This window comes from Oncorhynchus keta, chromosome 27, assembly GCF_023373465.1.
Source record: "Oncorhynchus keta strain PuntledgeMale-10-30-2019 chromosome 27, Oket_V2, whole genome shotgun sequence".
Classification (NCBI taxonomy): Eukaryota; Metazoa; Chordata; class Actinopteri; order Salmoniformes; family Salmonidae; genus Oncorhynchus; species Oncorhynchus keta.
In genome coordinates, this window is record NC_068447.1 from 17387537 (window position 1) to 17529921 (window position 142385).

The 142385-nt window shown below is 48.5% G+C and overlaps 4 protein-coding genes, 2 long non-coding RNA genes and 1 pseudogene across 20 annotated transcripts; 6 read left to right on the forward strand and 1 right to left on the reverse strand.

Moving 5' to 3' along the window:
* The first annotated feature begins 1346 nt into the window (after window positions 1–1346).
* On the forward strand, window positions 1347–54147 carry plcg1 (phospholipase C, gamma 1). Of its 2 annotated transcripts, none has more exons than XM_035756490.2 (33): window positions 1347–1664; window positions 2351–2644; window positions 6578–6730; window positions 6851–6944; window positions 7067–7114; window positions 12707–12791; window positions 12905–12988; window positions 13212–13234; window positions 13314–13383; window positions 13557–13658; window positions 14358–14476; window positions 15010–15095; window positions 22479–22599; window positions 22788–22956; window positions 23088–23210; window positions 26947–27048; window positions 28165–28352; window positions 31064–31264; window positions 31398–31517; window positions 36250–36430; window positions 36525–36602; window positions 36764–36867; window positions 37004–37097; window positions 37339–37408; window positions 41029–41192; window positions 41323–41419; window positions 41507–41731; window positions 41882–42030; window positions 50220–50334; window positions 50629–50790; window positions 50943–51031; window positions 51391–51676; window positions 51808–54147. In XM_035756490.2, the coding sequence occupies exons 2-32, from the start codon at window positions 2428–2430 to the stop codon at window positions 51670–51672; spliced, it is 3915 nt and encodes a 1304-aa protein (XP_035612383.1). In that variant the 5' UTR covers window positions 1347–1664; window positions 2351–2427; the 3' UTR covers window positions 51673–51676; window positions 51808–54147. The 2 variants fall into 2 exon arrangements, with proteins under 2 accessions (XP_035612383.1, XP_035612382.1); XM_035756489.2 differs by having other exon boundaries at window positions 1348–1664; window positions 51391–51662.
* LOC127912474 (uncharacterized) lies at window positions 23222–25843 on the forward strand. 4 transcript variants are annotated; one of them, XR_008082856.1, is made up of 4 exons: window positions 23222–24017; window positions 24132–24245; window positions 24329–24613; window positions 24671–25843. It is a non-coding gene; the product is annotated as an uncharacterized LOC127912474 (long non-coding RNA). The 4 variants fall into 4 exon arrangements; XR_008082858.1 differs by having other exon boundaries at window positions 24329–24499; window positions 24557–25843; XR_008082855.1 differs by having other exon boundaries at window positions 24329–25843.
* LOC127912473 (uncharacterized) lies at window positions 42210–50201 on the forward strand. 9 transcript variants are annotated; one of them, XR_008082849.1, is made up of 3 exons: window positions 42210–42299; window positions 42477–43007; window positions 44592–44905. It is a non-coding gene; the product is annotated as an uncharacterized LOC127912473 (long non-coding RNA). The 9 variants fall into 9 exon arrangements; XR_008082845.1 differs by lacking the exon at window positions 42210–42299 and adding an exon at window positions 49987–50201 and having other exon boundaries at window positions 42313–43007; window positions 44592–44709; XR_008082848.1 differs by lacking the exon at window positions 42210–42299 and adding an exon at window positions 49406–49501 and having other exon boundaries at window positions 42313–43007; window positions 44592–44709.
* Window positions 54148–54351: 204 nt separating the features above from the next.
* zhx3b (zinc fingers and homeoboxes 3b) lies at window positions 54352–66962 on the reverse strand. 3 transcript variants are annotated; one of them, XM_035756488.2, is made up of 7 exons: window positions 66688–66962; window positions 59415–60363; window positions 59114–59224; window positions 57080–58813; window positions 56079–56891; window positions 55469–55655; window positions 54352–55273 (listed from the first exon to the last, which is right to left on the reverse strand). In XM_035756488.2, exons 2-7 carry the CDS (start codon window positions 60189–60191, stop codon window positions 55263–55265), a joined length of 3633 nt encoding a protein of 1210 aa, XP_035612381.1. In that variant the 5' UTR covers window positions 60192–60363; window positions 66688–66962; the 3' UTR covers window positions 54352–55262. The 3 variants fall into 3 exon arrangements, with proteins under 3 accessions (XP_035612381.1, XP_035612379.1, XP_035612380.1); XM_035756486.2 differs by having other exon boundaries at window positions 55385–55655; window positions 66688–66961; XM_035756487.2 differs by lacking the exon at window positions 66688–66962 and adding an exon at window positions 61711–61924 and having other exon boundaries at window positions 55385–55655.
* Window positions 66963–72562: 5600 nt separating this feature from the next.
* rab5if (RAB5 interacting factor) lies at window positions 72563–76398 on the forward strand. Its single transcript, XM_035756484.2, has 4 exons — window positions 72563–72875; window positions 73525–73628; window positions 73900–74029; window positions 74827–76398. The coding sequence occupies exons 1-4, from the start codon at window positions 72768–72770 to the stop codon at window positions 74866–74868; spliced, it is 384 nt and encodes a 127-aa protein (XP_035612377.1). The 5' UTR covers window positions 72563–72767; the 3' UTR covers window positions 74869–76398.
* A 5899-nt stretch (window positions 76399–82297) lies between these two features.
* On the forward strand, window positions 82298–98559 carry dhx35 (DEAH-box helicase 35). Its single transcript, XM_035756483.2, has 20 exons — window positions 82298–82448; window positions 83092–83219; window positions 83311–83403; window positions 83937–84014; window positions 84218–84322; window positions 84423–84484; window positions 84619–84688; window positions 85247–85306; window positions 85786–85898; window positions 87644–87740; window positions 87821–87979; window positions 91664–91874; window positions 92024–92148; window positions 92403–92648; window positions 92823–92900; window positions 93842–93971; window positions 94054–94135; window positions 94248–94319; window positions 94557–94668; window positions 96136–98559. The coding sequence occupies exons 1-20, from the start codon at window positions 82388–82390 to the stop codon at window positions 96172–96174; spliced, it is 2121 nt and encodes a 706-aa protein (XP_035612376.1). The 5' UTR covers window positions 82298–82387; the 3' UTR covers window positions 96175–98559.
* On the forward strand, window positions 96513–96616 carry LOC127912628 (uncharacterized; annotated as a pseudogene).
* Window positions 98560–142385: the final 43826 nt, after the last annotated feature.

Below are 142385 nucleotides of genomic sequence, written 5' to 3' on the forward strand. Positions count from 1 at the left end.
TTGCACACATGGATTGTACAATATTTTCAAATTATTCTTCAAGCTCTATCAAGTTGGTTGTTGATCATTGCCAGATAGCCATTTTCAAGTCTTGTCACAGATTTTCATGCCAATTTAAGCCACGTAGGAAAATCTTGGTATTCAACTCCAGTGTATATTTGGCCTTGTGTTTTAGGTAACTGTCCTGCTGAAAGGTGAACTTTTCTCCCAGTGTCTGTTGGAAAGCAGACTGAACCAGGTTTTCCTCTAGGATTGTGCTTAGCTCTATTATGTTAATTTGTATTATTTTTTTTAAACTCTCTAGTCCTTGCCAATGCCAGCCATACCCATAACATGATGCAGCCACCATTTTATTCAAAATGTAAAGTGTAGTTCTCAGCGATGTGTTGCGTTGGATTTGCAAACACAATGCTTTGTATTCAGGACATAAAGTTAATTTCTTTACTTTAGTGCCTTATTGCAAACAGGATGCATGTTTTGGAATATTTGTATTCTGTTTATTCTGTCATTTACGTTAGTACTGTGGAGTAACTACAATGTTGTTGTGCCATCCTCAGTTTTCTCCTATCACAGCCATCACTCTGTAACTGTTTTAAAGTCACCATTGGCCTCGTGGTGAAATCCCTGACTGAGTTTCCTGCTCTCCGTGAACTAGGTTAGGAAGGACGCCTTTATCTTTATAGTGAGTAGGTGTATTGATACACCAGCCAAAGTGTAATAATAACTTCACCATGCTAAAATAGATATTCAAAGTCTGCTTTTCACCCATCTAGGAATAGGTGCTCTTCTTTGCGAGGCATTGAAAAACCTCCCTGGTCTTTGTGCTTGAATCTGTTTGAAATTCACTGCTCAACTAAGGGACCTTACATATAATTAATTGTATGTGTGGGGTACAGAGATGGGGTCGTCATTCAACAACAAAAAACACTATTATTGCACACTGAGTGAGTCTTGCAACTTATGCGACGGTTTACTCCTGAACGTATTTAGGCTTGGCATAACAAAGGGGTTGAATACTTACTGACTCAATACATTTTTATGAGTTTGTAAAAATGTCTAAATAGATCATTCCACTTTGACATTATGTGGTATTGTGTGTAGGCAGGCCAGTGACACAAAATCTCAATTTAATCAATTTTAAATTCAGGCTGTAATAACAAAATGTGGAAAAAGTCGAGGGGTTTGAATACTTTCTGACGGAACTTTTAGTTCTCAATGACACTGACCAAAGGCGCGCAATAATTAGCTATGCTTAGTTAGCCTACTTATAGTAAACAGATAATTATGAAAACGAAGTAGACTGAGGGGTGGAAAAGTAAGTGCTGTATCTTTAAGAGACCGATCTATCCGATGCTTTGTTGTACAGAGGGTTCGGATGGGGGAAGGGCCCGAGCCGTGCATGATACAGACAAAACTTGCTTATGGCTCTCTCCGTCGATGGGGAACTGTGACAGGACGCAAAGGGAAAAGGGATCTTTCTCCTCACGACTGAAGCGTACGCACACTGTTGGGACCACAATGATATAATCACGAAAAAGGGGAAGACGGGAGGACAGCCGAAGTTGGACCGGCGGAGATGAGCGGGGCCGTGATTGCGGCGATATACCGAGGTGTTGTTCTGCTATTGTTGCGCTGCTCGCGTGTTCCAGTTGGAATTTGAGACGGTAAGACGAAGGATACTAGAAGGGTGACCTAAAATAAAGGCTATGGCGATAGCTAACTGGGTTTTGTCTGCTTTGAAATCAGCCATTCTTCCTTGGCCGAACAACTGCCCACCACCCTCGCCTTTAGGAAAATGTAGCACGGAATTCCTTGCCTCGCAGTGTATCCGCTCTCCCTTTCGCAACGAATGTGATTTTGTATTGCCTGTTACAAAACGAACAAAATATGGGCCCATGGAAATAAACTTAATGGGTAGCTTGGGAAGGAAACATTCAATTTAGCTAATAGGATTTGATCCCTCAAACTGGCCTATCTAATCTATTTAAATGTGCCGCGGATTACAGTTAACCTGTGGATTTCCATGTATTATCTTCGTGAGAAAAGTGTTGTAAATTATGTAAATCGGTTTGTATATTCCCATACCAGTGTGTGATCAGCTGGAGTTGATTGGTGCACGTCTGTCATTTTCTCAGTCCAGCACCTGTAGGCCTACTGCACAAAATATGTAGCATCATAGCGAAGACTATTGCACAACATATCATACTAATAACATAGGTTTAGGCCTACACCTAAACTCACCTAGCCATATTTCTAACAGTAAGGCAATATGCAAGTTTGACAGACCATAGCCAAATAGATGATCAACTCTAGAGAATCTGTTTTCCTGGGTTTTCCCCTTGTCCTGTAGGTATCCCTGTCTCTGTCTCGCCCAGGGCTGTGCAGATTGTTCTGAAAGGAAAAGGACAACAAACAGGGGAAGTGAACATGGCTGGGACCTCGGGCTTCTTTTCCAACGGACCCATTCCGTGGATTGAGAGTGACACCGAGATGAACAATCTTTACCGGGATCTGGAATTGGGGACCGTGTTGACTTTGTTTTACTCCAAAAAGTCCCAGCGACCTGAGAGAAGGACATTTCAGGTCAAACTTGAGACGAGGACAATTATCTGGACCCGAGGCACGGATAAAATAGAGGGAGAAAGTGAGTATGGCTCTCGCATTCGAAAACATATGCAATGCATAGGCTGCATGATATTCTGTTTCATCCAATGAATACAATTTAGGCCTATCTTTGTGCCAAAAATATTTGATCATACTGTCGTCACTGTCGCACAGAATATGTTCTGACAGGAGAATATGATGCCAAACCAGTCTGTTTACCTGCTGTCATAAACAGGAATGTTTTTACAAAACAACAAAGCTGTGAGAAGCACGAGTGTCACACAATAACAAAACACTTGCTATGTCATTTTGTCCAGTAGCTTGTGATTAGACGTGTACAATTACGAAATTGCGTATTTGTTAGTACTATTATGAAGCAATTATGGGATTTGAAGCATGTTCAGATAATGGAAAAACCATGTCACATGAGGCCAGAGCAAAGCCAAAAAGTGGGGCCTATAGCCTATTGAAACATCCTTATTTGGCCCCATTTGAACATGACCTACATATAATCTTGTCCCAGTGTTAAATAAAGTGTAGAAACGCATGCTGGATAGAAGTGTCAAATTCATCACAGGCCCTGTGTGTTTTTGTGAAGGGAGCCTTGTGCGTGTGCCCCTCACTCAGAGCGGTCTCCCGGGTAGCAGGATGCCTCTCACAGCTGTACTCTGCTCCGGATGCAGCCAGGGAGAGGGAAAAAGGTTTAAACGACCCCCCCATGTACCTATGGTTGTCCTTTGTTTGCTTAAATCCATACTTTAAAAAATAAAACCTTAATCTTATTGCTACATCCAACGACTGACTGGTTTACATGAGATTCAATGTGCACAGCGCATGAGATTTTATTAAAACATGGATTTCAGGAAACAAATTAAGGCACACAACAACAAACACAGGTAAACAGTTTTACATTTTTGAAGTATGGATTCATAGCAACTTTAAGGAGTCAGAGGTTAATTTAGGAAACTTTAGTCTTTGCTCAACTCCATGGAATAGTTTCGGTACTTGACAATGTCGTCATATGATATCCTACTCTTTGCGAGTGAGACGATATTGGCGAATGCGTCTCCTTAAAAATAGAATGGATAGTTTTTACTGGAAGTGTGGGATCATTTGGGAAAGAATCGGTGCCATTTTAGTCTTCCGTCCTATCGATGACGGGGAGATCAGTGGGTCTTTCACATCACCACTGACTCAGCAGTTTTGATGCTTGCTGGTTGCCTCTGAGAGGAAATAAAGATTATGTCCAGTTACCTGCTGTATGTAGATAATTCTCCCGAGTAAATGATCATATGTCGTTTGAATTGAGTTGAATACAAATCTAATTGTATTTGTCAATTGTCCCGAATACAACAGGTATAGACTTTACTGTGAAATGCTTACTTTACATCACTTTCCCAACAATGCAGAGTTAAAAAGTAAGAAAATAAATTACTTTTACAAGGATGACCTGTACCTAGTCGATGTGTCAATACCTCCTTAGTGATTGGTGTGCTTTTGGTCCCCTGATAAACATTTGGCATATCATAAGTGATGTAGTAGTATTCAAATTGTAACTGGCGAACAGCAGTTCACTGATTTGATGTATACTGACCTCACAGGAGTGAAGGACTGCACTAACGGACATCACGTTGTTGGTTGGTTCAGTAACCTACCAATCCCTAACCCAGCCAGCCGCCTGACTGTTGCTTTCCCCACCCTCCCTGCCTACCCTTGACTGAATCTCAGGCGAAGACCACAGCTTAGGTCTAAGTGCACCGCGAAAATTCTAGACGGAACCGACAGAGACCCAAAATGTCAGTGTGGCCGAGACCTCATCTCAAACACACCAGGGCTGGTGTGTGTGTGCGCCTTTATCTAACCACAGTCATAGCTTGCATCAACACACAAACATCTGGGTTTTGGTGTAGTGGTAGACAGTATGTCTTTATACTCTCAGCCAGCCAGGAACATGCAGTAAGGTAAGCCTGTTTGACAAATCTAAACTCTTGTTTGAACATGTGTTACTGGGATTTCTTAACATGGCACTTGTATGTTGTAAGACTTGCTGGTTTAGCAAGTGTCACCAATACTGAAGTCCACGTGTTGGCAGAATGTAGTCCGAGCACTGGCACTTGCACTCAGTGTGACCTGAGAATGTAGACAACATAGGTTCTCATTTGTGCCGACAAGCCTGAAGGCAGAGAGAGAGAATCGAGACACGCAGGACCCAATTATTCCCCCAGATATCTCCATGCCCTTCTTTAGTAAGCACAAATCAGTCCCAAGCCACTGTGTAAACAACACAAACAAATCTGAAACCAAATGTGTTTTTTCTGAGTGAAGCTATTTTAGAGTCCGTAAGGATCATGCTTATTAGAATTCCACTATAGGAAAGAGGGTTTACGAGACATGGATAAAGGCGTTGATGAGGTGGCTACATCAGTGACTGCACACAACAGAATCCGAGACCCAGTAACTGCAGACATGCAGGCTGGACTGGTTCCATTCTGTGTGGGACCATGAGCTTCCTTTTGAAAGTTATTGTAGCTGTCACATTGGATCAGATCTTCTGAGAAGTGTAAATACTCTTTTTTTGGGGGGGTGGGAGATATTTAGATATACTGAAACCGTCTCAGATTTGAGAGAGAGGTGTGTCTGTTCCAGCAAAGGCACCTGCACGCCTCTGTGGAAACTGTCAGTCAGTATATGTAGGCCAATGGCATGCCTTGAACTAGGATTTCCCATCCTTTCAGAAACACAAGTCTAATGAAAAAGGACAACCTCTGCAATACCACAGTCAAATATAGCCTACATCATGGTTGACTGTGCATTGGCCAATTAGTTTGCTCAAAGTTCAACAGCTCTGCTCTAACACTTCAAAACAAACTACACTTCAGTGTAGTTTGTTGTTATCCTCCCATGCTTTCATCCTCAAACGTGCATATTATCCCTAAAGTCAACAAAGATAGTTGTGAGCCAATGAAAGAAAGGTTAATGGGGTAGAGGGAAGTAAAATGAAGAGCAAAAAGGGAGAGACGTGTTGGTATGTTAGTCAGGATGCCTCCTCTCCTCTCCCTGTGTAAGGTCACACCTCTGGCTAGCTCTTATTTCCTGGAGCTTCACAATAACTCTGCAAATATTTAGACTGACTTACATGTTCTCTCGAATATCAACCTGTCAGATTGACTTAGTCTCAACGGAAGTCAGCTGCATAGATGCATGTGATGCAAAGTAGATGTGTGTTTTGTGTGTGAGAGATTCTTCGAGATGAAAGAAGGTGGGTACATGCGTACACACAGGCGCACAGACAGTGTAGGCGGCAGAGCAGCACAGGATGTGTGGTTTAGGGCAGGAAGAGGAGCAGAGCTATGCGAGAACTATGCTGTGTGTGTGAATATCTTAATGCCTAACTAACTGCACCAGGACAATCGGTGTACCTCAACACTGTCACTAACACAATCCCACTTTGCCACTGTCCGTAACTTCAACTCTCCATATGCTTTACAGTTCATTCTTCTGGCCAAATCAGAACTTGAGATGCACATTTCTACAGTAACTAGATGTCTTGCGCAAATCTCCCATTGACATGATTTATGACGAAGTTCAAGGTATGCAGTGTATGCCCTGAAACATGCACTGAATTGGGCTATTCGGGTTTCTGTTCCTTAGCTTTTGATCACCATCTGCAAGGCAAAAAAGGAAAGCTCCTGTTTTGTCTCCTCTGAGGCCCGGTCAGCCCTTATAGTGAGCAGGTTTGTGTGTGTGGCTTGAGGTTGTGGTCCTCTGAAGGTCTGTCCCTTGGCCAGTCTGTTGCAACAGTGTGGCTGGACTTAAGAGCAGTGTCTTAATATGTCATGCATTTGTAGCACTCTGCTCTGCTTGACAATGTGCAAACTAATTGTGATTGGTGGATACAGTTTAGCTAACCTTAACAGACTGTTTCATGTTGGAGTGACTTGGCTGACCCCTGTATCTGTCGTCCCCCCCCCAGTTGATATCCGAGAGATAAAGGAGATCCGAGCGGGCCAGAAGTCTCGGGACTTTGAGCGCTATGTGGAGGACTCTACAGCACGACTAGACCAGGCTCACTGCTTCGTCATCCTACACGGCACCGAGTTCCGCCTCAAAGCACTCAGCCTAGCAGGTAAATACACACCACAGTATTACCTCCAAAGCCTTCCGTTTTGTCAGGTAGACACCCATACCATAATATGGAACTTGAATGTCAGGACTTTGACGCCTAACCTTTGACCCCTCTCCCCAGCGACGTCTGATGAGGAGATGACCATGTGGGTGAAGGGGCTGACCTGGCTGGTGGCAGACACACTCAAATCCCCCACCCCTTTACAGATAGAGAGGTACGCCTTTATTCGGTTTGGTAGGCTGAGTGGGCATCACTTGATGGTACTTTGCAAATGGCTATCACAGCACTTTCGGTGTCGAAGACTCATTCTTCAATGTAACTCTTTTTTTCACCCAGGTGGTTACGGAAGCAGTTTTATGCCGTAGATCGCAACAGAGAAGACAAGTAAGTTAAATAAATCAGTGCTTTTTGGGGGATATAAGCTAAATACAGTACCATCGGAAATGTTACAACCTTATTCTAAAATTGATTAATATATATTTTTTTAATCAGCAATCTACACACAGTACCCCATAATGACAAAGTGAAACAGGTTTTTAGATTTTTTTTCTCCAAATGTATAAAAAAAAAGTAAAACAGAAATAGCTTTACACAAGTATTCAGACCATTTGCTATGAGACTCGAAATTGAGCTTGGGTGTATGTTGTTTCCATTGATCATCCTTGAGATCCTTGATTGGAGTCCACCTGTGTTAAATTCAATTGACTGGACATGACTTGGACAGGTACACACCTGTCTATATAAGGTCCCACAGTTGACAGTGCAGGTCAGAGCAAAAACCAACCCATGAGATCAAAGGAATTGTCTGTAGAGCTCCGAGACAGGATTGTGTCGGCACAGATCTGGGGAAGGGTAACAAAACATTTCTGCAGCATTGAAGGTCCCCAAGAACACATTGGCCTCCATTATTTATAAATGAAAGAAGTTTGGAACCACCAAGACTCTTCCTAGAGCTGGCTAACTGGCCAAATTGAGCAATCGGGGAGAAGGGTCTTGGTCAGGGAGGCCAAAAGGCACCTAAAGACTCTCAGACCATGAGAAACAAAATTCTCTGGTCTGATGAAACCAAAAATGAACTCTTTGGCTGAATGCCAAGCGTCACATCTGGAGGAAACCTGGCACCATCCCTACGGTGAAGCTTGGTGGTGGCAGCAACATGCTGTGGGGATGTTCTTCAGCAGCAGGGACTGGGAGACTAGTCAGGATTTAGGCAAAGTACAGAGATCCTTGATTAAAAGCCTGGGTTCGGGACAAGTCTCTGAATGCCCAGCCAGAGCCTGGACTTAAACCCGATCGAACATCTCTGGAGAGACCTGAAAATAGCTGTGCAGCATCGCTCCCCATCCAACCTGACAGCTTGAGAGGATCAGCAGAGAAGAAGGGGAGAATCTCCCCAAATACATGTGGGTCAAGCTCGTACCATCATACCCAAGACGACTAGGCAGTAATTGCTGCCAAAGGTGTTTCAACAATGTACTGAGTAAAGGGTCTGAATACTTATGTAAATATATTTCAATTTTTTATAAATGAGCAAAAATGTCTAAACCTGTTTTTGCTTTGTCATTCTGGGGTATTCAAATGAAGTTGTATTAGTCACATGCGGCGAGTACAACGGGTGTTGACCTTACAGTGAAATGCTTACTTACGAGCCCCTAACTAACAATGCCGTTTTAAAAAATACAGGTAAGGGATAAAAGTAACATTTAATTAAAGAGCAGCAGTAAAATAACAATAGTGAGATTATATACAGGGGGGGGGTACTGATACATAGTCAATGTGCAGGGGCACCGGTTGGTTGAGGTAGTATGTACATGTAGGTAGTGCTATGCATAGATTAATAAATGACAACCGAGAGTAGCAGTGGTGTGGAGAGGGTGCAATGCAAATAGTCTGGGTAGCCATTTTATTAGCTGTTCAGGAGTCTTATGGCTGGGGGGTAGAAGCTGTTTAGAATCCTCTTGGACCTAGAATTTGCCCATGCCAAATCTTTTCAGTCTCCTGGGGGGGAATAGGTTTTGTCGTGGCCTATTCACGACTGTCTTTGTGTGCTTGGACCATGTTAGTTTGTTGGCGATGTGGACACCAAGGAACTTGAAACTCTCAACCTGCGCCACTGTAGCCCTGTTGATGAGAATGGGGGTGTGCTTGGTCCTCTTTTTCTGTAGTCAACAATCATCTCCTATGTCTTGATCACATTGAGGGGGAGGTTGTTTTCCTGGCACCACACGGTCAGGTCTGACCTCCCTATAGACTGTCTCGTCATTTTCGGTGATCAGTTTGAGAGCACACTGTGTCATTGGCAAACTTAATGATGGTGTTGGAGTCGTGCCTGGCCGTGCAGTCATGAGTGAACAGGAGGGGACTGTGCACGCACGCTTGAGGGGCCCCTGTATTGAGGATCAGCGTGGCAGATGTTGTTACCTACCTTCACCACCTGGGGGTGGCACGTCAGGAAGTCCAGGATCCAGTTGCAGAGGGAGGTGTTTAGTCCCTTAGCTTATTGATGAGCTTTGAGGGCACTGGTGTTGAACACTGAGCTGTATTCAATGAATAACATTCTCACATAGGTGTTCCTTTTGTCCAGGTGGGAAAGGGCAGTGTGGAGTGCAATAGAGATTGCATCATCTGTGGATCTTTTGTGGTGGTTCGCAAATTGGAGTGGGTAGGTAGGGTTTCTGAGATGAAACCAGCCTTTCAAAGCACTTCATGGCTACAGATGTGAGTGCTACGGGTTGGTAGTCATTTAGCCAGGTTACCTTAGTGTTCTTGGGCACAGGCACAATGGGGTTCTGTTTAAAACATGTTAGTATTACAGACTCGGAGAGGTTGAAAATGTCAGTGAAGACTCTTGCCATTTGGTCAGCGCATGCTCGCAGTACACGTCCTGGTAATCCGTCTGGCCCTGCGAATGTTGACCTGTTTAAAGGTCTTACTCACATCTGCTGCGTAAAGCGTCATCACACAGTCTTCCGGGAACAGCTCGTGCTCTCATGCACGTTTCAGTTTTATTTGCCTCAAAGCGAGCATAGAAGTTGGTCGCCTGGTTGGCTTGTGTCACTGGGCAGCTCTCTGCTGTGCTTTCCTTTTGTATCCTGTAATGGTTTGCAAGCCCTGCTACATCCGACGAGAGTCAGAGCCGGTGTAGTATGATCTCAGTCCTGTATTGACGCTTTGCCTGTTTGATGGTTCGTCAGAGGGCATAGCGGGATTTCTTATAAGCTTCCGGGTTAGAGTCCCGCTTTATGAAAGTGGCAGCTCTAGCCTTTAGCTCAGTGCGGATGCTGCCTGTAACTCCAACCAGAAGCCATGGATATGTACGTACGGTCACTGTGGGGACGACGTCATCGATGCACTTATTGATGAAGCCAATGACTGATGTGGTGTTCTCCTCAAAGCCATCGGGGGAATCCCGGAACATATTCCAGTCAGTGCAGCAAAAAAGTCCTGTAGCTTAGCATCTGCTTCACCTGACCACTTTCTTATTAATCTAATTTTCGCTTGTAAGCAGGAATCAGTTGGAGAGCGAGGGAGAGCTTTGTATGAGTCTCTGTGTGTGGAGTATAAGTGGTCCAGAGTTCTGTTTTCTCTGGTTGCACATTTAACATGCTGGTAGAAATTTGGTCAAATGGATTTAAGTTTCCCTGTTTTAAAGTCTCTGGCTACTAGGAGTGCTGCCTCTGGGTGAGCGTTTTCTTGTTTGCTTATGGCGGAATACAGCTCATTCAATGCTGTCTTCGTGCCAGCCTCTAACTGCTGGTATGTAAACTGCTTTGGAGAATACAGATAACCCGTAGACAACACTACCTACCGAGAGAGTTTATCATGAGATACTCTACCTCAGGCGAGCAATAGCTCGAGACTTCCTTAGATCTCGTGCACCAGCTGTTATTTACAAAAATACATAGTCGGCCGCTCCTTGTGTAGATTGATGAAAAACAACAATTTAATACTTTTTATAATACGTCTGTAACCTAACAAAATGTGAATTAAGTCGAGGGTTCTGAATACTTTCTCAAGCCACTGTAAATGAATGAAAAAGCATTGCATCAGCTTGAAGATAATGGAGAGCAATAATGCTTTTCTTTCAGAGACTTGGTACACTTGGGTTAGTGTATTATCAATAATTTAGACCAGTATGACTAGCTACATGCTGTAGCAAATAGCAATATAGGCCAGCCAGAGGCATTTTGGACAGACTAGGGATGAAAGTAAAACCATACAATGCATGCGGAAAGTATTATTTTTACACATTTTGTTACGTTACAGCTTTATAATAAAATTATTTTTTTTCTCATCCAACTACACAATAACCCATAATGACAACAAAAGTACGTTTTTAGAAATGTTTGCAATTTAAAAAATAAACAACGTAATAACATTTCCATAAGTATTCAGACCCTGTACTCAGTACTTTACAGCCTCAAGTCTTCATTGGTTGTGACGCTACAAGCTGGGCACACGTGTATTTGGAGAGTTTCTCCCATTCTTCTCTGCAGATCCTCTTAAGCTCTGTCAGGTTGGATGGGGAGCGTCGCTGCACAGCTATTTTCAAGTCTCCAGAATTGTTAAATCGGGTTCAAGTCCGGGCTCTGGCCTGGCCACTCGGGGACATTCAGAGACTTGTTCCCGACGCCACTCCTGTGTTTTTGGCTGTGTGCTTAGAGTCGTTGTCCTGTTGGAAGCTGAACTTTCGCCCCAGTCTGAGAACCTGCTCCAGCGCGCTCAGGACTTCATCAAGGATCTCTCTGTACTTTGCTCTGATCATCTTTCCCTCAAATCGTGACTAGTCTCCCAGTCCCTGCCGCTGAAAAACATCCCCACAGCATGATGCTGCCACCACCATGCCACCACCATGCTTCACCGTAGGGATGGTTCCAGGTTTCCTCCAGATGTGACGCTTGGCATTCATGGTCATGGTCTGAGAGTCCTTCAGGTGTCTTTTGGCAAACTCCAAACAGACTGTCATGTGCCTTTTTTACTGCGTGGCTTCTGTCTGACCACTCTACCAGAAAGGCCTGATTGGTGGTGCTGCAGAGATGGTTGTTCTTCTGGAAGGTTTTCCCACTTCCACAGAGGAGCTCTGTCAGTGTGACCATCTGGGTCTTGGTCACCTCCCTGAACAAGGCCCTTCTCCCCCGATTGCTCAGTTTGGCCAGGCGGCCAGCTCTAGGAAGAGTCTTGGTGGTTCCACAATTCTTCCATTTAAGAATAATGGAGGCCACTGTGTTCTTGGGGACCTTCAATGCTGCAGAAATATTTTGGTATCCTTCCCCAGATCTATGCCTCATCACAATCCTGTCTCAGAGCTCTGGACAATTCCTTCGACCTCATGGCTTGGTTTTTGTCAACTGTGGGACCTTTTTATAGACAGGTGTGTGCCTTTCCAAATAATTTCCAATCAATTGAATTTACTACAGGTGGACTCCAATCAAGTTGTAGAAACATCTCAAGGATGATCATTGGAGACAGGCTTCACCTGAGCTCAATTTCGAGTCATAGCAAAGGGTCTGAATACTTGTGTTTCTGTTTCACTTCTAAAAACCTGTTTTCGCTTTGTCATTATGGGGTATTGTGTGTAGGGGTATTGTGTGATTGATGAGGAAATGTTTTTATTTAATCCGTTTTAGAATAAGGATGTAACGTAACAAAATGTGGAAAAAGGGAAGGGGTCTGTATACTTTCCAAATGCACTGTATGCACAACTAGGGAATGAGCACAGCTTAATAGTTTTTGAAGAAGCCTCTTACCAGCTCCGGTTGGTGTGTGTACGTGATGTGGAGGTGTGAATGAACTAACCTCTCAGCCACAGACCTGCACAGCTTCCTGGTGTTTGTGTGTGTGTGAGCGAGCACCCCCCCCCCCATTCAGAAGCAGCTTCCTTTAAGTAGTCCTGAGGTGAAGTCACGACATGGTACTCTTCCAGAAGTGTGTGTGTGCACATCTTCATTTGTGTGTTTGGCGTTGTGTGTATTTTAGGATATCCTGTAAGGATCTGAAGAGCATGCTGTGCCAGGTTAACTACAGGGTCCCCAACATGAAGTTCCTAAGAGAGAAACTTCCGGTAACATCCTCACACTCATCACATTTCCCTAATACCCCCTCCCCACCAGTGTGTGTTTTTCCAGTGTCATCCTAACCCTGTGGCAACATTGCCCCCACTCCTCTCACTCTTAGGACTCGGAGTTGAGGAATGGAGACGTGTCCTTTAGCCAGTTTTCCCAGCTCTATCGCAGCCTGATGTTTGACGCCCAGAAAGCTGTAAGTCATCTTCAACCTTCTCCTAACCTTCTCTCTCACCCCCTCTCTCTGTCTGTCTGCTTCTCAAGTGGCTCCCGAATCAAGAGGCCTGTTAAAACCCACAGAGCCTCTGGTAGGAACCGTTAGGCCCCATGCAGGCAGGCAGACAGACGGGAGCTATGTTGTCATACTGAAACGACAAGGTTTATTGTGTTTAATCATTTTCTTTACTTTTGTCTTTCAGATGGAGATTCCTTTTCTACAGAGGTAGATACTCACACACCCAGCCTGAGCATCATGTTATACTGTCGATGTGAGTTGTGTAACACCTCTCTCCCTCTGTCAGGTTCATTGAGAGACCAGAGCAGAAGATCTTACTAGAAGACTTCAAGACTTTCCTTCTGGAGGCCCAGAAGGTATGCTGGATGATAAAGCATTATCATCTATCTAAGTTCCTAGGGATTCGGTACAACACAACGCTTCACTTGTCTTACACTTTCGTAACTAGTTCTTTTGTGAAGGTGTTACGTGTTAATGCACAAGGAAATCAAATGACCTGAATAACATAATGTGTTGTGTGTGTTCGTAGGAGCTGTGGGCCACCGACAACAATAAGGTGCAGGAGTTTATGTTTGGGTACCTGAAGGACCCACTGAGGGAGGTGGAACAACCCTTCTTCCACCAAGATGAGGTACCTTCTCACTCTTAAGCTTGTCCCCCAGCCTCTGAAATCCCAGAACTAGGGAACATTGTTAACAACCCGTCTACCTAGGGAGACTGATCGCACCCCCTCCTCTCTTTCTCACTCCTAGGCAATAAAATAAAAGTACCACTATGATTAACTATTTTCATGTTACACAGTGGTGAGAGTACATCCAACAGACATTGCTCATCCTAATATTTATAGATTTCTTAATTCCATTATTTTACTTTTAGATTAGTGTGAATTGTTAGATATTACTGCGCTGTTGGAGCTAGGAACACAAGCATTTTACCTCACCCGCAATAACATCTGCTAAATATGTGTATGTGACCAATAACATTTAATTTCACATTATATAACTTAATTTGGAATAGAACACCCACATCTTGCTGGTGACCTGAATGTGCCTGAGTTCTGTGGAAAGGAGACATTAGTTATTGTCAAACCACGTGACTTGTATGAAATGTCTGACAAAGGAAGTGCCTCTAGTGTCTACCTACAGGATGGTTCACTTCATATGTCTGGGCCTGTGATTAGTAGAAAACTCTGACTTTCAGTTGACTTTCAGTTGAACACAATCACAAAGGGTGCCTGGTTTTCGCATGGTAGTGCTCTTCATTGGACTGTCTCTTTGCATTCATCAGAACCCTAATATTGATTGCGTGTCTTCCCTCCCCCTCGGTCTAGTTCCTGACATACCTATTTTCCAAAGAGAACACCGTCTGGGACTCAGCCCTGGACCAGGTGTGTCCTGAAGACATGAACAACCCCCTGTCTCATTACTGGATATCCTCATCTCATAACACGTAAGAACAGAGGGAGTGGGGGGGGATTACTGTATTTGAAATCAGTGTTGAGCTTATGCTGGCTTCACATGAATGGTAAGAGAGAAAGCAGAGTTTCCCAGACATTTTTCCCTAGTCCAAGGGGATTTGTGTCCTACAGTTCTGATGTATATCAGATTAAATTGGTATTATCGAACAATTCCTTTTTAACAATGAGAACTGGGTTTTGATTGTGTAGGAAAATGTCATTTTCCTCCCATTGAAAACATGGTGAGAAGAGGTTAATGTGATAACCTTTTGTGTTGGCTGAGAAACAATACTGGAAGTGAGGAATGAAAATGTCCATGTTGCTTTGATAAAGTCTGAATTGCCTGGCTAATTGAGAAAGGGGTGTTTACGCTAACCAACAAACACAGAAATACTTTTTTGATTCTGTATTCAATGTTTCACTACTGACATGTGAATGGGATGTGAATGGGATGTGAATGGGATGTGAAGAACACAGGATGAAGGGAAAGGAGGCTTCTGTAGACTATCTGATGTCGTGTTTGTAGCTACTTGACAGGTGACCAGTTTTCTAGTGAGTCGTCCCTGGAAGCGTACGCACGCTGTCTGAGGATGGGCTGCCGCTGCATCGAGTGTGAGTTTATTATATACACACACACACACACACACCTGCCTTTACTCTCTCCATAACCCACTTTCTTTCAGACCTAAAGCCACTCTTCTCCACAATATCTGCATGACAAACACTCTTCGTATACTGTATCACTGCACTGGTAGTGAGGGAACACTGTTCAGACCGGTGCTGCTCCATTCAGAAAGGCACATATGACACTTTAATATTTCATCTTGATTTAAACCAGGAAGTCCCTTTTTTAATGTGTGTTATGTGTGTGTTATGTGTGTATTCAGACATCTTGACTTTTTCCACATTTTGTTACAGCCTGAATTTAAAATGGATTAAGTTGAGATGTTGTCACTGGCCTACATAATACCCCATAATGTCAAAGTGGAATTATTTTTTAACAAATTAATTAAATAAAAACAAGAAATGTCTTGGGTCAGTAAGTATTAAACCACTTTATGGCAAGCCTAAATAAAACATCTGCTTAACAAGTCACAAAATAAGTTACATGGACTCACTCTGTGCAATAATAGTGTTTAATATGATTTTTGAATGGCTACCTCATCTCTAACTTACACATTCAGTTATCGGTACCTCATCTCTAACTTACACATTCAGTTATCGGTACCTCATCTCTAACTTACACATTCAGTTATCGCTACCTCATCTCTAACTTACACATTCAGTTATCGCTACCTCATCTCTAACTTACACATTCAGTTATCGCTACCTCATCTCTAACTTACACATTCAGTTATCGCTACCTCATCTCTAACTTACACATTCAGTTATCGCTACCTCATCTCTAACTTACACATTCAGTTATCGCTACCTCATCTCTAACTTACACATTCAGTTATCGGTACGGTCCCTTTGTCGAACATTGAATTTCCTAATGCCTCGCAAAGAATGGCACCTATTGGTAGATGAGTCCAAATTTAAAAAGCAGATATTGAATATCCCTTTTGAGCATGGCAAAGTTATTTAATGACACTTTGGATGGTGTATCAATACACCCAGTCACTACAAAGATACAGTCATCCTTAACTCAGTTGCCTTGGAGGAAGGAAACTGCTCAGGGATTTCACCAAGAGGCCAATGGTGACTTTAAATCCGTTACATGGCTGTGATGGGAGAAACCTGAGGATGGCTCAACATTGTAGTTACTCCACAATACTAACGTAAAGGAGGCCTGTACAGAATTAAAAAATATTACAAAACATGCATCCTGTTTGCAATAAGGCACTAAAGTACAACAGAAGAAAGGAAGATTTTTTTCAACTTTGTTTGGGGCAAATCAAATCAAATTTTATTTGTCACATACACATGGTTAGCAGATGTTAATGCGAGTGTAGCGAAATGCTTGTGCTTCTAGTTCTGACAATGCAGTGATAACCAACAAGTAATCTAACTAACAATTCCAAATCTACTGTCTTATACACAGTGTAAGGGGATAAAGAATATGTACATAAGGATATATGAATGAGTGATGGTACAGGGCAGCATACAGTAGATGGTATCGAGTACAGTATATACATATGAGATGAGTATGTAGACAAAGTAAACAAAGTGGCATAGTTAAAGTGGCTAGTGATACATGTATTACATAAGGATGCAGTCGATGATATAGAGTACAGTATATACGTATGCATATGAGATGAATAATGTAGGGTAAGTAACATTATATAAGGTAGCATTGTTTAAAGTGGCTAGTGATATATTTACATTTCCCATCAATTCCCATTATTAAAGTGGCTGGAGTTGGGTCAGTGTCAATGACAGTGTCCAACACATCACTGAGTACCACTCTTCATATTTTCAAGCATAAGGTAGTGGCTGCATTATGTTATGGGTATGCTTGTCATTGGCGAGGACTATGTATTTTTATTTTTTTGCATAAAAAGAAACGGAATAGTTAAGCATCGGCAATATCCTAGCGGAAACATGGTTCTGTTTTCCAACAGACAGTGGGAGAAAATTCACCTTTCACCAGGAGAATAACTTAAACACAAGTTTACATACACAAAGTTGACTGCCTTTTGAACGGCTTGGAAAATTCCAGAAAATGTCATGGCTTTAGAAGCTTCTGATATCCAATTGACTCAAATGGTCAATTAGCCTGTATTTCAAGGCCTACCTTCAAACTCAGTCCCTCTTTGCTTGACATCATGGGAAAATCAAAATAATATATAGGAAACAGTGGGATATATATATGCCATTTAGCAGACGCTTTTATCCAAAGTGACTTACAGTCATGTGTGCATACATTCTACGTATGGGTGGTCCCGGGAATCGAACCCACTACCCTGGCGTTACAAGCGCCATGCTCTACCAACTGTGCTACAGAAGGACCACATGATAAATCAGCCAAGACCTCAGAAAATAATTTGTAGACCTCCAGGAGTCTGGTTCATCCTTGGGAGCAATTTCCAAATGCCTAAAGGTACCATGTTCATCTGTACAAGCAATAGTACTCAAATGTAAACACCATGGGACCACGCAGCCGTCATACCGCTCAGGAAGGAGACGTGTTCTGTCTCCTAAAGATGAATGTACTTTGGTGCGAAAAGTGCAAATCAATCCCAGAACAACAGTAAGGGACCTTGTGAAGATGATGGAGGAAGCGGGTACAAAAGTATCCACAGTAAAACGAGTCCGATATCGACATAACCTGAAAGGCCGCTCAGCAAGGAAGAAGCCACTACTGCTCCAAAACTGCCATAAAAAAAGCCAGACTACGGTTTGCAACTGCATATGGGGACAAAGATTGTGCTTTTTGGAGAAATGTCCTCTGGTCTGATAAAACAAAAATAGAACTGTTTGGCCATAATGACCATCGTTATGTTTGGAGGAAAAGGGGTAGGCTTGCAAGCCGAAGAACACCATCCCACGTGGGGGTGGCAGCATCAAGTGGGGGTGCTTTGCTGCAGGAGGGACTGGAGCACTTCAAGATAGATGGCATCATGAGGGAGGAAAATATATGGATATATTGACGCACCATCTCCAACATCAGTCAGGAAGTTAAAGCTTGGTTGCAAATGGGTCTTCCAAATGGAGGATGACACTAAGCATACTTCCAAAGTTGTGGCATAATGGTTTAAGGACAACAAAGTCGAGGTATTGGAGTGGCCATCACAAAGCCCTGACCTCAAACCTATAGGAAATTTCCGGGCAGAACTGAAAAAGTGTGTGCGAGCAAGGATGCCTACAAACCTGACTCAGTTACACCAGCTCTGTCAGGAGGAATGGGCCAAGATTCACCCAACTTTTTGTGGAAGGCTACTTGAAACGTTTGACCCAAGTTAAACAATTTAAAGGCAATGCTACCAAATACTAATTGAGACCGTAAACTTCTGACCCACTGGGAATGTGATGAAAGAAAGAAATAATTCTCTCCACTAATATTCTGACATTTCACATTCTTAAAATAAAGCGGAATCCTAACTGACCCAAAACAGGGAATTTTTACTTGGATTAAATGTCAGGAATTGTGAAACTGAGTTTAAATGTATTTGGCTAAGGTGTATGTAAACGTCCGACTACATACAGTGGGGCAAAAAAGTATTTAGTCAGCCTCCAATTGTGCAAGTTCTCCCACTTAAAAACATGAGAGGCCTGTAATTTTCATCATAGGTACACTTGGGTACAACTATGACAGACAAAATGAGGAAAAAAATCCAGAAAATCACATTGTATGATTTTTAATTAATTTATTTGCAAATTATGGTGGAAAACTTTTGTTATTGACCAAATACTTATTTATCTCAATACTTTGTCATTGCCAACAAAGGGTATATAACAGAGGTCAAACGTTTTCTGTAAGTCTTCACAAGGTTTTCACACACTGTTGCTGGTATTTTGGCCCATTCCTCCATGCAGATCTCCTCTAGAGCAGTGATGTTTTGAGGCTGTTGCTTGGCAACAGAATTTCAACTCCCTCCAAAGATTTTCTATGGGGTTGAGATCTGGAGACTGGCTAGGCCACTCCAGGACCTTGAAATGCTTCTTACAATGCCACTCCTTCGTTGCCCGGGCGGTGTGTTTGGGATCATTGTCATGCTGAAAGACCCAGCCATGTTTCATCTTCAATGCCCTTGCTAATGGAAGGAGGTTTTCACTCAATCTCACGATACATGGCCCCATTCATTCTTTCCTTTACACGGATCAGTCGTCCTGGTCCCTTTGCAGAAAAACAGCCCCAATGCATGATGTTTCCACCCCCATGCTTCACAGTAGGTATGGTGTTCTTTGGATGCAACTCAGCATTCTTTGTCATACAAACACGACGAGTTGAGTTTTTACCAAAAAGTTATATTTTGGTTTCATCTGACCATATGACATTCTCCCAATCGTCTTCTGGATCATCCAAATGCTCTCTAGCAAACGTAAGCAGGGGGACATGTCTGGCACTGCAGGATTTGAGTCCCTGGCGGCGTAGTGTGTTACTGATGGTAAGCTTTGTTACTTTGGTCCCAGCTCTCTGCAGGTCATTCACTAGGTCCCCCCGTGTGGTTCTGGGATTTTTGCTCACCGTTCTTTTGACCCCACGGGGTGAGATCTTGCGTGGAGCCCCAGATCGAAGGGAGATTATCAGTGGTCTTGTATGTCTTCCATTTCCTAATAATTGCTCCCACAGTTGATTTCTTCAAACCAAGCTGCTTGCCTATTGTAGATTCAGTCTTCCCAGCCTGGTGCAGGTCTACAGTTTTGTTTCTGGTGTCCTTTGACAGCTCTTTGGTCTTGGCCATAGTGGAGTTTGGAGTGTGACTGTTTGAGGTTGTGGACAGGTGTCTTTTATACTGATAACAAGTTCAAACAGGTGCCATTAATACATGTAACAAGTGGAGGACAGAGGAGCCTCTTAAAGAAGAAGTTAGAGGTCTTTGAGAGCCATAAATCTTGCTTGTTTGTAGGTGACCAAATACTCATTTTCCACCATAATTTGCAAATAAATTCATAAAAAATCCTACAATGTGATTTTCAGGATTTTTTTTTTTTCTCATTTTGTCTGTCAGTGTACCTATAATGAAAATTACAGGCCTCTCTCATATTTTTAAGTGGGAGAACTTGCAGAATTGGTGGCTGACTAAATACTTTTTTGCCCCACTGTACATATACAGTACCAGTCAAGTTTGTTCACACTTACTCTTTCAAGGATTTCTCTTTATTTTTACTATTTTCTACTTTGTATAATAATAGTGAAGACATCACAACTATGAAATAACAGATGGAATCATGTAGTAACCAAAAATGTGTTAAACAAATATATTTGAGAATTCAAAGTAGCCAACCTTTGCCTTGACAGCTTTGCACACACTTGGTATTCTGTCAACCAGCTTCATGAGGTAGTCACCTGGAATGCATTTCAATTAACAAGTGTGGTTTGTTAATTTTGGAATTTCTTTGAGCCAATCAGTTGTTTTGTGACAAGGTAGGGCCATCTTGTCTATACCACCCCTATTTTGTAAAATACCAAGTCCATATTATGGCAAGAACAGCTCAAATAAGCAAAGAGAGGTGACGGTCCATTACTTTAAGACATGAAGGTCTGTCATTGCAGAACATTTCAAGAACTTTGAAAGTTTCTTTTGAGTGCAGTTGCAAAACCCATCAAGCGCTATGATGAAACCAGCTCTCATGAGGACCGCCACAGGAAAGGAAGACCCAGAGTTACCTCTGCTGCAGAGGATAAGTTAATTCATTACGAGCCTCAGAAATTGCAGCCCAAATAAATGCTTAAGTGTTCAAGTAACAGACACATCTCAACATCAACTGTTCAGTGGAGACTGCGTGAATCAGGCCTCATGGTGGAATTGCTGCAGAGAAACCACTACTGAAGGATACCAAGAAGAAGGAAGAGACTTGCTTGGGCCAAGAAATGTGAACAATGGACATTAGACTGGTGGAAATCAGTCCTTTGGTCTGATCAGTGTCTTTGTGAGATGTGTTGTAGGTGAACGGATGATCTCTGCATGTGAAGTTCCCACCATGAAGCATGGAGAAGAATATGTGGGGGGGGCTTTGCTGGTGACACAGTCTGTGATTTATTTAGAATTCAAGGCACACTTAACCGGCATGGCTACCACATGTTTCTGCAGCAATATGCTGGTTTGGGCTTAGTGGGACTGTCATTTATTTTTCAACAGGACAATGACCCCGCACACCTCCAGGGCTATTTGTCCAAGAAGGAGAGTGATGGTGTGCTGCATCAGGTGACCTGGCCTTCACAACCTCAACCCAATTGAGATGGTTTGGTATGAGTTGGACTGCAGAGTGAAGGAAAAGCAGCCAACAAGTGCTCATCATTTGTGGGATCTCATTTGAGACTGTTGGAAAAGCATTCCAGGTGAAGCTGGTTGAGAATGCGAAGACTGTGCAAAGCTGTTACGGCAAAGATTGGTTACTTTTTGAATAATCAAAAATATATTTACATTTTTTTTTGGTTATATGATTACATGTGTTCATAGTTTTGATGTCATCACTATTATACAATGTAGAAAATAGTACAAATAAAGAAAAACCCTTGAATGAGTAGGTGTCCAAATCTTTGGCTGTGTGGATGGATGGATGGATGGATGGATAGATGAGTTGCCTACCAAGAAGACAGTGAATGTTCCTGAGCTGCCAAGTTTTACTTAAATCTGCTTAATTCTATGTCAAGACTTGGAAAAGCGGTGTAGCAATGATCAACAACCAACTTGACGGAGCTTGAATACTTTTTCTAATAATAATGGGCAATTATTGTACAATCCAGGTGTGCAAAACTCAGACATACCCAGAAAGACTCATAGCTGTCATTGCTGCTAAAGGTGACAAATTCCCCTTTTCAAATGTTTTTTTGTTTGTTTTTACCTGTATTGACTCAGGTTGTGAATACTAATGTAAATAAGGTATTTCATTTTCAATAAATTTGCTAAAATCATGTTTTCACTTTGTTATTATGGGGTATTGTTTGTAGCTGGTTGAGAGAAATAAAGAAGCTATTTCATCAATTTGGAATTCCGGCTGTAGCAAGTGGTATGAATACTTTCTGAAGGCACTGGATGCTGTCCTTCCTCTCTTTGTCATTGAAAATTATTCATTCAATCACATTTTTTGATCCTATATCTTTAATTTTGAGGCTGATTGTGGAGGCCTAGTCTAAGCATACTACACATAAAACCATGGCCAATGGAGAATCTCCACTAACCGTAGTCTGCTTATCCTGGGATTGTGTAGCTGCCCTTGTAAATGAAAAATAAACAAACTATAGTTTGTGTACTCAACAGGTTAACTAACGTGGTTAAAGCCTACTACTCCCTACATACCCTTTTAACAGACACTCACTCAACTCACCAAATATGCAGACCAGACATCTCTACTATGCCATTAAAAAAAGTTTGTGTGTGTTGGCAGTGGACTGCTGGGATGGTCCAGATGGAATGCCTGTCATCTACCATGGACACACCCTCACCACCAAGATTAAGTTCTGTGATGTCCTGGCCACCATCAAGGAACACGCCTTTGTGACGTCTGAGTGAGTCTCCATGTGCTCACGGTCTTTGTGTTTTGTATGCTTGAGTGATACTCAGTAATCTACTGTCCTCTAAAGAGAACATGACATTTAAATGAGAAGTTCACAAAGGGGAAGCCTTTCCACCACGCCTTTCACCTTGGACGTGCTGTTGACCTCTGACCCCTCTCCCCCTCTTACTCCTTCCCCAGCTACCCCATCATCCTGTCCATAGAGGATCATTGCAGCATTGTGCAGCAGAGGAACATGGCTACCTACTTTAAGAAGGTCTTTGGAGAAATGCTGCTTACCAAGGCTGTGGACATCTCCGCCGACGGATTGCCCTCACCCAATCAGCTTAAGAGGAAGATCCTCATCAAGGTCAGAGGTCATGTGGATTTGGAATTAAAGATGTTTGTGTTGTCATTTTAATGTACTCGTGGATCAGAGCATCTGCTAAATGACTATAAACCAACTGCGGTCTCGTCACTCTTCCTCCCTGTCTTGTGCAGCATAAGAAGCTAGCAGAGGGCAGTGCCTATGAGGAGGTGTCCACCTCAACTCCCTACTCTGAGAATGACATCAGCAACTCCATCAAGAATGGCATTCTCTTCCTGGAGGACCCCATCAACCATGTGATAACTTTTTTTCTATCTATCTACAGTGAGCTCCAAAAGTAGTTGGACAGTGACACATGTTGTTTTGACTCTGTACTCCAGCACTTGGGATTTTAAATGATACAATGACTGAGGTTAAAGTGTAGACTTGCAGACTCCAAACTGCCTCTGGAAGCAATGTCAGCACGAGAACTGTTTGGTGGAGGAGGAATAATGGGGATCTGGGGATGTTTTTCATGATTCTGGCTAAGACCTTCACTAAATGCTCTTGTGCCCAAATGGAAGCAAGTTCCCGCAGCAGTGTTTGAACATCTAGTGGAAAGCCTTCCCAGAAGAGTGGAGGCTGTTATAGCAGCAAAGGGGGGACCAACCCCATATTAATAAGGACGATGTCTGCGCCCTGGCGGAAATCTAATTAACATAGTAAAATAAGCATAGTAAAATCTCCAGAAATGTCACATTAAGCTAGAGATCAGTTTTTTGTTTACGTGTCAATCCACCGCATCTGCATATGTCGCACTTCCACAGCTGTGGTAAAAGGTGACAGCGCTAGAGCAGTGATGGTCAGACCATGAGACATCCCATCTGTGGTAAAAGGTGACAGCGCTAGAGCAGTGATGGTCAGACCATGAGACATCCCATCTGTGGTAAAAGGTGACAGCGCTAGAGCAGTGATGGTCAGACCATGAGACATCCCATCTGTGGTAAAAGGTGACAGCGCTAGAGCAGTGATGGTCAGACCATGAGACATCCCATCTGTGGTAAAAGGTGACAGCGCTAGAGCAGTGATGGTCAGACCATGAGACATCCCATCTGTGGTAAAAGGTGACAGAGCTAGAGCAGTGATGGTCAGACCATGAGACATCCCATCTGTGGTAAAAGTTGACAGCGCTAGAGCAGTGATGGTCAGACCATGAGACTACCCATCTGTGGTAAAAGGTGACAGCGCTAGAGCAGTGATGGTCAGACCATGAGACATCCCATCTGTGGTAAAAGGTGACAGCGCTAGAGCAGTGATGGTCAGACCATGAGACATCCCATCTGTGGTAAAAGGTGACAGTGACAGTGATGGTCGCTCCCATCTGTGGTAAAAGCAGTGATGGTCAGACCATGAGACATCCCATCTGTGGTAAAAGGTGACAGAGCTAGAGCAGTGATGGTCAGACCATGAGACATCCCATCTGTGGTAAAAGGTGACAGCGCTAGAGCAGTGATGGTCAGACCATGAGACATCCCATCTGTGGTAAAAGGTGACAGCGCTAGAGCAGTGATGGTCAGACCATGAGACATCCCATCTGTGGTAAAAGGTGACAGAGCTAGAGCAGTGATGGTCAGACCATGAGACATCCCATCTGTGGTAAAAGGTGACAGCGCTAGAGCAGTGATGGTCAGACCATGAGACATCCCATCTGTGGTAAAAGGTGACAGAGCTAGAGCAGTGATGGTCAGACCATGAGACATCCCATCTGTGGTAAAAGGTGACAGCGCTAGAGCAGTGATGGTCAGACCATGAGACATCCCATCTGTGGTAAAAGGTGACAGAGCTAGAGCAGTGATGGTCAGACCATGAGACAACCCATCTGTGGTAAAAGTTGACAGCGCTAGAGCAGTGATGGTCAGACCATGAGACATCTCAAAAATTGGTCTTCTCACAAAATCATCTGTAGCGTCTGACTGGTTTGGCCTACAGAACTATTATGACCCCTCTATGGAAAGATGACTCTCACGAACAGTGTTTTGCTCTACGGCCTTCACAAGTGTCGAGACTCGTCTGACGTTGGTACAGCTGATCTGCCAACTTGTGTCTGTAGCGTCCAAACCTTTTGGGTTACACACTCTCACGGACATGTACATGTTGGATATTTTGCTCTAGGATGCCCACAGGCCTCAAGACTCACCTGAAGGTCCCCGGGTACCAGTTGAAAAAATGCATGGATGTACACTACCGTTCAAAAGTTTAGGGTCACTTAGAAATGTCCTTGTTTTTAATTTTTTTTTAAGAAAAGCAAATGTTGCTATTGTTAGCACAGCTGGCCTTCTTTAGACTAGTTGAGTATCTGGAGCATCAGCATTTGTGGGTTTGATTACAGGCTCAAAATGTTCTCTTCCTCAGTTGTGTACTGGGGCCTCCCACTACTCTTTCTATTCTGGTTAGAGCAAGTTTGTGCTTTTCTGTGAAGGGAGTAGTACACAGCGTTGTACGAGATCTTCAGTTTCTTGTCAATTACTCGCCTTCATTTCGCAGAACAAGAATAGACTGACGAGTTTCAAAAGAAAGTTCTTTGTTTCAGGCCATTTTGAGCCTGTAATCGAACCCACAAATGCTGATGCTCCAGATACTCAACTAGTCGAAAGAAGGCCAGTGTTATTGCATCTTTGATCAGGACAACATTTTTCAGCTGTGCTAACATAATTGCAAAAGTTAACTGACTTACCTAGTTAAATAAAAAGGTTCAAGCATATGGTTTATCCTTTTTATTTAACTAGGTAAGATAGTTAAGAATAAATTATTATTTACAATGATTGCCTACCGGGGAACTGCCTTGTTCGGGGGCAGAACGACAGATTTCTACCTTGTCAGCTCGAGGATTTGATCCAGCAACCTTGCGGTTACTGGCCCAACGCTCTAACCACTAGGCTACCTGCCACCCTTAAATAGATATTCCATAAACAATCTGCTGTTTTCAGCTACAATAGTCATTTACAACATTAACAATGTCTGTACTGTATTTCTGATCAATTTTATGTTCATTTAATGGACAAAGAATGAGCTTTTCTTTCAAAAACAAGGGAATTTCTAAGTGACCCCAAACTTTTGAATGGTAGTGGTTGAATACATGTAAAAGAAATGTCTAAAAGATGTAGGAGAGACACTTCAGCACAAACTTCCCTTTTGATATTTTTTGGGGACTGTCTGTTCCATGAATCTGGTTTTCAGTGTGTTACATTTTTATTTGATACTTCAGGGGATCTTAAACTCCAATAGCTAAATGATCCTTGGTATGACCTTAAAACAATTCCATATAGTTTAGTAGAACCCCCCCCTTATTGTGAATAAGAATATAATATATTTCTCAACTCTTCTATGTTTAATGTAGTTCCCCGTAGCTCAGTTGGTAGAGCATGGTGCTTGTGGATGGATGCTACCTTGATTACAGATAGTTCTGAATGAATCATGAAAAAGTTAGACGCTCAAATATTGTACCCCCAAGACATACTAACCTCTCACCTTTACAATCAAATCTGATTAATAACAGGGGAGGTTAGCATTTTTTAAAGTTTTTTTAAAATGTTATTTATGCCTCTAACTTTCTCACTCATCATGATTCATTCAGAATGATCTGTAATCATGGTAGCTTCCACATTAATGTAGCAGTGTTTAGAAACATATTTTTATTTACAATAACAGTGAATCCAAAATGACATAATACATTATTTACCATCAATTTATATTGTGCACAAAATAATCTGAAACACAACCAAAACATTGGGGGGGGACTATGTACAAAGTGTTATAATTTGAAAAAGTTTCACAAGATATAGATGAAAAAACCCTCAAATTAAAGCTGACTTTAACCTTTTAGTCGCTGTATAATTTCACATCCGAAGTGCTGAGTACAGAGCCAAAACAACAACCAATGTCACTGTCCCAATATTTGTGTAGCTCACTGTACATGCCTTGGTTATATGGTCCATAGCTCTTGTCACTGTTAAATTTTTTTAAGTACCTTTTTATCTCCCCCTCTCTCTGCAGGAGTGGTACCCTCACTTCTTTGTCCTGACCAGCAGTAAGATCTACTACTCGGAGGAGACGTCTAGCAACCAAGGCAACGAGGATGAGGAGGAGCACAGAGAGGTAAGGCATTGCGGTACAGTGGGGGGAGTCGGGGGTGCAAATAAATAGGCTGAAGCATGTCTGCATTTACCCCATTGGGCTAATCATTAGCCAGATCTCATGTGTTCTCTTAAATGAATCAATATGATAACTAGTTATGTCCCAAGAAACTTGCATAAACATGGAATACAATCTAGGCCTACGTGTTCATTTTCCCCCCAACATGTTATCTGGTTTCCACTACTCTTGCTCAACCAAAAATATTATCTCATCACAATTTAAGTCATTCAAATAAATCATTTTTAGGTAGTGAGGCGTTGTACCTCAAGTCACCCTACAATTGACCGGTGTTACATTTATCCCCACTCTCCCCTATGCACTCAGTGAATCGCTGAGCAGAACATGCTTAACCATGCTCATGGGTTTAAAATGGTGCAGTTTGTGCATATTTAGGAGTTGAGAAATAAATGAAGTAGGAATGGAAAGCTGGGATTCCCCTCTTTTTAACAAAAGCCATTAAAACTGCTGTTTTCGCAATTGCAATAATTGTTGTGCATTGACTGCTTGTCAGAATGCAGGTTTCCCTTCGTGTGGCTCTTATAACATGAATGAGCCACGGAGAGGAATATTTATCTAGCATAGAACACAACAACAAGCCGACTAGGTAAAGAAACTATTCTACTCTGGGGTTGTTATTTTTTCTCTGAATTGTTTTGTTTGCAGATAAATTACATGTGGAATGTTCTAGGCAAAATGCTCCTCAACAGAGTTTCATGTTCCATATTTTTTTTATTGTGTAGAGGCAATGACTTTGCAGTGGCGCATCACCACAGCAAACTAAAGGCAGCAGAAACTCTGCAGTACAGACAGGACAGAACATCACTTTATGTGCTTAATGCCATAGGACAGGGTTTCCCCAACTCTGTCCTCGGACTCCAAGGGGGGCACGTTTTAGATTTTTGGCCTAGTACTACACAACTGATTTGACTAATCATCAAGTGTTGATCATTTGAATCAGCTGTGTAGTGTTGGGGTAAAATACCAAATGTGCCCCCCTCGGGGTCCCCAGGACAGAGTTTGGGGAAATGCTGCCATAGGGGTTCCAACATTAAACTCTAGCACTCTCTGTCTTTCTAGGTCTCTAACGGTATGGACCAACATATAGCAGAGAAGTGGTTCCATGGGAAGCTGGGTGCTGGTCGCGACGGGAGACAGATAGCTGAGCGGCTGCTGTCGGAGTACTGTCTTGAAACGGGCGCTCCCGACGGGTCCTTCCTGGTCCGGGAGAGTGAGACGTTCGTAGGAGACTACACCTTGTCCTTCTGGTAAATCTCCCCTACTGTACCCCCACCCTCTACTAACTCCCTTCTCACCCTTGTTCCTAGCTCATTCTGAACCTGCCTCACCCCACTCCTCATCCCTGTTCCTAGCACACTTACCTAACCCCCCTTCTCCTGACCCTCTGTCTCCTCACCCACCTCATTGCTTGCATCACATAGTTCAGATAATACTTGTGCTGTATGTTATTGAGGGCTAGCCCCCAAATCTACGGTGCCCATAGGTTTGCTACACTGATAAACCTTGGACCTGAACAGTCAATCAATCCAAATTGTTGTCCTATTGATTTTCTGTAGTAGCCAGTCACAGTGTAGGCTAGGCTGCTGGTCTCTGTGCTAATGCATGGGACAGGGCTGAGTAACTGGGATCCTCTCATTTCAAATCAATACCTGGTCTCTGTGCTAATGCATGGGACAGGGCTGAGTAACTGGGATCCTCTCATTTCAAATCAATACCTGGTCTCTGTGCTAATGCATGGGACAGGGCTGAGTAACTGGGATCCTCTCATTTCAAATCAATACCTGGTCTCTGTGCTAATGCATGGGACAGGGCTGAGTAACTGGGATCCTCTCATTTCAAATCAATACCTGGTCTCTGTGCTAATGCATGGGACAGGGCTGAGTAACTGGGATCCTCTCATTTCAAATCAATACCTGGTCTCTGTGCTAATGCATGGGACAGGGCTGAGTAACTGGGATCCTCTCATTTCAAATCAATACCTGGTCTCTGTGCTAATGCATGGGACAGGGCTGAGTAACTGGGATCCTCTCATTTCAAATCAATACCTGGTCTCTGTGCTAATGCATGGGACAGGGCTGAGTAACTGGGATCCTCTCATTTCAAATCAATACCTGGTCTCTGTGCTAATGCATGGGACAGGGCTGAGTAACTGGGATCCTCTCATTTCAAATCAATACCTGGTCTCTGTGCTAATGCATGGGACAGGGCTGAGTAACTGGGATCCTCTCATTTCAAATCAATACCTGGTCTCTGTGCTAATGCATGGGACAGGGCTGAGTAACTGGGATCCTCTCATTTCAAATCAATACCTGGTCTCTGTGCTAATGCATGGGACAGGGCTGAGTAACTGGGATCCTCTCATTTCAAATCAATACCTGGTCTCTGTGCTAATGCATGGGACAGGGCTGAGTAACTGGGATCCTCTCATTTCAAATCAATACCTGGTCTCTGTGCTAATGCATGGGACAGGGCTGAGTAACTGGGATCCTCTCATTTCAAATCAATACCTGGTCTCTGTGCTAATGCATGGGACAGGGCTGAGTAACTGGGATCCTCTCATTTCAAATCAATACCTGGTCTCTGTGCTAATGCATGGGACAGGGCTGAGTAACTGGGATCCTCTCATTTCAAATCAATACCTGGTCTCTGTGCTAATGCATGGGACAGGGCTGAGTAACTGGGATCCTCTCATTTCAAATCAATACCTGGTCTCTGTGCTAATGCATGGGACAGGGCTGAGTAACTGGGATCCTCTCATTTCAAATCAATACCTGGTCTCTGTGCTAATGCATGGGACAGGGCTGAGTAACTGGGATCCTCTCATTTCAAATCAATACCTGGTCTCTGTGCTAATGCATGGGACAGGGCTGAGTAACTGGGATCCTCTCATTTCAAATCAATACCTGGTCTCTGTGCTAATGCATGGGACAGGGCTGAGTAACTGGGATCCTCTCATTTCAAATCAATACCTGGTCTCTGTGCTAATGCATGGGACAGGGCTGAGTAACTGGGATCCTCTCATTTCAAATCAATACCTGGTCTCTGTGCTAATGCATGGGACAGGGCTGAGTAACTGGGATCCTCTCATTTCAAATCAATACCTGGTCTCTGTGCTAATGCATGGGACAGGGCTGAGTAACTGGGATCCTCTCATTTCAAATCAATATCTGGTCTCTGTGCTAATGCATGGGACAGGGCTGAGTAACTGGGATCCTCTCATTTCAAATCAATACCTGGTCTCTGTGCTAATGCATGGGACAGGGCTGAGTAACTGGGATCCTCATTTCAAATCAATACCTGGTCTCTGTGCTAATGCATGGGACAGGGCTGAGTAACTGGGATCCTCTCATTTCAAATCAATACCTGGTCTCTGTGCTAATGCATGGGACAGGGCTGAGTAACTGGGATCCTCTCATTTCAAATCAATACCTGGTCTCTGTGCTAATGCATGGGACAGGGCTGAGTAACTGGGATCATCTCATTTCAAATCAATACCTGGTCTCTGTGCTAATGCATGGGACAGGGCTGAGTAACTGGGATCATCTAATTTCAAATCAATACCTGGTCTCTCTGCTAATGCATGGGACAGGGCTGAGTAACTGGGATCATCTCATTTCAAATCAATACCTGGTCTCTCTGCTAATGCATGGGACAGGGCTGAGTAACTGGGATCATCTCATTTCAAATCAATACCTGGTCTCTGTGCTAATGCATGGGACAGGGCTGAGTAACTGGGATCATCTCATTTCAAATCAATACCTGGTCTCTGTGCTAATGCATGGGACAGGGCTGAGTAACTGGGATCATCTCATTTCAAGTCAATACCTGGTCTCTGTGCTAATGCATGGGACAGGGCTGAGTAACTGGGATCATCTCATTTCAAATCAATACCTGGTCTCTGTGCTAATGCATGGGACAGGGCTGAGTAACTGGTCTCTCTCTTTCACTGTCCACACAGGCGTTCAGGCCGGGTGCAGCACTGTCGCATCCACTCTCGCCAGGAGGCGGGCAGCCCCAAGTTCTACTTGACCGACAACCTGGTGTTTGACACGCTATTCGCCCTCATCACCCACTACCAGCAGGTAGCGCTGCGCTGTAACGAGTTTGAGATGAAGCTGACTGAGCCTGTGCCCCAGACCAACGCCCACGAAAGCAAAGAGTACGTCCAGCTCTCAAGGCTTCAGTAGTCATTCATTTCAATCTCATGTGTGTCGGTGATGACTTTATGAAAGGAGAAGGAGAGAAGGAAGGAAAGTAGAAAGGATGTGTGTAAGTATGAGTGTATGTTCTAGGTGGTACCATGCCAACCTGTCTCGGAGCCACGCCGAGAACATGCTGATGAGGGTTCCACGTGACGGGGCGTTCCTTGTCAGAAAAAGGGCAGAGCTAAGCTCCTTTGCCATTTCTTTCAGGTGAGTCCCAAATATAGAAACAAACGACGAAACAAAAAGACAGAATTGTTTGTTCTGGTTGTAACTGATGGGTGAAATGCAGCATTCCGGTATTAGTTTCTTGATATTAGGAAAGTTGACATACGTTACCGCCTCACCAGCTTGCTAGAACTTGTTATGAAAGCAAGACGTTCAGAGTACTGAGCTAGCTCAGAGAACAGTGACCTAGTGCAAGCTTCTATGCCTTCTACCCATTGAAGATTTTCATGAGAAAGGAAGTGGTAACTGGTTTTGAAAATATTTTACTGGTGGCGCATTTATTATTTTTATCCTACGGTTGGCAACCTAAGCCACAAAATCGTAATATGGGACGGCAAGGGCTCTAAATAAAAACATGTCATTGGTAACTTAATGGCATTATGTAACTTTATGGGCGACCCTACCAAATTCACATAGAAATGTGAGTTATAGCTCTATTCAACTTGAATGCAAGTCTAAGACGTGGTAGATCTGTTCTAGATGCACTTTCTATGCTTCCCTTTAAGTTTAGTTTGTGTATCTTCACTTTTGGTTTTGTACACCTGCTTCAAACAGCTGTAACAAGATTTTTGGTTATGGAAAATATATTTCACAGCGGTTTAGACGGTACGATGATTCTCTACGCTATACTAGTTTAATTTTGTCACAACTGAAATTAGGCAAACTATTAAGAGTTTTTGCAACCAGGAAATGTCTGAGCGATTTCTGCACAGTGCAACTTAGGCACACAATGTGATTTTATTAGCACCACAGTGTGTGTATTTTACACCAGGTAGTCAAAGATCAAAGCAGTGACCAACTCGAGACACGTGTATTAGATCACTAGTATAGCTCACGCAGCCATTCACCTGGCCTCTTGAGACATGTTTTCTCTATTAGATCACTAGTATAGCTCACGCAGCCATCCACCTGGCCTCTCGACACGTGTTCTCTATTAGATCACTAGTATAGCTCACGCAGCCATCCACCTGGCCTCTGGAGACACGTGTTCTCTATTAGATCACTAGTATAGCTCACGCAGCCATCCACCTGGCCTCTCCAGACACGTGTTCTCTATTAGATCACTAGTATAGCTCACGTAGCCATCCACCTGGCCTCTCCAGACACGTGTTCTCTATTAGATCACTAGTATAGCTCACGCAGCCATCCACCTGGCCTCTCGACACGTGTTCTCTATTAGATCACTAGTATAGCTCACGCAGCCATCCACCTGGCCTCTCCAGACACGTGTTCTCTATTAGATCACTAGTATAGCTCACGCAGCCATCCACCTGGCCTCTCCAGACACGTGTTCTCTATTAGATCACTAGTATAGCTCACGCAGCCATCCACCTGGCCTCTGGAGACACGTGTTCCCTATTAGATCACTAGTATAGCTCACGCAGCCATCCACCTGGCCTCTCGACACGTGTTCTCTATTAGATCACTAGTATAGCTCACGCAGCCATCCACCTGGCCTCTCCAGACACGTGTTCTCTATTAGATCACTAGTATAGCTCACGCAGCCATCCACCTGGCCTCTCCAGACACGTGTTCTCTATTAGATCACTAGTATAGCTCACGCAGCCATCCACCTGGCCTCTCCAGACACGTGTTCTCTATTAGATCACTAGTATAGCTCACGTAGCCATCCACCTGGCCTCTCGACACGTGTTCTCTATTAGATCACTAGTATAGCTCACGCAGCCATCCACCTGGCCTCTCCAGACACCTGTTCTCTATTAGATCACTAGTATAGCTCACGCAGCCATCCACCTGGCCTCTCCAGACACGTGTTCTCCATTAGATCACTAGTATAGCTCACACAGCCATCCAACTGGCCTCTCCAGACACGTGTTCTCCATTAGATCACTAGTATAGCTCACACAGCCATCCAACTGGCCTCTCCAGACACGTGTTCTCTATTAGATCACTAGTATAGCTCACGCAGCCATCCACCTGGCCTCTCGACAAGTGTTCTCTATTAGATCACTAGTATAGCTCACGCAGCCATCCACCTGGCCTCTCCAGACACGTGTTCTCTATTAGATCACTAGTATAGCTCACGCAGCCATCCACCTGGCCTCTCGAGACACGTGTTCTCTATTAGATCACTAGTATAGCTCACGCAGCCATCCACCTGGCCTCTCCAGACACGTGTTCTCTATTAGATCACTAGTATAGCTCACGCAGCCATCCACCTGGCCTCTCCAGACACCTGTTCTCTATTAGATCACTAGTATAGCTCACGCAGCCATCCACCTGGCCTCTGGAGACACGTGTTCTCTATTAGATCACTAGTATAGCTCACGCAGCCATCCACCTGGCCTCTCCAGACACGTGTTCTCTATTAGATCACTAGTATAGCTCACGCAGCCATCCACCTGGCCTCTGGAGACACGTGTTCTCCATTAGATCACTAGTATAGCTCACGCAGCCATCCACCTGGCCTCTCCAGACACGTGTTCTCCATTAGATCACTAGTATAGCTCACGCAGCCATCCACCTGGCCTCTTGAGACACGTGTTCTCTATTAGATCACTAGTATAGCTCACGCAGCCATCCACCTGGCCTCTCGACAAGTGTTCTCTATTAGATCACTAGTATAGCTCACGCAGCCATCCACCTGGCCTCTCGACAAGTGTTCTCTATTAGATCACTAGTATAGCTCACGCAGCCATCCACCTGGCCTCTTGAGACACGTGTTCTCTATTAGATCACTAGTATAGCTCACGCAGCCATCCACCTGGCCTCTCGACAAGTGTTCTCTATTAGATCACTAGTATAGCTCACGCAGCCATCCACCTGGCCTCTCCAGACACGTGTTCTCTATTAGATCACTAGTATAGCTCACGCAGCCATCCACCTGGCCTCTCGACAAGTGTTCTCTATTAGATCACTAGTATAGCTCACGCAGCCATCCACCTGGCCTCTCCAGACACGTGTTCTCTATTAGATCACTAGTATAGCTCACGCAGCCATCCACCTGGCCTCTTGAGACACGTGTTCTCTATTAGATCACTAGTATAGCTCACGCAGCCATCCACCTGGCCTCTCGACAAGTGTTCTCTATTAGATCACTAGTATAGCTCACGCAGCCATCCACCTGGCCTCTCGACAAGTGTTCTCTATTAGATCACTAGTATAGCTCACGCAGCCATCCACCTGGCCTCTCCAGACACGTGTTCTCTATTAGATCACTAGTATAGCTCACGCAGCCATCCACCTGGCCTCTCCAGACACGTGTTCTCTATTAGATCACTAGTATAGCTCACGCAGCCATCCACCTGGCCTCTTGAGACACGTGTTCTCTATTAGATCACTAGTATAGCTCACGCAGCCATCCAACTGGCCTCTCGACACGTGTTCTCCATTAGATCACTAGTATAGCTCGCGCAGCCATCCACCTGGCCTCTCGACACGTGTTCTCCATTAGATCACTAGTATAGCTCGCGCAGCCATCCACCTGGCCTCTCGACACGTGTTCTCTATTAGATCACTAGTATAGCTCACGCAGCCATCCACCTGGCCTCTCGACACGTGTTCTCCATTAGATCACTAGTATAGCTCGCGCAGCCATCCACCTGGCCTCTCCAGACACGTGTTCTCTATTAGATCACTAGTATAGCTCACGCAGCCATCCACCTGGCCTCTCGACAAGTGTTCTCTATTAGATCACTAGTATAGCTCACGCAGCCATCCACCTGGCCTCTCGACAAGTGTTCTCTATTAGATCACTAGTATAGCTCACGCAGCCATCCACCTGGCCTCTCCAGACACGTGTTCTCTATTAGATCACTAGTATAGCTCACGCAGCCATCCACCTGGCCTCTCCAGACACGTGTTCTCTATTAGATCACTAGTATAGCTCACGCAGCCATCCACCTGGCCTCTTGAGACACGTGTTCTCTATTAGATCACTAGTATAGCTCACGCAGCCATCCAACTGGCCTCTCGACACGTGTTCTCCATTAGATCACTAGTATAGCTCACGCAGCCATCCACCTGGCCTCTCGACACGTGTTCTCCATTAGATCACTAGTATAGCTCGCGCAGCCATCCACCTGGCCTCTCGACACGTGTTCTCTATTAGATCACTAGTATAGCTCACGCAGCCATCCACCTGGCCTCTCGACACGTGTTCTCCATTAGATCACTAGTATAGCTCGCGCAGCCATCCACCTGGCCTCTCCAGACACGTGTTCTCTATTAGATCACTAGTATAGCTCGCGCAGCCATCCACCTGGCCTCTCGACACGTGTTCTCTATTAGATCACTAGTATAGCTCACGCAGCCATCCACCTGGCCTCTCGACACGTGTTCTCTATTAGATCACTAGTATAGCTCGCGCAGCCATCCACCTGGCCTCTCCAGACACGTGTTCTCCATTAGATCACTAGTATAGCTCACGCAGCCATCCAACTGGCCTCTGGAGACACGTGTTCTCTATTAGATCACTAGTATAGCTCACGCAGCCATCCAACTGGCCTCTCGAGATATGCGTTACAGCATCTGCTCTGGCATTACTGACTGGGTTGTTTTGAAAATGTACAGGCCAGTTATTGGTCTAATTACAATGAAAAGCATCTTCCATGACAATGGGTTCTTGCCACTCGTCTTGGCATCCTCTTTCTTTACGGGGGTTTGGGTTCAGATTGCTGTGAAGCACCTGATGATTAATGCATGCAGCAGGACACGTACGTGTGTGTTTAACCCTGTGTTGTCGTCCCCTCAGGGCAGAGGGGAAGATCAAGCACTGCAGGGTGCAACAGGAGGGCCAGACAGTGGTGTTGGGTACGTCGGAGTTCGACAGCCTGGTGGATCTCATCAGTTACTACGAGAAACACCCGTTGTACCGTAAGATGAAGCTCCGCTACCCTATCAATGAGGAGACGCTGGAGAAGATAGGCACCGCTGTGAGTGGACCACACACACACTTCATGTTCATGATTGTTGCTGTAGTCAATGTAAGTGAGTTGGATATCCTCTGAACTGTCATGTATTTGTCAGGAGCCAGATTACGGGTCTCTGTATGAGGGGCGGAACCCTGGGTTCTACGTAGAAGCCAATCAGATGCCCACCTTCAAGGTAAGACTGCACCGTTTCTTTGATCTTCTGTGTGTTTACATCCTGTCTCCTTCCCTCTCTTTGCAAATGTAACAATGCAAGGTGTGTGTGTGTGTGTGTGTGTGTGTGTGTGTGTGTGTGTGTGTGTGTGTGTGTCCTAACCCCTTCACATCGGCCTGCAGTGCACAGTGAAGGCCATGTATGAGTACAAGGCCCAGAGGGATGATGAATTGTCCTTCAGTAAGAATGCCATCATCCAAAACGTGGACAAACAGGAAGGAGGATGGTGAGTGACATCACTCACAGGAAGTCATGTTCACCATCAAAATCATCACAGAGCTACATGAGTTATCTGGAGTTGGTTATAGAACATCCTTCTGGAGTAAACCCCATTCCGTGTGTGTTTTAACTCTCTCACTCAGGTGGAAGGGGGACTGTGGTGGGAAGAAGCAGCTGTGGTTTCCTGCTAACTATGTAGAGGAGATCAGTCCTTCAGCTGTGGAGCCAGACAGATCAGTAAGGCCCTCTACCCTGTAGACGCATACTGGGATACGCATCAGATAATCCCACCTGCTAATAATCCACATTTTACAGCCACTAGTCTATGCTATGAGAGGGACTGTCATTTTCTACCATCGTTTATAGCAACAACATGTAAAATGCTGCTGTTGGGTTTTTCGATTAGCATTCACGTCTCCCCTCTCTCTCTCCCACTCTCCCTCCCTCCTTCCCTCTCCCCCTCCCTCCTCTCCTACAGCAGCTGACAGAGAACAGTCCTCTGGGAGACCTGCTGAGAGGAAGTGTAGATGTGTCTTCCTGTCAGATTGGTGAGTGACTCCTCCCCTTCCTGTTTCTATCCTCCTGCAGATGGCACGGTCACCTTGCCTCGGGAAGAACTCTAGATACTTGTATCTCCCTTTCTTTTCTTTGTCTCTCACCACCCACTCTCTGTGGGGTTATCACTGTTCCATCTCTCTCCCACTCTGTGTGGGATTATCACTGTTCCATCTCTCTCTCTCTCTATGTGGGGTTATCACTGTTCCATCTCTCTCCCACTCTGTGTGGGGTTATCACTGTTCCATCTCTCTCCCACTCTGTGTGGGGTTATCACTGTTCCATCTCTCCCCCACTCTGTGTGGGGTTATCACTGTTCCATCTCTCCCCCACTCTGTGTGGGGTTATCACTGTTCCATCTCTCCCCCACTCTGTGTGGGGTTATCACTGTTCCATCTCTCCCCCACTCTGTGTGGGGTTATCACTGTTCCATCTCTCTGTGTGGGGTTATCACTGTTCCATCTCTCTGTGTGGGGTTATCACTGTTCCATCTCTCTCTGTGTGGGGTTATCACTGTTCCATCTCTCTCTGTGTGGGGTTATCACTGTTCCATCTCTCTCTGTGTGGGGTTATCACTGTTCCATCTCTCTCTGTGTGGGGTTATCACTGTTCCATCTCTCTGTGTGGGGTTATCACTGTTCCATCTCTCTGTGTGGGGTTATCACTGTTCCATCTCTCTGTGTGGGGTTATCACTGTTCCATCTCTCTGTGTGGGGTTATCACTGTTCCATCTCTCTGTGTGGGGTTATCACTGTTCCATCTCTCTGTGTGGGGTTATCACTGTTCCATCTCTCTGTGTGGGGTTATCACTGTTCCATCTCTCTGTGGGGGTTATCACTGTTTCATCTCTCTGTGTGGGGTTATCACTGTTCCATCTCTCTGTGTGGGGTTATCACTGTTCCATCTCTCTGTGTGGGGTTATCACTGTTCCATCTCTCTGTGTGGGGTTATCACTGTTCCATCTCTCTGTGTGGGATTATCACTGTTCCATCTCTCTGTGTGGGGTTATCACTGTTCCATCTCTCTGTGTGGGGTTATCACTGTTCCATCTCTCTGTGTGGGGTTATCACTGTTCCATCTCTCTGTGTGGGGTTATCACTGTTCCATCTCTCTGTGTGGGGTTATCACTGTTCCATCTCTCTGTGTGGGGTTATCACTGTTCCATCTCTCTGTGTGGGGTTATCACTGTTCCATCTCTCTGTGTGGGGTTATCACTGTTCCATCTCTCTGTGTGGGGTTATCACTGTTCCATCTCTCTGTGTGGGGTTATCACTGTTCCATCTCTCTGTGTGGGGTTATCACTGTTCCATCTCTCTGTGTGGGGTTATCACTGTCCCATCTCTCTGTGTGGGGTTATCACTGTTCCATCTCTCTGTGTGGGGTTATCACTGTTCCATCTCTCTCTCTCTCTGTGTGGGGTTATCACTGTTCCATCTCTCTGTGTGGGGTTATCACTGTCCCATCTCTCTCTGTGGGGTTATCACTGTCCCATCTCTCTCTGTGGGGTTATCACTGTTCCATCTCTCTCTGTGGGGTTATCACTGTCCCATCTCTCTCTGTGGGGTTATCACTGTTCCATCTCTCTCTGTGGGGTTATCACTGTTCCATCTCTCTGTGTGGGGTTATCACTGTTCCATCTCTCTGTGTGGGGTTATCACTGTTCCATCTCTCTGTGTGGGGTTATCACTGTTCCATCTCTCTGTGTGGGGTTATCACTGTTCCATCTCTCTGTGTGGGGTTATCACTGTTCCATCTCTCTCTGTGGGGTTATCACTGTCCCATCTCTCTCTGTGGGGTTATCACTGTCCCATCTCTCTCTGTGGGGTTATCACTGTCCCATCTCTCTCTGTGGGGTTATCACTGTCCCATCTCTCTCTGTGGGGTTATCACTGTTCCATCTCTCTCTGTGGGGTTATCACTGTTCCATCTCTCTCTGTGGGGTTATCACTGTTCCATCTCTCTCTGTGGGGTTATCACTGTTCCATCTCTCTCTGTGGGGTTATCACTGTCCCATCTCTCTGTGTGGGGTTATCACTGTCCCATCTCTCTGTGTGGGGTTATCACTGTCCCATCTCTCTGTGTGGGGTTATCACTGTCCCATCTCTCTGTGTGGGGTTATCACTGTCCCATCTCTCTGTGTGGGGTTATCACTGTCCCATCTCTCTGTGTGGGGTTATCACTGTCCCATCTCTCTGTGTGGGGTTATCACTGTCCCATCTCTCTGTGTGGGGTTATCACTGTTCCATCTCTCTGTGTGGGGTTATCACTGTCCCATCTCTCTGTGTGGGGTTATCACTGTTCCATCTCTCTGTGTGGGGTTATCACTGTTCCATCTCTCTGTGTGGGGTTATCACTGTTCCATCTCTCTCTCTCTGTGTGGGGTTATCACTGTTCCATCTCTCTGTGTGGGGTTATCACTGTTCCATCTCTCTGTGTGGGGTTATCACTGTCCCATCTCTCTCTGTGGGGTTATCACTGTCCCATCTCTCTCTGTGGGGTTATCACTGTTCCATCTCTCTCTGTGGGGTTATCACTGTTCCATCTCTCTCTGTGGGGTTATCACTGTTCCATCTCTCTCTGTGGGGTTATCACTGTTCCATCTCTCTCTGTGGGGTTATCACTGTTCCATCTCTCTGTGTGGGGTTATCACTGTCCCATCTCTCTGTGTGGGGTTATCACTGTCCCATCTCTCTGTGTGGGGTTATCACTGTCCCATCTCTCTGTGTGGGGTTATCACTGTCCCATCTCTCTGTGTGGGGTTATCACTGTCCCATCTCTCTGTGTGGGGTTATCACTGTCCCATCTCTCTGTGTGGGGTTATCACTGTCCCATCTCTCTGTGTGGGGTTATCACTGTCCCATCTCTCTGTGTGGGGTTATCACTGTCCCATCTCTCTGTGTGGGGTTATCACTGTCCCATCTCTCTGTGTGGGGTTATCACTGTCCCATCTCTCTGTGTGGGGTTATCACTGTTCCATCTCTCTGTGTGGGGTTATCACTGTTCCATCTCTCTCTCTCTGTGTGGGGTTATCACTGTTCCATCTCTCTCTCTCTCTGTGTGGGGTTATCACTGTTCCATCTCTCTGTGTGGGGTTATCACTGTTCCATCTCTCTGTGTGGGGTTATCACTGTTCCATCTCTCTGTGTGGGGTTATCACTGTTCCATTTCTCTGTGTGGGGTTATCACTGTTCCATCTCTCTGTGTGGGGTTATCACTGTTCCATCTCTCTGTGTGGGGTTATCACTGTTCCATCTCTCTCTCTCTCTCTGTGTGGGGTTATCACTGTTCCATCTCTCTGTGTGGGGTTATCACTGTTCCATCTCTCTGTGTGGGGTTATCACTGTTCCATCTCTCTGTGTGGGGTTATCACTGTTCCATTTCTCTGTGTGGGGTTATCACTGTTCCATCTCTCTGTGTGGGGTTATCACTGTTCCATCTCTCTGTGTGGGGTTATCACTGTTCCATCTCTCTGTGTGGGGTTATCACTGTTCCATCTCTCTGTGTGGGGTTATCACTGTTCCATCTCTCTGTGTGGGGTTATCACTGTTCCATCTCTCTTGCGCTCTCCCTCTCGCCCCCTCCTTCTCATCTCGCTCTCTCTCTCTCCCCCTAGTGGTGCGGCCTGATGGTAAGGGAAGCAGGCTGCATGTGTTTTCCCTCCTCCCAGCTGCCTCTCCGAGGGCAGGGCAGGTCTTGGACATCGCTGCCAATACCCAGGAGGAGCTCAAGGAGTGGGTCATCAAGATCAGAGAGGTCACCATGACATCAGAGGCCAAGGTATGGAAAGAGTCATTTGTAGTAAATGTGTGTATGTGCAGGAATACTTTCTCAGAATCTGAGTCTTGAGGTTATCTGTGAAGTAATGACTGTGTGAGTAGTGTCAAACTGAGTCGTGTGTGTGTGTCAGCTGGAGGAGGGGAAGATGATGGAGAGAAGGAAGAAGATCGCTCTGGAGCTGTCTGACCTGGTCATCTACTGTAGACCTGTACCCTTCGACGAGGACAGTAAGGACACGTCTATACAGTTAAACACACTGTCACACACACACACACAAGGATATCTCACCCCCCATCTCCCCCTTGCTCCTGTAGAGATTGGGACAGAGCGGGCGTGTTTCCGGGACATGTCTTCGTTCCCGGAGACCAAGGCAGAGAAATATGTGAACCGGATCAAGGGGAAGAGGTTCCTGCAGTACAACCGGCTGCAGTTGTCCCGTATATACCCCCGTGGACAGAGGCTGGACTCCTCCAACTACGACCCTCTGCCCATGTGGCTCTGTGGATCCCAGCTGGTTGCGCTGAACTTCCAGACTGCAGGTACAGAGGGAAGGATGAGTTGTTACTGAGTGAGAAGGGGTAGGAGAGGGGATTTTTCCTTATTCTAAATTATTATTATTATTTTTTTAATGGTGACTGGTTTTCCTTTAACTTTTTGAAGATGACTGACTGAACTTCTCTCCTCTCCAGACAAGCCCATGCAGATGAACCAGGCTCTGTTCATGTTGAACGGGAGGAGTGGCTACGTCCTCCAGCCACCAATCATGAGAGACGACAACTTTGACCCCTTTGACCGACACACACTGAGGGGCCTTGAGTCAGTCACCCTGCAGATAGAGGTGTGTGGTCTTCTATCCTCGTGGAAATCCTCAGAGGTCCCCACAAGGATTGTAAAACAAGGAAAAATCTCCCTCAATGGGACATTTCCCATGTCCCCATGAGGACATCGGCTATCTTGAGCTTAGGGGTTGGGGTTAGGGAAAATGTTAGGTCCCCATGAGGACATCGGCTATCTTGAGCTTAGGGGTTGGGGTTAGGGAAAATGTTAGGTCCCCATGAGGACATCGGCTATCTTGAGCTTAGGGGTTGGGGTTAGGGAAAATGTTAGGTCCCCGTGAGGACATTGGCTATCTTGAGCTTAGGGGTTGGGGTTAGGGAAAATGTTAGGTCCCCATGAGGACATCGGCTATCTTGAGCTTAGGGGTTGGGGTTAGGGAAAATGTTAGGTCCCCGTGAGGACATTGGCTATCTTGAGCTTAGGGGTTGGGGTTAGGGAAAATGTTAGGTCCCCATGAGGACATCGGCTATCTTGATCTTAGGGGTTGGGGTTAGGGAAAATGTTAGGTCCCCATGAGGACATCGGCTATCTTGAGCTTAGGGGTTGGGGTTAGGGAAAATGTTAGGTCCCCATGAGGACATCGGCTATCTTGAGCTTAGGGGTTGGGGTTAGGAAAAATGTTAGGTCCCCGTGAGGACATCGGCTATCTTGAGCTTAGGGGTTGGGGTTAGGAAAAATGTTAGGTCCCCATGAGGACATCGGCTATCTTGAGCTTAGGGGTTGGGGTTAGGGAAAATGTTAGGTCCCCATGAGGACATCGGCTATCTTGAGCTTAGGGGTTGGGGTTAGGGAAAATGTTAGGTCCCCTTGAGGACATCGGCTATCTTGAGCTTAGGGGTTGGGGTTAGGGAAAATGTTAGGTCCCCATGAGGACATCGGCTATCTTGAGCTTAGGGGTTGGGGTTAGGGAAAATGTTAGGTCCCCGTGAGGACATCGGCTATCTTGAGCTTAGGGGTTGGGGTTAGGGAAAATGTTAGGTCCCCATGAGGACATCGGCTATCTTGAGCTTAGGGGTTGGGGTTAGGGAAAATGTTAGGTCCCCATGAGGACATCGGCTATCTTGAGCTTAGGGGTTGGGGTTAGGGAAAATGTTAGGTCCCCATGAGGACATCGGCTATCTTGAGCTTAGGGGTTGGGGTTAGGGAAAATGTTAGGTCCCCATGAGGACATCGGCTATCTTGAGCTTAGGGGTTGGGGTTAGGGAAAATGTTAGGTCCCCTTGAGGACATCGGCTATCTTGAGCTTAGGGGTTGGGGTTAGGAAAAATGTTAGGTCCCCATGAGGACATCGGCTATCTTGAGCTTAGGGGTTGGGGTTAGGGAAAATGTTAGGTCCCCATGAGGACATCGGCTATCTTGAGCTTAGGGGTTGGGGTTAGGGAAAATGTTAGGTCCCCGTGAGGACATCGCTATCTTGAGCTTAGGGGTTGGGGTTAGGGAAAATGTTAGGTCCCCATGAGGACATCGGCTATCTTGAGCTTAGGGGTTGGGGTTAGGGAAAATGTTAGTCCCCATGAGGACATCGGCTATCTTGAGCTTAGGGGTTGGGGTTAAAATGTTAGGTCCCCATGAGGACATCGGCTATCTTGAGCTTAGGGGTTGGGGTTAGGGAAAATGTTAGGTCCCCATGAGGACATCGGCTATCTTGAGCTTAGGGGTTGGGGTTAGGGAAAATGTTAGGTCCCCATGAGGACATCGGCTATCTTGAGCTTAGGGGTTGGGGTTAGGGAAAATGTTAGGTCCCCATGAGGACATCGGCTATCTTGAGCTTAGGGGTTGGGGTTAGGGAAAATGTTAGGTCCCCATGAGGACATCGGCTATCTTGAGCTTAGGGGTTGGGGTTAGGGAAAATGTTAGGTCCCCATGAGGACATCGGCTATCTTGAGCTTAGGGGTTGGGGTTAGGGAAAATGTTAGGTCCCCATGAGGACATCGGCTATCTTGAGCTTAGGGGTTGGGGTTAGGAAAATGTTAGGTCCCCATGAGGACATCGGCTATCTTGAGCTTAGGGGTTGGGGTTAGGGAAAATGTTAGGTCCCCATGAGGACATCGGCTATCTTGAGCTTAGGGGTTGGGGTTAGGGAAAATGTTAGGTCCCCATGAGGACATCGGCTATCTTGAGCTTAGGGGTTGGGGTTAGGGAAAATGTTAGGTCCCCATGAGGACATCGGCTATCTTGAGCTTAGGGGTTGGGGTTAGGGAAAATGTTAGGTCCCCATGAGGACATCGGCTATCTTGAGCTTAGGGGTTGGGGTTAGGAAAATGTTAGGTCCCCATGAGGACATCGGCTATCTTGAGCTTAGGGGTTGGGGTTAGGAAAATGTTAGGTCCCCATGAGGACATCGGCTATCTTGAGCTTAGGGGTTGGGGTTAGGGAAAATGTTAGGTCCCCATGAGGACATCGGCTATCTTGAGCTTAGGGGTTGGGGTTAGGGAAAATGTTAGGTCCCCATGAGGACATCGGCTATCTTGAGCTTAGGGGTTGGGGTTAGGGAAAATGTTAGGTCCCCATGAGGACATCGGCTATCTTGAGCTTAGGGGTTGGGGTTAGGGAAAATGTTAGGTCCCCGTGAGGACATCGGCTATCTTGAGCTTAGGGGTTGGGGTTAGGGAAAATGTTAGGTCCCCGTGAGGACATCGGCTATCTTGAGCTTAGGGGTTGGGGTTAGGGAAAATGTTAGGTCCCCATGAGGACATCGGCTATCTTGAGCTTAGGGGTTGGGGTTAGGGAAAATGTTAGGTCCCCATGAGGACATCGGCTATCTTGAGCTTAGGGGTTGGGGTTAGGGAAAATGTTAGGTCCCCATGAGGACATCGGCTATCTTGAGCTTAGGGGTTGGGGTTAGGGAAAATGTTAGGTCCCCATGAGGACATCGGCTATCTTGAGCTTAGGGGTTGGGGTTAGGGAAAATGTTAGGTCCCCATGAGGACCCCATCGGCTATCTTGAGCTTAGGGGTTGGGGTTAGGGAAAATGTTAGGTCCCCATGAGGACATCGGCTATCTTGAGCTTAGGGGTTGGGGTTAGGGAAAATGTTAGGTCCCCATGAGGACATCGGCTATCTTGAGCTTAGGGGTTGGGGTTAGGGAAAATGTTAGGTCCCCATGAGGACATCGGCTATCTTGAGCTTAGGGGTTGGGGTTAGGGAAAATGTTAGGTCCCCATGAGGACATCGGCTATCTTGAGCTTAGGGGTTGGGGTTAGGAAAATGTTAGGTCCCCATGAGGACATCGGCTATCTTGAGCTTAGGGGTTGGGGTTAGGGAAAATGTTAGGTCCCCATGAGGACATCGGCTATCTTGAGCTTAGGGGTTGGGGTTAGGGAAAATGTTAGGTCCCCATGAGGACATCGGCTATCTTGAGCTTAGGGGTTGGGGTTAGGGAAAATGTTAGGTCCCCATGAGGACATCGGCTATCTTGAGCTTAGGGGTTGGGGTTAGGGAAAATTAGTCCCCATGAGGACATCCTATCTTGAGCTTAGGGGTTGGGGTTAGGAAAATGTTAGACCCCATGAGGACATCGGCTATCTTGAGCTTAGGGGTTGGGGTTAGGGAAAATGTTAGGTCCCCATGAGGACATCGGCTATCTTGAGCTTAGGGGTTGGGGTTAGGGAAAATGTTAGGTCCCCATGAGGACATCGGCTATCTTGAGCTTAGGGGTTGGGGTTAGGGAAAATGTTAGGTCCCCATGAGGACATCGGCTATCTTGAGCTTAGGGGTTGGGGTTAGGGAAAATGTTAGGTCCCCATGAGGACATCGGCTATCTTGAGCTTAGGGGTTGGGGTTAGGAAAATGTTAGGTCCCCATGAGGACATCGGCTATCTTGAGCTTAGGGGTTGGGGTTAGGGAAAATGTTAGGTCCCCATGAGGACATCGGCTATCTTGAGCTTAGGGGTTGGGGTTAGGAAAATGTTAGGTCCCCATGAGGACATCGGCTATCTTGAGCTTAGGGGTTGGGGTTAGGGGAAAATGTTAGGTCCCCATGAGGACATCGGCTATCTTGAGCTTAGGGGTTGGGGTTAGGGAAAATGTTAGGTCCCCATGAGGACATCGGCTATCTTGAGCTTAGGGGTTGGGGTTAGGTCCCCATGAAAATCTTGAGCTTAGGTCCCCATGAGGACATCGGCTATCTTGAGCTTAGGGGTTGGGGTTAGGGAAAATGTTAGGTCCCCATGAGGACATCGGCTATCTTGAGCTTAGGGGTTGGGGTTAGGGAAAATGTTAGGTCCCCATGAGGACATCGGCTATCTTGAGCTTAGGGGTTGGGGTTAGGGAAAATGTTAGGTCCCCATGAGGACATCGGCTATCTTGAGCTTAGGGGTTGGGGTTAGGGAAAATGTTAGGTCCCCATGAGGACATCGGCTATCTTGAGCTTAGGGGTTGGGGTTAGGGAAAATGTTAGGTCCCCATGAGGACATCGGCTATCTTGAGCTTAGGGGTTGGGGTTAGGGAAAATGTTAGGTCCCCATGAGGACATCGGCTATCTTGAGCTTAGGGGTTGGGGTTAGGAAAATGTTAGGTCCCCATGAGGACATCGGCTATCTTGAGCTTAGGGGTTGGGGTTAGGGAAAATGTTAGGTCCCCATGAGGACATCGGCTATCTTGAGCTTAGGGGTTGGGGTTAGGGAAAATGTTAGGTCCCCATGAGGACATCGGCTATCTTGAGCTTAGGGGTTGGGGTTAGGGGCTAAAATGTTAGGTCCCCATGAGGACATCGGCTATCTTGAGCTTAGGGGTTGGGGTTAGGGAAAATGTTAGGTCCCCTTGAGCTGAGGACATCGGCTATCTTGAGCTTAGGGGTTGGGGTTAGGGAAAATGTTAGGTCCCCATGAGGACATCGGCTATCTTGAGCTTAGGGGTTGGGGTTAGGGAAAATGTTAGGTCCCCATGAGGACATCGGCTATCTTGAGCTTAGGGGTTGGGAGCTTAGGGAAAAATGTTAGGTCCCCATGAGGACATCGGCTATCTTGAGCTTAGGGGTTGGGGTTAGGGAAAATGTTAGGTCCCCATGAGGACATCGGCTATCTTGAGCTTAGGGGTTGGGGTTAGGGAAAATGTTAGGTCCCCATGAGGACATCGGCTATCTTGAGCTTAGGGGTTGGGGTTAGGGAAAATGTTAGGTCCCCATGAGGACATCGGCTATCTTGAGCTTAGGGGTTGGGGTTAGGGAAAATGTTAGGTCCCCATGAGGACATCGGCTATCTTGAGCTTAGGGGTTGGGGTTAGGGAAAATGTTAGGTCCCCATGAGGACATCGGCTATCTTGAGCTTAGGGGTTGGGGTTAGGGAAAATGTTAGGTCCCCATGAGGACATCGGCTATCTTGAGCTTAGGGGTTGGGGTTAGGGAAAATGTTAGGTCCCCATGAGGACATCGGCTATCTTGAGCTTAGGGGTTGGGGTTAGGGAAAATGTTAGGTCCCCATGAGGACATCGGCTATCTTGAGCTTAGGGGTTGGGGTTAGGGAAAATGTTAGGTCCCCATGAGGACATCGGCTATCTTGAGCTTAGGGGTTGGGGTTAGGGAAAATGTTAGGTCCCCATGAGGACATCGGCTATCTTGAGCTTAGGGGTTGGGGTTAGGGAAAATGTTAGGTCCCCATGAGGACATCGGCTATCTTGAGCTTAGGGGTTGGGGTTAGGGAAAATGTTAGGTCCCCATGAGGACATCGGCTATCTTGAGCTTAGGGGTTGGGGTTAGGGAAAATGTTAGGTCCCCATGAGGACATCGGCTATCTTGAGCTTAGGGGTTGGGGTTAGGGAAAATGTTAGGTCCCCATGAGGACATCGGCTATCTTGAGCTTAGGGGTTGGGGTTAGGGAAAATGTTAGGTCCCCATGAGGACATCGGCTATCTTGAGCTTAGGGGTTGGGGTTAGGGAAAATGTTAGGTCCCCATGAGGACATCGGCTATCTTGAGCTTAGGGGTTGGGGTTAGGGAAAATGTTAGGTCCCCGTGAGGACATCGGCTATCTTGAGCTTAGGGGGAAAATGTTAGGTTGGGGTTAGGGAAAATGTTAGGTCCCCATGAGGACATCGGCTATCTTGAGCTTAGGGGTTGGGGTTAGGGAAAATGTTAGGTCCCCATGAGGACATCGGCTATCTTGAGCTTAGGGGTTGGGGTTAGGGAAAATGTTAGGTCCCCATGAGGACATCGGCTATCTTGAGCTTAGGGGTTGGGGTTAGGGAAAATGTTAGGTCCCCATGAGGACATCGGCTATCTTGAGCTTAGGGGTTGGGGTTAGGGAAAATGTTAGGTCCCCATGAGGACATCGGCTATCTTGAGCTTAGGGGTTGGGGTTAGGGAAAATGTTAGGTCCCCATGAGGACATCGGCTATCTTGAGCTTAGGGGTTGGGGTTAGGGAAAATGTTAGGTCCCCATGAGGACATCGGCTATCTTGAGCTTAGGGGTTGGGGTTAGGGAAAATGTTAGGTCCCCATGAGGACATCGGCTATCTTGAGCTTAGGGGTTGGGGTTAGGGAAAATGTTAGGTCCCCTTGAGGACATCGGCTATCTTGAGCTTAGGGGTTGGGGTTAGGAAAATGTTAGGTCCCCATGAGGACATCGGCTATCTTGAGCTTAGGGGTTGGGGTTAGGGAAAATGTTAGGTCCCCATGAGGACATCGGCTATCTTGAGCTTAGGGGTTGGGGTTAGGGAAAATGTTAGGTCCCCGTGAGGACATCGGCTATCTTGAGCTTAGGGGTTGGGGTTAGGAAAATGTTAGGTCCCCATGAGGACATCGGCTATCTTGAGCTTAGGGGTTGGGGTTAGGGAAAATGTTAGGTCCCCGTGAGGACATTGGCTATCTTGAGCTTAGGGGTTGGGGTTAGGGAAAATGTTAGGTCCCCATGAGGACATCCCCATGCATCGGCTATCTTGAGCTTAGGGGTTGGGGTTAGGGAAAATGTTAGGTCCCCATGAGGACATCGGCTATCTTGAGCTTAGGGGTTGGGGTTAGGGAAAATGTTAGGTCCCCATGAGGACATCGGCTATCTTGAGCTTAGGGGTTGGGGTTAGGGAAAATGTTAGGTCCCCATGAGGACATCGGCTATCTTGAGCTTAGGGGTTGGGGTTAGGGAAAATGTTAGGTCCCCATGAGGACATCGGCTATCTTGAGCTTAGGGGTTGGGGTTAGGGAAAATGTTAGGTCCCCATGAGGACATCGGCTATCTTGAGCTTAGGGGTTGGGGTTAGGGAAAATGTTAGGTCCCCGTGAGGACATCGGCTATCTTGAGCTTAGGGGTTGGGGTTAGGAAAATGTTAGGTCCCCATGAGGACATCGGCTATCTTGAGCTTAGGGGTTGGGGTTAGGGAAAATGTTAGGTCCCCATGAGGACATTGGCTATCTTGAGCTTAGGGGTTGGGGTTAGGAAAATGTTAGGTCCCCGTGAGGACATCGGCTATCTTGAGCTTAGGGGTTGGGGTTAGGGAAAATGTTAGGTCCCCATGAGGACATCGGCTATCTTGAGCTTAGGGGTTGGGGTTAGGGAAAATGTTAGGTCCCCATGAGGACAATCTTGAGCTTAGGGGTTGGGGTTAGGGAAAATGTTAGGTCCCCATGAGGACATCGGCTATCTTGAGCTTAGGGGTTGGGGTTAGGGAAAATGTTAGGTCCCCATGAGGACATCGGCTATCTTGAGCTTAGGGGTTGGGGTTAGGGAAAATGTTAGGTCCCCATGAGGACATCCTTGAGCTTAGGGGTTGGGGTTAGGGAAAATGTTAGGTCCCCACATCGGCTATCTTGAGCTTAGGGGTTGGGGTTAGGGGGTTGGGGTTAAAATGTTAGGTCCCCTTGAGGACATCGGCTATCTTGAGCTTAGGGGTTGGGGTTAGGGAAAATGTTAGGTCCCCATGAGGACATCGGCTATCTTGAGCTTAGGGGTTGGGGTTAGGGAAATGTTAGGTCCCCATGAGGACATCGGCTATCTTGAGCTTAGGGGTTGGGGTTAGGGAAAATGTTAGGTCCCCGTGAGGACATCGGCTATCTTGAGCTTAGGGGTTGGGGTTAGGGAAAATGTTAGGTCCCCGTGAGGACATCGGCTATCTTGAGCTTAGGGGTTGGGGTTAGGGAAAATGTTAGGTCCCCTTGAGGACATCGGCTATCTTGAGCTTAGGGGTTGGGGTTAGGGAAAATGTTAGGTCCCCATGAGGATCTAAAAACATGTGAAGGTGTTTAAACGGTCTGTCCTCTCCAGGTGTTGGGTGCTCGTCACCTGCCTAAACACGGTCGTGGCATCGTGTGCCCCCTGATCGAGATCGAGGTGTGTGGTGCAGAATATGACAGTGCCAAGCAGAAGACTGACTCAGAGGGTGAGGAACACATCTTACACTAATACTTCATTCAACCAATCAGGTTCTTTACATCTAGTTGGTTAGTTGAACCAAGTGTTATTTCGAAGAGAAGGGTCCTAGGTTTTAGGGCAAGGATGTAGTGATGAGTTTGGAATTAAGCTTTTCATTTCCTGTCCAGTTATGGGAAAACAAAGTTGTACAAATAACTAAGGATTGTGTGGCAACCTGATGGACAAAACATCCCGAGTGTGTACACACAATATATGACAATGGGACTTGGCTGATCTAGTCTTCTCTCCATGTTCTCCTCAGCGGATAATGGTCTGAACCCCACGTGGCCTCGGAAGCCTTTCCAGTTCACCGTGTGTAACTCTGCCTTTGCCTTCCTGCGCTTTGTGGTGTATGAGATTGACATGTTCAGTGACCAGAACTTCCTGGCTCAGGCCAGCTTCCCCATCAACAGCCTCAAGACAGGTAGGTGTCATATCGCACCAACATCCACTCGGATTGGCTGAGACAATTATGATGAGCCCTGGCTCTCTGACTAGCAGAATAGTTTGGCATTTCATATTATCATTCTTTTGGCATTACTAGTCTCATGTCTGTGTGTCTCTGTGTGGTGTCAGGCTACCGGTCAGTCCCTCTGAAGAACAGCTGTAATGAGGATCTGGAGCTGGCCTCTCTGCTGGTGCACATGGACATCACCCGGAGCAGGGTGGGTACTGGTACACTCACTGGACTGACTCCACCACCACTGTCATTTCCCATCACACATTGACAGTTATTCACTAGGGCCGGGATGGTACCAGTATCGCGTTACTCCTTAGTATCCTGGCAAGGAAACAAAATACAGAGGATTTAACTTCTTTAGAGGAAAACATCCCTAATGTTGGAAAAAAAATCTCATTATGTTGTCATCCAGAATCACATTTATTTTCCAAGCTGTAGTGCACAGTATTTTACATACAGCAGGTTTTTAAAGGACCATAGTGTTATCTTTGTGTTGGAAAACACATTACGTTACTGATATCATCCCTAATATTCACTCCAACTTATTTTCTCTCCCTCTACTAGGCTGAAAATGGGGAGGTGCTGAGCCCGTTCCTGCCGGTAGGAGGTGTCTCTGCAGCGGTGGTTACCCAGACAGGGCGTGAGCGTCTGGGGGAGACAGGCTCAACGTCCTCAGCCTCCTCCATGTCCCCTCTGCCCCAGTCCCCAGCAGCCCAGACACAGACACAGGCCTACAGAGGCAGGGAGGGCTCCTTCGAGGCCCGCTACCAGACACCTCTGGATGACTTCAGAGTATCACAGGAGGCTCTGCTGGACCTGGACCCTCAGAACAGGAGGTATGTGTAAGGAGGTATGTGTAACTTCTATCTGTCTGTGTTGGTGCATTTCAGTTTTGAGATTTTAGCATGTCCTTGCTTGCTCTCTCGCTCTCTCTCTCTCTCTCTCTCTCTCTTTCTCTCTCTCTTTTCCTCCCCCCCTCAGGATGATGCGCAGGACCAGAGTGGGCGGAGAAAACCGCGTTTAGGCCGGACCAATCAGGGCGCATTCCAACCACCCCAGCTCCTCCCTGTACCGATGATGTCACTGACTGCTGTGAACACTGTTTCTATGGAAACGCCCACCACCGCTTTGGCCTACATTTCAGGCAGCTCTCCCTTGCTGTTCTCTTTCTCTCCTCTGTGTCCCCCTCCTGGAGTGAGTGTGAGGTGGAGGGGGCGGGAAGGGAGAGAGAAGACGAGGATGATACGTGAAGTTTCAGCCCTCGGCTAAGATGTCGGGAGATGGGGATTTTGGCGTGTTCGACTCGAGCGCAAAGGTTTGCGAGGGAAACAAGAATGGAAGAGGGAGGGATGAGATGAGGGAGCTGTGAAGGTGTCAGTTTGAAACTGTTTTCCACGTTAGGTTATTATTTTTCTCTTCTCTCTGGCGTATATGAGTATATATATTTATTCTTGCTGTGCTGTTGGCCAGACGACGGCAGCAGCCAACCTGCTCTTAAAGAGCTTCTGTCTCCATGTTTTTTAATTATTTTTATTTAAACTTTTAAACATTCATGTGATTTCTTTTTTTAATGTGTAAAACACGAGGGCTCTCTGGAGTAACTCAAGCCTTTATATACACACATAGGCTTTTCTTATTTTGCCAAACTTGCATTCTGAAAACTACAGATCATTCTGTTGCCTGCCTTGTGATGTAAAAACAGTCACACTCTTACCCCCTATATACTATACAATCTGGAAAGCTGAAGTGTAACAGATTCCGTGATAGAAATATAAAGGTAATTGAGCTGACCTCTGCTAACACGAGAACATTACCTTTAAATTCCAATCACGCTGTAAAACTGAACTTCGGCAGTGTGTCTTGAATAGAGCCCCCCCCCCAATATAGAACTTTATCAAAAGTGCTACCCTATTTGGAGATTAGCATGGCATTATTTTCCTTTTTTAGGATGCCATACTGCATTGTAGAGTGCTGGAACTGGGCTAGCCTGTCTGTCCCTGAAAGCAATGCTGTGAGTTCAAATGCTAGTGATGAAGTCACATCCTTAATGTTTTATTTCTGTTTCAATGTGGATATATGGTGGAAGGAGCAGAGACAAGGTGCCACTGGAGGCAGTGTGTTGTATTCAGTTCTGCCCACACGTTTACAAGACGCTTGGTTTTAGCAGACATTCCAGTGCCAGCGCAGAGCGACGTTTTTGTTTTTAAATCATGTTTTACTGTAGCAAGTGTCTACAGTTTCTGCTCTGGACTTCATTACATTTCCACTTGGAATGAAAGGCATTAGTTATCTTTGTTTACCTATGTGTTAAAGTTGTCTAAATTGTAGACTGTCATTCCTCTTAAATGTACCGTCTTAACTGGTTTTGAGGGGCTTGCATGTAGATAATCTTAGAGTAGAGCGCGCTAGGAAGTCGACTAACCTAATTAAGTGCAGTATTGCTGGCCGAGAAGGACCTAACTGAAATCCTATAGACAGTATCGATTGAAAGGCTATTCTTAAATGTTTGTAGGTCGGTGGTTCTTGTATGCATATTATTCAGCTGAGGGGATGTTTGTCTTTTCCATTGCGGCATTCCAGATGCTCCCAAAGATTCTTTCAGTACTGCTGATTGATAGACATGAAGGGGTTAAATCACTGGTCTATAGTGACATGATTCAGCCTGCAGGGGTCATAACAGCACATTTATGTATATCGGTGTTGTTCCTGAAAGCTCCATTGATCATTCCTGACTGACAAACGCCCCCAGTCGGTGGTTTAATGGAAGTTGCTCTCAGCAACCAATCTAAGGTCATGCACTTACCCCCACAATAGTTTAGGCTGGGAGTAGGGGACGCCGGAGTGATTTCACTTGATATGCAATGCCCCTCTTGAGCAGACCATACACTCTAAAACCAGTATTTAGAATGTTATGCCATGGAGGGAAACTCCTTTTGAAGCCATATGGAACATGGGGGTTGGAATTGAATACCTAAGGTCTGAATCTTGCCACCTTTTGTTTTGCAGCCATTGTCAAACTTTCTCGGTAAGGTTGGGGGAATGTGTGTGTGTGTGTGTGTGCGCACACACTTTCTCTGCGTTGCTCCTAATGCTGACCAGTGTGCTTTCTTCCATGGGCCTCGATGTACACGACTATATCTACATTGTTCTTTCAGAAATCCTGTTGTCATCCTGTTTCTTTTGATCTAGACACTGGTCTCATTTACAAACCAAGCCTTTCTGTATTGTGCCTAAGCTATGGAGAAAAAGTATTCATTTTCATTTTGCCTTTCATATGCAACATATTCAAGCCTGAGAATTAAAGTACTTAATCAACTATGATTGGCCTGATCTTGTGCTTGTTTGATTATAATGAATCAACAGACCTATGAATAAAAAAAGTGTAGTGCACATTCACATCAGGTAACTGTAGGCCTACAGTTTACTTAGAAGGTTTGAAGTAATGGCTCAATTATTAACTTTTCTGATCCACACTGACACGTCAACCTCGATCATTGACTTTGAAAATAAGTGACAGGAAACCAATTTGTTACATTGTTTATTCTGCAAATATCTGTAAAAAGTATACAACAGGTCTAAGTATGTTGGAACTTTTACAGTCAGTCAAGATGTTAGTTTAAGAAAAAGATCCATGACATACAGAACAGAAGCACTTGATGTTAAAACAAGGACACATCTAATATTCACCTCAAGTCTCCTTTAAAAATAAAAAAAACCTGTGCAATTTCTCCTACCCCAGTACCAAAAAACCTATTGTATACAGTCAGTCTCTTCCCCCCCCCCACACCAGTGATCTTCCCACTGGAGGATTGGATTGGTCGACATCTGTCCAGTCAGATTTTGATTGATTTTATTTTTAAACACCCCACACCTTCCTTTCACGTCTGCTGGAGTCAAAATCCCAACCACACCTCTCCCCCTTTTCTCCTCTCCCTCCATTTGCAGGAGAGGATGGGGAGAAAGAAACACCCCCCTTCCTCAGCAAATCCTGCACTTGAGTCTCAACTGGAACTAGTTTTGAAGAAAATGGCAGATTAGAGGATGTGGGGTGTAGGAAAAATGGAAAGCAGGCAGGAGGCCATCTTCAGTATAGCGGAGGGTTGGGGGTTCAATGTCCATCCCCAGTAAAAGGGGTGGTTGGGAGGGGGGGGGGTTCAGGGTCCATTTCTAGTGATCCAGTTACAATCACATCTGCTGTCATGCACTCACAAGACCACCTGCATTGTCTCTCTGGGTTACCCCGAGACCAGGGTCTCCAGTCCTCGGAGGACCCCTGGGTGCACACGTTTTGGTCTTTGCCCTAAACGCTACATAGCTGATGGAAACAACCAACTCATCAAGTTGATTATTTTGAATCAGCTGTGTAGTGCTAGGGCAAAAACCAAAACGTGCTCCGGGGGAGGGGTTTGGGAAACCCCCATCTAGACAAAGGCCCCTCAGTCTGTTCCTGTGACAGAAAGGAAAAAAGAAATACAATAAATAAACATTGTTTGTAGTGCTACTTTATGACAGTGTCACGTGCCAACATTCTAAATACATATACCAAGAAAAACACTACCTTTCTCAGGATTCACAGCCTTGGGGTCCTCGCTCCTCTCATCTTTCACTCCTCCACACACTGACTGTTCCATCTTCTCCTCACCTTGAACCGGCTCTGACGATCCTTCCCCCACGGGTGCTGGGTGGTGTGTTATTTCCCCTGCCACGGGTGTCTCCTCTGTGGCTGCAACAGCACTGTCCTTCCCCTGCAGCAGTATAGGAGCCTGGGTAGAGAACCAGCGTCGTACCAGCTCTTCGGTCAGCCCACTAGCCTGGGCCAGCTCCAACACCTGGAGAGGACAGAGTCTTACTAATCACTACTGACAGGCAACATGATAGTATAGACACACAAATGCTATGTCATTTAATGATGATAATTTCTTGGTGTTATTACATGCAACTTAAACCAACTCAGTAGCCTTGTGGTTATAGTATCCTCCCTGAGTTTGGAAGTTCGATCCTCGGCAGAGTCATCCCAAAGACTAAAAATGGGACCTGAGGAGTCATTAAGGAGATAAATTGGGGGCAAGGCCCTGCGAAAGACTTAACGTCCTGTCCAGGGGGTGTACTTGTACATCAACATTTACATTTAGCAGACAAGCTGCCTCAAGCTACAGAAACAGGATCCTGCTCCTATGAGCAGCTCGTGCAAGGGTACTTCAGAATATGAAGATTAAAAGAAACTATTTATCCCAGATAATTTAGAGTCCTACCTGTTCTTCCTCCAGACTCCCGTGGGCCTCCAGATGGGCCTTGAGCATCTGAGTGTCTCCCCTCTGGAAGTCCTCCTTCAGGACCATGGTCTGGTAGGCCTCCAGCCACTTAAGCTGGCCGTTCTTCTGCACGTAGCGACAGTCCCCGAACCAACGCACTACCTCAGGCCTGGGCAGCCCTGTGGAAGAGATCAGCTCGTCATACTGGGCTGCGCTGGGCCACTGGGTCCGGACAAACACCTGCTTCAGTAGGTGGAGCTGCTCTAACGTCTTCTTACCCCGGATAGGGGAGGGTTTGGGGGACGCGGAGGGCTTGAGAGCAGGGGTGGAAGATGGCGCTGTAGAGGGGGAGGGTTTAGGTGATGGAGACTGCTTTGGGGTTAGACTTGGAATTGTGGATGGAGCAGGGGTTGATGTTGGGTCTGTGGAGGGAGACAGGTTAGGCATGGTGGGGCTATCTGCCTGCCCTCCCTCAGACTCCAGTTTGCCATCTGACTCAGTCACTTTGAGCATCTTCAGGTTGATCTTAATGGGGTTCACCTTCAGCTCGGAGCCTGAACCATCCTCCTCTTTCTTCACCCCGACATCATCCTTACTCTTAACTCCCTCCTCCCCTCCCCCTGCTTCCATCTCATCCGCTTGCTCCGCCCTCTCCAACTCCTCTTTCTTCTTCTCAGCAGCGACTCTCTTCCTGCGTTCAGCGAACCAGCCGTGGATCTCTCTACGGGTCATTTTGGTCTCGGCCCGGAGGCGGTCCACCTCCTCTCCAGGTGGGTCAGGGTCCTGGCTGAAGCTGGCCTCTAGCGCCCTCACCTAATGGGGTAGAGAAGAGATTAGTGTAGGGTAGACGAGCATAGGTTTCTCATGTCCCAGTGAGCAATTTGATTGGCAGTAAATAGATAAAGGGATACTTCACCTATAATAAAAAAAGGTTTTATCATCTTATGGGGAAAAATGAGGCTGTGTGCAAAGTCAATCATCACAGTCACACAACCACTCACCTGCTGAGGGTCCCTCTCTTTGTAGCGGATGGCTGTGAAGTCTGGGGAGGGGGGTCTGGGTGGCCGTCTGGACGGGGTGATGGGGGAGGTGGGTGTCTGTGAGGGAGGGGGGCTGAGGGCTGCCAACCCCTGCAGGGAGGTTTTAGTATTCTCACTGGGAGTGGCAGTGTCTGAGAGGTCCATGGGGGTAGCACTGTTACCACGGGGCGTCCCGGGTGTGGTCGTTGCGCTAGCTGACCCGGGTGTGGTCGTTGCGCTAGCACCCCCCTGACCGCCCGTGCTCGAACGCCCCCCCTTGAGGTTGCGGAAGTGGTAGCGGCGGTCACTGAACCACTTACGGACCTCGCGCACGGTCAGGCTGGTGAAGGAGATGAGACGGTCCACCTCTTCCTGGTTGGGGAACTGGTTGTTCGTGAAGCTCTCTTTGAGCGCGCTCAGTTGCTCCACGGTCTTCTTGCTCTTGTAGAAGCCGGGGTCCAGGAAGGTGTTGGGGAGCGTTCTGGAGCTGGGGGTTCCACTGGCGTCTGTGCTCCCGCTCTGCGCCGGAGAAGATGAGGAGGAAGGTTTGGAAGATGCCGCCTCTGTTTTGGTGGTGGTGGGGTTACTGGTAGGATTACTGGTGGTGGTGGGGTTACTGGTGGTGGTGGCAGTAGGGGTAGTTGTGGCTGTGGGGCCACTGGTTGTGGTGATTGTTTTCTTGTTGCTCAAGCTGCTGCTGTTAGTATCTTTGCTGCTGTTGGGTTTGTTGTCCATGGTGCTTTTAATATCAGCGGTTACTTGACTTTCACTTATCATTTTAGCAATAGTACTGCTGCTGTTGCACCTACTGTCAGTGCTGCTGCTTTTAACCATGCTGATAGCATTGCTGTTGCTTTTCCCACTGAGATTAGCAATAGCATGGTTGATTTTACCATTGGCGTTGATGACTTTTCCATTGCTATAAATGCTGTTCCCCCGGTTGTTGCCGAAGCTAAGGTTAATAACACTAGCATGGCTGCTGAAACTACTGCTATTGTAACTACTACGGCTACTACTGATGTGACTACTAGTACTCCCTCCACCATTACTAGTACTACTAATACTACTCCCTGCACCATTTCTACTACTACTGATACTACTAGTACTCCCTCCACTATTACTACTACGGCTACTGATGATGATGTTTCCAATACTACTGCTCTCCACCACCATGCTGATCCCCTTATCGGCCACTAGGGCGGCAGCAGGCCGGGCCTGCATCATAGGGCGGGCTGCAGCCTGGTGCTTGGGTGTGACCGCCAGGGCCATGGGGGCACTGTTGACCTGGATGCTGTTGGCCATCATGGGCTGGGTGACAATCACCCCTCCCTGACCCACCAGAGAGCCCTGGAGGATGTGAGGGATCCCTGTAGGCCCCAGGGAGGCAGGCAGGACCCTGATGGTGTGCTGGGCTGGACTGTGGTGGGTCTGGCTCAATGGCTGGTACTGGGTGCTAGGGGGAGCTGTCTGTATGATGGTGTTGAACATCTTCTTCCTGGCCTCCTCTATCTCCTCTGGAGACCAGCTGATGCCCTGCTTGAGTCTCTGGGCGGTGAACCAGATGTTGATCTGCTCCTCTGGGAACTTGGTGACCACGGTGAGGTAGCAGAGCTCTGCCTTGGTGGGATAGGGGAACTTACTGAAGGACGTCTTGAGGAAGGATGAAGAGTCCATAGAGGCGCTGTAGGTTGGGATGCTGCTCAGAGGGATCATCACCTGCACCATAGAAGGTAGAATATATATTTCATGTAGTACCAACATCGGAATTACATTGAATTTACACTACTTCACATAAACTAGGAGAAGATTTACACTGACAGCTCAAAGGGCACTGAAACCCATGTATTTCCATGGTAAATACCATGTAATAATGTGTACATACACTAATTACACTTGAACTGCCTAGCACATCTTCATAAAGCTGGACTGACACTAGTCAATCACCAGACACAAATTGGTATGTTAAGAGCTGCTGGCCTCTTGGTAAAATGACAGGAAGTAAATCAATGTTTGTACCTTGGGCATGTTCTTGGAGGAGGTGGAGGAGGTGGAGGAGGAGAGAGCAGCGGACACTGTAATGGGAGCTGTCTGATGGTAGACGTTCCTGTTCTGGACTACTGACACCACCTGGTTCAGAGAATAGAAAAAAAACAATGTTATTGTCCACAGTCTGATATGAAATGCATTCAACTCCCCGAGGAAACTTGTACACATTCTGGCAATGTAATTCAATTAAGTTAATTGAGCACCAGTTGTAATTTGCCGTAATGGACTGACCAAGACTTGAAACACAGAAAAGATTAAATGCACAAAGTACCTGTGTGATGGCAGTTTTGAGCATGGGCAGAGCCCCCGAGCCGTTCACTATCTGGATAGCAGAGGGGAGCGTGACCTTGGTGCCTGTCCCGTTGTGCACTATGGTTGGAACGTGGGTAACCGTCACTGTGGGGGTCTCTTTTCTCTCCATCTCCTTGGACTTAGAGATGGGGAGGGGGTCTGGGGAGTGTTCATCAGGAGAGGAATGGGACACCACAAACCTCTTGGACTCTGACTTCCCTTTCATCATCCTCATGATGGGGGTCTTTGTGATGGTGATCTCTGTGTCCCTCCCGGTCTCTGACCCTGTCACCAGACTCTGCTCCACCACCACCCTCCTGTCCCTCCTCCTCAGCTGCAGGGTGGTGCACACTGTGCTGGGGTGGACCTGGGCATTGTGCAGGGCCAAGCCCTCAAACTTGGCCGCTGACACCCCACAGTCCACGCACTGGAAGCTGGGGTCAGCTCTGAAGTCCGGATGGCCACTGTAGACGTGGTCCAGGAACAGGTTTAGGTCCTGGGTCTCAAAGTTACACGGCCTGCAAGTGTAGGTGCCACACCCATCTTTGACATCATTGCCCCCCTCAGGCCTGGAGGATTTGCCTGGGGATCGCTCCCGGGGGCTCTGCCCGTTACCGCTCGCACCCATAGAGGGGTAGCCCTGTCGGAGGAGGGAGAGAGGGTCTGACAGGCATGAGTCCTGCTCCAGCTCCTCCCGGAGGTGCATGGTCTTATGGGGGATCATGCAGGGTATGGTGGATTTCCTCTTGCTGGCCATGGTTGGGGCGGATGGTATGGGGAAGGGAGGGGGGGTTGTGGTAGCCGGCCAAGGAGTACAGCAGTCAGTTTGTAGTTCAGTTGGGGGCCCTGACTATGGACCAGCCATTGGGAGGGGAGTGTGGGGAAACAGGACCATGAGTTGGGTTTGCTCACGTCTCAGTGTGTTTGCGCTGAAAACAAGATGGAGAGAAAAAACAAACATAATTAAGCTTCAAGTCATCATTATTAAACTATACTGTATACTATAAACATGCTGTAAGAGGTCAAGCATTGTTATACTGAGACCCAGAAGCATATTACACTACGTAATGCATTTGATACAAACAAAGGAAAGGCCAACATGCTCTGATATGAAATATGTGCTTTTTATTTATTTTTATTTCACCTTTATTTAACCAGGTAGGCTAGTTGAGAACACCTTTATTTAACCAGGTAGGCTAGTTGAGAACACCTTTATTTAACCAGGTAGGCTAGTTGAGAACACCTTTATTTAACCAGGTAGGCTAGTTGAGAACACCTTTATTTAACCAGGTAGGCTAGTTGAGAACACCTTTATTTAACCAGGTAGGCTAGTTGAGAACACCTTTATTTAACCAGGTAGGCTAGTTGAGAACAAGTTCTCATTTGCAACTGCGACCTGGCCAAGATAAAGCAAAGCAGTGTGAACAGACAACAGAGTTACACGTGGAGTAAACAATTAACAAGTCAATAACACAGTAGAAAAAAAATGGGAGTCTATATACATTGTGTGCAAAAGGCATGAGGTGGTAAGTTTAAAACCGTCTTGAATTTGGTACAATGTTCTATCATTTTCAGTGTTGTGTCTTTGTCAATAAATACAGTCTGCTCCTTTAAAAACGCAACTCACAAGCCAAGTAACTCAAGGCTGTGTTTTATTGGCCTATATTGGGTGTTTCTCTCTGCTCCCCTCCTAGTGTCTCACTCTTCTGTAAAAAGAAGGTTTTTTTAGAGAGCTATCCCAGGCCATCCCCTCTCCTCCACGCCTTTAACTTCCCCAGCTTCATACACAGTACACCCTCAGAGGGAACACAACCCACTCTGGACAGACGCAGCACAGCGCATGACAGATCCACACTCATAGGCTGGCCAAACAATTCACACCACCAAAGAAAACAGTGACTATTTTCAAATCTGTAGCGGGACATTCACTCCACAGGATTTTGGTAGCCTTCATTTGGGGAAAGGTGGGATTCGTATTAGGCGGGCCAATGGCACACACAGATTCAATCTCTACACTATCCAGACTTTTCCTATGTTATAAATACCCCCCCAACAACAACAAAATGGCGTAGCTTCCTGTTAGGTGTGCGACTTCTCCCTTCCTTCCCCTCACTTCCTCCCTCCCAAGATGCATTGGTGAAATACTAGAGGACAGCTCTAGGGCAATTACTCCCAACGGCACCACACACACTACCAGTCCTTCAACCCAAAGCCTCCTCCATGAACACAATGAATCCCCCTACCTTATAAGGAGCTTACACACCTCTGTCTCTCACCTCTGCCACATATGTCCACTGTGCAAATTAGGTCAGCGTCATCTTACCCCCTAATCCAAGTTCCCTGCATCCACACACAGGGTGGAGCATAAACCATAGTAAGATGAAGTCGGCCCTACACACTGGTCTAAGACCTGTTGTGTTTCCCTCCTGATGGCACCGAAGAGCAACATGTTATTTTCTAGTCCCAACTGACTGGACCCAAACTGCCGACCAAAGTTCCAGTGAGCCTCTGAGCTATGGACTAAATGGTGTAGGGGTGTAGAGTTTCAAATCTCTTAAAGGTGCAGTGGCTTTTGGAGGACTGAGGTGGCGGATGTTTTGCGAATAGGACATGGTGTTTAAATGGAGTTATGGAGAAAAAGTTTGGCGTAACTTACTAATCAGCGCATCTGTATCGATTCTATCAATGGGGGAGTCTTGTTCAATAAAGAGAGTGGGTCATGTGTTGAAAATACACAATCACTGAAGACGATATTGCAAATGCCAATCTGAAAACAATGTTTCATCTTTTGTTGCTACTGTGAGTCTTCTATATTACACAGCAAGCCAATGACCAGTCCCTTCAGTAACATATTCACCAACAGCAATATCTTATGTTTGTTATGCCTCAAACTTTGTGTGAACTGTAAACCTGATTGAAAAGACTTTCCGGGCTTCTCCAAAGCATCATACTTTTCCTCTACACTGGTGTCTGGTGTACGAGTGGTTAACAGGCAGAGCAGGCCTTTGCCACTGTGGGGGGAACGCGATCCCCCCCAGAGGGAGTAACTGCCCTCCGTTTTGGCTATTCTGCCCCCCTCCCTCTCTCTGCAACCCGCCACTCCCTCTCCCTGCCATTCAGTTCTGCATCAGGGGGCACAGCTTTGCCAAGGCGGCCAAGTCACATGACCAACACAAAGGCTTGTGGGGGGGTGGGCAGGCCCTGCCATCCATCACGTGGGCCTGATGGGGAGAGAGGGGGGGAAAGAGGTTGGTGGGGGATGGGCAGAAGGGTTGGGGTGAGAGTGGAGAAGCGGGGGGGGGTGTTAACGGTCTCGGAGGAAGCAGTTAGGTGTTTCAGCCAGGAATTCTCTGCCCCAATACCACCCCCCCATCCACCCAACCCCCGCTCTCTTGCTCCCTCTGCCTCTCTTCGCACTACAATCACATCAAGTCATTTCTCCTCCCCCTCCTCGGCTGCGAAGACTGGAATGTTCCGCTGCAAGCTCGTCAGCCAGTGGACACAACCTGAGAGTTAGGCTGCAGTGTGTCTGCACATGTGTTTTTCTGAATGTGCATGATGTGTGCGTGTGTGTGCCTTTGTGCCGAGTACCACACACCAGCCCCCGACTGGCTACAACGAGCAGTTAAAAGACACAAGATCACAAACTGTGTGTGTGACCCCCCATTAACACCTTGGAGCACCACCGTAAGTTAACTTGACTACTGTAGGCTCACACAACAACACACACCTGGGAGGAGAGCTTATTCTCCAGGTGGACTTTTGTTAAGCAGTATTTACACCAAGTATGTCCAAGAGGAACATTTCACAGAGATTACATGAACAAAGAACCTGCTTCACAGGAATTGAATAGATACACGTATCAGTACAACACTGGTGAACCTCTCCTCTCGATCTCAGCAGATCTCAGACAAGCCCTGTTGACTTAATATGGGAGATCCGCTGAAAACTAAAATATGGGTCAGAAATGTTTTTCCATGAGCACAGCAAGGCTTACCATGAAGCTTGATTGTGTGTCAGTGTGGGTGCGTGCGCACATCAGTGTGCCTATGTGTGAGCATGCGGGGTATGTGTGAGCACGGGGGAGTGTGCTTGTCTGCATGCCTGTGCGTGAGGCTTGTTTACCGAGGCAGTAGGGCAGCCATTTTCCCACACGACACAGGCGGACACTACTCGCTGTGACCCACAGACAGAATGTGGTTATTGTCCTGACACTCAAATAATCTATTAGAGGTAGAGTGCTCAAACTCACATGCCCACCCGTCATTCTCTATCATACCCTGGACTTGCTTCTATACTCTCAGTGTATAGGCCAATATTAGCCCCCACACACTAGAGATCAACGCTCCAAATATTCTATGAGCGTAGCCGGCCGGGTGCGTACGCCATCCCAGCCAGCATGACATCCCGGACTATGGCTCCTGTCCCTCATCCCTGCTGTATGCCTGTCTGTCCACGTGACAGTGTCCATCTGTCTGTCCTCTCTGTGTCAGAGAGACTCTCCCATATCCCCTAGCCATCCCATGTTTGCCTGCCTCCTCACCACCTCCCCCCTTTTATGCCCCTTCTTTCTCTCTGACCCAATCCCTTTCTGAATAAGTTCGGCCAAGAGACAGGTCGGCAGTGCCACTGGTATGTTACTGTCCCCATGGCAACTGCCCCCCCCCCCCGTTCCCTCCCACTCTCCTCATTTCACTCACTTGTGCATCCACCCACAAGCTCACACACAAACAAACACACCTCAAATGCCTTCCAGGTCCTGGCTCTAGTGGGCTTGTTTTTTCCACACACTCCTGTGAGTGGTGACTGGAGAGTCCGTGCCCTGCTCCTATTTCAGTGCCTCACTCACGCGGTGTGCATGTCTTCTAGGTGTGGTCGCCCTCGCCAGCGCACGCTATTGGCTGGAGCGAATGGCGTCCTTTCCTGCTCACACTCTGTACAGACAGACGCCTGGGTCACTGCCCACCGTTACTGAGAGACAAGCTGGGAGCACTGCAGCCAGTTCTCTTTGTTGTTTCCCTGAGATCCTCTACCTCTTTAAAATATCCATACTCCCACCATACTACCCCTACAGTTACCCTTCTACATCCTCCTCAGCTCCCTCTAAACCAGGAGTATGTGGTAGTAATCTCTCCTTCCATCACCACCACCTCCTCCTTTTCCTCCTCTGGCACCACAGCAGAGGCTTGCGTATGTTTGTCTCTGAGGTTTCCCTTCATTCTGGCTGTATCATTTGTTCTTCACTTTTGGCAATAGAAACAAAACCCTAATGACACTGTCTCTACACATTGTCACAGTTCAGCTGCTGCTGAATCCCAATTGGGCTGTGTTCAAGTCAGGGAGTGCAAATGGCTGCAAAAAGGTTGCGAAAGCCTGCGTTGCTGTGGCCACTGGCAGTGCAGGCTTTAATGCTGGATTGTTAAGAGGGTAGGGAGAGAAAAATGGCGGAGCACCACCATGCTCTGTGCTGGCCAACCTAAAATGGCTGACATCACAGGCTGTTAGCCAGGCAGTGTTCTGCTGGTTACTGTTGACCTAAACCTGCTGGCTCTGGACACAGGCACACACGCTCTCTTCCTCTCCTTTCTCCTCGCACTTCCAATCCTCTCCTCCTATAGAAAAAGGGGTCTTACAGCAGACAGCCTTAATGGGGTTTTGTGGAGAATAAAAGTTGAACAGTGGATAAACGAATGCAGGCCAAAACAGAAAATACTCCAAGTTTAATTTGAAAAATGAGGATGGGCAAGAAAATGTTTAACTGCTACCCTTGCCAGACATGTTGATGAAATACAGGCAAATAGTTGTATGTTTTTATTTATAAACAAATAAGGGTTTGTTTAAACTACCATGTGCATGCATCAGCTAAATTATTCTGTATGGCCTACATCTCACAATAACAATGCCAGTGGAGCAATTGGGGACACTTTTCAAATCTGATGGTAACAGAGTCAGTTATTATAATCATTCTAATGCAACCTGTCCATACACAATCAAGCCTTTGTGCCAACACCAGGCCTGGCAGACTGTGCCACAAAGAGAGAAAGGGAGGGTGTGTGCGCGTGCGTGATCAGGGAGATAGGCACACCACCATGACCTCAGGCAATCAATTCAACACAAAACACAGTTGCTGACTAAATGCATATGCACCAACAAACCATTAATAAATAATTTAATGAATCACATCTGAAACACTGAACCCACCCTTTCAAATCATAAATGACTAGTCGACCTTTTTCTCCCCAACTATGGTATGGCAATTGGTATGTCAGGGGTGAAAACTGTGACATGGCTGATGAATAGATAGCTGGATTAGAGTTAGAGCTCTATGGCTGTTTTATCATGTGGACATCAGACACACATTAGCCTTTTGGGAACCGCTTTGAACTAATATGTATCATGCACAGAGAGCATGGCAATGTTGACATGTGGTGGGAGTAACCTAAACAGCTTCTGCTGCTGCGTGCATACATTCATATGGCCTAGGCTAGCAGGCAACAGTACATTAGTCGAGATATGAATGTAAATATGAAGAGACAGAATCGTGAAAACTATATTCTGAAAACATTTATCATCCAAATACATTTGATAACTATGCAGACAATTTCTGTAATATCTAGAATGGGAAAAATATAGTATATTTAGTCTTCTACTCCAATAATTGTAGATAACAAATTGCATAACAGCGTACTAAACGGCGATGGTCAAACGATTTTATGACATCTAGATATCTTGAAGTTAAACTTTCATAGCCCATCTTCCTCAAAATCGTGCACGAGGACGCAATATGATGGACTGATTACAATAAAACCATATTCTACATAACCCATAACGCCTAGAGTGCGTCAACGTAAAGCAAGTTGTTATGATAATTAACTACATTATTGAACTGAGAAAACTGTGATTAATTACAATTGGGAGAGTGATTTTAAGAGGAAAGCCTGTAAATTACATCTCGTCAATGAGACAGCCAGGAAAATTAATTGATACATTGTAACAAAACTGGCGCGTGTTGTTCTTCCGCTCAATTGCGGAGTGAGCGTTAAGTTAATAGGCTGGCTACATACATCTTTGTAATATTGTAACCAATTCAGAACAGGGGAAGAGACAAGCCTCCAAAAACTACTCGCCCCTTGCTGTCGCCATTTTATGCGAGCGACATGCAGCTGGCTAACATTAGCACCATAAAGGTAACGCTCGCACAACTTTGAAAAGGTAAAAACTCGTTTTTAAGAGTAAATTCACATAAGCCTTACCGTATTTGATAGAGGTGGAGTTCAGATTGTGGAAAAAGTCAAAAAAAAGAAACGTAAGCATATGTAACAAAATAAATAAATAATGTGAGATTTTGGGCTTTGTTGATGCCAACTTAGGTAGGGTGGTACCCCTCTCTTCCTCGAATGGTGATAAACGTGATACTGGCCACTTGGGCTAGTGACACAATGGCCCCCGTCGTTCTTGTTTATTTCGAATGGCTCTCACAGCTTCTGGAGGCGTGTGGAGAGGGAAATACGACGCACGTAGTCAGCATAGAGACAGGCACGTGGTACAAAACGTCACTACCGACCTCTAACACCTCAGATCGTCTTGAATTTAGAGAGAGAGAGAGAGGTTTCATAATAAAGAAAAGTGAACTTCACCCTTCAATATGGTAGTCTAAATTACTCATGTTAAAGGCTTTCCTTTCAGTTGGTATAGGCTAGTCTATACATCTATGCCACAGGAGGTTGGTGGCACCTTAAATGGGGAGGACTGGCTCATAGTAATGGCTGGAGCGGTTTTGGTGGAATGGTATCATTGGTGAATGCACCAATTTGTAAGTCGCTCTGGATAAGAGCGTCTGCTAAATGACTTAAATGTAATGTAAATGTAATGTATCAAATACATCAAACAGGTGGTTTGATGCCATTCCATTTGCTCTGTTCCAGCCATTATTATGAGCTGTCCTCCCCTCAGCAGCCTCCACTGCTGTACTGAGTTAGGCCTAATGTGTTTTCATACCCTAGGTTTTTAGCCTAGGTTACTTTTCTGTTATTATGTGTCATGAGGTGTGAATGCGAAACAGCTCTGATCATGCCACCACAGCCTCACGGTTATCGGACACATCAGACAATATTTCCAGTTGCACGTGAACTCATGCACACATCACTTTCAATGTGGCAGATGGGCTAGAAAATCTGGAGCACAGTAAGGTCCAGGTGATCAAATGGCTGATCATGTTTATAGGGATGGATTTAAGCCCTACTTTACTTTATCAAGATTCTGCAAAGGAAAAGCACACAATCTCAGATTCCCTAGTGAATTGATTGAGACCGTTCATCCATGTTGTTCTTGTAACGAAGCCTTCAAGGCTTACACTCAACCTTAGAGACATTTGTAATCTGCCTCCTTCCTAGTCTTGACCTTTATGCACAGGTGGTACAGTGCTGTGTAGTGTTTTGTTCAGTTGGTTCACAAGTGGTACAGTGCTGTGTAGTGTAGTGCATCTGTAGTGTTGTGCAGCTGTTTCACGGGTGGTACAGTGCTGTGTAGTGTAGTGCATCTGTAGTGTTGTGCAGCTGTTTCACGGGTGGTACAGTGCTGTGTAGTGTAGTGCATCTGTAGTGTTGTGCAGCTGTTTCACGGGTGGTACAGTGCTGTGTAGTGTAGTGCAGGTGGTGTAGTGGAGTAACACGTTTCCTTAGACCGGCAGGACTCGAGTCTGCTCCCAGAGCCTGATGGTGGACTAACACAGTCTGAGTCTGTATTTACACATACCGCACAGGTTACATACTAGATCGGCTGCTGGGGTTCATGCAAAGAGATGGAGGACAAGAGTTTACTAATGGTAGCTCCTCTGACCAAGCTTAATATCTAGGGTTAAGCTCAATGGGCTAACACAGGCTCAAGTCCTTCAAACAACCCAAGTTTGATACCAAATTGGTCACACTAGTTTCCCTCCAACGGTGTATTGTGCCCCACTACATCAGTGGTGGTTGTAGTGGGATGTCTGCAGTCTATGTAGCAGTTTGCTTTGGGGGTTGGATGCAGACCTGCTTAAGGTATGTGAGGTCTGGACCTTTATGGCAAATATGTCTTTGCCCTGTAACCACAGACCAGTGGTGGAAAAAGTACCCAACTGTCATACTTGAGTAAAAGTAAAGATACCTTAATAGAAAATTGACTCAAATAAAAGTAAAAGTCACCCAGTAAAATTCTACTTGAGTAAATGTATACAAGTATTTGGTTTAAAATATACATCAGTATCAAAATAATACTATAAATAATTTAAAAGCAGATGGTACCATTTTCTGTTTTATTTATTTATTTCCGCAAAGCCACGGGCACACTCCAACATTCAGACATAATTTACAAACGAAGCATGTGTGTTTAGTGAGTCCTCCAGATCAGAGTCAGTAGGGATGACCAGGGATGTTCTCTGTTTAGTGAGTCTGCCAGATCAGAGGCAGTAGGGATGACCAGGAATGTTCTCTGTTTAGTGAGTCTGCCAGATCAGAGGCAGTTGGGATGACCAGGGATGTTCTCTGTTTAGTCAGTCCTCCAGATCAGAGGCAGTAGGGATAACCAGGGATGTTCTCTGTTTAGTGAGTCTGCCAGATCAGAGGCAGTAGGGATGACCAGGGATGTTCTCTGTTTAGTGAGTCTGCCAGATCAGAGGCAGTAGGGATGACCAGGGATGTTCTCTGTTTAGTGAGTCTGCCAGATCAGAGGCAGTAGGGATGACCAGGGATGTTCTCTGTTTAGTGAGTCTGCCAGATCAGAGGCAGTAGGGATGACCAGGGATGTTCTCTGTTTAGTGAGTCCTCCAGATCAGAGGCAGTAGGGATGACCAGGGATGTTCTCTGTTTCGTGAGTCCTCCAGATCAGAGGCAGTAGGGATGACCAGGGATGTTCTCTGTTTAGTCAGTCCTCCAGATCAGAGGCAGTAGGGATGACCAGGGATGTTCTCTGTTTAGTGAGTCCTCCAGATCAGAGGCAGTAGGGATGACCAGGGATGTTATATGTTTAGTCAGTCCTCCAGATCAGAGGCAGTAGGGATAACCAGGGATGTTCTCTGTTTAGTGAGTCTGCCAGATCAGAGGCAGTAGGGATGACCAGGGATGTTCTCTGTTTAGTGAGTCCGCCAGATCAGAGGCAGTAGGGATGACCAGGGATGTTCTCTGTTTAGTGAGTCCTCCAGATCAGAGGCAGTAGGGATGACCAGGGATGTTCTCTGTTTAGTCAGTCCTCCAGATCAGAGGCAGTAGGGATGACCAGGGATGTTCTCTGTTTAGTCAGTCCTCCAGATCAGAGGCAGTAGGGATAACCAGGGATGTTCTCTGTTTAGTGAGTCTGCCAGATCAGAGGCAGTAGGGATGACCAGGGATGTTCTCTGTTTAGTGAGTCTGCCAGATCAGAGGTAGTAGGGATGACCAGGGATGTTCTCTGTTTAGTGAGTCCTCCAGATCAGAGGCAGTAGGGATGACCAGGGATGTTCTCTGTTTAGTGAGTCTGCCAGATCAGAGGCAGTAGGGATGACCAGAGATGTTCTCTGTTTAGTGAGTCCTCCAGATCAGAGGCAGTAGGGATGACCAGCGATGTTCTCTGTTTAGTGAGTCCTCCAGATCAGAGGCAGTAGGGATGACCAGGCATCGATGTTCTCTGTTTAGTCAGTCCTCCAGATCAGAGGCAGTAGGGATAACCAGGGATGTTCTCTGTTTAGTGAGTCTGCCAGATCAGAGGCAGTAGGGACGACCAGGTATGTTCTCTGTTTAGTGAGTCTGCCAGATCAGTGGTAGTAGGGATGACCAGGGATGTTCTCTGTTTAGTGAGTCCTCCAGATCAGAGGCAGTAGGGATAACCAGGGATGTTCTCTGTTTAGTGAGTCTGCCAGATCAGAGGCAGTAGGGATGACCAGAGATGTTCTCTGTTTAGTGAGTCCTCCAGATCAGAGGCAGTAGGGATGACCAGGGATGTTCTCTGTTTAGTGAGTCCTCCAGATCAGAGGCAGTAGGGATGACCAGGCATCGATGTTCTCTGTTTAGTCAGTCCTCCAGATCAGAGGCAGTAGGGATAACCAGGGATGTTCTCTGTTTAGTGAGTCTGCCAGATCAGAGGCAGTAGGGATGACCAGGGATGTTCTCTGTTTAGTGAGTCCGCCAGATCAGAGGTAGTAGGGATGACCAGGGATGTTCTCTGTTTAGTGAGTCCTCCAGATCAGAGGCAGTAGGGATGACCAGGGATGTTCTCTGTTTAGTGAGTCTGCCAGATCAGAGGCAGTAGGGATGACCAGGGATGTTCTCTGTTTAGTGAGTCCGCCAGATCAGAGGCAGTAGGGATGACCAGGGATGTTCTCTGTTTAGTGAGTCCTCCAGATCAGAGGCAGTAGGGATGACCAGGGATGTTCTCTGTTTAGTCAGTCCTCCAGATCAGAGGCAGTAGGGATGACCAGGGATGTTCTCTGTTTAGCCAGTCCTCCAGATCAGAGGCAGTAGGGATAACCAGGGATGTTCTCTGTTTAGTGAGTCTGCCAGATCAGAGGCAGTAGGGATGACCAGGGATGTTCTCTGTTTAGTGAGTCTGCCAGATCAGAGGCAGTAGGGATGACCAGGGATGTTCTCTGTTTAGTGAGTCCTCCAGATCAGAGGCAGTAGGGATGACCAGGGATGTTCTCTGTTTAGTGAGTCTGCCAGATCAGAGGCAGTAGGGATGACCAGCGATGTTCTCTGTTTAGTGAGTCCTCCAGATCAGAGGCAGTAGGGATGACCAGGGATGTTCTCTGTTTAGTGAGTCCTCCAGATCAGAGGCAGTAGGGATGACCAGGGATGTTCTCTGTTTAGTGAGTCTGCCAGATCAGAGGCAGTAGGGATGACCAGAGATGTTCTCTGTTTAGTGAGTCCTCCAGATCAGAGGCAGTAGGGATGACCAGGGATGTTCTCTGTTTAGTGAGTCCTCCAGATCAGAGGCAGTAGGGATGACCAGGCATCGATTTTCTCTGTTTAGTCAGTCCTCCAGATCAGAGGCAGTAGGGATAACCAGGGATGTTCTCTGTTTAGTGAGTCTGCCAGATCAGAGGCAGTAGGGATGACCAGGGATGTTCTCTGTTTAGTGCGTCCGCCAGATCAGAGGTAGTAGGGATGACCAGGGATGTTCTCTGTTTAGTGAGTCCTCCAGATCAGAGGCAGTAGGGATGACCAGGGATGTTCTCTGTTTAGTGAGTCTGCCAGATCAGAGGCAGTAGGGATGACCAGGGATGTTCTCTGTTTAGTGAGTCTGCCAGATCAGAGGCAGTAGGGATGACCAGGGATGTTCTCTGTTTAGTGAGTCCTCCAGATCAGAGGCAGTAGGGATAACCAGGGATGTTCTCTGTTTAGTGAGTCCTCCAGATCAGAGGCAGTAGGGATGACCAGGGATGTTCTCGGTTTGTGAGTCTGCCAGATCAAAGGCAGTAGGGATGACCAGGGATGTTCGGTTGATAAATGTGTGAATTTGACTATTTTCATGTCCTGCTAAGCATTCGAAATGTAATGAGTACCTTTTGGGTGTCAAGGAAAATGTATGGAGTAAAAAGTACAATATTTTCTTAAGAAATGTTGTGAAGTAAAAGTAAAAGTAGTCAAAAATATAAATAGTTAAGTAGAGTACATATACTCCAAAAAACTACTTAAGTAGTACTTTAACATATTTTTTCTTAAGTACTTTACACCACTGCCACAGAGTCAACTTAACTTCAGGCATAGTCTTGTAAACCCAGGCAAGCCAGAACTTTTGAAAATTGTTCTGGACCTGGATGTCTAGAGAGACTACTTCAAGCATTTTTACCCATCAATTGCTTCAATAGTGATACATTGTGAGTTGCATTTAAGTATCTATTCCAAAGACTATTCCAAAGACTTCCACATTGAAGAAAGGACACCCTCCATCCCATAATCTACATCAGCCATACTCAAAGACACTGAAAATACTGCTCTGCATCTATGATTAGAACACAGCTCTATCATTTGAAATGCCAGAGGAGCCGAACAACAAAACCAGAAAGACAAAAAGAAAGAGGCAATAGCATGACTCCACCTCCAGAGGGTGCTGTCTTTTATTTTTGTGTGGAAACTTGTCCGTTGGTGAACGTAGCATTTTCTTATTGGCTCTTACCGACAGGCTAATTTCGGGTCAAGTCCTTCCTGCGCATGAAGTCTGTTGGGTCAGCAGTGCGGTGGTTCCTTTAGCCCTTTGTAAACATTTGATAATAATAATCGATTGAAATAGACGACGGAAACCGTATAATAATAACATTATTGTAAGGTGTGTTGCACGCGGAGCTTAATTTAACGTCTGCAGAACAAGGGGGTAACAGCAGAGAATGACGAACGGTTCAAAGAGAAAAGAAGAAGTTCATCTCGCCAACGGGGGTGTAAAGCAGTCCACATGGAGCAAAGTCTTAAATAGTACCGCTGTATGGGAAGAGAAGGTTGGTTTAGCTCATCTGATTATAATGATATTGTTGTTTTTCATGTATATTTTTAACAAAGCTGGATATTTAGCGCTTTCATATTGGGCCCTCACTTGATTGGCCAGACAGCTAACTTTAACCAGCATGCTAACGTACCTAGCTGGCTGTCACCAGGAATCAGGATCAGGTAACGTAGGCTAACGTTAGCTATTTAGGTTGGGGTCATGGTTGAGGATCTGATTTCCCTGTCTCAAGTGTCAATGATAGTTGTGACTCCTATGATTTTGTATTTTAGCTAACTACATTGACATTGTGAAGATATGGCCCGGGAGTTGCCGTGGCCTTTGTTACAGTCAAGATGAATGCAAATAGTAATCCGTCAAACCCACTGGTCTTTGAGTAGCCATTAGCTTCACCCCTCAGTGACTTCTTCAAGATTAATCAAACGTTCGCTAGGTTGTCGGCATTTAGCACAGCAGCTCTCAAACGTACCACTGTTTACACTACGCTCGTACATGAATTTGTGGACATTTTTGTATACTGTCTGCAGGGGAAACTTGCCAGTGGATGAATATAGAATACTTTATAAATGTGACTATGACATTACTTGCTCCTCTTTGAAACAAAACTCACTTACTTTGATCCTTTTCTTCTTCTTACTCTCCAGGATGAGTTTTTAGATGTGATCTACTGGATTCGACAGATTATTGCTCTCATCCTTGGCGTGATATGGGGTGTTGCACCACTAAAAGGCTTCATAGGAATAGCCATGTAAGTATCATAACGCCTACTCTCCTTTTGCACTCATTGTGGACTGCAGGGCCAGGAGAGTACACTGGTTCGATGCATCTCTCTACGATACATCCCCTTAAAACAACTACCTCTTGCAGTGCTAATAATTTATTTCACAACAGTAACATCTTTGTGTATAGATTCCCTCTCCCTTCTTCCCTTCCTGTTTTTTCCCAAACAACTATAACAACTGTTCCTTAACTTCAATAACAACGACGGCTCCATCTCTGTCTAACCTCTCGTCCTCCAGATTCTGTGTCATCAACGCGGGGGTCCTGTATGTGTACTTCAGCAGCTTTCAGCAGGTGGACGAGGAGGAATATGGAGGAACGTGGGAACTCACCAAAGAAGGCTTCATGACATCCTTTGCATTATTCCTGGTACGCACACATTTGTTTAACCTCTGTGGAAGTAATGTTCCAGGTAGTATTTATTTTGTGGTCAGTGGTCACCAACCCTGGTCATAGAGAGATTGTTTAGTCTGGGGACATGGCTGAGGGATCTGATTTCCCTGTCTCAAGTGCCAATGATAGTTGTGACTCCCTTGATTTTATATTTTAGCTAGCTACATTGACATTGTGAAGATAGGGCCCGGGAGTTGTTGTGGGCTTTGTTACAGTCAAGATTAATGCAAATACTAATCCGCCAAACCCACTGGTCTTTGAGTAGCCATTAGCTTCACCCCTCAGTGACTTCTTCCTCAAGATTAATCAAACCTTTGCTAGGTTGTCGGCATTTAACGATAGTTGTGAGTAGGCAAGTCAGTTATGAACAAATTCTTATTTTCAATGACGGTCTAGGAACAGTGGGTTGACTGCCTTGTTCAGGGGCAGAACAACAGATTTTCACCATGTCAGCTCAGGGATTTGATCTTGCAACCTTTCGGTTGCTTGTCCAATGCTCTAACCACTAGGCTACATTCCGCCCCCATCTGATTGAAGTAAAAGCCTGATACGTGATCTATTAAGAGTTCAATTGGATATTGCAGTGATGTAAAAAGCACAACAACATACATTCTTTGAGCATGGATTCAGTGCCCTGATATGGTTCTGAGAATTTAACAAAAACACTGTTTTCACAAGGACTGAAAATAGCCAATAGTCTCTCAATCTGTATCAGTTTCTGATACTGTATGTGAAAATGTCCTTTATCCATGGCTAACCCTCTCTCTTTCCAGGTGGTGTGGATAATATTTTACACAGCGCTTCATCATGACTGAAGACCCGAGGGGAATCCAATCCATTCGAGAAAATATGAACATTTCAGTTGAAGTTAAAATGTCAAGACATGAAGTGTTTAGAAATTGTTTTTAAGACAACTCGGAAACTCCGAACCTCTTGAGTTAAAATGTACATACGTTTTTTTTTTTTTCGTAGAGCTTCCGATTGGTTGATTCTGATATTTTCCAAGTGGGGAAGCAGAGCTCATTTTTTTCCCAATGAGTTTCCAATTCGGAAATGTCAGAGTTTCCGAGTTGCTTTGAAAGCGGCAAAACTCCACCATTTCTGGTGTGTCACCACCCACACCTAGAACCCGTCTGTATGCAGTGCATTTTGGGAGCCATAGTTTGACATCAATGACCTTGTAAGACCATCAGGTTAACATTAAGCTATGGCTCTGTTTGAATACTTTATTGGTGCATCTCAATCCTTTAACATTGCTTCTTCTCTTCATCTCCTTTCCTTTATCTGAACTGACATGTAAACACAGCACTGGTGAGGGAATGTGGAGGATGCCATTTAGAAATTTCCTCTCACCTGTCCAGTTATGTCATTTCAATGCAGATAAAGGGCATGAGGAAAATAGGTATTTTTTGACTATTGAGATGCAACCTTTCCATCCATCTGTATTTCTCCTTAACTTTCTAGAGTTGATCACTAATCTGACAGAAATGGGTTGATGAAAGCAAGTGCTCAGCCAGATTGTTTCCACCTACCCATCCCATAGAGAATGATAGAGTTCTCTAGTGGCCAAAAGGCTGTATTTGCATGGGCAGCACCATTGAGGGCTTCCACCATTTTAATGTAATCAACTGGGTGGGACTTTTAACTTCATTGGTTGATCCCTCCTCGTGACTCTGATGGAGTAATGTACAACTGGGTCATCAGAAGGGATCAGCCAATTGTAAAGAAGAAATTTGACTACTTAAAAATGGAGATTGCCTCAATCGTGCTGCCCATGCTGTCACAAACGCTATAATTGCACAATTACAAAGATGAGTCCTCTGTATATCTTTGACCCACACAGCCTAGATCAGTGTAATCTTCATGGAGAGATGGAAGGAAACCGTAATCTCTGAAGTGTTGGAACTCTGTCCAACTTTTAAGCTAAAACTGTTCTACAGCCATCATTTGTTTTTGTTTTCACTTAGTAATGGCAGTATTTGTATCTAGCAGTCAGAACTGGTTTTAATTAAACTTTTTTTGTTTGTTTTCCCTCACACATAGCTTCCAAATCAAATAGTCTTACCTAATGTTCTGAGATTATTAATTTAAAACATCTGTAAATTCTGTAAAATGTTCCCTTTTCTCAATCTGCATTGTATTAAACTGATTTATTTGTACTCCTTTGTTATATCTTGGTTGATGTAACATACATTTCAGTATTTTATAGTTCATTCAATGAATCGTTTGTGCAAGATGTCTGTAATGACTACTGTACCACGTACATGATTGGTTTTTGAGAGTATTGTATTTTCTGATTTGGGAATCACATTAAACATGGGCTTTGTTTATCATCCAATTTCAAAGAGATGCTGTGTCACTGATTTAGTATTTGTTAAGAGCATGTCAACTCTTTTGCTGAGTAAAATCTTCTACATTCACACAGGTGCAGTTCTTTGAATATGAATGGTACAGTACAGGTGACTCAAGTGTGTGCACATCCTTGTCTCAACAACTAGTCACTAGTACATCATCTTGCAAGCATACAGTCTTCTGATTTTAAAATAAACTGTCTCCATAGCATGGACAAATTTCTAATTTTGGGAGACTCATTTGTAACTCGTGTCCTCTCCTCTCCTCAAAACCCATTGGAGGAGAAGGTCAGAGGGGTGAGACCAATGGGTTTTGAAAGGTGGCAAGGAGTATTCACTTGAGATTTGCCCATTGTATTATTAGTATAGTATTTTATATACAGTACCAGTCAAATTTGGACACCTACTCATTCCAGGGTATTACTCTATTTGTACTATTTTCTACATTTGTTGAATAATTAGAGACTTGCTTGGGCCAAGAAACACGAGCAATGGACATTAGACCTTTGGTCTGATGAGTCCAAATTGGAGATTTTTGGTTCCAACCGCCATGTCCTTGTGAGATGCAGAGTAGGTGAACAGATGATCTCCGCATGTGTGGTTCCAACCGTGAAGCATGGAGGAGGAGGTGTGATGGTGCTTTGCTGGTGACACTGATTTATTTAGAATTCAAGGCACACTTAACCAGCATGGCTACCACAGCATTCTGCAGAAATACGCCACGTCATCTGGTTAGCGCTTAGTGGGGCTATCATTTATTTTTCAACAGGACCCAACACACTTCCAGGCTGTGTAATCGATATCTGACCAAGGAAGAGAGTGATGAGTGCTGCATCAGATGACCTGACCTCCACAATCTCCCGACCGCAACTCATTTGAGATGGTTTGGGATGAGTTGCACTGCAGAGTGAAGCAAAAGCAGCCAACAAGTGCTCAGGAAATGTGGGAACTCTTTTGAGACTGTTGGAAAAGCATTACAGGTGAAGTTGGTTCAGAGAATAGCAAGAGTGCAAAGCTATTTGTTTAACACTTTTGGTTACTACATGATTCCATGTGTGTTATTTAATAGTTTTGATGTCTTCACTATCATTCTACAATGTAAAAAGAATAAAGAAAAACCCTTGAATGAGTAGGTGTGTCCGAACTCTAACCAATGAATTACAGTAGTTGACTTTTTTGATTCAAATTAGATTGTGTCACTGGCCTACACACATACAGTACCCCATAATGTTAGTTAAATTATGTTTGTAGACATTTTTCCAAATATTGAAAACTGAAATGTCCTAACTTAATAAGTATTCAACCCATTTGTTATGGCAAGCCTAAATACGTTCAGGAGTAAAATGTGCTTACGAAGTCACACAGATGCACTATTACACTTTGGATGGTGTATCACACCATGTCGAAGCATCAAACAGGCAAAGCATCAGTACAGGACTAAGATTGAATCCAACTACACCGGTTCTGATGCTTGTTGGATGTGGCAGGGTTTGCAAACCATTACGGACTACAAATTTGGACACCTACTCATTCCAGGGTATTACTTTATTTGTACTATTTTCTACATGTTCTACAAACCGGGCCGTGAGCTGCCCAATGATGCGATCCTACCAGACAGGCTAAATGCCTTTTATTCTTGCTTCGAGCCAATCAACATTGAAGCATGCATGAGAGCGCCAGCTGTTCCGGACGACTGTGATCCCTCTCTCCTTAGCCGATGTGAGCAAGACCTAAACCTGTTTGGGTGAAAAGCGGATGAAAAGCGTGCCCAGAGTAAACCTCCTGCTACACAGGCCCAGAAGCTAATATATGCATATTATTAGTAGTATTGGAGAGAAATCACTCTGAAGTTTCTAAAACTGTTTGAATGATGTCTGTGAGTATAACAGAACTCATATGGCAGGCGAAAACCTGAGAAAAATCCAACCAGGAAGTGGGAAATCTGAGGTTTGTAGTTTTTCAACTCATTGCCTATCGAATATACAGTGTCTATGGGGTCATATTGCACTTCCTAAGGCTTCCAATATATGTCAACAGTCTTTAGAACATTGTTTGAGGCTTCTACTGTGAAGGAGGGGGGAATGAGAGCTGATTGAGTCACGGGTCTGGCAGAGTGGCATGAGCTGATCACTAGCGCACATGTGAGTGACCTGCGTTCCATTGCAATTCTAAAGACAAAGGAATTCTCCGGTTGGAACATTATTGAAGATTTATGTTAAAAACATCCTGAAGATTTATTCTATACATCGTTTGACATGTTTCTACGAACTGTAATATAACTTTTTGAACTTTTCGTCTGAACTGTCGCCTGGACTTGCCCGTGCCTCATGAGTTTGGATTTGCTTACCAAACGTGCTAACAAAAGGAGGTATTTCAATATAAATTATGGACTTTATCGAACAAAACAAACATTTATTGTGGAACTGCGATTCTTCGGAGTGCATTCTGATGAAGATCATCAAAGGTAAGTGAATATTTATAACGCTATTTCTGACTTTTACTGACTCCACAACATGGCGGATATCTGCATGGCTTGTTTTTGTGTTGGAGCGCCGTACTCAGATTATTGCATGGTTTGCTTTTCCGTAAAGCTTTTTTGAAATCTGACACAGAGGTTGCATTAAGGAGAAGTATATCTATAATTCTGTGCATAATAGTTGTATCTTTTACCAAAGTTTATTATGAATATTTCTGTAAATTGATGTGGCTCTCTGGAAATTCGCCGGATGTTTTCGAGGCAGAACATTACTGACCATAAAGCACTAATGATAACTGAGATTTTTGGATATAAATATGAACTTTATCGAACAAAACATACATGTATTGTGTAACATGAAGTCCTATGAGTGCCATCTGATGAAGATCATCAAATGTTAGTGATTAATTTGATCTCTATTTCTGCTTTTTGTGACTCCTCTCGTTGGCTGGAAAACGTCTGTGTGTGTTTTTGTGACTAGGCTCTGACCTAACATAATCATATGTTGTGCTTTCGCTGTAAATCTTTTTTGAAATCGGACACGATGGGTAGATTAACAAGAAGTTTATCTTTAATTTGGTGTATTGCACTTGTGAATGTATGAAAGTTCCATATTTCAAAAAAATATTTTTGAATTTCGCTCTCTGCCTTTTCAGCAGAATGTTGTTGAAGTGGAACCCCTAGCCATAAGAAGCTGGCCCTATCACCTCCAAGCCTATCTCTGACCGTTTTAACCTGTTTCTCCTCTCTGGGGAGGTTCCCATTGCTTGGAAGGCAGCCACAGTGCATCCTTTATTTAAAGGGGCGATCATTAAAGGGGCGATCAAGCTGATCCTAACTGTTATAGGCCAATTTATATTTTGCCCTGTTTATCAAAAGTGTTGGAACAACTTGTCAATAATCAACTGACTGACTTTCTTGATGTCTATGCAATCTGTTTTCCACTCAGGTTATGGATGTGTCACTGCAACCTTAACGGTCCTAAATGATGTCACCATTGCCCTTAATTCTACCCAATGTTATGCTGCTATTTTTATTGACTTGGCCAAAGCTTTGGATACGGTGGACCATTCCATTCTTGTGGGTCTGCTAAGGAGTATTGGTGTCTCTGAGGGGTCTTTGGCCTGGTTTGCTAACTACCTCTCAAAGAGTGCAGTGTATGAAGTCAGAACATCTGCTGTCTCAGGCACTGCCTGTCACCAAGGTAGTAACCCAAGGCTCTATCCTAGGCCCTACGCTCTTTTCAATTTACATCAACAACATAGCTCAAGCAGTAGGAAGCTCTCTCATCCATTTATATGCAGATGAGACAGTCTTATACTCAGCTGACCCCTCCCTGGATTTTGTGTTAAACACTCTATGACAAAGCTTTCTTTGTGTCCAACAAGCTTTCTCTGCCCTTAACGCCTCCAAAACAAAGGTCATGTGGTTTGGTAAGAAGAATGCCCTGTGATTACTACCTCTAAGAGTTTAGAGCTTGAGGTAGTCACCTTTACAAGTACTTGGGAGTATGGCTAGATGGTACACTGTCCTTCTGTCAGCACATATCAAAGCTGCAGCCTAAGGTTAAATCTAGACTTGGTTTCCTCTATCGTAATCACTCCTCTTTCCCCCCCAGCTGCCAAACTAACCCTGATTCAGATGACCATCCTACCCATACTAGATTACGGAGACGGAATTTATAGATTGGCAGGTAAGGGTGCTCTCGAGCGGCTAGATGTACTTTACCATTTGGCCATCAGATTTGCCACCAATGCTCCTTAACATCACTGCACTCTATACTCCTCTGTATACTGGTCCTCTCTGTATACACGTCGCAAAACCCACTGGTTGATGCATTTTTATAAAACCCTCTTAGGCCTCACTCATCCCTATCTGAGATACCTACTGCAGCCCTCATCCTCCAAATACAACACCCATTCTGCCAGTCACATTATGCTAAAGGTCCCAATGCACACACATCCCTGGGTAACTCCTCTTTTCAGTTCGCTGCAGCTAGTGATTGGAATGAGCTGCAAAAAACACTCAAAGGGGACAGTTTTATGGCCATCTCTTCATTCAAAGGCTCAATCATGGACACTCTTACTGACAGTTGGGACTGCTTCGCGTGATGTATTGTTGTCTCTACCTTCTTGCCCTTTGTGCTTTTGTCTGTGTCCAATATGTTTGTACCATGTTTTGTGCTGCAGCCATGTTGTGTTGCTATCATGTTGTTGTCATGTTGTGTTGCTACCATGCTGTTTTTGGACGTGTTGCTGCCATGCTATGTTGTTGTCTTAGGTCTCTCTTTATGTAGTGTTATTGTGTCTCTCTTGTCGTGATGTGTGTTTTGTCCTATATTTTTATTTTATTTGTTATTGTTAATACCAGCCCCTGACCCTGCATGAGGCTTTTTGCCTTCTGGTAGGCCATCATTTTAAATAAGAATTTGTTCTTCACTGACTTACCTCGTTAAATAAAAAATAAAATAAAAAAGTTATGGAAATATATATTGATCTATTCTGAATTATTATTCGGCTGTATGGATTCATTAACTTTTTTGGAGGCCTTTTTTTGTCAACAATGTGGCCTCATTAACCTGGACAGTGGTCTCGAGTGGAAGGCCTCGAGCAGAGCATGGGGGTTCTCAAGCTGAGAATTTTTTTTTTTTTTTAATGATTGCTAATATTATTATTTTTAAATTCTGCCCAGCTCAGGAGGCCCCTTGATGATGTGAGCCCTGAGGCAATTGCCTCTTTTGGCTACTGGTAAGTCCACCACTGCTTGACAGAGCTTGAAGAATTAAACAAATAATAATTATACAATCCAGGTGTGCAAAGTTCTTACTGACTTACCCTGAAAGACTAATAGCTGTAATCACTGCCAAAGGTGATTCTAACAAGTATTGACTCAGGGGTGTGAATACTTATGTTCATGAGATAAATCTGTATTTCATTTTCAACCAATTTGCAAAAAGCTCTAAAAACACGTTTTCACTTTGTCATTATGGGGTATTGTGTGTAGATGGCTGAGAAAAAAAAATCTTCATGCTTCAATAAAATGTGAAATAAGTCAAAGGGTATGATGAATACTTTCTCATATATATATAGCATAAAGCATTGACTTTAACCTATGGTCATTTGTGCCATATTGTGGTCAAAATAATAAACACTCAAGGAATCGCGCCGTAAACATATTTTGACCGTCATACTCTTAACACCGCGTTTTATGATTTTTTTTTCTCACTTTTTTTATGCCGCGTTCAAAACAACTAGGAACTGGGTACTCGGAAATCAAAATCTCCGACATCGACCTCAGTGCGTTCAAGACAACTGGGAACTCGTAAAAAACGCGCACAACCTGGAAAAATTGTTTTGAACGGTCATCCAACTCGTAATTCCAAGTCTTAAACTCCGACATCTTGCTTGAGCTCCGACTTTCTGACCTGAAGATCACTGACGTCATGATTTGACCTCGTATTTTTCCTTGTTCTCAGTTGTGTTGAACGCACCTTTAGGCTAGAAAAAAATGTGTGACGTCGAAGCCAAGATGGCGGCCCCCCTCTCCACGATGAAATTTTGGAAACCGGGTAAGCGCAATATTGTTAAATTAGACAATGATTGCATGCATTTAGTCGTTTCACGTAAAAAGTGTATTAATTTGTGCATGTGAATTAGTGCGCAAGACAATTATTGCAGATAACCAACGTTTTTTCCCGCCTGCGTTATGTTGTGATCGCTAACGTTACTACTGTGGTTCATTGTCATTGATACTAGCTAGTTATAACTTTAACTAGCTAACGGTAACGTTAGTAACTAGTTACTGCTATCTTGAGGATTGTGAACGTATTTAAGTTTCCCAACATGACAAAAATATACGTTGTCAAGCCACATTGGCTAGGATGTAAAGGGGTGTAGCTAACTAGCTAGCTAGTTACTATCATTCGGTTCCCGCTCGGTTATGCATAAGGAGGTAAGGGGGATTTTGCACGTCCCTTTGCAGTAACAATATATCTATAGCTATATTGGCCTGTCATCATATCAGGCGTTAGTTATGTAAACGTTAGCTGAATCAAAGCTGTCAGCAGCATTTCACTATGCAGAGAAACAGTCTATGGTATTAGGTCATCTTATCAATGTTGTATTTGTTTCATTGCGACGTTGATTATGGTTGATCATGAATTTACGCCGATCTTTGATTATACTACGTCATCATCATCGTCTGTGTCTAAGGTTCGGAGGCCCCCGGGATATCGGAGGAGCGGCATGTCACGACAGAAACGACAGGCTCCCCCATCATTTTCAACCCTCACACCGCACTGTCCATCGAGAAGCAGCGACAGAAACTTCCTGTTTTCAAGGTTGCTCATCAACTCTCATTAGTAAAGTGTTTTTTATTATTTCTACTAAATCATAGGAGCCCTGTTGACATGTCTGCCATGTTGTTTTCAGCACAGAAACAACATCCTCTACTTGGTGGAGAGTTACCAGACAGTGATCATCGTAGGAGAGACAGGATGTGGGAAGACTACACAGATCCCCCAGGTTTGGATAAGCTAATATACAGTAGCCCGGCTTGACAACAACAGAGTTGGCTCAAGCAGCAGTTCATATCTGGCTAGTTCTAACTTAATATGAAGGATTTTGACCATTCTCATGAAGTAGGACAGATTAATATAGAAGTTTGGGTTGGGGAACACTTGACTCATTACTGTGGAGAATACTATGGACACCCCAGTCTTCCACTAGCGAAGCTGAGTATTTTTTCCAGCCAGTAGAACAGCCTCCAGGCAGGACACTGCAGCAGTGGATTGATACCCTTCACGCAGCTTCCTTCTTACGGAGCGGGAGAGTGACCTTGTCCGCTGCTTACTATCCATTTTCTCTTCTATGCAACCAGGGTTCGGAGCAAATCAAGTGGGACTTAATTTCTGCTGAGTAGGCTGTCCTAGACTTTATATTGATGCCCCTAGCTCTCTTTCTCTCTCACACTCCCCCTTGTCCTCTGTCTTTCTCTTGCTCTTCTGCATCCCACTCTTCCCCTATCTCTTACCCCTTCCTTTCTTTCTCCACCTCAGTATTTGCTGGAGGCTGGCTGGGCAGCTGAGGGGAAGGTGATTGGTGTGACACAGCCTCGTAGAGTGGCTGCTATCTCAGTAAGTACTCCTATCTCCCTCACATTCTCCTTAAGCTCTGCTGGCCCTTTGGACCGCTTACTGCCCTGAATATCAAATAGTCCCCTTTTATCATTTTAAGAGTTGCAAAAAATGATATAACTTCATTAAAATAACTGTATTTTGGCACTTTTTTAAGAGACAGTTCTGCCTGACTGAGGTTGTTTCCCCTCTCTTCCTGTTAGGTAGCCAATCGTTTGGCAGAAGAGCGTGGAGCCCTGTTGGGGCATGAGGTGGGCTATACCATTCGCTTTGATGACTGCTCTGACCCTCATGCCACCCGCATTAAGGTACTACACTCAGCCTGCCGCCATGTCCCCTGACACATAGTGGTACCATAAATTAATTTTGTTGGCTGTTTTCCTTATGTGAATTTTCTGTCTCTCTCAGTTCCTGACAGATGGGATGCTGGTGAGAGAGATGATGGCTGATCCTCTACTGAAGAAGTACAGGTGAATAACTTCACTAACAAACTGACCTAGTATTGGCTACGCAATACTAGCCTCAGACTGAAAATCAATGGTGGATTCATAGTCTGGGTTCATCCTGTTTTAACCCCAGGGATCTGTCCATCTTTCCTCCTCAGTGTCCTCATGCTCGACGAGGCCCATGAGAGAACCCTTTACACGGACATAGCCATCGGCCTGCTAAAGAAGGTAGCTTCTGTGCATGTCTCCTTTAATGCTGCAATCCTTCATTGAAACGATAGCAAAGTGTTTACCTGGCCTATGTTCTGGTAAAAAGCTGAGGGATGGGCCTGGAGGAATGAAACCACTCTTCAACTCAAAGCCACAGCTATGGATCAGAGGACTGAGTTATGAGGCTATGCAATGTTATATTGACTGCTATGCTTTATCTTGGCCAGGTCGCAGTTGTAAATGAGAACTTGTTCTCAACTAGCCTACCTGGTTAAATGAAGGTGAAATAAAATGAATAAATATTGGGTTATAACAAGCTTATATTTAGCGTTTCTGATTGGGTACGGCCGTTTGTACTAAGCTCATCGGGCATTTCTAAGTTATGTTCTTCAATAATCAATGGGCGTATGTTTAATTTAGAAGTCAAGAAATGTATGTAGCAACTAAGGATTCACAGCTTTAACAGCTCTATCTACTTAACTGTAATGTATTTCCACTGACCATACATTCAGTTGGGCTAACAATGCATCTGAAATCTATTAAATGAAGCTTTCTCCTCGTTTCATCCTTCTCTAGATTCAGAAGAAGCGCAGAGACCTCCGGCTGATAGTGGCCTCTGCCACTCTGGATGCCAAGGTGATTCTCTGATTCATTAAGATGGACAGATATGCTTCAGTACAGAGAAACAAAGGAACTGGGAGAGATGAGCTGATGTCATGAGAGACCACAGTGCACTGACATCTGAAATGTACTACCAAGATAGTGCAGACAGATGAAGATGCAGTTGGCTCATGACTGCGTCAGTCAGCAAGCCAGATGGGACATCGGACTGTATTTTTTTTGTTGTCTTGTGCAGAAATGGTTTTTATGTTCGCCAGCTCAGCAATTTTTGCTTCATAGGAATTTTTCAGAATTGCTGTAGTAATTCTGTTCCCTGTGTAGCTCAGCCGAATCTCACTTTAGGTACAGTTACATTTCACATTTGAAAATCCAGTTTCTATAAAATATCTATTTTGTCTTAGAAACAAACAACTCCTTTGTTGTGGTCATGCCAGTGACAAGCCTGTTTACCTGGCTACATCTAACCCACTCCTATGTTATCACCTTCGCTGCAGAAATTCCAAGAGTTCTTTAACCTGAATGAGACTGGAGATCCTAACAAGGACACGTGTGGAATTCTGACGGTGGAGGGACGCACCTTCCCTGTTGACGTCTTCTACACTGTCAGGTATTCCATGGAATTCTGGGCGTCTCCTGTCTCCAAACCTGTCACATATGATCACATTCTACAGCCCCACATATTTAATGTTTCACTGGTGTCAGAATTAATCAAGCTCAGGACAGACTGAGTTGAGCATCTCCTCACATTGTCTGCACTCTCTTTCTCTCTGTCCCTAGCCCAGTCATTATACACTGTCTCCCCTATCGCTCTGTCCCCAGCCCAGTCATTATACACTGTCTCCCCTATCGCTCTGTCCCCAGCCCAGTCATTATACACTGTCTCCCCTATCGCTCTGTCCCCAGCCCAGTCATTATACACTGTCTCCCCTATCGCTCTGTCCCCAGCCCAGTCATTATACACTGTCTCCCCTATCGCTCTGTCCCCAGCCCAGTCATTATACACTGTCTCCCCTATCGCTCTGTCCCCAGCCCAGTCATTATACACTGTCTCCCCTATCGCTCTGTCCCCAGCCCAGTCATTATACACTGTCTCCCCTATCGCTCTGTCCCCAGCCCAGTCATTATACACTGTCTCCCCTATCGCTCTGTCCCCAGCCCAGTCATTATACACTGTCTCCCCTATCGCTCTGTCCCCAGCCCAGTCATTATACACTGTCTCCCCTATCGCTCTGTCCCCAGCCCAGTCATTATACACTGTCTCCCCTATCGCTCTGTCCCCAGCCCAGTCATTATACACTGTCTCCCCTATCGCTCTGTCCCCAGCCCAGTCATTATACACTGTCTCCCCTATCGCTCTGTCCCCAGCCCAGTCATTATACACTGTCTCCCCTATCGCTCTGTCCCCAGCCCAGTCATTATACACTGTCTCCCCTATCGCTCTGTCCCCAGCCCAGTCATTATACACTGTCTCCCCTATCGCTCTGTCCCCTGCCCAGTCATTATACACTGTCTCCCCTATCGCTCTGTCCCCAGCCCAGTCATTATACACTGTCTCCCCAGCCCAGTATCGCTCTGTCCCCAGCCCAGTCATTATACACTGTCTCCCCTATCGCTCTGTCCCCAGCCCAGTCATTATACACTGTCTCCCCTATCGCTCTGTCCCCTGCCCAGTCATTATACACTGTCTCCCCTATCGCTCTGTCCCCAGCCCAGTCATTGTACACTGTGTCCCCAGCCCAGTCATTATACACTGTCTCCCCTATCGCTCTGTCCCCAGCCCAGTCATTATACACTGTCTCCCCTATCGCTCTGTCCCCAGCCCAGTTCTTATACGCTGTGTCCCCTATCTCTCTGTCCCCAGCCCAGTCATTATACACTGTCTCCCCTATCGCTCTGTCCCCAGCCAGTTGTTATACACTGTCTCCCCTATCGCTCTGTCCCCAGCCCAGTTGTTATACACTGTCTCCCCTATCGCTCTGTCCCCAGCCCAGTTGTTATACACTGTCTCCCCTATCGCTCTGTCCCCAGCCCAGTTGTTATACACTGTCTCCCCTATCGCTCTGTCCCCAGCCCAGTTGTTATACACTGTCTCCCCTATCGCTCTGTCCCCAGCCCAGTCATTATACGCTGTGTCCCCTATCTCTGTCCCCAGCCCAGTCATTATACGCTGTGTCCCCTATCTCTGTCCCCAGCCCAGTCATTATACGCTGTGTCCCCTATCTCTGTCCCCAGCCCAGTCATTATACGCTGTGTCCCCTATCTCTGTCCCCAGCCCAGTCATTATACGCTGTGTCCCCTATCTCTGTCCCCAGCCCAGTCATTATATGCTGTGTCCCCTATCTCTGTCCCCAGCCCAGTACCAGACTATGTGAAAGCCACAGTGGAGACGGTGCTGAAGATCCATGAGACTGAGGATGATGGAGATGTTCTGGCCTTCCTCACTGGACAGGTGTGTTTCTCTTACGGTTTGATTTTGAACTGGGTACTTGTTGTCATGTGACCTGTGTGTGCCCTGTGTGTGTCCTGTAGGAGGAAGTGGAGAAGGTGGTGTCTCTGCTCCAGGAGCAGGCCAGGGCTCTGGGCCGTCTCGGCATGAAGAAATACCTCAAGGTGCTGCCCATGTACGCAGGCCTGCCCTACACTGACCAGATGAAGGTGTTTGAGAGGACGCCCCCTACTGTCCGCAAGGTGAATTTCAAGTACTCCGTCCCAATGTCCCTACGCAGTGGTCATCAACCCCGATCAATGGAATGTTAAATTAGTTGTTTTGTTACTGGGCTGGCACAAAAGCCTGCACATCTTCTAGTTCTCCAGGACCAGGGTTGGTGAGAGCTGGTGTAGTGGTACTGCATATGATGCATGTATCACTATCAGCGTCCTGAAGAGATGCAGCGTCCAACATAAAGGCTTGTCCTCTTGTCCGGGACGAGTAAAAACAAATAGATTTATTTATTGTCGGACAAGAAGAATATAGATTTTGGTTGTCTAAATGGACGAGAGAGAAAAATCACACACCCCAATATCAAATAATTACTCTGATCAGAGAGGCTAACATTGGAATACAGTTCGTTATGTACATACATTTTTAAAAAGCCTACAGGGACTTCAAAAATATATCACACAGTGGTCTTCACGGATCCAAAAAGTTGGACCTGTTCTGAAATCGACCTGGGTCTTTCCCACCTGGATCCGATATGCATAATTTTAAAAAAATTAGAGAGACCCGTTCCAAACGGACCTAAGGACATCTAGATTCCTTCAATATAGTCCTAGGTGGATCCCAGTCCGTGAACAAAGCATCAGAAAAGCTACTTTATTAACCAGAGCTGATAAAGCACACGAGGAGGGAGAGAGGTACCACTAGCAGACGGGGGAGGGGGCATACTGTGAGGGAGGAGGGGGAGGAGAGACGGCAACCAACCAAGCCGACTCGCGCTATAATAGACTAAGGGCTGCCAAAGCTAGGTTATTTATCATCAAATATGATTGCATAGTACCTGTCTTAGACTGCATCGAACCAGGAGAAGCTAGTTAAGCTAGCTAGCTAGGCTAACTGATGCTGCAGTTCATACACTTTCTCATTTTAGTTACAAATAACACTTTCTCATTTTAGTTACAAATAACTCCATTCAGAACATTAAGTAGCAGCCTGCCTACCTGTTTGCTCTTGGTCGTTGTAGCCTATCCTTCTCCTTTTTACACCGTTTTAATTCCGTCTTTTACTGATTAGATATCTCCTAACTTTTGCCACACACTGAGCGATGCTCTATGACTGTAGCCTATTGATGCTTTGATGACTTATGATTGACCAAGAAAAAGTGCTGCTCTTGTGAAAAGCAAGAGCAGCAGCATAAATAATAATTTTTTAATCCGTTATTTTACCAGGTACGTTGACTGAGAACACGCTCTCATTTACAACAACAACCTGGGGAATAGTTACAGGGGAGACGGATGAAGGAACCAATTGTAAACTGGGGATTATTAGGTGACCAGATTGGGAATTTAGCCAGGACACCGGGGTTAACATCCCTACTCTTACAATAAGTGCCATGGGATCTTTAATGACCCCAGAGAGTCAGGACACCTGCTTAACGTCCCATCCAAAAGACGGCACCTGACACAGGGCAGTGTCCCCAATCACTGCCCTGGGGCATTGGGATATTTTTTAGACCTGAGGAAAGAGTGCCTCCTACTGGCCCTCCAACACCACTTCCAGAAGCATCTGGGCTCCCATCCAGGGACTGACCAGGACCAACCCTGCTTAGCTTCAGAAGCAAGCCAGCAGTGGTATGCAGGGTGGTATGCTGCTGGCATAAAATGTATTTCTCTACTGCAGCAGTCGTGTTTGGATCTGTATGTGCTGAAGCGCGTAAAAATTCTGTCCTCAAGTTACAACACTCGCTACGAGTTCCTAACTGCCTCTGGAAGCAACGTCAGCACAATAACTGTTCGTTGGGAGCTTCATGAATTGGGTTGACATGGCCGAGCAGCCGCAGCAAGCCTAAAATCACCATGCGCAATGCCAAGCTTCGGGCTGGAGAGGTGTAAAACTCGCCGCCATTGGACTCTGGAGCAGTGGAAACCTGTTCTTTGAAGTGATGAATCACACTTTGCCATCTGGCAGTCCGACAGACAAATCTGCGTTTATCGGATGCCAGGGGAAAGCTACCTGCCCGAACGCATAGTGCCAACTGTGAAGTTTTGTGGAGGAGGAATAATGATCTGGGGCTGTTTTTTATGGTTCCGGGAAGGAAAATCCTTTACGCTACAGCATACAATAACATTCTAGATGATTCTGTACTTCCATCTTTGTGGCAACAGTTTGGGGGAGGCCCTTTCCTGTTTTAGCATGACAATGCCCCCGTCTATAAAGTGAGGTCCATTCAGAAATGGTTTGTCAAGATGGGTGTGGAAGAACTTGACTGGCCTGCACAGAGCCCTGATCTCAACCCCGTCGAACACCTTTGGGATGAATTGGAACGCAGACTGCGAGTCAAGCCTAATCACCCAACATCAGTGCCCGACCTCACTAATGCTCTTGTGGCTGAATGGAAGCAAGTCCCTGCAGCAATGTTCCAACATCTAGTGGGAAGTCTTCCCAGAAGAGGAGAGGCTGTTATAGCAGCGAAGGGGGGACCAACTCCATATTAATGCCCATAATTTTGGAATGTGTCCACATACTTCTGGTCATGTAGTGTATTTTATAATGCTTAATATGACATTGAAACCAGCATTTTTCTCATGTTCTATTCATATTAGTAAAGCATGCTAGTTGATGATAATCCTAGTCATATTAGTAAACCATGCTAGTTGATGATAATCCTAGTCATATTAGTAAACCATGCTAGTTGATGATAATCCTAGTCATATTAGTAAACCATGCTAGTTGATGATAATCCTAGTCATATTAGTAAACCATGCTAGTTGATGATAATCCTAGTCATATTAGTAAACCATGCTAGTTGATGATAATCCTAGTCATATTAGTAAACCATGCTAGTTGATGATAATCCTAGTCATATTAGTAAACCATGCTAGTTGATGATAATCCTAGTCATATTAGTAAACCATGCTAGTTGATGATAATCCTAGTCATATTAGTAAACCATGCTAGTTGATGATAATCCTAGTCATATTAGTAAACCATGCTAGTTGATGATAATCCTAGTCATATTAGTAAACCATGCTAGTTGATGATAATCCTAGTCATATTAGTAAACCATGCTAGTTGATGATAATCCTAGTCATATTAGTAAACCATGCTAGTTGATGATAATCCTAGTCATATTAGTAAACCATGCTAGTTGATGATAATCCTAGTCATATTAGTAAACCATGCTAGTTGATGATAATCCTAGTCATATTAGTAAACCATGCTAGTTGATGATAATCCTAGTCATATTAGTAAACCATGCTAGTTGATGCATCATTAGATTTCCCCTTAATTTCTGATGGATATTTTAATATGTGGGTTTTTGAGAACGGTGTTTTCCTGCCAATTGCATTTTTTAAACATTTGCAGCAGGGTTCGCCAACTGTTGACCCGCGGGCTGGTGTTGGAGACCCCTTTCCAGGGGTGGGGGTAACGTGATGGGTGACATTTTAACATTTGGACAAGTAAAAAATCTTTCCTAATTATCTGAAGGACAAGTGGCAAAAAAAAGTTTCAAGTCCTCAGATGGCAAAGAATGCTTTTATACCTCCGCTTGGACATAGGACAACCATGGGTATACGCTAAGCTTCCTTAAGAGTACACGTTTTGCCACAGGATGAAATGATCTGAGTGGCTGAAGCATGTGCTTTATAAAAGCCCTGTATTGGATATACAGGAGTGGGTGGTCTATGTTAAAGCGCTCTCTCTGGTTCTCTAAGGTGGTGGTGGCCACTAACATAGCAGAGACGTCCATCACCATCAACGGCATGGTGTTTGTGATCGACTGTGCGTTTGTCAAGCTGCGGGCGTACAACCCGTGCACTGCCATCGAGTCGCTGGTGGTGACGCCCATTTCCAAGGCCTCAGCCAGTCAGAGGGCAGGACGAGGGGGACGCAACCGAGCCGGGAAGTGCTTCAGACTATACACAGGTGTGTATGTGTGAGGGAGGGGGTGGGGTCTCTGTGTGTGTTATCGGAAAAGGCCATCGGTGAGGGGGAGAAAGTGTCAAGAAAGCTCTAAGCTTGCTCAGATCAGCCCTTTACTGTTGTGTGTGTTCTGACCTGTCTGTGTGCTCCAGAGGAGGATTTTGAGAAGTTGCCTGCGTCCACGGTTCCTGAGATGCAGCGTACCAACCTGGCCCCTGTCATCCTGCAGCTCAAAGCTCTGGGCATAGACAACGTGCTGCGATTCAGCTTTCTCTCTGTGAGTCCATCCAATACAATGTGTGTATTTTGTTTTGAGTACGCACTGTAATCTTGGGTTTACTCGGATCTAAACATTTTCTGAATTTGGTCAGATGCTTGAGTAGTCGGTACACAAGATTAAGAGCACTGTGAAAGGCTCACAATTCTGAAAGATGGTGAATTGACTCAAAGAGCACCAAGACTGGTTGTCAACAAATGATTAACTTTGATAGCCTGTGTATTACACTAACTTTATAATTGTTCCCACTTTAGCCTCCTCCAGCCCAGTCCATGGTCCAAGCCCTGGAGCTGCTCTACGCCCTGGGGGGTCTGGACCAGTATGGTCGTCTGACTGACCCTATGGGCGTGCGTATGGCAGAGTTCCCCCTCAGCCCCATGTTTGCCAAGATGCTGCTGGAGTCAGGAAACTTTGGCTGTTCCAAGGAGATCGTTACCATAGCAGCCATGATGCAGATCCAAAACATCTTCATGGTGCCAGCCAATCAGAAGAAACCAGCAGTGAGTGTTGCAGATGTCATGTTGAATGCCCAGTCTAAAACGTTCTGTTGTGCAGATCTGTATGTCTGTCTCTGTGCTTCGAGAAGCACGGCATCTACCATCCTAATCACCTCTCGTCTCCCCCTCTGTCTGCATGTTTCTCTCTCTGTTCCCATCCTCCTCCCTCCTCCATAGGCGCGGGAGCATCGCAAGTTTGCTGTGGCGGAAGGAGATCATCTCACCATGCTCAATGTCTACGAAGCCTTCATCAAGGTGGGCACTGCCACTGTATGGGCTACTGCTAGGAATGAAGCCTTCCTTTTAGCAGCGATCAACCTGAATCTTTTTATATGAACATGGTCCATGAACAGCAAAGTGCTGAATGATAATTTTAGATTGATATCTTTTCAGGACTTGGTGCTAAATATCAGCTTTACTAAGCATTTGCATTCCTGAATTCTATACTAAACAAAAATATAAATGCAGCATGCAACAATTTCAAAAATTATACATAAGGAATAATAAATACATAAGGAAATCATTTTAAATAAATTCACTAGGTCCTAATCTATGGATTTCACATGACTGGGAATACAGTTACGCATACAGATACCTTAAAACAAGGTAGGGGTGTGGATCAGAAATCTGTTGAGACCACCATTTGCCTCGTGCAGCGCGACATATCTCCTTTGCATAGAGTTTTCAAAAACGATGTTGGAGGTAGCTTATGGTAGAGAAATTAACATTCAGCTCTCTGGTATCAGCTCTGGTGGACATTCCTGCAGTCAGCACGCCAATTGCACGCTTTCTCAACTTGAGACATCTGTGGCATTTTGTTCTGTGACAAAACTGCACATTTTAGAGTGGCCTTTTAGTATCCCCAGCACAAGGCGCACCTGTGTAATGATCATGTTTAATCAGCTTCTTGATATGCCATACCTGTCAGGTGGATGGATTTTCCTAGCAAAGGAGAAATGCTCACTAACAGGGATGTAAACATTTGTGGACAAAATTTGAGAGAAATAAGCTTTTTGTGTGTATGGAACATTTTCTGGGATTTCAGCTCATGAAACATGGGACCAACACTTTACATGTTGTGTTTATATTTTTGTTCATTGTAAGCACCCTTGTTATTTTCCAGAGGGAATAAAACCTAAATGGTTTTAACCTAAAACTGGTTTGTCTCTACCCCTTCCCCCACCTCGTCCATCTAGCACCAGAAGAGCTCTCAGTGGTGTCAGGAACACTTCCTCAACTACAAGGGTCTGCAGCGAGCCATGACTGTACGAGAACAGCTCAGGCGACTCATGAATAAATTCAAGGTGCCACGCACCTCCAGCGAAGGTGTGTGTACCCCACATTTCTGTCCTGTTTGTATCCTTTATGTGCACCTCTTTACAGTGAATTGGGTTTTTGTCTTGTCCAGGTGACCCGGACGTGATCCTGAGATGCATTGTGTCTGGGTTTTTTGCCAACGCTGCCCGCATGCACCACTCAGGATCCTACAGGTGACTACCAACTACCTGAACCACTATTGTCTGTTGCTCATTGCTTTTGCCTTGACTAAGTTCAATGTCTCCACAGTTAATTCATCCCTTCCTCACACCTTCTGTTTCCCAGGACTCTACGGGATGACAGAGAGCTTCACATCCATCCAAACTCCGTGCTGTTTGGAGAAAAGCCTACGAAGTGGTGAGGATTTGGCTTTTACATTGGTCCAAGGGTTCTCAAACCTCTCCCCGGGGACCCCAGAGGTTTCACTATGTTGTTGTAGCCCTAAACTAGCTCAGCTGATTCATCAAGGGCATAATGAATAGTTGACTGAATCAGGTGTTCGAGCTCTGGAATAGATCAAATATGTCTGGGTCTCAGAGGAGAGGAATGAATCTCCTAGATATATGCGTCTAACACTGCCTTGTCCTCCCCCAGGGTTGTCTTCAATGAAGTCGTGCAGACCTCTAAGTACTACATGCGTGATGTCACAGCTGTCGAGTCCTCCTGGTTGGTCGAGCTTGCTCCCCACTTTTACAAGCAGGCTAAGGTAGGAGAAAAACACTGTCTTTCTAATACTCTACTCTTTTTGTTCTCGCCTGTTTGTTCTGAGGAAAGTAAAAAATAAATAAAAGCACACCCATAACCCATATTAGGGCTATGTATGTACACTACATGACCAAAAGTATGTGGACACCTGCTTGTTGAACATCTCATTCTAAAATCATGGGCATTAATATGGGGTTGGTCCCCCCCCCCTTTGCTAATATAACAACCTCCACTCTTCTGGGAAGGCATTCCACTAGATGTTGGAACATTACTGCAGGGACTTGCTTCCGTTCAGCCACAAGAGCATTAGTAAGGTCGGGCACTGATGTTGGGTGATTAGGCCTGACTCGTAGTCTGCGTTCCAATTCATCCTAAAGGTGTTCGATGGGGTTGAGGTCAGGGAAGTCAAGTTCTTCCACACCGTTCTCAACAAACCATTTCTGAATGGACATTGCTTTGTGCATGGGGGCATTGTCATGCTGAAACAGGAAAGGGCCTCCCCCAAACTGTTGCCACAAAGATGGAAGTACAGAATCATCTAGAATGCCATTGTATGCTGTAGCGTAAAGGATTTTCCTTCAATGGAACTAAGGGGTCTAGCCCGAACCATGAAACAGCCCCAGACCATTATTCCTCCTCCATCATCTGTCAGTTGGCACTATACATTCGGGCAGGTAGTGTTTTTTTTTTTTTCCCTGGCAACCCAGATTTCGGTCTGCCAGATGGTGAAGCGTGATTCATCACTCCAGAGGACGCGTTTCCACTGCTCCAGAGTCCAATGGCAGTGAGCTTTACACCTCTCCAGCCAATGCTTGGCAATGTGCATAGTGATCTTAGGCTTGTGTGCGGCTGCTCGGCCATGTCAACCCATTACAGGAAGCTCCTGACGAACAGTTATTGTGCTGACGTTGCTTCCAGAGGCAGTTTGGAACTACCACTTTGCGGCTGAGCCACTTTTGCTTCTAGACGTTTCCACTTCACAATAACAGCACGTACAGTCGACCAGGGCAGACATTTGACAAACTGACTTGTTGGAAAGGTGGCATCCTATGACAGAGCCACGTTAAAAGTCACTGAGCTCTTCAGTAATGCCATTCTACTGCCAATGTTTGTCTATGGTGATTGCATGGCGTTGTGCTCAATTTGATACACCTGTCAGCAATGGGTTGGGCTGAAATAGCTGAATCCACAAATTTCACGGGGTGTCCACCTACTTTTGTGTATATATAGTGTATACATGCGTGCAACTGTCCGTAGGACCTTGTTTTGGATCTAATCGTGTCTTATGCATGTAGAACAGTCTTGATGTTCTGTGTGGACTCCAGGAAGAGTATCTGCTGCTTCAGGAACATCTAATGTGGATCCTAATAAAACACTACCATATATGTTTATCTTAGTCTTTCTCTGATTCACTTTATATCCCTCTTGTTCTCTCTCTTGTCTGTATCTCCTTCTCCCCATCTGTTAGCATGGGTCACTAACCAGCAAGAGATCCAGGGTCCTCTGAGCTGGTTCCTGTCCGCGCCTCTCATAACTCTGTCCACTACATCCTGGTTCCAACCCCTCACCCAGAGAGGACCAGCGTTAGGGGAACAGAGTCATGGGAAGCAGGGTACTGGGTTAGACCCGAAGAGGAGAAAGGAGAACACCCCTCCTAAACCTACACTGTGCCCCCCCATCCCCATTCTGATACCCTCTTCCCCTTTATCACCCTGTACAAATCTGTATTATATATTTATTTCCCATTCCACATGGCAGTCACTAGAGGGTCATTCTGAAAGGGACAGAACAAATGAGCATGTAAATGGGCTGTTTGTTCTGAGTTTACTGAAGGGTTAGTGGACCCCCCCATCTGCGTTTTGGCTTAGATCAAATGTAGGATCTGTTCTTATCAGTTTAATGTCTGATAGTTATAATATGGTTGGAGAGCTCCATAGTTCTGTCCTTTCCAGCATGGCCAGCTAGACCAGGTCCCATCCACACCTGTACATATAGAGACAGAGCAGGCTCAGGTCCAGGGAATGGCGGTACCATGCCTGGTCCTTGGTTTCATGGTTATTTTTTTATGGCTTTGGGCTCAATTCAATCGAACCCTGTAGTATTTACGCAGTAGCTCTTTTTCGCCATGGTCAAATAAAATCCCTACCAACACCAGCTAGACTCCACAGGTAGATGCTTCCAGTTTAAGATAATCTGTGTGTGTGTATATGTGCAGTAATTTGTAAAACCAAGATGCTGTGTAAACATTGCTATGGGGGGGTTTGATTTGAATCGTGGCATGGCGAGGTAAATAAATGAAGACTGAGTGTGAGGATGTGAAAAGTTTTTAATTTTTTTTTAATTAATTTTTTTTGGTGGTGGGGGGGGGGTGCAAAAAATGTGTATCTTATTTTGTAATAATTTGCTCCTCCCCTAGACTGGGTGCTCGTCTCATCCTACTGTAGCTGTCAGTACCAAGGCTAGCGGTCTACTTTTTCCAATACTTGTCTCTCTTGAACAGGAATCCCCAACTCCACTCCTGGAGAGATACGGGAAAAGCAGGGTTTTGTTCCAACCCAGCCTCAACACAATCGATCAACTACTCATGGTCTTCAATCTGGATCACGTTTAGCTAAATCACATGTGTTCGGGCTGGAACAAAAGCCAGCACACCTAATGGCTCTCCAGGACCAGAGTTGGAGAACCCTGCAATCTTCAATCATAAGTGTTTTGACTCAGTGGCACAGATCTATAAGCTTGTGCCACAGATGGAAAATCCATTTAGGATTTGATGTGTGGACCCAGAATGTAGCGTTCTGGGTTATTACTGTGAAAAAGACCTCTTTGCTTTTAGACAGCGTCTCTACAACTCTTTACTACTGTCTATCTCAAACATAGTGGCCTTTTCAACCGTTCTGTGCCAAATGATCTAACCATATTTCACATTTCATTTTGGTATGAAATGTGCAAATAACCCATCAAGCATTTTAAGTGCAAAAGAAGCAATCAAAACTGAAAAATGTAAGTGCCATTTTTCCATACGAATAAGTGCATTCAGAGATGCATATGAAGCCTAAAAAAAATGTAAGCATTTTATATTTTTGAGCCATTTCTCTTTGGCCCACCACTGTTTCCCTATATCGCCATTGGTTGTGGTTTGCATAAATCAGTTGTTCTTTTGTACACCGTTGTCAGTGTCAAGACCAGTAATGTTCAACAGAAAGGAAGGCACACATGTTTATGGGTCATTGCTATCTTGGTTCCTTTGGATGTCCCTACCCATAACCTTAACATTTTACATTTTAACTTCAATGGGGGGGGGGGGCGTCCGAAGGATACCAGATAGCATGGCCCATTTTAAGTACGTTTCACCCCATATATTACAACAAACACTGCTCCTGTCTTGATTGGCTCTTCCTTATTTTCTTTGTTTTTCTCTAGGATTGCTATTATTATTGGGTAAAACAAAATGGCCCCCAAAAGCTTTAGAGTAAGAAAACAAACAAGACCATAGGACCTGCTTTCATTTCATTAAGGTTGCTGTCCTTACTTTGACTTAAGTCTGCATGATTTTAACTTTCAATTCCTTGTCCTTTCTAGATACAATATAACTGCCTCTGAACTCTGGAAAACTAACATACCATAGATGATCCAATGCAATCTGAATAGTAGAATGACTACAAGTGAAATACTCTTGCATGTTAAATGGTAGTCTATTAAGGACACTGCTAAGATCACAATGTAGATTTGCACAAATGTAGTTGACTGTGAGATGACTGATGTTCCTCTGCTGAGGATCTTGATGCGTCTGTCACAAAGCCACAGTGTAATCTGTAGTCTGTAGTTGCCCAGCTCTGATAAGCAGCTGTATCCTTCCACATCTTGAAATAAAGCCGTATGGTCATGGGCTCAACTATGCCTGTCTGTGTCTGTTAAATGGTTTCAACTTAAGCAATAAGGCCTGAGTTGGTGTGGTATATGGCCAATATACCACGTGCTTAGAACAGCCCTTAGCCGACGCAACACGGAGTGCTAGGACACAGCCCTTAGCCGTGGTGTATATTGGCCATATATTACAAACTCCTGAGGTGCTTATTGCTATTATAAACTGTTTACCAACTTAATTAGAGCAGTAAAAATGTTTTGTCATACTGATGTACTGCAGCTTTCAGCCAATCAGCATTCAGGGCTCGAACCACCCAGTTTATAATGACCATTAGATCAGTGTTTAGGGGAAAGTTCATCCTACACCTGCGTCCTGGGTGAACTGACTGGTGTCCTCAAATACTGGTGCTGTAGTGTACTTGTCCAGCAGGTGTCAGCGTTGTACTGTAAACTGATCTGGAATGGTTTCCAGTCCTGCCAGTATTTCCTTTGATAGATGTTATTCCATTTAAGATTTAAAGCATATAATCAGTATTATTATGGGAGTCAATGCCAGCATGTTAATAATGTAGTATGCCCAGTTTTTTAAAACCCCTTTTCTGTTTTCCCTACTCATCCCAACAATGTACTGACAATTCTTGAAACAACCTTGTATTGGCATTAAAGACGATCTTCACGGGAATGCTCATAATTACACTGAATGAGATGTATTGTTGTAACTTCAGGTATTTTGAGTGTTTTAAATGACTAATGTAACCAACTGGATGTATCCTCCGATTAGGCAATTGGAGATTGTGGTAGGCACATGGCTGATGTTAAGCCCTGGTTTGTTTTTGTCTGGCTGATTAGGTGACAAATGATTTCATATTGGGCGGGCATTTAGGCATCTACCTGGCGCGTTGATTGATCTCTGACAGCGGTAAAAGGGAATGTGGGTAGAGTAACCCTACAGCGGGTAGCGGAAATGTAAATAAACTCTGGGATGACAGTATGAGAGAGTGCGGCTGACTTCCTCGCTTAGCGTTCCAATCAGTTTGCAGAGTCGCAGGAAGAGCGTGCTCACGACTCTTGAGAATTGAGGGAAGCTGGCAACCTGGTCTCAGCATTTCGTATTATTCTGTATGTATATCCAAAACATTGCTTTAGCATGATATGTTTCGTATGGTATGTTACGAATTACAATGGCAATTCGTACATGTTACGAATTTTCAAAACGTTTGAAATGTTACAAATTACAATTTGTTGTGGGTAACGTTAGCTAGGTTATGGGTTAGGGTTAAATGTAGGTGTTGGGTTAAAGATTTAGGGGAAGGGTTAGCTAAAAAGTTATATGCAGTTGATAAAATTGTGAAGTTGTCCGTGATGGGATTTGAACACGCAACCTTTGGGTTGCCAGCTGTTCACATATGTCCACCCTGACCAACCACCGTCCTTTCATCTTTGCCTTAAGTAACCTTCTGTCTTACGTAACCATAACAAACATATTGACATTTCAATATCCCGGATTTATATGTAATATGTTATGTCTAGTCTATCAGACCAGTCTGAGGGGAAAGAGAGCCAGAGTGGTGGGTCTTCTACTGAAATGTAAGAAAGAGACCTAGGACCTCTTGCGAAATGAACTTGAAATATGTTGTGACTCTTAAAAGGATGGCACTGGAAACCACTTGGTGCAGTGGAAGGAGGGCAGACTTTTTTTGTTGTCTTGTATGGTTTTTATTTTCTTAACCCTAACACACTTTTTTTTTAAACGCCTGCTGCGTAAATGATCCTAACCTGTTATAACCTGTTATGAAAGTCACTCCTGACACTTCACTTGAAGACCTTTTTATATGGCCCTGCCATACCTGGAAGATACCAAAGGCATATCGGTAGGCTAAATATGATTAGCCTAACCCTAAAACGTTTCAACATGAATGCTTCCGTACAGCATATGCATTTTAAATATACCCCCATTTAGATGATTTATTCAATAAAGAAAAATGCTGACCATAATAGTTTTATCACCAGCAAAATAATTTGAAAACCAAAAAGATACCATACAAAGTAGTGCCTGCACAGTGAAATGGCCACTCTGTCCTGGAGAGAAACCCAGAAAACCAAACACCAGATGTAAGTGAATGGTGATGTTGGACAATAATATAATGATACTTTTATAACAATGTGCTGCACCGTTTACATTTTTTTTATTATCCTTTAAGCTCCTAGTTTGATGTTTGTAGCCCACTATCACATTTCTCTAGTATAGGCTTGTTATCATAATGAACGATATCAGCACATTGCCTGCGATAAGTGACCGGTATGATGTGTCGATAGTCACTTATCGTCTCAGTTCTAGGGATTTAGTATTGAGAAATTTGGGGACACGCTTTCCTGAAGGAAGGGGGTAATGTACTGACCTTTAACCAACATGTAAACACTTCTTCAACAGGGACCGCTTGGCGTAATGGTAAAGGTGTTAACTTGACAGCCCCTGTACCCAGGTTTGAGTCCTGGTCAGGGCTACCCCCCCGAATTCAATACAAAAATTAAACCGCAGCCTAATACATATCAAAAGTAAACAGGGTTCCTCCTAACAGAATTATTTTAACTTTTGACCAAACAAACAAGATGCTTTAAGGCGCTAACTGGTCACTAGCCGAATTGGAATAAGGACAATAACCATTAGCTCCAATGATCATTCTATGATGAGTAGCCTAGTTAAAACTAACTATGCTGGTTGGCAGTCTGGCAGATGCTGTCCAAGCCAAGGTGAATGGATAGAGCCGGTAGTCTTTACAACAAACTGGTAGCCTGATGAGCCCCATGTGTGTTCTCAACATTTCAAAGATGTCCACGCTCCCTCATCTGAAGAAGATTTACTTTCTCTAAAGGTATCTCACTTCAATATCACTTACAGCCCTATTGATAAGAAGTTATCGTGACAGTTGTCATCCCAACCCTGTTGATGGGATATTCTTCCTCGGTGTCTAGGTGAGGAAGGAGTCGCCCCTCTGTCCTTGATCTAGGCTGCATTTCTGCTTTAGCTTACATCTAGGTGTTGGGGTCTGTAAAACAGTGTTACCAAACCTGCTTTCCAGTTCCACTCAGTTGTCCATTCTAGTTCTCCAACCATGGGATGACCGGAGGAGTGACAGCCACATCTGTTAGTGATTCATAGTAGCCCATTGGACCACAGGATTTAGACGAGGCAGCAGTTTGAACAGGTTGTGTGTGTTAGGTCCACTGTCTTCCTTTCCGTGTTTTAGACCACCATTTGAACAATCATTGACGTGTTTGAGTCCATTTGAAGAATGTTTAACAGTGATCAAGTGTTCTGGAGGGGAGGCATGTCATGTTTAGATTGTAATTAAGGCCTAGCCCCCCCCCCCCTGTTCAAAGTTTACACATGTTTTGAAAGAAAACAATCTGGTTATTGTTTCCTATCTGTCATTCAAGCGAAGTGTCCACGTCTACACCTACATGTTTTTTTTGTCACTATGAACGTGTAATTGTATAAACTATGTCAGTTGATCAATAATATACAGCAGGTTAGTTGAACTGTAGTCTTGGAGGGTGCTGAGATTAGTTGAATTTCATTTTAGCTTCCTATTATCAGTTCGTTTTTCATCTCTTGTAAGGAAAGGATAGCTGTTGTAAAAATGTACATATGCTGATGAATTTGAGTTAAATCTGAGTTGAGGATGAGAAGGTTCATTACAGCTGACCTGTTTCATAGGTATGGGTGTAAGTTAAGTTGCATACCGAGAGGCAGCTTGTTCCCATCAGATCATTCTTCTAGGGCTATGAGAAGTGTCTAGAGGTAGGGGGGACTGACACATTTCGTTGACATCCTAGACCTAGATAGTAAACCTGTGGCAACATATTGGCAAATATAACCACTCACATGATGGTCTTCCATCCTGTTTGGCCACACATTAACATATTCTAATAAATGGCCAGAGTCAAAGGGCCCAGACATGTGCAGAGGGTTAATACTGTTGAATAATAGTTCAAATAGCATTTTACGTTCTGCTCTGTTATGACGAAGTGAGTGTGAGAGCTGTTGTTGTATTCCCAGGAAGAACTATTGACCTTTTTATTTAACATTGTGCGCAAAAAAAACGTTTAGCTGAGGATTGTATAAGATTTTACCAGTACTGCCTCATACATACTGCGTAGTTACTAATGGACACTTTATTATATTCCAAATGATCTCTCTTTATAAAATATTATATAATTGAAGGATTGAATTCTTCTCACAGTTTGCATTGCTTAAAAATAAATATATCTTCAAAAACGGCGAAAAATGTATATGAAATAGACAACATACACAACAAAGCAGGCTTCGGTTTCCACGGGCTTTTGGAGCATGTACATGACATGGTGGGATGGACTGGGCGGAGGGTTTGTAACATTTTGGCATAAATGTTAAGTAGTAGAGAATATAAAATGAAAAGGAAAAGACCAGAAAGAATTTCAACCGCGGGAGGAGTTTTTACATTTGGAATGGTGGATGCAATCAATTGTGCGAGGCTGGTTAGTGGGCTCCCCGGGTGACAAATTGAAAGTGTCTCGGTCTAGTTTATAGCCCTGATCAGGTCAAACGAAAAATATTGGAGGTCTGGGTGAGAAGACAGGCCCGCCTGGCGCAGATAAATGGACTGATCATTTCTTATTGAGAAACAATTCCTAAAAGGTAGTTTACTGTGTGACTGGGGAAGCGGGGGAGCGGAGAGCACGACGCGCATCCACTGCTCCCTCCCTGACCCTTCCTCCAGCGCCGGAATGAAATGGATAGAGAGAACGCGCGTTTCTGATGGCACTCCTCCGCCAGAGAGACACTCCATTTGTTATGAAGTAGGGGTCCTGATGAAGTGTAGGGAGCGCCTCCTTTTTTTCTCTTCTTTTCCCCCCTCATCCCTCCTTTCTCAGGCACTACAAGGCCGGCCTTCAGTCTGCTACACTCGAAATGGATGGAAGGAGCCGATTGAATTTTACACTCCCTTGGTCATGATTAATGTGTCTGGAGTGGGGCGTCGCGGCAGTGTCATGCCATGAACACTAGATGGTGGTCAAGCTCCTCTGGTTGAAGCTTGATACTTGGGTTTGGGGGCAAGTGGCGGTGAGGGGCGCATTGGTGATTGGAGATACGACTCCTCTCTTAGCAGTCGACCCCTTCAACTCCTCTCTCTAGTGTTAATAGAAAATGTGTGCTCACTCCCACTCCCTCTCGTTATTAGGCTACTTCACGGTCTGTTTCTCTGTGCTGTGCGCTGCCCTCTCTGTGTAACTTGGCAGGGTTGGCTGTAAATGTCAGTTTATCACTTAACTCATTGTAAAAGGGTGCGAGGCCTAATAAAAAGAGTCAGGTCGCATTGCTAGACTTTGTAACAGATGTTTATGGTGTCCCTTTACTCATTTACAGTTCAAGCCAGATGTCTATCAGTAGGCTTAAGTGTGTTGTGGGTTTTATTCTAGATTCACCAAAGAGGGAGCTTGTACGAAGTAATGTTTTCTTTAGTGGGTTGTGTCAGTTGATAACAGTAGCTTTTCTCTGTTTGGGTCACAGTGGGGGTCAGCTCTGATGGGGTTTGTGTATACTCATTCCAGAGAGAGAGGATTTCCCCACATTAATGCCAATAATCTTTCCCTGGTTAAATCCAGGAAGTCTGATATTGGGATAATATTGTGACACACATCCAGGCCCAAGCTAGCCAATGGTCCTTAAAGTGGCTGGTGATAAGGGTCTGCATTTCATGGTATTAATGGCATTAGGGCAGGAAGTACTTCAGAGATGAGGGATCAATAAAGGCCAGGGTGTGTGTGTATGTGTGTGTGTGTGGCTGGTTTTCCCAGACAGGGAGCAGGTTTAATTTGGCATGAATAATGCAGACAGAGAGAGGAGGAAGATTGGACAGAGGAAGCTGAAGCCTTCAGGTAGACAGTGGCTCTTATCTTGTCCCTTCTCCCCTTCTAAATGATCTGCTACTATCTGATGCTACAGGACATCTTGTGATCGTGACTGATTTTGTGTATGTTTATCAGGTCGAACACAGCAGGTTTATCTTCATCTTCTTCCCAATATCTTTTTTTCTGTTGATCATCTCCTGGAAGGAAAGATGAATTTACTGATAACATCTTGTCAATGCATGAGGAACTCACATTCTCAAAACTCTGTCTCAATGATTGTCGAAAAACGTGGTGTTCTGCCCTAGAGGAGCTCTCGTCCTATTCTGCTCCTCCAGTCCAAACACTGCTTTCATCATCAGGACTACAGCCTGTGATGGATGGAGCTGTCCATAGCCAGGTTATCATGGCATCTGTTGCATGGCAATGCCTCTGTATACTGCTTTCTAGATGCTTTTGTGTCTTCATATCCTCACACAAACACCATTACAAAGACACACATACACACACATGCTCTGTGGATGCTTGGTGCCCAATCACCTCACTCTTGACCCAGTTCCTCTTAGGTAATACCAAACGCTTCTAGAGCAGTGAACTCTCACATACTCAAGTCCCAAATGGACTGAGTTTGAAATCGGATCATCTGCGTCCCGCAAGACTGTGTAGGCCTCTGAGCTCATTAGGCATTTGGTAATTGGTCATTTGGTAATTGGTCTCCAGGCAAGTTTACTCAGCAGGCCAGCATTGTTCACCAAACCACCTCCACTACCTGGGCTCTCCTAAAATGGCTGACAGGACCGCGGTCTCATCATGAAGGTGGAACAGAAGGATGGAGAGAGGAAGGGAGGAGATAACTGGAGATAAAAACAATGGGAGAGTGACGAAGCGAGAGATGGCGGAATGGAGGGAGAAATCAATAGGAAATCAGCGTTTGGGGAGGGCCCGCCGTTTATCAGGTGACACGGTTAAACAGCGTTAAGGCACTAAAAGTGAGAAAAATACGGGCCGTCCGGCAGGCCATATTGATCACAGCGGAATGGGCCAGCAGAAGGCCGAAACCACTAATAAAATAAGACGTATCTGAGAGGGAATCAGCCAGGGATCGATCGGCGGGGTGATCAAGGCCAAAAACATCTTCACTGGGATTTAAGCCCTCTTCCGCTGACCTGTGGCCCTCACATGCACACACGTGGATGCACACGGGGGCACAAACACCTCAGACCACAGAAGGATTTTTACCCAGTTTTTTTTCTCCACCTATAGCCTATCCCTGTCTTTTTGGTTCAGTGAAAATGCAGTAGAGGAGACAAGCAGAGGAATCCAAGTTGAACTATTGAGATACACCCATAACATCTCCCCCTGTCCTCATTCCCCTTCTCTATACCTCCTCATTACCTAAGTGCCTGGATAGTCCACATTAATGGCTTTATTCACTACCCCCACAGACCTCCGGCTTAAACATGTTTTATAGCCCACGTAGCTTGTTTCAAGTGCTCATTTAAATCAGCACCAGTGAAAATGGCCCATCATTGAGGGAAAGAGAGTAGAAATCAGAACGCCATGCCATTTAACATCTGTCCATGGACACATAATGAGAGTAGTTCAGTTGGCTAGGGGGCGGGACTTCGAGATGGAACACTTCTGGGTCTTGACCTCATGTCATAGGAATGGAGTTCCCCTTTACACACTAATCTAAGGTCAGGTCTTGCTAGAACTATCAGGTCTTGTCTACCAGAATCTCCAGTAGGACTTCTGTGGAAAGAAGGGTCATGGTAGCAGAGCAGAAGTGCTGACAGACGGAACAGTCTTTCCAGTAAAATACCACAAACCCTCGCCATTGTCTATCTTGTTACTTCCAGGAAAACAAACAGGTGTCATTGGGCTAGGATGACCTGACTGAGAACGTCTGCTGTTTTTCCTAGGATAGTCACATGGTCAGGTAATAATCATTGGTGTGTTAAAGGCCTTCCCAAACACCAGAGGTTAGTTAATAGACAGTTAGTGCTCCTCATTGACCCCTTCCCACAACTTCCACATTATGAGAAGCTCTTTCCTCATGTCTTTCAACAGCCCAGGCATTCTACCAAAACACATTTGTGTTGTGTAATAACCGTTAACCAGTTAGGATGTTGTCAGTGATTCACAGAAACTCTGGGATATTTTCCTGCGTTCAGAATGGGAAGTGTAGCATAATAATTAATAATAATCATTTGGTGGCTGTTTATATTTGTCCTATTTCACACATGTACAAGTGTGTGTTAATATGAGTTTGGGAATTGGAAATGTGTTTTTTGCGTATCCCACTCTCCCTGAGAAGTCACTGGCCAGGTTCTGCCATTATCAACAGTGTGTGTATGGTGAGAATGGCAGTGCATTCAACTCAAAGTTTGTGAGTGTACCCATAACATTAAGAGTGTACCCATAACATTGTGAGTGTACCCATAAGAGCAAAGCAGGAAAGATGACATTTTGAGCCAAGGTCAATTGTAGTTTACTGAGAACATTTCCCACAGCCCCCTTTATCTCCCCTTTCTAGTGAAGGGAACGGTAAAACAGGAAGTGTGCCAGTCTCTGACCTATGCCTCCAACATATCTCAAACTTCCTTCCTCCCATGATGCAATGATAGGAACCAGTGGCATTGACTCAGGGAGGGAGGGACAGTCTTTCTTTCCCCATTGCGTCGTTCTGCGCTGGCATTAAGTTTAACAAGTGCTACAAGTGAGGGGCGGCTGGGGAGAGAGTCGGAGTGTGACAGATCGCAGCAGATCATGCAGAAAATGTGCCATGCTAAACATCACTTACTGCACATGGGAGAAGTGGCGTGTTTGTGCAGTGTTTGCTATCCAAGGAGTTCTGGTGATGGGAGTAAAACAGAGAGAGAGGGTTGTTTGCCTTCACAGCTGGGGACTGGAAATTGAATATACAGCTTCATTTTCACAGTTTGAAAAAAACAAAACACAGAAACTCACAGGAATTATGTTTAGGAGGGCAGAAATTGTTGCTGGGGTTTTGAGTTTCGTGTGATGTGTCCTGATGACGATTATGAAATCCAATAAAAACTAATTAGGAAATTAGGAGAGGGGATCAATACAGTATGCTCTAGTGGAGCGCACTCTGTGTGTGTTTTGCAATGTGTGTGTGTGTGTGTGTGTGTGTGTAGTACGTGTCAGTGTATGTGTGATGGTCAGCCTTCAGTAACCCCCTACACCCCCAGGAGTGAGGTGCAGACCCGACCTGGCCAAAACAATCGTTAGCCTGTGGTCCTCTGCGGACTCTACCCCACTCCCACAGAAGTCATTTATATTTTGTTGACTGCCAGTTCCCTCTCCTATGTGTAATTTGATTCCAGCCAGGGCTACTCATTTCTGATTATTCCCCCCCTCTAATGTTACGCCTAATGTACTCTGGAACCTGCTTATTGCTCTTTAGTTACTTAATTTATTTATTTAGACTGTTTGGCCACCACAAAAACAAATGACGTAGTAGTGTTGGAGTAGGAGCCTTGTGAAATGTCTCTCCTGCAGTGTTTCTCAGTGCCATGGTGACGGTTAGATGGTGACTGTTAGATGGTGACGGATGGATGATGACGGTGAGATGGAGACGGTTAGATGGTGACGGCACGATGGAGACGGGACGATGGAGACGGGACGATGGAGACGGCTAGATGGTGACGGGACGATGGTGACGGGACGATGGAGACGGCTAGATGGTGACGGGACGATGGTGACGGCACGATGGAGACGGTTAGATGGTGACGGGACGATGGTGACGGGACGATGGAGACGGGACGATGGAGACGGTTACATGGTGACGGGACGATGGAGACGGTTAGATGGTGACGGTTAGATGGTGATGGTTAGATGGTGACGGTGAGATGGTGACGGGACGATGGTGATGGGACGATGGTGACCGGACGATGGTGACGGGACGATGGTGACGGGACAATGGTGACAATTAGATGGTGACGGGACGATGGTGACGGGTAGATGGTGACGGGACGATGGTGACGGGTAGATGGTGACGGGATGATGGAGACGGTTACATGGTGACTGTTAGATGGTGATGGTAAGATGGTGACGGGACAATGGTGACAATTAGATGGTGACGGGACGATGGTGACGGGTAGATGGTGACGGTTAGATGGTGACGGTTAGATGGTGACGGTTAGATGGTGACGGGATGATGGTGACGGGACGATGGTGACGGGATGATGGAGACGGTTACATGGTGACGGTTAGATGTTGACGGTAAAATGGTGATGGGACGATGGTGACAATTAGATGGTGACGGGACGATGGTGACGGGTAGATGGTGACGGTTAGATGGTGACGGTTAGATGGTGACGGTTAGATGGTGACGGGATGATGGAGACGGTTACATGGTGACGGGACGATGGTGACGGGTAGATGGTGACGGGTAGATGGTGACGGTTACATGGTAACGGGACGATGGTGACGGGTAGATGGTGACGGTTAGATGGTGACGGGATGATGGAGACGGTTACATGGTGACGGTTAGATGGTGACGGGACGATGGTGACGGGTAGATGGTGACGGGACGATGGTGACGGTTAGATGGTGACGGTTAGATGGTGACGGTTAGATGGTGACGGGACGATGGTGACTGGTAGATGGTGACGGGATGATGGAGACGGTTACATGGTGACGGTTAGATGTTGACGGTAAGATGGTGACGGGACGATGGTGACAATTAGATGGTGAAGGGATGATGGTGACGGTTAGATGGTGACGGGACGATGGTGACGGTTAGATGGAGACGGGACGATGGAGACAGTTACATGGTGACGGGACGATGGTGACGGGATGATGGAGACGGTTGCATGGTGACGGGACGATGGTGACGGGACGATGGTGACGGTTAGATGGTGACGGTTAGATGGTGACGGGATGATGGAGACAGGACGATGGAGACGGTTAGATCGAGACGGTTACATGGTGACGGTTAGATGGTGACGGTTACATGGTGACGGGACGATGGTGACGGATACATGGTGACGGGACGATGGTGACGATGGAGACTGTTCGAAGGTGACGGTTAGATGGTGACGGTTAGATGGTGACGGGTCGATGGTGACGGGACGATGGTGACGGGACGATGGTGACGGGTCGATGGTGATGGGTCGATGGTGACGGGACGATGGTGACGGGACGATGGAGACGGTTAGATGGTGACGGGACGATGGTGACGGGTCGATGGTGACGGGACGATGGTGACGGGACGATGGTGACGGGACGATGGTGACGGTTAGATTGAGACGGGACGATGGAGACGGTTACATGGTGACGGGACGATGGTGATGATGGAGACTGTTAGATGGTAACGGTTAGATGGTGACGGTTAGATGGTGACGGGACGATGGAGACGGGACGATGGTGACGGGACAATGGTGACGGTTAGATGGTGACGGGACGATGGTGACGGTTAGATGGAGACGGGACGATGGAGCCAGTTACATGGTGACGGGACGATGGAGACGGGATGATGGAGACGGGACGATGGTGACTGTTAGATGGTGACGGTTAGATGGAGACGGTTAGATGGTGACGGGACGATGGTGACGGTTAGATGGTGACGGTTAGATGGTGACGGGACGATGGTGACGGTTAGATTGAGACGGGACGATGGAGACGGTTACATGGTGACGGGACGATGGTGATGATGGAGACGGTTACATGGTGACGGGACGATGGAGACGGGATGATGGAGACGGGACGATGGTGACTGTTAGATGGTGACGGTTAGATGGAGACGGTTAGATGGTGACGGTTAGATGGTGACGGTTAGATGGTGACGGTTAGATGGTGACGGGACAATGGAGACGGGACGATGGTGACGGGACGATGGAGACGGTTAGATGGTGACGGGACGATGGAGACTGTTAGATGGTGACGGGACGATGGTGACGATGGAGACGGTTAGATGGTGATGGGACGATGGAGACGGGACGATGGAGACGGGATGATGGAGACGGGACGATGGAGACGGGACGTTGGTGACGGGACGATGGAGACGGGTCGATGAAGAAGGGACGATGGTGACGGTTAGATGGTGACGGTTACATGGTGACGGGACGATGGTGACGGGACGATGGTGACGATGGAGACGGTTAGATGGTGACGGGACGATGGAGACGGGACGATGGTGACGGGACGATGGAGACGGTTAGATGGTGACGGGACGATGGAGACGGTTAGATGGTGACGGGACGATGGTGACGGGACGATGGTGACGATGGAGACGGTTAGATGGTGATGGGACGATGGAGACGGGACGATGGAGACGGGACGATGGAGACGGGACGATGGAGACGGGACGTTGGTGACGGGACGATGGAGACGGGTCGATGAAGAAGGGACGATGGTGACGGTTAGATGGTGACGGTTACATGGTGACGGAACGATGGTGACGGGACGATGGTGACGATGGAGACGGTTAGATGGTGACGGGACGATGGAGACGGTTAGATGGTGACGGGACGATGGAGACGGTTAGATGGTGACGGGACGATGGTGACGGGACGATGGTGACGGTTAGATGGAGACGGGACGATGGTGACGGGACGATGGAGACGGTTAGATGGAGACGGGACGATGGAGACGGGACAATGGTGACGGTTAGATGGTGACGGGACGATGGAGACGGGACGATGGAGACGGGACGATGGAGACGGGACAATGGTGACGGTTAGATGGTGACGGTTACATGGTGACGGGACGATGGTGACGATGGAGACTGTTAGATGGTGACGGGACGATGGTGACGGTTAGATGGTGACGGGACGATGGAGACGGTTACATGGTGACGGGACGATGGTGACGGTTAGATGGTGACGGTTAGATGGTGACGGGAAGATGGAGACGGTTTGATGGTGACGGGACGATGGTGACGGGTCGATGGAGACGGGTCGATGGTGACGGGACGATGGAGACGGGACGATGGTGACGGGACGATGGTGACGGTTAGATGGTGACGGGACGATGGTGACGGGACGATGGAGACGGTTAGATGGTGACGGGGCGATGGAGACGGTTAGATGGTGACGGGAAGATGGTGACGGGATGATGGAGACAGGACGATGGAGACGGGAGATGGTGACGGGACGATGGTGACGGTTAGATGGTGACGGGACGATGGAGACGGTTACATGGTGACGGGACGATGGTGACGGGACGATGGTGACGGGACGATGGAGACGGTTTGATGGTGACGGGACGATGGTGACGGGTCGATGGAGACGGGTCGATGGTGACGGGACGATGGAGACGGGACGATGGAGACGGGACGATGGTGACGGGACGATGGTGACGGTTAGATGGTGACGGGACGATGGAGACGGTTAGATGGTGACGGGACGATGGAGACGGTTAGATGGTGACGGTTAGATGGTGACGGGATGATGGAGACAGGACGATGGAGACGGTTAGATGGAGACGGTTACATGGTGACGGAACGATGGAGACGGGACGATGGAGACGGGACGATGGTGACGGGACGATGGTGACGGGAAGATGGAGACGGTTACATGGTGACGGTTAGATGGTGACGGGACGATGGAGACGGTTAGATGGTGACGGGACGATGGTGACGGGACGATGGTGACGGGACAATGGAGACGGTTAGATGGAGACGGTTACATGGTGATGGTTAGATGGTGAAGGGACGATGGAGACGGGACGATGGAGACGGGACGATGGAGACGGGTCGATGAAGAAGGGACGATGGTGACGGTTAGATGGTGACGGTTACATGGTGACGGGACGATGGTGACGGTTACATGGTGACGGGACGATGGTGACGATGGAGACTGTTCGATGGTGACGGTTAGATGGTGACGGTTAGATGGTGACGGTTAGATGGTGACGGGTCGATGGTGACGGGTCGATGGTGACGGGACGATGGTGACGGGACGATGGTGACGGGTCGATGGAGACGGGTCGATGGAGACGGGTCGATGGTGACGGGTCGATGGTGACGGGACGATGGTGACGGTTAGATGGTGACGGGACGATGGAGACGGTTAGATGGTGACGGGACGATGGAGACGGTTAGATGGTGACGGGATGATGGAGACAGGACGATGGAGACGGTTAGATGGTGACGGACGATGGAGACGGGACGATGGTGACGGGAGATGGAGACGGGACATGGTGACGGAACGATGGAGACGGGACGATGGAGACGGGACGATGGAGACGGGACGATGGTGACGGGACGATGGTGACGGGAAGATGGAGACGTTACATGGTGACGGTTAGATGGTGACGGGACGATGGAGACGGTTAGATGGTGACGGGACGATGGTGACGGGTAGATGGTGACGGGAGATGGTGACGGTTACATGGTGACGGGACGATGGTGACGGGTAGATGGTGACTGTTAGATGGTGACGGGATGATGGAGACGGTTACATGGTGACGGTTAGATGGTGACGGTTAGATGGTGACGGGTAGATGGTGACGGTTAGATGGAGACGGGACATGGAGACGGAACGATGGAGACGGGACGATGGAGACAGGACGATGGAGACGGGACGATGGTGACGGGACGATGGTGACGGGAAGATGGAGACGGTTACATGGTGACGGTTAGATGGTGACGGGACGATGGAGACGCTTAGATGGTGACGGGACGATGGTGACGGGTAGATGGTGACGGGTAGATGGTGACGGTTACATGGTAACGGGACGATGGTGACGGGTAGATGGTGACGGTTAGATGGTGACGGGATGATGGAGATGGTTACATGGTGACGGTTAGATGGTGACGGGACGATGGTGACGGTTAGATGGCGACGGTTAGATGGTGACGGTTAGATGGTGACGGTTAGATGGTGACGGTTACATGGTGACGGTTAGATGTTGACGGTAAGATGGTGACGGGACGATGGTGACAATTAGATGGTGAAGGGATGATGGTGACGTGTAGATGGTGACGGTAGATGGTGACGGTTAGATGGTGACGGGAAGATGGTGACGGTTAGATGGAGACGGGACGATGGAGACAGTTACATGGTGACGGGACGATGGTGACGGGATGATGGAGACGGTTGCATGGTGACGGGACGATGGTGACGGGACGATGGTGACGGGACGATGGTGATGGGTAGATGGTGACGGGACAATGGTGATGGTTAGATGGTGACGGGATGATGGAGACGGTTAGATGTTGCTGGTTAGATGGTGATGGGACGATGGAGACGGTTAGATGGAGACGGGACGATGGAGATAGTTACATGGTGACGGGACGATGGAGACGGGACGATGGAGACGGTTAGATGGAGACGGGACGATGGAGACAGTTACATGGTGACGGGACGAAGGTGACGGTTAGATGGAGACGGGACGATGGAGACAGTTACATGGTGACGGGACGATGGAGACGGGACGATGGTGACGGTTAGATGGTGACGGGACGATGGAGACGGTTAGATGGTGACGGGACGATGGTGACGGTTAGATGGTGACGGTTAGATGGTGACTGTTAGATGGTGATGGGACGATGGTGACGGTTAGATTGAGACGGGACGATGGAGACGGTTACATGGTGACGGGACGATGGTGATGATGGAGACTGTTAGATGGTGACGGTTAGATGGTGACGGGACGATGGTGATGATGGAGACGGTTACATGGTGACGGGACGATGGAGACGGGATGATGGAGACGGGACGATGGTGACTGTTAGATGGTGACGGTTAGATGGAGACGGTTAGATGGTGACGGTTAGATGGTGACGGTTAGATGGTGACGGGATGGTGACGGGACAATGGAGACGGGACGATGGTGACGGGACGATGGAGACGGTTAGATGGTGACGGGACGATGGAGACTGTTAGATGGTGACGGGACGATGGTGACGATGGAGACGGTTAGATGGTGATGGGACGATGGAGACGGGACGATGGAGACGGGATGATGGAGACGGGACGATGGAGACGGGACGTTGGTGACGGGACGATGGAGACGGGTCGATGGAAGGGACGATGGTGACGGTTAGATGGTGACGGTTACATGGTGACGGGACGATGGTGACGGGACGATGGTGACGATGGAGACGGTTAGATGGTGACGGGACGATGGAGACGGGACGATGGTGACGGGACGATGGAGACGGTTAGATGGTGACGGGACGATGGAGACGGTTAGATGGTGACGGGACGATGGTGACGGGACGATGGTGACGATGGAGACGGTTAGATGGTGATGGGACGATGGAGACGGGACGATGGAGACGGGACGATGGAGACGGGACGATGGAGACGGGACGTTGGTGACGGGACGATGGAGACGGGTCGATGAAGAAGGGACGATGGTGACGGTTAGATGGTGACGGTTACATGGTGACGGGACGATGGTGACGGGACGATGGTGACGATGGAGACGGTTAGATGGTGACGGGACGATGGAGACGGTTAGATGGTGACGGGACGATGGAGACGGTTAGATGGTGACGGGACGATGGTGACGGGACGATGGTGACGGTTAGATGGAGACGGGACGATGGTGACGGGACGATGGAGACGGTTAGATGGAGACGGGACGATGGAGACGGGACAATGGTGACGGTTAGATGGTGACGGGACGATGGAGACGGGACGATGGAGACGGGACGATGGAGACGGGACAATGGTGACGGTTAGATGGTGACGGTTACATGGTGACGGGACGATGGTGACGATGGAGACTGTTAGATGGTGACGGGACGATGGTGACGGTTAGATGGTGATGGGACGATGGAGACGGTTACATGGTGACGGGACGATGGTGACGGTTAGATGGTGACGGTTAGATGGTGACGGGACGATGGAGACGGTTTGATGGTGACGGGACGATGGTGACGGGTCGATGGAGACGGGTCGATGGTGACGGGACGATGGAGACGGGACGATGGTGACGGGACGATGGTGACGGGACGATGGTTACGGTTAGATGGTGACGGGACGATGGAGACGGTTAGATGGTGACGGGACGATGGAGACGGTTAGATGGTGACGGTTAGATGGTGACGGGATGATGGAGACAGGACGATGGAGACGGTTAGATGGTGACGGGACGATGGTGACGGTTAGATGGTGACGGGACGATGGAGACGGTTACATGGTGACGGGACGATGGTGACGGGACGATGGTGACGGGACGATGGAGACGGTTTGATGGTGACGGGACGATGGTGACGGGTCGATGGAGACGGGTCGATGGTGAGGGACGATGGAGACGGGACGATGGTGACGGGACGATGGTGACGGGACGATGGTGACGGTTAGATGGTGACGGGACGATGGAGACGGTTAGATGGTGACGGGACGATGGAGACGGTTAGATGGTGACGGTTAGATGGTGACGGGATGATGGAGACAGGACGATGGAGACGGTTAGATGGAGACGGTTACATGGTGACGGAACGATGGAGACGGGACGATGGAGACGGGACGATGGTGACGGGACGATGGTGACGGGAAGATGGAGACGGTTACATGGTGACGGTTAGATGGTGACGGGACGATGGAGACGGTTAGATGGTGACGGTTAGATGGTGACGGGACGATGGTGACGGGACGATGGTGACGGGACGATGGAGACGGTTAGATGGAGACGGTTACATGGTGACGGTTAGATGGTGAAGGGACGATGGAGACGGGACGATGGAGACGGGTCGATGAAGAAGGGACGATGGTGACGGTTAGATGGTGACGGTTACATGGTGACGGGACGATGGTGACGGTTACATGGTGACGGGACGATGGTGACGATGGAGACTGTTCGATGGTGACGGTTAGATGGTGACGGTTAGATGGTGACGGTTAGATGGTGACGGGTCGATGGTGACGGGACGATGGTGACGGGACGATGGTGACGGGTCGATGGAGACGGGTCGATGGAGACGGGTCGATGGTGACGGGTCGATGGTGACGGGACGATGGTGACGGTTAGATGGTGACGGGACGATGGAGACGGTTAGATGGTGACGGGACGATGGAGACGGTTAGATGGTGACGGGATGATGGAGACAGGACGATGGAGACGGTTAGATGGTGACGGGACGATGGAGACGGGACGATGGTGACGGTTAGATGGAGACGGTTACATGGTGACGGAACGATGGAGACGGGACGATGGAGACGGGACGATGGAGACGGGACGATGGTGACGGGACGATGGTGACGGGAAGATGGAGACGGTTACATGGTGACGGTTAGATGGTGACGGGACGATGGAGACGGTTAGATGGTGACGGGACGATGGTGACGGGTAGATGGTGACGGGTAGATGGTGACGGGACATGGTGACGGGACGATGGTGACGGGTAGATGGTGACTGTTAGATGGTGACGGGATGATGGAGACGGTTACATGGTGACGGTTAGATGGTGACGGTTAGATGGTGACGGGTAGATGGTGACGGTTAGATGGAGACGGTTACATGGAGACGGAACGATGGAGACGGGACGATGGAGACAGGACGATGGAGACGGGACGATGGTGACGGGACGATGGTGACGGGAAGATGGAGACGGTTACATGGTGACGGTTAGATGGTGACGGGACGATGGAGACGCTTAGATGGTGACGGGACGATGGTGACGGGTAGATGGTGACGGGTAGATGGTGACGGTTACATGGTAACGGGACGATGGTGACGGTTAGATGGTGACGGGATGATGGAGATGGTTACATGGTGACGGTTAGATGGTGACGGGACGATGGTGACGGTTAGATGGCGACGGTTAGATGGTGACGGTTAGATGGTGACGGTTAGATGGTGACGGTTACATGGTGACGGTTAGATGTTGACGGTAAGATGGTGACGGGACGATGGTGACAATTAGATGGTGAAGGGATAATGGTGACGGTAGATGGTGACGTGTAGATGGTGACGGTTAGATGGAGACGGGACGATGGAGACAGTTACATGGTGACGGGACGATGGTGACGGGATGATGGAGACGGTTGCATGGTGACGGGACGATGGTGACGGGACGATGGTGACGGGACGATGGTGATGGGTAGATGGTGACGGGACAATGGTGATGGTTAGATGGTGACGGGATGATGGAGACGGTTAGATGGTGCTGGTTAGATGGTGATGGGACGATGGAGACGGTTAGATGGAGACGGGACGATGGAGATAGTTACATGGTGACGGGACGATGGAGACGGGACGATGGAGACGGTTAGATGGAGACGGGACGATGGAGACAGTTACATGGTGACGGGACGATGGTGACGGTTAGATGGAGACGGGACGATGGAGACAGTTACATGGTGACGGGACGATGGAGACGGGACGATGGTGACGGTTAGATGGCGACGGGACGATGGAGACGGTTAGATGGTGACGGGACGATGGTGACGGTTAGATGGTGACGGTTAGATGGTGACTGGGATGGTGATGGGACGATGGTGACGGGACGATTGAGACGGGACGATGGAGACGGTTACATGGTGACGGGACGATGGTGATGATGGAGACTGTTAGATGGTGACGGTTAGATGGTGACGGGACGATGGAGACGGGACGATGGTGACGGTTAGATGGAGACGGGACGATGGAGACGGGACGATGGAGACAGTTACATGGTGACGGGACGATGGAGACGGGATGATGGAGACGGGACGATGGAGACTGTTAGATGGTGACGGGACGATGGTGACGGGACGATGGTGACGATGGAGACGGTTAGATGGTGACGGGACGATGGAGACGGGACGATGGAGACGGGATGATGGAGACGGGACGTTGGTGACGGGACGATGGAGACGGGACGATGGTGACGGTTAGATGGTGACGGTTACATGGTGACGGGACGATGGTGACGATGGAGACTGTTAGATGGTGACGGGTCGATGGAGACGGGTCGATGGTGACGGTTAGATGGTGACGGTTAGATGGTGACGGTTACATGGTGACGGGACGATGGTGACGATGGAGACTGTTAGATGGAGACGGTTAGATGGTGACGGTTAGATGGTGACGGTTAGATGGTGACGGGGACGATGGAGACGGGACGATGGTGACGGGACGATGGTGACGGTTAGATGGTGACGGGACGATGGTGACGGTTAGATGGAGACGGGACGATGGAGACAGTTACATGGTGACGGGACGATGGAGACGGGATGATGGAGACGGGACGATGGTGACTGTTAGATGGTGACGGTTAGATGGAGACGGTTAGATGGTGACGGGACGATGGTGACGGTTAGATGGTGACGGTTAGATGGTGACTGTTAGATGGTGACGGGACAATGGTGACGGTTAGATTGAGACGGGACGATGGAGACGGTTACATGGTGACGGGACGATGGTGACGATGGAGACTGTTAGATGGTGACGGTTAGATGGTGACGGTTAGATGGTGACGGGACAATGGAGACGGGACGATGGTGACGGGACGATGGAGACGGTTAGATGGTGACGGGACGATGGAGACTGTTAGATGGTGACGGGACGATGGTGACGGGACGATGGAGACGGTTAGATGGTGACGGGACGATGGTGACGATGGAGACTGTTACATGGTGACGGGACGATGGAGACGGGACGATGGAGACGGGATGATGGAGACGGGACGATGGAGACGGGACGTTGGTGACGGGACGATGGAGACGGGACGATGGTGACGGTTAGATGGTGACGGTTACATGGTGACGGGACGATGGTGACGATGGAGACTGTTAGATGGTGACGGGTCGATGGAGACGGGTCGATGGTGACGGTTAGATGGTGACGGTTAGATGGTGACGGTTACATGGTGACGGGACGATGGTGACGATGGAGACTGTTAGATGGTGACGGTTAGATGGTGACGGTTAGATGGTGGCGGGACGATGGAGACGGGACGATGGAGACGGGACGATGGTGACGGGACGATGGTGACGGGAGATGGTGACGGGACGATGGAGACGGGACGATGGAGACGGGACGATGGTGACGGTTACATGGTGACGGGACGATGGAGACGGGACGATGGAGACGGGACGATGGAGACGGGACGATGGTGACGGTTAGATGGTGAAGGGACGATGGAGACGGGTAGATGATAATGGGCAGATGGTGACTGGTAGATGATAATTGGCAGATGGTGACGGGACGATGGAGACGGGTCGATGAAGAAGGGACGATGGTGACGGTTAGATGGTGACGGTTACATGGTGACGGGACGATGGTGACGATGGAGACTGTTAGATGGTGACGGTTAGATGGTGACGGGACGATGGAGACGGTTAGATGGTGACGGGACGATGGTGACGGGACGATGGAGACGGTTAGATGGTGACGGGACGATGGTGACGGGACGATGGAGACGGGACATGGTGACGGTTAGATGGTGACGGGACGATGGAGACGGGACGATGGAGACGGGACAATGGTGACGGTTAGATGGTGACGGGACGATGGAGACGGTTACATGGTGACGGGACGATGGTGACGGGACGATGGTGACGGGACGATGGTGACGGACGATGGAGACGGTTTGATGGTGACGGTTTGATGGTGACGGTTTGATGGTGACGGGACGATGGAGACGGTTAGATGGTGACGGGACGATGGAGATGGTTAGATGGTGACGGGACGATGGAGACGGTTAGATGGTGACGGGACGATGGTGACGGGACGATGGAGACGGGACAATGGTGACGGTTAGATGGTGACGGGACGATGGAGACGGAGACGGGAGATGGTGACGGGACGATGGAGACGGGACGATGGTGACGGGACGGTGATGGTGACGGGATGGATGGAGGAGACGGTTAGATGGTGACGGGACGATGGTGACGGGACGATGGTGACGGGACGATGGAGACGGGACGATGGTGACGGGACGATGGAGACGGGACGATGGAGACGGGACGATGGAGACGGGACGATGGTGACGGGATGATGGAGACGGGACGATGGAGACGGTTAGATGGTGACGGACGATGGAGATGGACGATGGAGACGGGACGATGGAGACGGTTAGATGGTGACGGGACGATGGTGACGGGACGATGGTGACGGGAGATGGTGACGGGACGATGGTGACGGGACGATGGAGACGGGACGATGGTGACGGTTAGATGGTGACGGGACGATGGAGACGGTTAGATGGTGACGGGAGATGGTGACGGGACGATGGAGACGGTTAGATGGTGACGGGACGATGGTGACGGGACGATGGAGATGATGGTGACGGGACGATGGAGACGGGACGATGGTGACGGGAGACTGATGGTGACGGGACGATGGTGACGGTTAGATGGTGACGGGACGATGGAGACGGGACGATGGAGACGGGACGATGGAGACGGGACGATGGTGACGGGACGATGGTGACGGGACGATGGAGACGGGACGATGGAGACGGGACGATGGTGACGGGACGATGGTGACGGGACGATGGAGACGGGACGATGGTGACGGGACGATGGTGACGGGACGATGGTGACGGGACGATGGAGACGGGACGATGGTGACGGGACGATGGTGACGGTTAGATGGTGACGGGACGATGGAGATGGTTAGATGGTGACGGGACGATGGAGACGGTTAGATGGAGACGGGACGATGGAGACGGGACGATGGAGACGGGACGATGGTGACGGGACGATGGTGACGGGAAGATGGAGACGGTTAGATGGTGACGGGACGATGGAGATGGTTAGATGGTGACGGAACGATGGAGACGGGACGATGGAGACGGGACGATGGTGACGGGACGATGGTGACGGGAAGATGGAGACGGGACATGGTGACGGGACGATGGTGACGGGACGATGGAGACGGGATGGTGACGGGATGGTGACGGGACGATGGTGACGGGACGATGGTGACGGGACGATGGAGACGGTTAGATGGAGACGGGACGATGGTGACGGGAAGATGGTGACGGGACGATGGAGACGGGACGATGGAGACGGGACGATGGAGACGGGTCGATGGAGACGGGACGATGGTGACGGGAGATGGAGACGGTTACATGGTGACGGGTGACGTGGACATGACGGGACGATGGAGACGGAGATTACATGGTGACGGGACGATGGGACGATGGAGACGGGACGATGGTGACGTTAGGTGACGATGGTGACGGTTAGATGGTGACGGGACGATGGACGATGGTGACGGGACGATGGAGACGGGTAGATGGTGACGGGACGATGGTGACGGGACGATGGTGACGGACGATGGAGACGGACGATGGAGACGGGTAGATGGTGACGGGACGATGGAGACGGGACGATGGTGACGGGAGATGGTGACGGGACGATGGTGACGGGACGATGGTGACGGGACGATGGTGACGGGACGATGGTGACGGTTAGATGGTGACGGGACGATGGAGACGGGACGATGGTGACGGGACGATGGTGACGGGACGATGGAGACGGGACGATGGTGACGGGACGATGGTGACGGGACGATGGAGACGGTTAGATGGTGACGGGACGATGGTGACGGGACGATGGAGACGGTTAGATGGTGACGGGACGATGGTGACGGGACGATGGAGACGGTTAGATGGTGACGGGACGATGGAGACGGGACGATGGAGACGGGACGATGGAGACGGGACGATGGTGACGGGACGATGGTGACGGGACGATGGAGACGGGACGATGGTGACGGGACGATGGTACGGGACGATGGTGACGGGACGATGGTGACGGGAGATGGTGACGGGACGGTGACGGGACGATGGTGACGGTTAGATGGTGACGGGACGATGGTGACTATGGAGACTGTTAGATGGTGACGGGACGATGGTGACGGTTAGATGGTGACGGGACGATGGAGACGGGTACGATGGTGACGGGACGATGGTGACGGGACGATGGTGACGGTTAGATGGTGACGGGACGATGGAGACGGTTTGATGGTGACGGGAAGATGGTGACGGGTCGATGGAGACGGGTCCATGGTGACGGGACGATGGAGACGGGACGATGGTGACGGGACGATGGTGACGGTTACGATGGTGACGGGACGATGGTGACGGGACGATGGTGACGGGACGATGGTGATGGTTAGATGGTGGCGGGACGATCGGGACGATGGAGACGGGACAATGGTGACGGGACGATGGTGACGGGACGAGGGAGACGGTTTGATGGTGACGGGACGATGGAGACGGTGAGATGGTGACGGGACGATGGTGACGGGACGATGGAGACGGTTAGATGGTGACGGGACGATGGTGACGGTTAGATGGTGACGGGACGATGGAGACGGTCTGATGGTGACGGTTAGATGGTGACGGTTACATGGTGACGGGTACATGGTGACGGGACGATGGAGACGGGACGATGGAGACGGGAGATGGTGACGGGACGATGGTGACGGTTAGATGGTGACGGTTAGATGGTGACGGAGACGATGGAGACGGGACGATGGAGACGGGACGATGGTGACGGGACGATGGAGACGGTTACGATGGTGACGGAGATGGTGACGGGACGATGGAGACGGTTAGATGGTGACGGACGATGGTGACGGGAGATGGAGACGGACATGGTGACGGGACGATGGTGACGGGATGGAGACGAGATGGTGACGGGTCGATGGTGACGGGACGATGGAGACGGGACGATGGTGACGGGACGATGGTGACGGGACGATGGAGACGGGACGATGGAGACGGGACGATGGAGACGGTTAGATGGTGACGGACGATGGACGGGATGATGGAGACGGGACGATGGAGACGGGACGATGGTGACGGGACGATGGAGACGGGACGATGGAGACGGGACATGGTGACGGTTACGATGGTGACGGGACGATGGAGACGGGATGGTGACGGTTAGATGGTGACGGACGATGGTGACGGTTAGATGGTGACGGGACGATGGAGACGGTTAGATGGTGACGGGACGATGGAGACGGGACGGTTATGGTGACGGGACGATGGAGACGGGACGATGGAGACGGGACGATGGTGACGATGGTGACGGGACGATGGTGACGGGAGATGGTGACGGGACGATGGAGACGGGTTAGATGGTGACGGGACGATGGTGGTGACGGGACGATGGTGACGGGGACGATGGTGACGGGACGATGGAGACGGGACGATGGTGACGGGAGATGGTGACGGGACGATGGAGACGGGACGATGGAGACGGGACGATGGAGACGGTTAGATGGTGACGGGACGATGGTGACGGGACGATGGAGACGGGTAGATGGTGACGGGACGATGGTGACGGGTGACGGTTACGATGGTGACGGGACGATGGAGACGGTTAGATGGTGACGGGACGATGGAGACGGTTAGATGGTGACGGGACGATGGAGACGGTTAGATGGTGACGGGACGGTGACGGGACGATGGAGACGGGACGATGGTGACGGGACGATGGAGACGGTTAGATGGTGACGGGACGATGGTGACGGGACGATGGAGACGGGAGATGGTGACGGGACGATGGAGACGGGACGATGGAGACGGGACGATGGTGACGGGACGATGGAGACGGTTAGATGGTGACGGGACGATGGTGACGGGACGATGGAGACGGTTAGATGGTGACGGGACGATGGTGACGGTTAGATGGTGACGGGACGATGGAGACGGGACGATGGTGACGGGACGATGGTGACGGGTTAGATGGTGACGGGACGATGGTGACGGGACGATGGAGACGGTTAGATGGTGACGGGACGATGGTGACGGGTTAGATGGTGACGGGACGATGGTGACGGGACGATGGTGACGGGAGATGGTGACGGGACGATGGAGACGGTTAGATGGTGACGGGACGATGGAGATGGTGACGGTTAGATGGTGACGGGACGATGGAGACGGGACGATGGGTGACGGGTCGATGACGGGACATGGTGACGGGACGATGGTGACGGGACGATGGAGACGGGACGATGGGTTAGATGGTGACGGGACGATGGTGACGGGACGATGGTGACGGCTACGATGGTGACGGGACGATGGTGACGGGACGATGGAGACGGGACGATGGAGACGGGAGATGGTGACGGGACGATGGAGACGGTTAGATGGAGACGGGACGATGGTGACGGGACGGTGATGGAGACGGTTAGATGGTGACGGGACGATGGTGACGGGACGATGGTGACGGGAGATGGTGACGGGACGATGGTGACGGGACGATGGAGACGGGATGGTGACGGGACGATGGTGACGGACGATGGTGACGGGACGATGGAGACGGGACGATGGTGACGGGAGATGGTGACGGTGACGGGACGATGGAGACGGGTGACGGGACGGTGACGGGACGATGGTGACGGGACGATGGAGACGGTTAGATGGTGACGGGACGATGGTGACGGGACGATGGTGACGGGACGATGGTGACGGGACATGGAGACGGGACGATGGAGACGGGAGATGGTGACGGGACGATGGAGACGGTTAGATGGTGACGGGACGATGGTGACGGACGATGGAGACGGGAGATGGTGACGGGACGATGGAGACGGGACGATGGTGACGGGACGATGGTGACGGGTTAGATGGTGACGGGACGATGGAGACGGGACGATGGTGACGGGACGATGGTGACGGTTACGATGGGTGACGGGACGATGGTGACGGGACGATGGTGACGGGACGATGGTGACGGGACGATGGAGACGGGAGATGGTGACGGGACGATGGAGACGGGACGATGGAGACGGTTAGATGGTGACGGGACGAGATGGTGACGGGATGATGGTGACAGGACGATGGAGACGGGACGATGGTGACGGGACGATGGTGACGGATAGATGGTGACGGGACGATGGAGACGGGACGATGGTGACGGTTAGATGGTGACGGGAGATGGTGACGGGACGATGGTGACGGGACGATGGTGACGGGAGATGGTGACGGGACGATGGTGACGGGACGATGGAGACGGTTAGATGGTGACGGTGATGGTGACGGGACGATGGTGACGGTTAGATGGTGACGGGAGATGGTGACGGGACGATGGTGACGGGACGATGGAGACGGTTAGATGGTGACGGGAGATGGTGACGGTTAGATGGTGACGGGACGATGGAGGAGACGGTTAGATGGTGACGGGACGATGGAGACGGGACGATGGGTGACGGGACGATGGTGACGGGACGATGGAGACGGTTAGATGGTGACGGGACGATGGTGACGGGTGACGGGACGATGGTGACGGGACGATGGTGACGGAGATGGTGACGGGACGATGGTGGAGACGGTTAGATGGAGACGGTTAGATGGTGACGGGAGATGGTGACGGGACGATGGAGACGGGAGATGGTGACGGGAGATGGTGACGGGACGATGGAGACGGGACGATGGTGACGGGGACGGGAGACGGGACGATGGTGACGGGACGATGGTGACGGGACGATGGAGACGGGACGATGGTGACGGGACGATGGTGACGGGACGATGGAGACGGTTAGATGGAGACTGACGGGACGATGGTGACGGGACGATGGTGACGGGACGATGGTGACGGGACGATGGAGACGGTTTGATGGTGACGGGACGATGATGGAGACGGGTGATGGGGACGATGGGTGACGGGTCGATGGTGACGGGACGATGGTGACGGGACGATGGTGACGGGACGATGGTGACGGTTACATGGTGACGGGACGATGGTGACGGGACGATGGAGACGGTTAGATGGTGACGGGACGATGGAGACGGTTAGATGGTGACGGTTAGATGGTGACGGGAGATGGTGACGGGACGATGGAGACGGGACGATGGTGACGGGACGATGGAGACGGGAGATGGTGACGGGACGATGGTGACGGGACGATGGAGACGGACGATGGTGACGGTTAGATGGTGACGGGACGATGGAGACGGGACGATGGTGACGGGACGGAGATGGTGACGGGACGATGGTGACGGGACGATGGAGACGGGAGATGGTGACGGGACGATGGTGACGGGACGATGGTGAGATGGTGACGATGGAGACGGGACGATGGTGAGACGGGACGATGGTGACGGGACGATGGTGACGGGAGATGGAGACGGGACGATGGAGACGGGACGATGGAGACGGGACGATGGTGACGGGACGATGGTGACGGGACGATGGTGACGGGACGATGGAGACGGTTAGATGGTGACGGGACGATGGTGACGGGACGATGGTGACGGGACGATGGTGACGGGACGATGGAGACGGTGGATGGTGACGGTTAGATGGTGACGGACGATGGAGACGGGACGATGGAGACGGGACGATGGTGACGACGATTAGATGGTGACGGGACGATGGTGACGGGACGATGGTGACGGGACGGTTAGATGGTGACGGACGATGGAGACGGGAGATGGTGACGGGACGATGGAGACGGGAGATGGTGACGGGACGATGGTGACGGTTATGGTGACGGGACGATGGAGACGGGACGATGGTGACGGGACGATGGTGACGGTTAGATGGTGACGGGACGATGGAGACGGTTAGATGGTGACGGGACGATGGTGACGGGACGATGGTGACGGGATGATGGTGACGGGAGATGGTGACGGGACGATGAGATGGTGACGGGACGATGGTGACGGGAGATGGTGACGGGTCGATGGTGACGGGACGATGGACGGGACGGGACGGGACGGGTGACGGGACGATGGTGACGGGACGATGGTGACGGGACGATGGTGACGGGACGATGGAGACGGTTAGATGGTGACGGGACGATGGTGACGGGACGATGGTGACGGGACGATGGTGACGGTTAGATGGTGACGGGACGATGGTGACGGGACGATGGTGACGGGACGATGGTGACGGGAGATGGTGACGGGACGATGGTGACGGGACGATGGTGACGGGACGGGACGATGGAGACGGTTAGATGGTGACGGGACGATGGAGACGGGAGATGGTGACGGTTAGATGGTGACGGGACGATGGTGACGGGACGATGGAGACGGGACGATGGTGACGGACGATGGTGACGGGACGATGGTGACGGTTAGATGGTGACGGGACGATGGACGGTGACGGGATGGAGACGGTTAGATGGTGACGGAGATGGTGACGGGACGATGGTGACGGGATGGTGACGGGTAGATGGTGACGGGACGATGGTGACGGGACGATGGTGACGGGACGATGGTGACGGTTAGATGGAGACGGGACGATGGTGACTGGACGATGGAGACGGGACGATGGAGACGGTTAGGGTGACGGGACGATGATGGTGACGGGACGATGGAGACGGTTAGATGGTGACGGGACGATGGTGACGGGACGATGGAGACGGGACGATGGTGACGGGACGATGGACGGTTACGGGACGATGGAGACGGACGGGTGACGGGACGATGGAGACGGGTGACGGGACGATGGTGACGGGACGATGGAGACGGTTAGATGGTGACGGGACGATGGTGACGGGACGATGGTGACGGGACGGAGATGGAGACGATGGTGACGGTTAGATGGTGACGGGACGATGGTGACGGGACGATGGTGACGGAGACGGTTAGATGGTGACGGGACGATGGTGATGGAGACGGTTAGATGGTGACGGGACGATGGTGATGGAGACGGTTAGATGGTGACGGTTAGATGGTGAAGGTTAGATGGTGACGGGACGATGGAGACGGGACGATGGTGACGGGACGATGGTGACGGTTAGATGGAGACGGGACGATGGTGACGGGACGATGGAGACGGTTAGATGGTGACGGGACGATGGAGACGGTTAGATGGTGACGGGACGATGGAGACGGGACGATGGAGACGGTTAGATGGTGACGGGACGATGGTGACGGGACGATGGAGACGGTTAGATGGTGACGGTGGACGGTTAGATGGTGACGGTTAGATGGTGACGGGACGATGGAGACGGGACGATGGAGACGGGACGATGGAGACGGTTTGATGGTGACGGGACGATGGTGACGGGACGATGGTGACGGGACGATGGAGACGGGACGATGGTGACGGTTAGATGGTGACGGGACGATGGAGACGGGACGATGGTGACGGGACGATGGAGACGGTTAGATGGTGACGGGATGGAGACGGGACGATGGTGACGGGAGATGGTGACGGGACGATGGTGACGGGACGGGTGACGATGGTGACGGGACGATGGAGACGGTTAGATGGTGACGGGACGATGGAGACGGGTGATGGGACGATGGAGACGGGACGATGGAGACGGTGGATGGTGACGGACGATGGTGACGGGACGATGGTGACGGGAGACAGTTAGATGGAGACGGTTAGATGGTGACGGGACGGTGACGGGACGATGGTGACGGGACGATGGTGACGGTTAGATGGTGACGGGACGATGGAGACGGTTAGATGGTGACGGGACGATGGTGACGGGACGATGGTGACGGGACGATGGTGACGGGACGATGGTGACGGGACGATGGTGACGGGACGATGGAGACGGTTATGGTGACGGGTAGACGATTATGGTGGTGACGGGATCGGGGACATGGACGGGACGATGGTGACGGAGACGGTTAGATGGTGACGGGACGATGGTGACGGGACGATGGAGACGGTTAGATGGTGACGGGATGGTGACGGGATGGAGACGGGACGATGGAGACGGGACGATGGTGACGGGACGATGGTGACGGGACGATGGAGACGGTTAGATGGTGACGGGACGATGGTGAGGGACGGGAGACGGTTAGATGGTGACGGGACGATGGAGACGGGACGATGGTGACGGGACGATGGTGACGGGAGAACGATGGAGACGGTTACATGGTGACGGTTAGATGGTGACGGGACGACATGGTGACGGGACGATGGTGACGGTTACATGGTGACGGGACGATGGTGACGATGGAGACTGTTAGATGGTGACGGTTAGATGGTGACGGTTAGATGGTGACGGGACGATGGTGACGGGACGATGGTGACGGTAGATGGTGACGGACGATGGTGACGGGACGATGGAGACGGGTCGATGAAGAAGGGACGATGGTGACGGTTAGATGGTGACGGTTACATGGTGACGGGACGATGGTGACGATGGAGACTGTTCGATGGTGACGGGGTTAGATGGTGACGGTTAGATGGTGACGGTTAGATGGTGACGGGACGATGGTGACGGGACGATGGTGACGGGACGATGGTGACGGGACGATGGTGACGGGACGATGGAGACGGGTCGATGGAGACGGGTCGATGGTGACGGGTCGATGGTGACGGGACGATGGTGACGGGACGATGGTGACGGGACGATGGAGACGGGAGATGGTGACGGGACGATGGTGACGGGACGATGGAGACGGTTAGATGGTGACGGGACGATGGTGACGGGTCGATGGTGACGGGTCGATGGTGACGGGTCGATGGTGACGGGACGATGGTGACGGGACGATGGAGACGGTTAGATGGTGACGGGACGATGGAGACGGTTAGATGGTGACGGGACGATGGTGACGGGACGATGGAGACGGGACGATGGTGACGGGACGATGGAGACGGGAAGATGGTGACGGGAGAATGGTGACGGTTAGATGGTGACGGGACGATGGTGACGATGGAGACTGTTAGATGGTGACGGGACGATGGTGACGGTTAGATGGTGACGGGACGATGGAGACGGTTACATGGTGACGGGACGATGGTGACGGGACGATGGTGACGGTTAGATGGTGACGGGACGATGGAGACGGTTTGGTGACGGGACGATGGTGACGGGTCGATGGAGACGGGTCGATGGTGACGGGATGATGGAGACGGGACATGGAGACGGTTAGATGGTGACGGGACATGGTGACGGTTAGATGGTGAAGGGACGATGGAGACGGGACGATGGTGACGGGACGATGGAGACGGGACGATGGAGACGGGTCGATGAAGAAGGGACGATGGTGACGGTTAGATGGTGACGGGACGATGGTGACGGTTAGATGGTGACGGGACGATGGTGACTGGTAGATGATAATTGGCAGATGGTGAGGGGACGATGGAGACGGGTCGATGAAGAAGGGACGATGGTGACGGTTAGATGGTGACGGTTACATGGTGACGGGTAGATGGTGACGGTTAGATGGTGACGGGTCGATGGAGACGGGTCGAGGGTGACGGGTCGATGGTGACGGGACGATGGTGACGGGACGATCGTGACGGGACGATCGTGACGGGACGATGGTGACGGGACGATGGTGACGGGACGATGGTGACGGTAGATGATAATTGGCAGATGGTGACGGGACGATGGAGACGGGACGATGGTGACGGGACGATGGTGACGGTTAGATGGTGACGGTTACATGGTGACGGGACGATGGTGACGATGGAGACTGTTCGATGGTGACGGTTAGATGGTGACGGTTAGATGGTGACGGTTAGATGGTGACGGGTCGATGGTGACGGGTCGATGGTGACGGGACGATGGTGACGGGACGATGGTGACGGGTCGATGGAGACGGGTCGATGGAGACGGGTCGATGGTGACGGGTCGATGGTGACGGGACGATGGTGACGGGACGATGGTGACGGGACGATGGAGACGGTTAGATGGTGACGGACGATGGTGACGGGACGATGGAGACGGTTAGATGGTGACGGGACGATGGTGACGGGTCGATGGTGACCGGTCGATGGTGACGGGTCGATGGTGACGGGACGATGGTGACGGGACGATGGAGACGGTTAGATGGTGACGGGATGATGGAGACGGTTAGATGGTGACGGGACGATGGTGACGGGACGATGGTGATGGTGACGGGACGATGGAGACGGGACGATGGAGACGGTTAGATGGTGACGGTTAGATGGTGACGGTTACATGGTGACGGGACGATGGTGACGATGGAGACTGTTAGATGGTGACGGGACGATGATGACGGTTAGATGGTGACGGGACGATGGAGACGGTTACATGGTGACGGGACGATGGTGACGGGACGATGGTGACGGTTAGATGGTGACGGGACGATGGAGACGGTTTGGTGACGGGACGATGGTGACGGGTCGATGGAGACGGGTCGATGGTGACGGGACGATGGAGACGGGTCGATGGTGACGGGACGATGGTGACGGGACGATGGAGACGGTTACATGGTGACGGTTAGATGGTGACGGTTACATGGTGACGGTTAGATGGTGAAGGGACGATGGAGACGGGACGATGGTGACGGGACGATGGAGACGGGACGATGGAGACGGGACGATGGTGACGGTTAGATGGTGACGGGACGATGGTGACGGTTAGATGGTGACGGGACGATGGTGACTGGTAGATGATAATTGGCAGATGGTGAGGGGACGATGGAGACGGGTCGATGAAGAAGGGACGATGGTGACGGTTAGATGGTGACGGTTAGATGGTGACGGTTAGATGGTGACGGGTAGATGGTGACGGGTCGATGGAGACGGGTCGATGGTGACGGGTCGATGGTGACGGGACGATGGTGACGGGACGATGGTGACGGGACGATGGTGACGGGACGATGGTGACGGGACGATGGTGACGGGTCGATGGAGACGGGTCGATGGTGACGGGTCGATGGTGACGGGACGATGGTGACGGGACGATGGTGACGGGACGATGGAGACGGTTAGATGGTGACGGGACGATGGTGACGGGACGATGGAGACGGTTAGATGGTGACGGTTAGATGGTGACGGGTCGATGGTGACGGGTCGATGGTGACGGGTCGATGGTGACGGGACGATGGTGACGGGACGATGGAGACGGTTAGATGGTGACGACGATGGTGACGGGACGATGGAGACGGTTAGATGGTGACGGGACGATGGAGGGACGATGTTAGATGGTGACGGGACGATGGAGACGGGAGATGGTGACGGGACGATGGAGACGGGACGATGGTGACGGGACGATGGAGACGGTTAGATGGTGACGGGACGATGGTGACGGGTCGATGGTGACGGGTCGATGGTGACGGGTAGATGGTGACGGGACGATGGAGACGGTTAGATGGAGACGGTTAGATGGTGACGGGACGATGGTGACGGGACGATGGAGACGGTTAGATGGTGACGGGACGATGGTGACGGGACGATGGAGACGGTTAGATGGTGACGGTAGATGGTGACGGGACGATGGAGACGGGACGATGGAGACGGGACGATGGAGATGGGACAATGACGGGAGATGGTGACGGTTACATGGTGACGGACGATGGTGACGGGAGACTGTTAGATGGTGACGGGACGATGGTGACGGTTAGATGGTGAGACGATGGAGACGGTTACATGGTGACGGGACGATGGTGACGGGACGATGGTGACGGTTAGATGGTGACGGGACGATGGAGACGGTTAGATGGTGACGGGACGATGGTGACGGTTCGATGGTGACGGGACGATGGTGACGGGACGATGGTGACGGGACGATGGTGACGGGTCGATGGAGACGGGTCGATGGTGACGGGTCGATGGTGACGGGTCGATGGTGACGGGACAATGGTGACGGGACGATGGTGACGGGACGATGGAGACGGTTAGATGGTGACGGGACGATGGTGACGGGACGATGGAGACGGTTAGATGGTGACGGGACGATGGTGACGGGACGATGGTGACGGTTAGATGGTGACGGGACGATGGAGACGGTTAGATGGTGACGGGACGATGGTGACGGGACGATGGTGACGGTTAGATGGTGACGGGACGATGGAGACGGTTTGATGGTGACGGTTAGATGGTGACGGTTAGATGGTGACGGGTCGATGGAGACGGGTCCATGGTGACGGGACGATGGAGACGGGACGATGGTGACGGGACGATGGTGACGGGACGATGGTGACGGTTAGATGGTGACGGTTAGATGGTGACGGGATGATGGAGACCGGACGATGGAGACGGTTAGATGGTGATGGTGAGATGGTGACGGGACGATGGAGACGGGACGATGGTGACGGGACGATGGAGACGGTTAGATGGTGACGGGACGATGGTGACGGGACGATGGAGACGGTTAGATGGTGACGGGACGATGGAGACGGTTTGATGGTGACGGGACGATGGTGACGGGACGATGGGGACGGTTAGATGGTGACGGGACGATGGGGACGGTTAGATGGTGACGGGACGATGGAGACGGTTAGATGGTGACGGGACGATGGAGACGGTTAGATGGTGACGGTTAGATGGTGACGGGATGATGGAGACAGGACGATGGAGACGGTGAGATGGTGACGGGACGATGGTGACGGTTAGATGGAGACGGTTACATGGTGACGGAACGATGGAGACGGGACGATGGAGACGGGACGATGGTGACGGGATGATGGAGACGGTTACATGGTGACGGTTAGATGGTGACGGGACGATGGAGACGGTTAGATGGTGACGGGACGATGGTGACGGGATGATGGAGACGGGTCGATGAAGAAGGGACGATGGTGACGGTTAGATGGTGACGGTTACATGGTGACGGTTAGATGGTGAAGGGACGATGAAGACGGGACGATGGTGAGGGGACGATGGAGACGGGATGATGGAGACGGGTCGATGAAGAAGGGACGATGGTGACGGTTAGATGGTGACGGTTACATGGTGACGGGACGATGGTGACGGTTACATGGTGACGGGACGATGGTGACGATGGAGACTGTTCGATGGTGACGGTTAGATGGTGACGGGAGATGGTGACGGGACGATGGTGACGGGACGATGGTGACTGGTAGATGATAATTGGCAGATGGTGACGGGACGATGGAGACGGGTCGATGAAGAAGGGACGATGGTGACGGTTAGATGGTGACGGTTACATGGTGACGGGACGATGGTGACGATGGAGACTGTTCGATGGTGACGGTTAGATGGTGACGGTTAGATGGTGACGGTTAGATGGTGACGGGTCGATGGTGACGGGTCGATGGTGACGGGACGATGGTGACGGGACGATGGTGACGGGTCGATGGAGACGGGTCGATGGTGACGGGTCGATGGTGACGGGTCGATGGTGACGGGACGATGGTGACGGGACGATGGTGACGGGACGATGGAGACGGTTAGATGGTGACGGGTAGATGGTGACGGGACGATGGAGACGGTTAGATGGTGACGGGACGATGGTGACGGGTCGATGGTGACGGGTCGATGGTGACGGGTCGATGGTGACGGGACGATGGTGACGGGACGATGGAGACGGTTAGATGGTGACGGGATGATGGAGACGGTTAGATGGTGACGGGACGATGGTGACGGGACGATGGTGATGGTGACGGGACGATGGAGACGGGACGATGGAGACGGTTAGATGGTGACGGGATGGTGACGGTGGAGACGGTTAGATGGTGACGGGACGATGGAGACAGTTAGATGGTGACGGGACGATGGAGACGGTTAGATGGTGACGGGACGATGGAGACGGTTAGATGGTGACGGGACGATGGTGACGGGTCGATGGTGACGGGTCGATGGTGACGGGACGATGGTGACGGGACGATGGAGACGGTTAGATGGAGACGGTTAGATGGTGACGGGACGATGGTGACGGGACGATGGAGACGGTTAGATGGTGACGGGACGATGGTGACGGGACGATGGAGACGGTTAGATGGTGACGGTTAGATGGTGACGGGACGATGGAGACGGGACGATGGAGACGGGACGATGGAGATGGGACAATGGTGACGGTTAGATGGTGACGGTTACATGGTGACGGGACGATGGTGACTATGGAGACTGTTAGATGGTGATGGGACGATGGTGACGGTTAGATGGTGACGGGACGATGGAGACGGTTACATGGTGACGGGACGATGGTGACGGGACGATGGTGACGGTTAGATGGTGACGGGACGATGGAGACGGTTTGATGGTGACGGGACGATGGTGACGGTTAGATGGTGACGGGACGATGGTGTCGGGACGATGGAGACGGTTAGATGGTGACGGGACGATGGAGACGGTTAGATGGTGACGGTTAGATGGTGACGGGATGATGGAGACAGGACGATGGAGACGGTTAGATGGTGACGGTGAGATGGTGACGGGACGATGGAGACGGGACGATGGTGACGGGACGATGGAGACGGTTAGATGGTGACGGGACGATGGTGACGGGACGATGGTGACGGGACGATGGTGACGGGACGATGGAGACGGTTAGATGGTGACGGGACGATGGTGACGGGTCGATGGTGACGGGATGGAGACGGGACGATGGTGACGGGACGATGGTGACGGGACGATGGTGACGGGACGATGGTGACGGGAGATGGTGACGGGAGATGGTGACGGGATGATGGAGACGGGAGACGATGGTGACGGGACGATGGAGACGGTTAGATGGTGACGGGACGATGGAGACGGTTAGATGGTGACGGTTAGATGGTGACGGGACGATGGAGACGGGACGATGGTGACCGGACGATGGTGACGGTTAGATGGTGACGGGACGATGGTGACGGGACGATGGAGACGGTTAGATGGTGACGGGACGATGGAGACGGTTAGATGGTGACGGTTAGATGGTGACGGGATGATGGAGACAGGACGATGGAGACGGTTAGATGGTGACGGTGAGATGGTGACGGGACGATGGAGACGGGACGATGGTGACGGGACGATGGAGACGGTTAGATGGTGACGGGACGATGGTGACGGGACGATGGTGACGGGACGATGGTGACGGGACGATGGAGACGGTTTGATGGTGACGGGACGATGGTGACGGGTCGATGGAGACGGGTCGATGGTGACGGGACGATGGAGACGGGACGATGGTGACGGGACGATGGGGACGGGACGATGGTGACGGTTAGATGGTGACGGTTAGATGGTGACGGATGATGGAGACAGGATGATGGAGACGGTTAGATGGTGACGGGACGATGGAGACGGTTAGATGGTGACGGGACGATGGAGACGGTTAGATGGTGACGGTTAGATGGTGACGGGATGATGGAGACGGGATGATGGAGACGGTTAGATGGTGACGGAACGATGGAGACGGGACGATGAAGAAGGGACGATGGTGACGGTTAGATGGTGACGGTTACATGGTGACGGTTAGATGGTGACGGTTAGATGGTGACGGGTCGATGGAGACGGGTCGAGGGTGACGGGTCGATGGTGACGGGACGATGGTGACGGGACGATGGTGACGGGACGATGGTGACGGGACGATGGTGACGGGTCGATGGAGACGGGTCGATGGTGACGGGTCGATGGTGACGGGTCGATGGTGACGGGACGATGGTGACGGGACGATGGTGACGGGACGATGGAGACGGTTAGATGGTGACGGTTAGATGGTGACGGGACGATGGAGACGGTTAGATGGTGACGGTTAGATGGTGACGGGTCGATGGTGACGGGTCGATGGTGACGGGACGATGGTGACGGGACGATGGAGACGGTTAGATGGTGACGGGACGATGGAGACGGTTAGATGGTGACGGGACGATGGTGACGGGACGATGGAGACGGTTAGATGGTGACGGGACGATGGAGGCAGTTAGATGGTGACGGGACGATGGAGACAGTTAGATGGTGACGGGACGATGGAGACGGTTAGATGGTGACGGGACGATGTTGACGGTTAGATGGAGACGGTTAGATGGTGACGGTTAGATGGTGACGGGATGATGGAGACGGGACGATGGAGACGGGACGATGGAGACGGGACGATGGTGATGGTTAGATGGTGACGGGCCGATGGAGACGGGACGATGGTGACGGGACGATTGTGACGGTTAGATGGTGACGGTTACATGGTGACGGGACGATGGTGACGGGACGATGGTGAGACGATGGTGACGGGATGGTGATGAGACGGTTAAATGGAGACAGTTAGATGGTGACGGTTAGATGGTGACGGTTAGATGGTGACACGACGATGGAGACGGGACGATGGTGACGGGGCCGATGGAGACGGTTTGATGGTGACGGGACGATGGTGATGAGACGGTTAGATGGTGACGGTGATGGTGACGGTTAGATGGTGACGGGATGGAGACGGGATGGTGAGATGGTGACGATGGTGACGGGTCGATGGTGACGGGACGATGGTGACGGGACGATGGAGACGGTTAGATGGTGACGGGACGATGGTGACGGGACGATGAGACGGTTAGATGGTGACGGTTATGGTGACGGGACGATGGAGACGGGACGATGGAGACGGGACGATGGAGACGGGACATGGTGACGGGACGATGGTGACGGTTACATGGTGACGGGACGATGGTGACTATGGAGATGGAGGTGACGGGACGATGGTGACGGTTAGATGGTGACGGGACGATGGAGACGGGACATGGAGACGGGACGATGGTGACGGGAGATGGTGACGGTTAGATGGTGACGGGACGATGGAGACGGTTTGATGGTGACGGGACGATGGTGACGGGTCGATGGAGACGGGTCGATGGTGACGGGACGATGGAGACGGGACGATGGTGACGACGATGGTGACGGTTAGATGGTGACGGGACGATGGTGAGACGATGGAGACGAGATGGTGACGGGACGGAGACGGTTAGATGGTGACGATGGTGACGGGACGATGGTGACGGTTAGATGGTGACGGGACGATGGTGAGACGATGGAGACGATGGACGGGACGATGGAGACGGTTAGATGGTGACGGGAGATGGTGACGGGACGATGGAGACGGTGATGGTGACGGTGAGACGGACGATGGAGACGGGACGATGGTGACGGGACGATGGTGACGGGACGATGGTGACGGGACGATGGAGACGGTTAGATGGTGACGGGACGATGGTGACGGGTCGATGGAGACGGGTCGATGGTGACGGGACGATGGAGACGGGACGATGGTGACGGGACGATGGTGACGGGACGATGGTGACGGGACGATGGTGACGGGATGATGGAGACGGTTACATGGTGACGGGACGATGGTGACGGGACGATGGAGACGGGACGATGGTGACGGTTAGATGGTGACGGTGGAGGTGACGGTTAGATGGTGACGGTTAGATGGTGACGGGACGATGGAGACGGGACGATGGTGACGGGACGATGGTGACGGGCCGATGGTGATGGAGACGGTTAGATGGAGACGGGGTGACGATGGAGACGGGAGATGGTGACACGACGATGGAGACGGGACGATGGTGACGGGACGATGGAGACGGTTTGATGGTGACGGGACGATGGTGATGGAGACGATGGTGACGGGACGATGGTGACGGGACGATGGAGACGGTTAGATGGTGACGGACGATGGTGACGGTTAGATGGTGACGGGACGATGGTGACTGGGACGATGGTGACGGGACGATGGCGACGGTTAGATGGTGACGGGACGATGGAGACGGGAGGCGGTTACATGGTGACGGGACGATGATGACGGGCCGATGGAGACGGTTTGATGGTGACGGGACGATGGTGACGGGACGATGGTGACGGGACGATGGTGACGGGACGATGGAGATGGTGATGGAGACGGTTAAATGGAGACGGTTAGATGGTGACGGTTAGATGGTGACGGTTAGATGGTGACACGACGATGGAGACGGGACGATGATGACGGGCCGATGGAGACGGTTTGATGGTGACGGGACGATGGTGACGGTTAGATGGTGACGGTTAGATGGTGACGGTTAGATGGTGACGGGACGATGGAGACGGGACGATGGTGACGGGACGATGGTGACGGTTAGATGGAGACGGGACGATGGTGACTGGACGATGATGACGGGCCGATGGAGACGGTTTGATGGTGACGGGACGATGGTGATGGAGACGGTTAGATGGTGACGGTTAGATGGTGACGGGACGATGGTGACGGGACGATGGTGACGGACGATGGTGACGGGACGATGGTGACGGGAGATGGTGACGGGGACGATGGTGACGGGACGATGGTGACGGTGATGGTGACGGGACGATGGTGAGATGGTGACGGGACGATGACGGAGATGGTGACGGGACGATGGTGACGGGACGATGGAGACGGTGACGGGACGATGGTGACGGGTCGATGGTGACGGGTCGATGGTGACGGGACGATGGTGACGGGACGATGGTGACGGGACGATGGTGACGGGACGATGGTGACGGGTAGATGGAGACGGGTCGATGGTGACGGGTCGATGGTGACGACAATGGTGACGGGACGATGGTGACGGGACGATGGAGACGGTTAGATGGTGACGGGACGATGGTGACGGGACGATGGAGACGGTTAGATGGTGACGATGGTGACGGGTCGATGGTGACGGGTCGATGGTGACGGTTAGATGGTGACGGGACGATGGTGACGGGACGATGGAGACGGTTAGATGGTGACGGGACGATGGAGACGGTGGTGACGACGATGGTGACGGGACGATGGAGACGGTTAGATGGTGACGGGACGATGGTGACAGTTAGATGGACGGACGATGGAGACGGGTTAGATGGTGACGGGACGATGGTGATTTGGTTATGGAGACGGTTAGATGGTGACGGTTAGATGGTGACGGGACGATGGAGACGGGACGATGGAGACGGGACGATGGAGACGGGACGATGGTGACGGGACGATGGTGATGGGACGATGGAGACGGGTAGATGGTGATGGTGACGGGACGATGGTGACGGGACGATGGTGGAGACGGTTAGATGGTGACGGGACGATGGAGACGGACGATGGTGACGGGACGATGGTGACGGGACGATGGTGACGGGACGATGGTGACGGGACGATGGAGACGGTTACATGGTGACGGTTAGATGGTGACGGTTAGATGGTGACACCGTGATGGAGACGGGACGATGGAGACGGGCCGATGGAGATGATGGACGGGACGATGGTGACGGTTAGATGGTGACGGGACGATGGTGACGGTTAGATGGAGACGGACGATGGTGACTGGACGATGACGGGCCGATGGAGACGGTTTGATGGTGACGGGACGATGGTGACGGAGGCGATGGTGACGGTTACATGGTGACGGGACGATGGTGACGGGCCGATGGAGACGGTTTGATGGTGACGGGACGATGGTGACGGGACGATGGTGACGGGACGATGGTGACGGGACGATGGTGACGGGACGATGGTGATGGAGACGGTTAGATGGTGACGGGACGATGGTGACGGGACGATGGAGACGGTTAGATGGTGACGGGACGATGGAGACGGGACGATGGACGCTAGACGATGGAGACGGGTTGATGGTGACGGGACAATGGTGACGGTTAGATGGTGACGGTTAGATGGTGACGGTTAGATGGTGACGGGACGATGGAGACGGGAGATGGTGACGGACAATTGACGGTGATGGAGACGGGACGATGGTGTGACGATGGACGGGCCGATGGAGACGGTTTGATGGGTGACGGATGGAGACGGTTAGATGGTGACGGGAGGATGGTGACGGGACGATGGTGAAGGTTAGATGGTGACGGGACGATGGTGAGACGGTTAGATGGAGACGGTTAGATGGTGAAGGTTAGATGGTGACGGGACGATGGAGACGGGACGATGGTGACGGGACGATGGAGACGGGAGATGGAGACGGGACGATGGTGACGGGACGATGGAGACGGGCCGATGGTGACGGTTTGATGGTGACGGGACGATGGAGACGGGACGATGGAGACGGTTAGATGGTGACGGACGATGGTGACGGGACGATGGAGACGGTTAGATGGTGACGGATGGAGGCAGATGGGACGATGGAGACGGGACGATGGTGGGGACGGGACGATGGTGACGGGATGGTGACGGTTAGATGGTGACGGGATGATGGTGACGGGACGATGGTGACGGGACGATTGTGACGGTTAGATGGAGACGGGACGATGGTGACGGGACGATGGAGACGGTTACATGGTGACGGGACGATGGAGAGGGTTAGATGGTGACGGGACGATGGAGACGGTGGAGATGGTGACGGGACGATGGTGACGGGACGATGGAGACGGTTAGATGGTGACGGGACGATGGAGGCAGTTAGATGGTGACGGGACGATGGAGACGGGACGATGGTGACGGGACGATGGGGACGGGACGATGGTGACGGTTAGATGGTGACGGTTAGATGGTGACGGGATGATGGAGACAGGATGATGGGGATGGTGACGGGACGATGGAGACGGTTAGATGGAGACGGGACGATGGAGACGGTTAGATGGTGACGGTTAGATGGTGACGGGATGATGGAGACAGGATGATGGAGACGGTGAGATGGTGACGGGACGATGGTGACGGTTAGATGGAGACGGTTACATGGTGACGGAACGATGGAGACGGGACGATGAAGAAGGGACGATGGTGACGGTTAGATGGTGACGGTTACATGGTGACGGTTAGATGGTGACGGTTAGATGGTGACGGGTCGATGGAGACGGGTCGATGGGTGACGGGTCGATGGACCACGATGGTGACGGGACGATCGGTGACGGGACGATGGTGATGGGACGACGGGTCGATGGAGACGGTTTGGTGACGGGGTGATGGTGACGGGTCGATGGTGACGGGACGATGGTGACGGGACGATGGTGACGGGACGATGGAGACGGTTAGATGGTGACGGTTAGATGGTGACGGGACGATGGTGACGGGTCGATGGGTGACGGGACGATGGTGACGTGACGATGGAGATGGCTATGGTGGACGGGACGATGGAGACGGTTAGATGGTGACGGACGATGGAGACTGGACGATGTGACGGAGATGGTGACGACGGAGACGGATGGAGACGGGACGATGGTGACGGACGATGGAGACGGTTACATGGTGACTGACGATGGTGACGGGAGATGGAGACGGTTAGATGGTGACGGGACGATCAGACGGGACGATGGAGACGGGACGATGGTGATCGGGACGATGGAGACGGTTAGATGGAGACTGAGACGATGGGACGTGCCTAGATGGGTGACAGGACGATGGAGACGGGACAAGGATGACGGGCCGATGGAGACGGTTTGATGGTGACGGACGATGGTGATGGAGACGGTTAGATGGTGACGGTTAGATGGTGAAGGTTAGATGGTGACGGGTCGATGGAGACGGGTCGAGGTGACGGGTCAGATCGTGACGGGACGATGGTGACGGGAC

Excerpts from the sequence above, each read along its gene's own strand:
- plcg1 (XM_035756489.2), top strand. The coding sequence starts at position 2,428 with ATGGCTGGGACCTCGGGCTTCTTTTCCAACGGACCCATTCCGTGGATT. Across the intron at positions 2,645-6,577 it reads GGATAAAATAGAGGGAGAAA|TTGATATCCGAGAGATAAAG; the intron begins GTGAGTATGGCT and ends TCCCCCCCCCAG. Across the intron at positions 12,792-12,904 it reads TCCTAAGAGAGAAACTTCCG|GACTCGGAGTTGAGGAATGG; the intron begins GTAACATCCTCA and ends TCTCACTCTTAG.
- zhx3b (XM_035756486.2), bottom strand. The coding sequence starts at position 60,191 with ATGGCCAGCAAGAGGAAATCCACCATACCCTGCATGATCCCCCATAAG. Across the intron at positions 58,814-59,113 it reads CCTCCAAGAACATGCCCAAG|GTGATGATCCCTCTGAGCAG; the intron begins GTACAAACATTG and ends TCTATGGTGCAG. Across the intron at positions 56,892-57,079 it reads AAGAGAGGGACCCTCAGCAG|GTGAGGGCGCTAGAGGCCAG; the intron begins GTGAGTGGTTGT and ends CTACCCCATTAG.
- rab5if (XM_035756484.2), top strand. The coding sequence starts at position 72,768 with ATGACGAACGGTTCAAAGAGAAAAGAAGAAGTTCATCTCGCCAACGGG. Across the intron at positions 73,629-73,899 it reads GGCTTCATAGGAATAGCCAT|ATTCTGTGTCATCAACGCGG; the intron begins GTAAGTATCATA and ends CTCGTCCTCCAG. Across the intron at positions 74,030-74,826 it reads CATCCTTTGCATTATTCCTG|GTGGTGTGGATAATATTTTA; the intron begins GTACGCACACAT and ends CTCTCTTTCCAG.
- dhx35 (XM_035756483.2), top strand. The coding sequence starts at position 82,388 with ATGTGTGACGTCGAAGCCAAGATGGCGGCCCCCCTCTCCACGATGAAA. Across the intron at positions 87,741-87,820 it reads TGGCCTTCCTCACTGGACAG|GAGGAAGTGGAGAAGGTGGT; the intron begins GTGTGTTTCTCT and ends TGTGTCCTGTAG. Across the intron at positions 94,669-96,135 it reads ACTTTTACAAGCAGGCTAAG|CATGGGTCACTAACCAGCAA; the intron begins GTAGGAGAAAAA and ends CCCATCTGTTAG.